At 37.5% G+C, this 144,179-nt stretch overlaps 2 protein-coding genes across 2 annotated transcripts in view; both read left to right on the top strand.

The window, feature by feature from the left end:
- TNFAIP8 (TNF alpha induced protein 8) overlaps window positions 1–12,362 on the top strand; it is a 20,273-nt gene extending 7,911 nt beyond the window's left edge. Inside the window, exon 2 of the mRNA XM_030969185.1 lies at window positions 10,473–12,362. Coding sequence (XP_030825045.1) covers window positions 10,473–11,038 — 566 coding nt within the window. The 3' untranslated portion in view covers window positions 11,039–12,362. The remainder of the gene's footprint in view (window positions 1–10,472) is intronic.
- Window positions 12,363–23,987: 11,625 nt separating this feature from the next.
- Window positions 23,988–87,137, top strand: HSD17B4 (hydroxysteroid 17-beta dehydrogenase 4). Its single transcript, XM_030968309.1, has 24 exons — window positions 23,988–24,124; window positions 26,999–27,052; window positions 31,181–31,288; window positions 31,811–31,870; window positions 32,914–32,935; window positions 33,032–33,078; window positions 33,834–33,918; window positions 36,627–36,814; window positions 39,186–39,277; window positions 39,873–39,897; window positions 41,533–41,661; window positions 47,891–47,997; window positions 48,681–48,914; window positions 49,339–49,390; window positions 50,728–50,799; window positions 52,288–52,391; window positions 55,025–55,090; window positions 65,168–65,237; window positions 69,003–69,109; window positions 69,420–69,506; window positions 71,834–71,923; window positions 74,406–74,544; window positions 84,634–84,761; window positions 86,718–87,137. The coding sequence occupies exons 1-24, from the start codon at window positions 24,064–24,066 to the stop codon at window positions 86,805–86,807; spliced, it is 2,217 nt and encodes a 738-aa protein (XP_030824169.1). The 5' UTR covers window positions 23,988–24,063; the 3' UTR covers window positions 86,808–87,137.
- Window positions 87,138–144,179: the final 57,042 nt, after the last annotated feature.

Below are 144,179 nucleotides of genomic sequence, written 5' to 3'. Positions count from 1 at the left end.
AGCAGAAGCAATATACAGGATTGGATACGCACTGTATAAACTAATTTAATTTTCCCTACCTTTTGCAGAATTTAGTATCAGCATTTGTAACTATGCAGATTAGTAGTGAAAGGTCAGATAGTCTATTTTGCATAGCAGTAGGAAAAACCTACGTTTCAGTTTGACAGATAATGTACAAATGTCAGAGTGTCTGCAGAGTCCTGTTCCTGCTGGCAGTTTGCAGTAATGAGAATAAATTGCAGTAAAGTGGGAATAAGCACCTAATTTATTTGAGAGCATTTATCCTTGAAAGGTTTGAAACCTGAAATTCCAGGGACATAATCTGAGATGATTTTGTGTATCTGTAAAGGCCAGTAATTGCAAGTTTCTCTAAGGCATTGCTAGCTGCCCTGTGATTTTAGTGGATCTCTAAGAATGTGATACCCTCAAGTCCCTATCCCAAAATATTTACATTCATACAGCAATTAATGAAGAACTGACTGAATGCATGCACAGGCAAGCATGCATTTAATTAACTTCAAAGAGGTGTGGAGAAACCTTTGAAAAATGCAGAAACTCCATTGTCTTAAAACCTGAGGCTTTAATGAGGAATGGTTTTGCTTTGGCTGTGTCCACTTCGCAAAACTATTCTACAAAGACAATTGTATTTCTAGAAAGATTAAAATTTTGGTTTAATATTAATGGAAGTGAGCAGATGACTCTGGCGAATACTTCAGTTACTGATTCCAAGGGCTGTTTTTTCCTACTTGTAAATGAGAAAATGAATGGGTGTTTCTGTTAACCTAAAAACACTTGTTTTAAAAACATTCACTGAGAAATAGTGATGTAGACTTCTTTAGGAACTTGAAACAATGAATCATAAATTTAAGCATCTGTGAACAGTAATGGTGGATACTTCAGGAAGGGGTAGGAATAAAGTTTGACTCTGGTCTTGTGGTGAGATGTCCTCATCAAGCTCACAGCCCTGTCCTCAATGCTGGAAATTAGAGATTTAAATTCTGTGATGCAGGATATTGCGTCATGGATGTATGTTTAAACTCCCATTTCTTTGCAACAAGCGGTTGGTATCAAAATCAGTAACTTGCAGTTAAATGTTGAACCCTTTTTTGTGACTTGTTATTTGATGTCATGCAGTTGGGGAGGAGAGGACATTATGGTGAGGAAAGGAGAAAGTATTGACTTTTTTTTTCAGTGCAAACATTTGAAATTTAAATTGATGCTTTTTCTATTCACCACTTGAAGGCTTTCCTTCTGGTTCAAATTTGCTTTCCCTCCTTCTTACTATGGGTAATAATCTTGGAAAACTGAAGGTGCAACAAGCTTTCTTGCTATTGTCTGCCCTTTCATAGCTGATCAGTGCTGTCCATTGCTCAGCTGAAAATTTGATGCCACTGCAAAGTAAAGAAGCTAAATTGTCAAATTCTGCAGCAGTCAACAGCTGTAAAAAACAGTGCAGTCAAGTCTCATATGCTTTGCCCCAAGAAGAGGATTACAGAGAAGCTGCAGGTTTAACAAATCACAGAACAGTTGAGGCTGAACAGGGACCTCTGGAGGCTGTCCAGTTTTCAGTCAGTAAATACACTTGCAACCTTTAAAAACAAATAGGATTATTACTGCTTTGCTAGATAACAGAGTTCTGTATCCAAATAATATTGCCTCCTGATGTAAAAGAGAATGACAGGGTCAGACGTAATGTTTAACCAGAGATTCAATTTTACAGAAGAAGATTAAATTGCTAAATATTGAAGACCTAATTTTTCTCTTATGATTTATATTCCACTATTACTTAAGGACATGAATGAAAGCAAAACCAAACTCATAAGATATGTGGGGTGGTGGATTGGTGTTTTGACAGTCTTAAGTTATGTTTGAGAGTTTTGGTGTTAAGTCAAATATTTTAAAGGTGGGTTTGGATGGCACTAGTGGGAACAAAGAGGAGACGAAGCAAAGCTTATGGAAAATAAACTGTGTACCTGGGTCTTGGAGAGCCTGTTCTGAGCTGACAGCGAGGGAAAAGTGAAGATAAAAGACTCAGCCTCGTGTTTCACGACTGGATGTTTGGATAAAGGTTGTGATGGTATGGATACAGAGGATACAGGCTGTAGCTACTAAATAATGGGAAAAGAACTTAAAACTTAGGGGTTGGTTTATTTTGCTCCTTGTGGAATAGGAAAGTAAACATGTTAGGTGTGCAGAGAAAATTACCATTTCAGTCACCAGTTGTAGTCTTCCATAATCATGGAAGCAGCCATGAGTGACTGGTATGGAAGACAGACAAAGCACATATTCTCTGTACAGCCATGCATTGGATGCCATAAAATGTATCCTTTCTTGTAAAAAAAAAAGTAGTAAAAAATTAAAAACTGAAAAAGAGATTAAGGGTGCTACTAGTGTATTAGGCCTAAAAAACAGCTGATATCTGATAAGTAAAATTCTTAGATGGGATAATTTTGTGTATTCTTTATTATCTACATTCAGTGTTGATATTGCAAATGAATATACCAACCAGACACCTGAGAACTGAAAGCCCTGGGTGTTGCCACTAGATTTTATGCAGCTAGCCTGTAGCTGTGGCAGTCTTCAGTGCCTCAGAAGTTGGTTTTATATATATATAAATAAATAATATATATTAGTAATTATATATAATTTATACTATATATATAATATATATGTCTGTTAAAAATAATATACACATATATGCACATATGCACACACACATAAAGTTAATGGTAGCAATCCATCCTGCTTTAAACATTAAAGTGAAAGACAGATACCAAGGGAGTCCCATCTTCTCTGTAAGAAACAGACAGTGCAGCTACAGATTGACAGGGAGAAGAATAGAGAGCCAGAACTAGAAATACAGGAAAAACATTTTTAACTAGTTTCAAAGACATTGTAAGATCCCTCACAAACTTCTGTGTCATTTGAACTCTCTGAAGCCTCTGCTTTGACTTTCTTTACATGTGATTCAAATACATGCCCTTTGCATTTTGATGGCCAGGTTGTGACATTTGCCTTGTGATTGAGTTCCCTGTCCCTCTCATGCCAGATTGGCATCTCATTTGGACCTTCCAGTTCATTGTATTTTTGCAACATGCCAAATTGCATTTTATCCAATGGATTCCAAGTTCTTCACGGCTGCTGGTCTCAGAGGTTTTCCTTCTGCGTTCAAGCCAGGAACTCTTTTTTTATATGTATGTAGTTCCTGTGCCTACAGCTAAGTGTCTTGGGGTTCATTTTTTGTGAGAAAACATTATTTTTGCCAGGATGGTTGCAAGAGCAATTAGATGCCACTTTTTCAGATTTCAAATTTAGGATGCCACTTGGCTTAGGGAGCTTGGCACTGTTGCTTTAGTGCAGTTTGGTATGTATTTCTAAGGCTGGACAAAATACAGAGTACCTGCATTGCATTTGATTGATTGGAAGGAATGACATAAGATACACTTTATTTCCTGTGAAAAGGTTTGTCAGCATTATTATTCACTGTGCATGGACACTTGGTACATACAGAGGAACCTGATACAGTCCTGAAAGGACCAACAGCTGAAATATACAGGCTGTGTATTTAACAGCACTGCACCAGTTGTTACATTCCAACAAGGATAACAAATGGTGGCAGAGGACTGAAATACCAAATTAAGTTCATAACACTGCTCTGTGTGACTGTCATTTTATTGGTTTAGTATCCAGTGTATTCTGAAATATTCCGAGAGCAGTCATCTGAAGTAAATCTGATTTTTTTTTCCTTCTTTTTAAAGCTATGCTGTTAATTAAAATACATGCAGAGGTTTTGGGGGAAATGGCTTTTAGAAGGCTTTTAAAAATTTCTAAATCAGCTACAGTATATGTATCATGTGATGCATAGGCTGGCTGTGGGAAGCACAAGCATGTAAAACCAGAATAACTTGTTGGCACTGACTGCTCCCATGGGACTGCAAAACTCTGTAACATTCTTATTGGAAATAGCATAATTCCATGCTACTCTACTCAGCCTTAACCTTCAGGTACATTTTTTGGCAATTCTTCTCACCTCTTGACCAAAAAAAGTACTTTATTTTCTGGGGTTTTTTAATGGTTTGGTTTTGTTTTTGCAGCTAGAATGTGGATCATCTTTTGTGGTTCATAAAATTTTGGACATTTTAATACATTAATATTAGAATTAAATAGCAAATCTAGAAGCATAAAACAGTATCACATGCAAACATATTGGCAATGACTTACTGAGCATTTTATTGGGTGAGAAGAAGCTGTTCTAAATGGTGTTTGCTGGCTTTTCTTTTATTTTTCCCATGTTTCTGCAGATCAATAAATGCCTGCTTTCAGTTTGAGTATGCAGCTCAGACATACTCTGTATTTTCAAAAATGCTTCATTAGCCATATTTTTTTCTGAAATTTATTGATTAACTGTTACTCCAGAGTGACTTGCAGCCTCATAGCTGACTTCCAAATCCAGTAAGACTGCTCATGCAATATTTGCCATGCATAAAGCTTGGCTTCAGATGGGGTGTTTTTCCTTTTGAAGGTCTTCCAGTGTGAATGCTAGAACTAGTGCACACTGCTTGAATAATTAACATTCTCATTGTATGCTCAGTTGGTAACAATTATGGCAAGACAGAATTTAGTGCAATTTACTTTACCTGTTAGGAAAACTGTAAGCAAATGTTACTCATGAAAGAATGCTTTGTATGCATTGAAAATTTTAGTTAAAACTGTTTTCTAGTTAGAATCGGTATTCATATATAAACCCCTCTTTTTAAGCACAAGGTGCCAAGCAAAATATTTGATCTTCCAATAAGGACCTCGTGTACATGAATCAAAAAACTAGAGGTGCATGTGAAAGAAGCAAGTACTGTACAGGGCCCTTGTTTGAGGGGTTTTTTTCATTCCCCCTTCTGCACTTGGCCATTTGCGGTCTGGGTTTTCCACTGCCTGATGGTGCTTGCCCATGTGCCTTGCTGACGTCCTTCTGTCAGTAAACTCTGGCTCTCCTGGTCTCTTCCCACTCCTGCCCTCAGCCAGTTGCGAAGTTGCAGTCCCAGTGTCTGAGGTTGAAGAGTGAAAGCTCTCAGAGTGTTTCTGGGCTTGCATGTCTGGTAGAAGCCTCAGTTTTCATCGGCTTCTGAAAAGCCAAGAAGGGAACAAATGCTTGTGAATGTGGAGACTGGCCAATATGCTGAAGTGGCCGCCTGGGAGCTGCTGTAATTTTGGAAGAAATTCTAGAAGAATTTTGGGAAGGATTGTAAGGATTTTAGCATACCTCTCACCCAGGAAACTTTGAAGCACTGAGATAAGAATCAAAACACTGACTCTCCTCTTAAAATAGAAAAAAGAAAACAGCATTAAAAAACCTTTTTGAAACTGTGACTCACTCAAATGGTTATTAAGAAGAAGCTATATATATCGCTTGGCAGCTAGAAAAATCAACTTACCTTGTTCATATCTGAAGACTTCATAGTATGTACCCTACCACTCAAGTTTTTTAATCATATTGTCATGTAATAAGTACATTGTGAAAATTGTTACTGCCCTGGTAACAGATTTATAACTATTCTGCCTATTTTGTACCTCAGGACGTGTTTGTTCACTGGTACTTACTCTTGTAGTTTATCACCTTTGGAGCTTTACCTTACTGAAGTCACGTATTTATATGTGAATTCATATATGTATATGCTTCTGTATTTATTTTTTTTTATGTTTCTGGCCTGTGTCATTCCTGAAAACAAGGGTAGACCTGTGAAGATCCAGAAAGCAGAAGACAAAAAAAGATAAAAAATTCAGTAATTCTTTCATATCAATCCCTTCATGTCTAGGCAATCTCATGATTTTGGAAGTGCGTGACTCATGGTCACATACACTCAGAGAGCATAACACTAATTCCACTTGATTTCAAGTTGCCTCCCTCCAGGGAAATAGTACTCTTTCACTACAGGAGTCTGACTGAACATGCATGTATGGCATGTGCAGGCTTTTAGCTGTAGTTCTCACACACTGCAGAGAGGCAAACCCACAAATCCATGCAGGATTCCTGTCAGGAAGTCCGCTCCCACATTTCTCAATCCAATGTCATAATCTTTTAAATGCTGCCTGCAGCCTTCAGTCAGTGCTGTCCCTTTCCTCTCAAGCCCATGTTGATGTTTTTGTTCCCAAAAACCCTCATCATTTTTTGGGTCTTAACTCGTGCAGCATGTGATGTTCCAGTCTCTAAAATGAAAACTGGGTCTCAGGTAACAGTATTTCACAGTCATATTTTCTCTTCTTTTTGGACTGTTCTGTCAACACAGTGAGTCTCAGAAAGCTCAGCTTTTGACTTGACCATGGAATTTATGATGGTTCACTGTAATTTTTTTTCTGGATGCTTTTTTTTTCTGCTCCTTCATAATGAGAAGTTTAAAAATACTCTGTGACTCAAGTATTCATTGTCAATGTGCATGATATCGCATACACTCAGCGGCAAGTGATGTTGAATCTACCTTAGACTGTTGTCTTGTGGAAGGAAAAAAGCTGGGTTTTTTCCAAATACGACCCTTTTTTTAAAAATTTAAATAAAGTTGAGACATAGGGTATGTGGTAATAGTGTAATAGTCATTTGCCACAGTACGGAGGGAGTGTGCTAGCTTCCATGCAAGGGAAAAGTCAGCATTGTAGCCATAAGTATGAGCCTTCTTGTACTTTTATAGCAGTCTCCTGAGAGTCTATTAACCACAATTTTAAATTTTCACTGAAAGTTTACACGTCCACCACAGTTTAAGGAAAACCTCTGTATGGTAAAATACTTTGGGAAAAACACATCCAGAATAAATATTGGACATTCTACATGTCCAATATTTACTCATTTTAATACACAGAATCCATATTATATACTGTATTAATACCATGTTAATACCATATACTGTGTGCTTGGCTATGAAAATCAAAAAGTTTCATAATCACTAAGCTCACAGCTTTCACAGGAGGCTATCTCTAGCACCTTGTTCGCTCGTTTAAATAATAATTTAGGAGATTTTGCAGATGTCTGCATTATTCCCAAGATTGATCCTGTGAATTTCAAAGTAATGGAAGCAGGATTTCCTCTGAGAGCCTTTCCTCTAGGACTACTTTCCTCTTTGGAGGCATGGCTTTACTGCACATAATCATGCTTATTTAAGAAGTTTGTGCAGAAAATGACATCCCAAAGGGGTTGTCAAAAAATGATTTCAAAGGGGTATTTTTACATGATAACCTTATAAAAGGTGAAGTACAAAACTGCAGAGTAAAGAAATTGGAGCTATAAAGAGCAGTCATGAGGTAAACCAAACTGTGAGATGCTTAAAATTAGTGGTATTACTTGCAGATCACCAGAGAAATGACACTATTTCAGTTTGAAGTGCAAGGATGTAACCTGTCAACACAAAAGGTGTGGTCAGACATCCAGGCCAGCTACTGTAATCACTTTCAAAAGGTGTCTACATGTGACTGTATCCCTAAGTAGTTGTATAAAGGTGCATTTTCAGGTGCTGGTATCTGAAATTGCATCACAAGTTTGAAAGGGGGTGCCTGGCAGCCCTTTGCCTTGGGAGCGCTGCCCTCCCCAGCAGAACCTGTGAGTCAGGCACCTCTGATATACTGATGAGCATCTCCACTTGCAGATACCCAGGTTAATGTTTTAAAAACCTTTTCTGGACACGTCACCTGTGCTCTCGAGTCACAGGAGCTTTCTTCTCCCTCTCTGTGACTTGTTCCAGTTGTCAGTTGGCAGGAACAGCCCTCAGTGTTGCTCTGCTCACTCGGCGCTGCAATTTCCTTTCAGCTCTCTCTTTGAGGAAGTGAAACCACTGAGATGTGGTGGTTTTTTTTTGAGGTGCCAGAGCAAAATGAAGCACTGCAGGCAGGAGAGAAAGGTAGCTGAGAAGAGCTGCCCTTACAGCGAGGAGGAAAACCCCATAACCTTTCTGTGATTGCTTCTGACAATGTTTCAAAGCACACGATAAAGTGTGCGCTGCATTTACCAGAATAAATACGCCACAGGCCAGTCTTCACCTTGGGTGTTTTGCTTCTCTTTCTGCTGTCAGCAGTAAAAACTGCAATTACATTAGATGAACAAGTAAGTAATACCTTTACTGTTATTTAAGGAAGTATGTGTGTTCATTCTGAAGAAACTCTGTACTCTTACTGCTTAAACTGAGTTTTATTCAAGCCATGAAATAAATTTTAAGTCTTTCTGTCATTGGTAAGGAGGAAAAATTCTGATTATAAACTACAAAGAGTTAGCAAGTTCCTTTTTTGGATTGGCTGAAAGACTGAAGTATGAAATTTACATATTTAGCAATTAAATTAGAACCCATGTAACAGCACAGGGAAAATGAAACTAACTTCTAGTGTACTTATAGCAAAGTAGATGGAAAGTAAGCCATGCTGGTTAGCCCCAAAACTTGGACAGATAATAGAAAAATACCTTAAGAGTTTGGCAGCTTTCAGAATGGAGCAGTTCCTGTTTTGGTTAGCAAAGGTAACTACATGTTGTGTTGTACTTTGTAAAATGTAAAATTATGTAATGTAAGAGGGCTTTTTTTTTTTTAACTGTAAAATATTTAGCCTACTGCCAAACAGTAACTGCTGTTAGTAGGAACATATCTGTGTGGAGTGTCAGAAAGAAGACATCATAAGCATTAATAAGAAGACTTTAATTGATAAAAGTTATGAAATAACAATTGATATTCCTGTTTTGGAAGAGAAAGAAAGTTATCATTCATCCATAGGTCTTTGTAAAGCATTGGCTGTTGAGTTCTAGTATTTGATCACCCTTTGGAAAACATGGATTAGTTCTACTTTAATAGTAACCCTTGCAGTTTTAGCTTTAAAAATACAGAAAGAAAATCAAATATTTTCAGTTCAAAATGACTGCTCAGCATCGTTAATGTCTTCCTGTATTTTTGTGGTTGAGAAGTGTGTCTGTCTTGTGATCTTGAGTGCTTTGCCCAAGATAGTTAACAAGGGGTTCTTTGGTTTTTGAGTGTCCTCTTGCAGTAAAGATTTAAAAAAATGTGCTCAGACAGTTCATACTTCAAAACAAAATACTGATATGCACTGAAAGTTGTAATGAACAAACCTGCTTGAAGGTTTATGGGATGATAAAAAGGGAGCTTGTTATTAAGTTTCTCAAAGATACTCTTGAATTAAAAATACAGACTTGTGTTTCACGTCCTGAAGGACAAGTTTCTTCTATTTGCTGGAACCCCTGAGGCACCCTGTGTCCGAACACACCCAGCTGCCCACATACCAGCAGTTAAGAGGAAACCTTTTCCAAATTCAGGGACTTACTGTCTGACATCTGCAGGGTTGATGTTTTCATTAAAAGAAAAAAAAAAAAAAAGAAAATATTTCCAGTCCCTGTGTTTGCTAAGCAAACCTTTCATATGTGTAGTAAATGTAAACAGATGTAGTCTTCCTTCCCCCTGTCTGAGACTCCAGGAGAGCTGCAGCACAAAGGCAGCCATTTCCCAGACAACTCTACCTGAAAATACCAGCTCACATGTGTCTTAATGGAGAGAGTGCTGCCCAGGGAGTGTCAGAAAATTGTTGCTAACAACAGAACAAGTGATAACCTTTCACAAGTCAAGTTTCTGAAGCATTGTTTGGGGTCTTTTAACAAGAACCTTTTGTTCTTTTGAACAAAAGTACAAACCAGTCATTGGGTGTAATCAAACATAGTTTTAGAAGTGGAAATGTGGTCTAGGATCTACTTCATTGGTCACAAAAAGATACATTTAAAAGGTTATGCTCACAATTGTTATGACAATCCCTAGAAAGTAAATGTCTTGCTTTTACTGCATAAAATATAGGACATAGAAATGTTAATCTTTACCTGTTTTTCTTCTGAAAACCAGTGTCTTCAGATTCCATCCAGAGAATCTCAGTGTTGTTTGCTGACCCATGATATTTAGGCTTCCTTTTGTATTTCTGCATGGATATCTATAGATATGTATAAAATAGATATCTTTAAAAAAATTAATGTGTTGTGTCTGCATTCACTGATCATGTAAAATGCTAAGCAGGAAAAGGCTTTGTAACGGTTGCTTCACTGAATTGTTATCTTTATTTGAGTATCAGTTGTTATTTGTCATGACATTGAAATAATCCTGGTTTCAGATTTCATTACGAATGTGAGAATCAGATTAGATTTGTGACTCATCTGATCAAATGGCAGTTTTATTGCCTCAATTTGAAATTCCATCAATCCATATATAGAGAGAGCTTCTAAACCATTTCTGAGCAACTTCAGTTGGTATTTTCTCAAAAGTAAAACTGTCTGAAAGAACATAAACCTAAAGACAAGAGAGTTCTAGGGATTTAAATATGGGTTTTTTTCTGCAACTATGTTGCGTTATTTTTGTGGCACTTAGTAAGACTATTGTGAATGTATAAATATTCCTCAACTTGCTGTCCAGAGATTGTCTGTTTCAAAGTACTGACTGCACACTTTTTTCTTCTCCTAGTGGCCACAGATGTCTTCAACTCCAAAAGTCTGGCCATTCAGGCCCAGAAGAAGATCCTTGGAAAAATGGTGTCCAAATCAATAGCAACTACTTTGATCGATGATACAAGCAGTGATGTTTTAGATGAGCTTTACAGAGTAACAAAGGAATATACACAAAATAAAAAAGAAGCAGAGAAGATAATCAAAAACCTCATTAAAATAGTCCTCAAATTGGCAATTCTCTACAGGAACAACCAATTTAATCAAGATGAAATAGCACTGATGGAGAAATTCAAGAAGAAGGTTCATCAGCTGGCTAAGACCGTGGTCAGTTTCCATCAGGTGGATTATACCTTTGACAGGAACTTTTTGTCCAAACTATTGAATGAATGTAGAGAGCTGCTCCATGAAATCATTCAGCGTCACCTAACTGCGAAGTCACACGGACGCGTCAACAATGTGTTTGATCACTTCTCTGATTGTGAATTTTTGGCTGCCTTGTACAATCCCTTTGGACCTTATAAAATCCATTTGCAGAAACTTTGTGATGGGGTCAACAAAATGCTAGATGAGGGGAACATATAAGTACTTGTATTATAGGTGACTGCCTATGAGTTATTTGTAGATGGAACACTGTTGATTTATGAAGGAATAAGGGAGTATGCAAAGAGGTTTTTTTACATTATGACAAATCTTTCCTAAATATCTCTATTAATTGATTTCTTACTATGCGCTATCTGTTGCTATTCAGAGTCCATCTGGAAGAAAAACTGCACATGACTTTTTTTACTGTGCTTTGCCTATGGAAACAGCTTGAAAAAGATAATCAAACAGAATGGTTCAAGTAGAGTAAGAGTCTTGCAAGATAGATATACAAACCAAAACAATATGCTGTCAATCCACATCTTTCATAGATTTACAGAATTAATTCTTAACTATCAGAATCCAGTAATGTTAGTAACAGACTATCATGGTGATGGTACACTCTGTAATTTCTTTAATTTACTTGTAAAATAGACATATTTGATTCAGTTATAGTCTTTTATGCTCCCTGCACAGATAACAGCTTCCTAGTGTTGCCATTATGAAGCATTGAGTTTTAAATAAAATCAGTGATGCTGTCACATAGAGTCTTAAAAGCAGGCTTGTGCATCTCCAGCTCAGAGGTGAAAACTTCCTGTCTGCCAGGCAGGATCTCCCAAGGAAGAGATCCTTATAGATCTGCACAGGTGCTTGCTTCCTTTGACCACATGGGGATTATTTGAGGAATAAGCTACAGGAAAATAGCTGAACAGGGGAAGAGCATTCCCATGAAACTGCTTGTGGTACAGAATTTAACTCTGCCTATGATAAGATAAAACACAGTGACTTCTCTGTGCAATTCCTTAAGATTTTTAGAATTCTGCTAGTAGAATCATAGAATCAATCATTTGGATTGGAAGGGTCACAATTCTTCTTGAAAAGATGTGAGTCAGTATATCTGATACACTAGTCTGATGTGTACGATGATGTGAATTCACCAAAGTTGATAAATAAATTGCAAGCCAATTTGCTTTGTGCACAATGAAAGTAGAAACAGAAATTAATGTTATCATTGTGTTATATACTATTTAACTAATGGAAAAATGGAACTTTAAATAAATTTTTTTCTTCTTTTCTTACTTCTTACCTTTTATCCTTCTTTTTCTTCCTCATCTTCTCTCTGCCTTGACATTGGGGATAAAAAATGTGACTTTCTAGACACTGTAATGTACTTAAAAGCATGAAGTTAATACATTTCAAACAGCCAAAGACTTTTTGTTAGGAAGCATGTAAAGATTTTGCTGTTTATTTAATTGCCAGTGTTTTTGCTGTTTGCTGTGTCCTTTTGTTTTAATGAGTAAACCAAAGAATATTTGCACTCCAAACTTCTCTTGTCTTTTTTTTTTCTCCTTACCATATTTTAAATACTAAATTGTGCCAGCAACAAAAGCATTGCAACAATTTCAGCACTACTTGTGATTTTTAAGAGAGAAATTTAAGTTTTATTCCTGTTAGGTTGGTCATTAGGCTCGCAATATTCCTGGAGACCTGCCAGAGAAATGTGTTCAAAATGTGAATTCATTTTATGGAAGCCACTCGTGTTCAGCAGAGAGAGAAGATTGATGTACTACTTGTCTGGAAACACCTGGGAACTGACGAAAGAACAGTACACCAGAATTTGCCAAGAAGTAACTTATTTGGTTGACATCTGAAGGAGTTTCATGTAAGATCTCTTCCCATGCTTTGCCTAAACAGTAAATATGCTGTGTTCTGTCCATCAGAAGTCATGTGTAGGGATGCAACATCACGGAGAAAAACCGCACAAATTGTAAAGAGTTTAGTTTCTGGTGTATTTATTTTCCTGCCTAGAAATACCAATTCTTCCTCCTGGGGTGAGAATAAAAAGGAACTTGATTTCTAGAAATTAAAACAGTTTTATCTACAAATCCTATTTTTAAATTTTGCCCTGATTCTCCCAAAATAGCCTAATTTATAACAAATGGTATCAGTTACTGAAAGGAGGAGACAGTACCTTGTTTAGAACCAGGTGTATTACATGTGCGTGCTGTGTAAAACACAGAAGATTACCTTTGGCCATGAACCAGAATATTTTGATGCTGAAATTTGAATTTTTTCTGGGAAAAAAAAACCTGCTTAAATAATCCTTGCACATTGATAATTAACACCTACTTACATGTATATGAGCCATGTACATTTTCAGTACCCAGGACCTTCCTAATGAGCTGCACTGTCTGGCCATTTACTTGTTAGAAAAAGTGACAATTGCCCATGGAGATCTGGTTAGAAGCATGAAAACTTGACAGCTAAGAGAACATATATTTAGCTCACATTTGAGTTACATTTTTCTGAGATGCTGTGACATTGGTCCTTGTCTGGCATTCATTTTGAATTACAAAAAAGTGAGTTCCATAATGATGAAAGAAACCAATTGTGTTTGGTTTTCAAACACCTACCATGTTCTTCTGACATAGCACTCAAGCTATACGCTTTTGCAGTTAATTTTTTTTCCTGCAGCATACATAAATAGTAGCTTTAATTATGAAAATTCAGAAATAAACTGACAGCATTTTTGCCTGTAGTACACTTGTATGAAGGCATTGACCCTCTAGCAGAAACTTGACATAGTCAAGATTTTAAAAAAGGTTACAGCCTCACTGTTTAATTATGGGTAGCATAATCCCATAATTTAGTATTGCAAAATTGATAATGCTGTGTTTTAATAGGGTAATAATTATTAATACATTAAAATCCAGTCACCATTTTACAATGGGCATTTAAATCTCAGTACTTCAGGCGATGCATATTTTTAATGTCTTTTCAACAGTTAGTTAATATGTAAGGCCTAATGCCATCAAAATACATGTTGAAGTTCCGTAATTTAAAACTAATTTATAGCATTTTGGAGGCATTGAAAAAGTGCTAAGTCAGACCTTGGATACATTTTACAAGATGTAAACAAACATGATCTCATCCATACAACGAAAAGAAAATACAGGGAGGTTATCAGGGCCATTGTGTGTGGGCTTTTGGCTTTTGGCCACTCCTTAATTACGTTTGTGTGCACAGACAAACAAAAAGACACAATTGGGTAAATTATAAGCCTTATTCTTGGCCTTGAGCTCTCTTGAGATCTCTTGTATCTCCATTTAGGAGGTACAGAGATCATAAGGAATCTGGAAGCTTTCAGCAACTTATGTGGGGCAATTTGTGGTTTTGTTTTGTTTTTTTTCCCCAAATCATGTCTCCTCTAAAAAAAGATTCAACCCCACCCATAAATTCTTGTAAAACAATAGAGTGAGGAGATGGCCAATTGCTTTCTCATATCTCTCCCTAGTGAGATTACATTTTCCCAAGAAAATTGGGAACTGATTGTGATGGCAGTTAACTTCAGCAACTTTCCAGCCCCTTCTAGTTGTAATGGCTATAATGTGACTATTTAAAGGTAAACTGGAATTCTGCATGTAGCTCTTCAAGGGACCAGAGGGTGCTCATTTTCAGGGTCTAGCAGAGAGGGATCTAGCCCACTTCATTGTAGAGGAGACACCGTTAAGAGTAGGATGGTAAGTTGTACATTGCATGGGCTTGGATGGTCTCTCTGCAATAAGTGTTGGCTGTCTGGTGATCGCCTACCACAGCTTTCCTTTGCCTTCTGCTGCCATTCTGAGCAGCTGACACTTAAAAGACAGGTCAACTCCTTTCCTACTGTTTTTATCCCAGGATTACATTACATGGTAATCTAAGGAGAAGAGTTGATAGGCTACATTACCTGCTTTACTGAATGAAAAACCACAAATAAACACCACTTTCCTGATTTGTTGGGGTTTTCTTATGGTGGGGGGAGGGTTGCGTTGGCAATATAATTAGATCACTGAAAGAATAATCTACATCTTGATTTAGCTATTAATAATGTTTTGGCTATAATCTATACCCTCATCAGTGTGATTTTCAGCACGTGTACTTCTAAGCCCTTTTTTTTTCCAGAAGTGCTTTTGAACGTATTACTTCATATACATGAGATGAAGACTCCTGTTTGCATAACCATTTGCAGCAAAAACTTTGTTACAACTGCTTTTTATGGAGATCTGGGCAGGTCAGCCAACATTCATGGTTAAGTAGCAAACATCTGTGCTCTGGATAAAACAACTGTCAAAAGAGATTATAATTGTCCAGGAAAGTTCTGTAATATGCATTTCACATAAATGAAATGTCTTTTGGGAGGGGAAAGTTTCCTATTTATCTTAAAATCAAATTGCTGTGCAAAGCTGTGACTATTACTCAGAAAGTTTAGACTTAGTAATGTAGTTTTTTCCAGTTTGTGAAAAAGAAAAAGACACCAAAACCCAACAGAACAACAAAACTTGCATTTGAAAGAAGTTTTGAAATAATTATCCATTTTACTATTTTAATCTTTTCATGCTGAATTTTGCATACTGCAGTTGACACTATATTGCAGCTTTGTAATTAATATATAGTATTAAATATAATAGGTTAATGTGATTTCTTTTTATGTCTATAAAAACAAAGGAATAATATCTCCATACACACTATGTCAAAAAGCTTTCTTTTGCAATTACAATAGTGCTCAGTCTGTGTAACAAATCAAATTTTCTTAATGTTTAAACTACAAACTGCTGAAGTGATCTCTCTTTTCTTAGTACTCGGTTTTACTATTTAGAGTTCTGTTTTCCGATTTTAATGTTGAGATTTATGGGCAAGACACTCCTGAATCCATATCCACTTTTTCTTGTAAGCTTGAGAAATGCAGGTGCTGATATATATCTTGTAACCATCTGTAAATTTCTACTTGCTAGCACAACACCAGTTTCTGGAGAAACATCCCTTAAGGCATTTCTTTCTATTAGGGAGCAAATTGAGAAGAGGCGTCTTATAACTTTGGGATGTACCATAATTACACAGTATCAAACAAAGAAGCAGACTTTAAGAATAATGTAATTAAGAAGGTACTTTGCTTGCCCAGCTTTCCCAAGCAATCAAAACTTATTCGCTATTTGTTGTTCTCCCCTGTGGGAAAGTCTTAGTATGGTAGGTGGAAGACAAAGGCAGAGCTTTCTACAGTTACTGTGATTTAGATTTAAATTATTTTTACATGTAAGGCCTTTCACTGTCTACTCTAAAAATCTTAACACAGAAGCTTTTCCTTGGGTTTATGACAAATTAATTCCTATTTCAGTTTGCATTATATATTTGGGTTTAAAATGTGCTTTTATTGTGCACATAAAAATGAGCAGAAGCAAAACAGCAGCTGGCCTTGTGCCTCATATCATGCTTTCTAGATACCTTGGGGTTTTTTCATTAGATGTTTTGGTTTCTTAGTGGATATAATTTTGAAGGTTTTCATCAATTCAGGTCATTTTAAGAGAAAAATTGTTTGCTTTTCACACAGTTGTTCTCCAGTTTCTGCTGGCACCTTGCAGCAACGTAATGCTCTTCATTTGCAAGATATTTGTGGGACATTTTGAAGTACATTTTTTCAGAATTCATTTATTGTTGATTTTTTTTTGTCCAAGCTGCAGCTAATAGTGGATGAAAAATATTATTACATTTAAGTTGTGTGAGGTTTTTCTAATACAGGAAGTATGGTGGCGTAGATGAAATAAATCAGCTTAAGTAGGACCCACATACCACCAACCCTTCTTCTCTTGTGTGGGAATACAAATGCACTAGTTATGCTCCATTATTGATTAGTGTTGAAAAACTACTTGGCTTTCTTCAGCAAGATTTACTATTTTATTTGGGGAATCTATTTCAGTAGCTGGGCTTGGCTAGGGTTCTGAGAAGAAAGTCCCCTGGCTGTTGATAGCCTAGAGTTAATTAAGGCTTTCTGTGACATGAAAGAACAGCCTTTCCCCATTCCAGAATCACTGACTTCACTGACTGGAATGGAGATACTGTGGTTTTTTGCATTGTTTGTTAGGGGGTCGATTTTATTTTTGTGGAGAGTCACAACTGTGTATGGTCTCCTAGGCCTACTAAGAGGTTGGAGAAATAAAAGAGACTGAGGCCAACTAGCTTATTAGCCCACAAGCCAGAGGGGGAATAAGTGCATGGGTCCAGCCAGGGACATGACATGACATCAGCTGTTCCTTTCAAGAGAACTGGTTCTATATCTCAAGGATCTTGATAATTCAGCAATGGAAAAATTATCTCATCCTTAGAACTAAAGTGAGTCTCTTTGCCCAACCAAAAAGCTGTCTCAGTTACAGGCTGCCTAACTTGATTTCAGTAGTATGGACACTCCCAAAGATACATTTGCTGTGCCATCATATGAGAAACTATTAGGGAAATGTGGAAAGAAAAGCTCAGCACTTTTCTGGGAGGAAGGGCTGTGATGAGACAAAGATCTCATTAAGTTTGCTTTGCCATCCACACTGTGATAAGGACTGCTGCCTGCTGTAAGCACAGGCATTTGACTTTGTTTAAGTAAGACAATATATTTAATCCTACAGTTCCAGTATCCTATGACACTGTAATCTATGGTTTACCCCAAAACTAGGACTCATGCTACAAAATATGGAAACAGGGAATGAGGCCCTTTGGAAAATAGTATCAAAGAAAACTAGTCTTTGCTATGCTTTGGAGCTGGGAGAACCTTGGGTGGGTTCTTCCCACCTCATTTCTGATTAGAAGAGCAAGTGCTGAAGAGGAGTAGAAGGTGTTTATGCTGTTAGCTAGTTGACTGTTCTCCATCTTGTTTCTAAACAAAACGCTTCATGCATTCTTGACTAAAATTTTTCTTTACTTAAGTTAGGGAGGAATTCACACCATGGAATACTGACTATTTAAACCTGTGGTGTTTTGCTTTCATTTGCATTCTTGGGATGGTTGGGATGGAAGCTGGCAGAGTGGGTATTTCTGAGACACAACTGGAACTCTGCTGGTAATCTAGGGGAAATGAATGTATGTTGTGCACAGAGAAAACTTCTGTAAAACTGGAACTAAGAACTGTAAAATGTCTTTGGTGGCAGCTTGACAAGCCATTTTAGAAGTCACAGTTTAAAAGTAACTTACCTTTTGTAAGCTACCTTTTTACAACACTTTGTGTTCATTAAAGGAGATGCCTGGCTTTATTCTATGAGCAGAACCTCTTGGAATTTTTAGCTGTTCTAAATCTCAGTATGGCTGTTAATTCAGGAAGCAAGTGGACCAAATCAGTTTTCTCAAGAAACATTTCAAGTGTTCTATCTATTCATTAAAGATTCAACTCATCTGCAGAATCTGTTTACTTGTAACTTTATAGTAGTGCAAATATGCACCTGATTTCCACAGAATGTGACATATGGTTATTTGACAGTCTTTCTACTTCTTGTTTTAGTTCTCGTTTTTAGTCCTTGTGGGGTTTTACTGCCTTTTTTTCTTTTTTTTTTCTTTTATTTTTTCCCCCGTCAAGGGAACCAATTTAATGAATTTTTCATGAAGAAACATTTAGGATGAAATAGTGTGGTTGTGTTATGGGAGTAACACCATAACCTTTCCTGGCACCTCCCTAACTTGTCACCACAGGATGCATTTTCAAAGCTGTAGATGTGCACAAGCAACTAGTTTCTGCTTCAAAAGTTTGATCTACTACTGTGTCACTTCATACCTGCTCAGCAGTCCACCGAGCCCTGACTGACCTAGGTCTTCGGTCTCCCTTAAATCCTAAGTCTCTGATGGAATCAAATGGAGAGCTTCCATAGAGCTCTGCTTGTACCCCCTGCTTGAATTTTCCACTTAATTGAGTGGTATGTGCAACAAATGCCAAAATTAATGTTTCTTGCCAAAACAGGGATATGAGACCTCCTGTGATGTGGGTTGTTGACAACAGTTATAAAAATGTTTGCATTTACATTTGCAGTTGGTGCATAAGAATGTGTGCACTGTTTACTACACAGTAGGATGCTCCTCAACATCTCATCAGGAAAGCTGCTTTTCAGGTTCTGAAGGTGACAAACGATGGATTCAATGGCAAAAAATCCCTACTTACTAATTGCTGCAGGCTCGCTGAAAAATAAAAGAAGACAAGAGAATGGAAGCTAGAATGGAAATACTACTATATGCTGATATGCTGCAGATGAAAGGAATCAATAGAATTATTACATTGAAACTATGAAGAATTTCTCAGTTGGGGTTTCTAAGTAGTTTTATCTAAACACTTTTAGTAAGGGAGTAATTACTATGGTGAGCTGGGCCATGCAGTTGGTTTCTGTGAGATAAACGTGACCAGCTCAGGGCCTGAGACCCATCAATGACCTCTCTGCACTGGCAGCCAGAGAATGGCTGCAGAGAGGGAGAGGGGAAATGGGGGAGGATGACCTGGCAAGGCGTCTTTGGTCACAGCAAAAAAATCTCTGTTCACAAACCCAGAGACTTTTAGAGCACTAAGGCTATTGGGAGGCACCATCTGTTGGAGGCTGTACTTTTGCAGTATTCAGTGAAAAGCGCTACAGTTTTTAACATGGATTCAGTATCTAGTTCCCGGTCATGGCAAGAAATATCTTCCCCTTCAAACATGTTTGTAGAGAAGTCTTTTTTCCCAGTGAATAGGCCTTTGCAAATCTCCACAAGCAAAACCATTTAGCAAGCAAATAAAGAACTTGAAAATTATAATCTAAAAAGATCTTTTAGCAATGTTTAAAAATCCAGAGTAAAAGCCAGTCAGTCAATTTTTTTATTCCCCCTGTATAAAAGTTTCCAAGGTGCTCACCATCTCCAGCCGCAGACAATAGAAACCATTTCCAATGGGATTACGACTCCCACAGTACCCACAACTGTGGGAACCCCTAGTACAAGCCCGTAGTTTACAAAAGACCTGTAAAAGAAAAAGACCCAAACCAAATTATCTAACCTGTTAGCCAAAAGATGTTAGCATAGACACCAAATTCGCTTCAGTGCACAGCACGAAAATTTACTGTTAATGGAAAGAACTTACCTGCTCTAGGCATTGAAGCATAACAGGAAAGAAACATCATCACATTCAATATTACAAGGTACTGAGTGGGGGTTTTGGCAATTTTTTCCTAGTGAAAAATGTCTGAAATGTCAATATAAATGTTAATGATAAATATATGCTAGTTCACACTGCTCACTAAGAGACAAAATAAAGCCATTTTGGTCCTCCTTTTTGAACTGACTTATTTTGTTAAACCCTGGCTGGCTGTGTTTGGAATGTAGATATCCTGCTATTATTCTCATTCACTATGGCTCAATCACTGAAAACTCACTATGGCACCTGATCTTGGTTTGTGGCTTGACACCTACTCTGCTCATGTTTCCACCTACCATCACTTCAGTTTGGTAAGCAGCAGCAGTCCCATCATACCTTTTTCAGACTGATACAGATATTTTCTGATAGCTATATGACTTCTGGAACAAAGCTCTTCTGACTGCTAAAGGAACCCATCAAACACCTTTCCATCCAGAATAGTTGCTTGTATTTTGCATCTTTTAAATACAGACAAATTTAACTTTAAAAACATAAAATATAGAGGTGATGTACTGTCTCTCCAGTGCACTTTATTTTGTGTTCTACAGGAAAAAACACCATTCTTTTGAGGAAACTCTTAATTGTGTCGAAGTGTGAGCCCTCCCTTGATTCTAATCCCATTCTAAGCACAAAAATAAGGTAGCTGTAAAAGTTCCTGACTTGTTAACGCGGCCTGTTTATTTGGTATCTAAGCAACAGATTTTGCTGTAGAAGTACCTCAGGGACTGATTTTATTTGGGCCATGCAACCACTAACTTCTAGGCAAATTCAGGAGTAAGTCCCATTCTTGAATAGCCCATCCTCTGTAAAAATACATGAGATGGAAGACTATGGAATGTGAAAGACTAGAGCTGAAATGGCTTGTTCCAGATCATGAAAGATTTGGTGGTGGACAGAATCAGTACTGAAAATGTACCTGGCTGTCTTAAGCCTTGTTTATAGAAGTGCCCACAGATCTGAGCTGCTCTAGATTAACACAGTTACATAGGGGATTATGCAAATAAAATTGGTACTGAAAGGATGACCACTCAGTCCTTGTGGGTATTTCCAGTCTTTACTAGATGCTGCTCTCACAGCATCCTGGAGACTTCCCTTTCTTTTCCCAGGTGGGAGCCCAATCCCACACTGTGGCAACAATAAACAAAACGCTGAGTGTTGAGGCTGAACCAAAGCTCACAGATGTTAAGGGCTCAATCTGTTACTTCCTCAGGAAGGGCAATTGCAATCTGACTCAGCGCTCTGCCCTCCTCCCTCCCAGGAAAGAGCCTCCTCCTGCTGCCAAGCACAGCACAGCCAAACCACAATCAGCGATGTATTCTCTGCAAAACACACCCAGCTGCACCGGGCCTCTCACTGCTGGGCAATTCGCTCTTCTGCCGAGCTGCACTCAAACGACATAGACAAACTCGGAAGTTCAATTACTTCTAAGGGTATTTAGTGCTGTGACAGAAAAAAACACCTCCAGTGCAATGGGTCGTTTCTGCGCACAGTCAAGAATTTTTCCCCACATTTAAAGCTTGTGATTGATTTTAGATTATTTATCTGATGCAGTTTCCCTTGGCTGCCTTCAGAAATGTTTTTTCCCCCTGTCGTTTGCAGTAGTTTCCCTGTGGGTGGTACTATGAATGTGGGCGCCTGGGGCAGCCTTACCGTAGCACGGGCTCGCTCTAGTGCCCGCAGTGTAAGTTGCAGTTGAAGCTTTCAAACCCCTGCAAGCCGAACTGTGCCATAAAATCATAGACCACTGGTCTCTGTTCCTACTGTTTCTAAAGGAGTGAATGCTACAGATTATTTGAGGTCAGAAATTATAATTTATTCTATTTTGGAAGGCCCCAAATAGCTGTCACTCAGGAAACTATCACCTTTCTTTGACGTAGACATAAGGCATTTACAGCCAAGAAGATAACCAGGCAGCAAAATCATTTTTTCTTTCTATTAGGTCCAGAAATAATCCAAAGTTTACAAGAAATGTTAATAATGAATTAAAGTTCATCTGTGCAGAGGGATTATGTAGATGATTTCCTGAAAAACAATTCTGTGCATTCCTTACACAATCCTCTGTTCCCTGTGCAGCCCCTAGATTTAAGCATTGCCCCTATGAAATGCCAGAACAATTACATTCTGAATAACACCATCTCACACAACACCTGCAATAATATAATGATTCCGTGTGTATATTCGTACTTAACCCACGGTGTGGTTCAACTAAACACAACACACTCTGCTACTCTTTTTGCCTCACTCCGTTCTCCTTTGCTTCACCATGGGGTCACTCCCGCAGGCTGCAGGTCTTCATGACGTGCTCCAGCATGAGTCCCTCCCACAGCCTGCATTCCTTCAGGAACAGGCTGCTCCAGTCCCTCATGGGATCACAAGTCCTGCCAGCAAACCTGTTCCAGTGTGAACCTCCATGGCGTGTCTTCTCTACGGGCTCCAGGGAATCTGGAGCTGGACCACCTGCTCTCACTCCTTCTCCACTGGCCTGGGTGTCTGCAGAGCTGCTTCTCCCTCAGCTTCCCCACTCTTTCACAATTGCTGCAAAATGCCTTTTATATTTTCTTAGACATGTTCCCAGAGGCACCACCGGCACCCTTTCTGAGGGTTTGAGCCATGCCTGATGGTGGGTTCTTTGGATCCAGTGGGAATGCTGTGCTGGGCCTGGGACTGCCCGCAGGCCCCAGGTGCCTGCACCCAGCACTGCCCTCTGCACACAAGCAGCCAAAATCCACGGGGCAAAGAAAGGGCGCTGTATTGCACTTTCACTGCTCAACAGAGTTCCCAGGGCTCTGGGAAAGCAGTGTTTCCACTGGGAAATTGTAAATAGAGGGAGAGAAAAATTGCACACCATGAACAAAATTACTATAAAAGAAGTAATTGTAGATTAGCTTTACATGGAGGCAGGATGTCTTACACCAGGGTAACCTCACAATCCAGCAAGGATCTCGCAATCCAGCACAGCAATGGCCTCGTTGGGCACGCAGACAGGACAGGAGAGCTCGCTCCTTCCCATCCTTCACAGCAGCCAGCCTGGGAAAGCAGGGCCAGGCAGGGCTGGTCCTGGGTCCTACTGCCTCCATCCCGAGCCCCTCCTTGCCCTCTGCATCCCTTCCTTACCCTTCTCATCCCTTCCTCTCCCCTTGTCTTCCCCATCTCCTTCCCTCCCCTCTGTTCCCCATCCCTACCCCACCCATCCCCCTCCCTTCCTTTCCCTTTATTATTCCCCATCCCTGCCTTTCACCTCTGCCAACCCTTTCTCTCCTCTGCTTTTCCCTTCCCTCTCTTCCATTCCCCATCCCTTCCTTTTGCACGGAAAATCACACTATGAAAAGCCAGTGTCCATAAAGGAGACAGAAGAGTCCTGCAACTTTATTCGAATGAAGGGGTAGAGCTCACTGGGGCACACACCTGCGGGATTTTATGTCTCAAGGTTTTGGATGGCACAGCCTCCTTTCATCCTTAACTCCAGGTCGCATATTGCCCTCTTCCTTTCCCCTTCGCCTAAGGTACTAGGAAGGTACAGCCTTCCTGCACCACCTAGCACATATCCCTCCTTGAACCTGGCATTGTACCCCAAAGTTCAGAAACACAGGATAGTGCAGACCCTTGTCTGTTTCAGGAGTCAAGCTGTCTGGCTCTGCAACAAACCTGCAGCTTAAAGTTAATAGCGACATTAAGACCGATTTCAAAGACGTTAACAACCATACTTCTGCGCATCGAATTGTTTGTAAAGACATTAGCATACATCTTCCCTCTCCCTCTAGCTCCTTCCCTCTCGTCATCCCATCCCATCATATCTCTTCCCTTCTTCGGCACAACCCTTCCTCGCCCCTCCTTTCCCCTTCCTTCCTATGCCCCCATTCCCGCCCCTCCATTCCCCGCCCCTTCCTTTCCCCTCCCCGTCCCTTTCCCCTTCCCATCGCACACTACAGTTCCCAGCGGGCTGCGGTGCTGGCGCATGCGCGGTGAGGCTCACCTCCCCGCCCCGTGTTGTCCCTCCCGCGGGCGGGCCGGGGCCGGGGCCGGGCACTGGGGTCGGGGCCGGGGCCGGGCAGTGGAGCCGGGCGGCGCCGAGTGGAGCGGAGCGATGGCAGCGGCGGGGCTGAGGTTCGACGGGCGGGTGGTGCTGGTGACAGGCGCCGGAGGAGGTGAGCGCCGGCCGGGATTTCCGCCCCCGCGGGGGTCGGCAGAACTGCTCGGGGAAGCCCAGGCGGTGCGGGCTCCGCGGAGCCGCCGCGGCCCCGGCAGGTGTCCCGGGGGCGGCCGGTCCGGCTTCGGGGGGAAAAGCGGGTTGTTTCCGCAGAGGGGAGAAGCGGGGCTGCGGGGGAGGTGCTGTCCGTGCCGTTCCTGTCCGTGCCAAGGCTGTGCAGGGGTCAGGGCCGTGCCTTCTGCTGCCGTCCGAGGCCGGCCCGGAGCTGCCCCCGCTGGGAACCCCTCCGAACGTGGGGCCTTCTGCTGTTCAGACACACGCGGGGAGCAGCGCCGGGGGACATCCTCTCAGCAGTAGATGTCCTCCTTCAAGCGCTGTCCTGGTGCCCTGATTCCTTCCACCTGAGCCCTGGACGTAGCGTCGGAGGCGTGTGACCCTTGTGGCTTGGCACGGTGCTGCTGCAGCAGGGCTCTCCCGTGTGCTGTCGGGGCTGCTGACGGCAGCCGCCCACCCGCTGCTGCCGGCCCGGCCCGCGCTGCTCCCGGGAGCCGCCTGCGGGCGGGGGGGAGCGGCAGGGAGAGACCGCTGCCAGCAGCAGGGCTGGCCTGCTCTGTTGGTGGTCTGCAGGCTTGAGCCCTCCGGGGAACGTGGAATGCTTGATTTTACCAGGAAATGTTTTTGTATTTGTTGTTATGGCGTGGGGTGGGTTGGTGGGTTGGTTGGTTGGGCTTTTCTGTTGTTTGTTTCTTCCCCTTTTGATTTTTTTTTTTCATTCTCTGTGTCCATGCTTTGGCCTTTGCCTACTCTGGTGGTTGAGCAAAAATACGGGCTGTCAGTGTGGATGAATGAGAGGCGAAGTTTGTGTTTGTGATGAGCTCTTTAGGAAACTTGTTTAGCCATACTCTGAAAAGGTTCTGCCCTCCCCACAGTGTAGTTTTGCTCTCATTTTGTGGTGCTGCATGTTGCCAGCAGAGTCATTTTGGGGTCCTAGATTAAGTGATGTCTTGTGAAGAAGAAGTTTTGGAAAGCGCTGAATAGTCCTTGTACATCACCTGAACATGACCAACCTGATAATAATTGAGACCTCGTTTTTTAATGGTGCTTTTCTGCTTTTACCACATATATGTTTGTGGCCTTTTCCCTATATAGTAAGTTTCACTGAAGAACAGGTTAAGACCTTGCATAATAGCAAAACAAGGTCACTGTGGCAGTAACAAAGCTTCTAAATGTATTGCACTGAGTAAAAGTTTCATGCCATAAGTGTGTGTACAGTGACCCTTGTACTCATAGGGTTAGACTGCAAATGGTTTGTTAATAGAGAAAATTCCTCTTTTATGTTTTATTTCACAACAGCTTTTCAGTAAGTGTTGATTAAATTTAAGCCAAGATTAAGGGAGGACCTGTTATTTACAGATTAGTTCTCATTTTGCTTTTATTTAATTTACATCACTGTAGTTAGCTTGCATTACTAATAGCATTGTTTTTCAGCTGGATGCTAGTGAACAGATCAGAGCTGGGAATTTATTTAGACATTTGAATCACTAGTTTGTGTCGAAGTCATACCTGTTTTCACATATGCGCATATCTGAAAAGTGTTTCTTTTCAGTTTGAGCAGATCCTCTGCGAATTGCTGTGTTCGACATTGTTTAGTCAACCTATCTTTTTTTTTTTTTAAGGTTAGTTTTGATTCTCAAACGTTCAATCCTTGCTTAGCAGTTGAGAAGACGAGCTCATGTAGCATGGCCTGAGTTTTGTGCACTTCTCAGTTGTGCACTTCTCAGTGGCTTTTCAAAACAAAACAAAAAAAGGTTTTCTTGGACTTGGGTTATGCGAGCAGTTGGGTGTGTATGCAGCTCACATGTGAGCAGTTGGGTGTGTATGCACCTCACAAGAAACTCTTGGTTGCAGAGGCCTAAGGGAGTCTTAAGGAAATTTTCAACTTATTGCTGTGAAATTAGTGTGCTTAAAAACAGTATATACAATTCTTATTTCCCCCTCCCCCCCTTTTTTTTGAGAAGTGGCTTTGAATGTCCAAGTGAGGTGCAAAGAGTTACTGTTTGTATTCTGGGAAACTTTCTTCTGACTGATGATTTTTTGATCATTCCAATCTCCATTTTTTTAAAATGAATAAAAAAAGGATCAGTGCCATTAATCCCAACAACTTTTGACTGCTACAGTGGATAGTATATCTGTAAATAATTTATTGCAATGAATGCCAAATACAACTAGAATCTAAGCCAGAGTGAAGGTTCAAGACCCTTGCTTTTGTTTGTAGTGCAGAAATGACAGTCTTCTCTTAGGACAGGCAAACTATGTATCTGTTTGGTTAGCTGAGGTATTAGACATTCCTTTGTATCCAAATGATTTTGTCAGTATATCTTCAGTCACAGTTAAATTTTGTTCAGTTTTTTTTCAAATTTTAACTTTAACTAGGAAAGTATCTTATTCACTTAGTGCGTAATTAATTAACTTGAAACATCCCCTCCTTCTTCAGTGTTACCTTAGGACATTAAAGGTTCTTCCTTTCAAATGTATTTTTCTATCACAAGCACAAACTCAGGAGCATACAGCTTTCCCAGATGCTTCGGCTGAATCCAGTAACGAAGAATATGCGTGGTTTGTTTGGGTTATTTTTCTCTTGACTGGAAGTTTTACTTACTGTTTATCTGTTTGTTTACTTTTATATTTTGTTCTTATAGAAGACTTTGAGCTCCTGGAGGAAATAATGTTTTACTTTGAACCTGCAAGGTGTTTGTTTTGAATTGGTGGATTTTTCTTGATGCGATTCATTTTTTTGTAGCTTTTGTCTGAATTGTGATCCAGGAAACAAATTCACTCTTGTTTTTAACTTTTTCTTTTTTTTTAAAACTAGGTTTGGGCAGAGCATATGCTCTGGCTTTTGCTGAAAGAGGAGCTTCAGTAGTTGGTAAGTTTTATCTTAACTAACTTGATCTAGACAGTAACCTTTGCCTTTTCACATAGCTTGCATTCAACAGTCCATGCCCTTTTTGACAGTAACCTTTGTTATTTAATGGTTTTCTGTCTTATCTTTTGCTGTTTAATTTTGCCTCTAAGCTTTATTTTCTTATGAAACAGGTTGCCCAAGTTTGTCCAAGAGCTTACCTTTGCTGGAAAGCCAGTTTGAATCAGATAATTTCTTAGATTTATTTATGCATACAAATTTTTACTGCAATCTGTGGCCAGAGAGTGTGTTGTCTTAGGTAAATTCTGCTCAGAATCTTCCAATATGACCATTTGAATCTGTGAATATGTTATTTTATAGTACTTTCTCTCAAGAAAGAAGTTACTGAAACGTAGCTCAATAGCATTGTTTCTTTCTGCAGCTCATGGGACAGAAGAGCTGTCTGGTCTCGGTGTCAGTGCCAAGTAGCTGTCAGTAATGTCTGGTGGTTTTGTAGTTCCTTGGTTGAACTTTAGCAGGGCATATTTAGTTGTGAAAAATGCTGTATCACAAGGCAGTCCTGAAGGTTAAGTTGTATTTTGGGTACTCACCAGCAATCAGCATTGCCATTTTTAGATTGGCTCTTAAGAAAAATCTATTCACTGGAAGGGTTGTCAGGCACTGGAACAGGCCAGAGATGTGGTTGAATGACCATCCCTGCAAGTATTTAAAAGATGTGTGGATGTGACACTTAGGGGCTTGGTTTACTCCTGGACTTGGCAGTGTTACATTAATGGTTGGACTTAACCTTACAGATGTTTCCAACCTAAAAGCTTCTGTGATTTTATAATTTTGCTGCCTATGAATGAATTTGTACAGGTACTGTTGATGAGTTCAAGATTAAGTGCTTAGAGAGATTTATGGATAAGACTTGCTCGCTGTTTGTGTTTGTAGTTTTCTAATGGCAATGCCAATCTCAGTTTACAAAATTTCATGAAAATTGTTTGGTTTTACTTCATTGATTAAAAATGAGTATGTATGTAGACAACTTTAAAAAAATCTGGGTTGTTTTTTCTTATTTTGTTTCTGTTAATTGCCTTCTTTGATACTTGCTGTATTTACCATGGATTTGAGTAATTCACATCGAGTTCCTATTTAGCAAAAATTATGTCACTAAAGCAGTCCAAATATTTTGTATTGACTCTCTGTAGATGGTGGTTGTCTTATTTTCCAGAACGATCTGAAAGAAAATGTATTCTATTGGCTGACCACAGCTAATGCTCCTTTATCTCTTGGCCTTATTGTGTGATAACTAAACAGTAAGTTAAGAATTGACTGTAAGGGCAACTTCTTGTTTCGTTTTGGAGACTTCACCACACTTCAGCTTGTCTTGCAGCATTACCTCTACATGCTTATATTTGTTTCTCTTGTTCTCTTACAATTCTGATTTCAAAGAGTTGAGAAACTACTTGTATAAATATTTAGTTTTTTAAAACTCAGGCAGATATGAGGCTTATATCTGCCTTGTCTCTTTAAAACAAGTTACCTTTTATAAGTTATGGAAATGAAGGTATGTTCAGACCAGTGATCAGATACTCTGGAGGAATATTTTGAGTAGTTGGAAGAATAAGAATAGGCCCCAACATGACACCTTTGTCCAGTCCTGCATCTCTATTGAGTGAGGTGCTGTTGGTGTGGTTAAATTGACAACAGCAACCTAGGTGGAAAACTCTCCCCATCACCCTGAGGCTGCCTGCTACCACTGTTTTTTGTTATTCTTTATCTCCTTCATGCCTCTCATCAGGAAAAGTTGAAAGGAGGAAGAAGGGTTGATTTGCTTTTGTCTTGCATCCTGTGTCATCTCCAGACCTACCATTTCTTCTGGTCTGTCTGAGGGCTCTTGTGTTGCTGTTTTAGTATAGAGTCATGCTTTTGAAGCATCTCTCCTGGAATGTATCCTATTTGTATTTTTGTTTGTATAGTGAAATGGTATTGAATTGCGTGAGTCCTTTAAAAAACAGACTGGAAGATGCAATCTATCAGCACACCTACATTGTTCATATGTGCTTGGCTTGTGACACCAGAATACCACAAGAAATCAGCTGGTTTACTGTTTAAAAAACTGGTACTGTAGATGTCAGGTGCTCTGCACCTACCGTTTCACCCTTCAGATTTGCTTTTGCTACTCTTCTATGACACACTCATAGCCTTAGAGGAGGAGTTCTCTAAGGTTCAGACTATAGCTGTGCTCTGCCACAACCACTACAGTCTTTGGCGCTTTTCGACTGCGTGCTTTCAACTGAAAATTGCATGATGTAAAGCTTTGGCTTAAAGTAATGTTATTGGTTGTTAGGGGCTTTATTTCATTGTTCTGTCACAGTCATGGTGTTAATATTTTTAAAGCCTATAATAGCTCAACTCTTTCTTGCATACTCATTTTTGTTTCAACTCCATTAGTGCCTGTGCTCAGCCTAAGGTACTTTACCACCTCTGAAAATTTTACCAAATACTTAATTAGGTTTTTGTCAGCAAATTACTATTGAAGTGTGGGATAAGCATGTATAAACTTGTCTGTGGTAGAGGGTTGTAAGGCCTTAACAGGACTGAATGGTTTGTATATGTTTACCACCCAAATTGTTCACTCTTCTTTCCCAGGTGTTGTTCCTGATTTGCTTTCCTTTAATATTGTGGATGTTGCAGGCTGAGCAGTCTGCCTGTGTTGCCTATCCTAACACATCACTACACTTAGAAACTTCCCTTAATTCTTTTCACTTAAATTGTGTTGCCTGCATGTTTGGATTGTTAGATATTGATCTGTTAACTTGGAGATTTTTGTCTCCTTTGTTTTTTGCATCAGTGTTAAGGTACTTGTACTTCCTGCTTAAGGCTGGGCATTTTTTGTGTTTGGTTTGTTTGTTTATGCTTGGTTTTTTTTTCTGGGTTTTTTTTGACATGTCCCTCCTCTTTTGATGCTTGCTTCTTCTGGACTTTGACATTTTTATTTACTCACAAATTTTCTGCCGTGTTTCTACATTTCTCTTGAAGTGCTGCACAAGAAGCTGAATATAGGATTCCAGATGAGGCTTCTTGATCTGGATAATACAGTGATTTTGTGGTGTGTCCTGTGAGCCATGTTCCTGTTTACATAGAGAGTTAAAAAAAAAGGCACAAAATGGGTCTATTTCATTTTGTCATGATACACCAAACTTGGCATTGCTGCTTTTCATCAAGACCAGCAAGAATATCCTGCATATTTTGTGGATTTTACTTTGTCTGGCTTCTTAAGGTTAGAAGTTAGAAGGCAGAAAGCTGGAATTCACCATAGCAAAAGACTGTTTAGCAGAATAGCAGTGTTGCATGTAAATGCAGTCAATTCTGGCTTTTTTACAAGTCCGTTTTGAACCCATTTAAACAACTTCTTACAATTTTTAAAAATTCTTTGTCGAAATACAATGTTTCTATGGGATTTTTGGGAGTGTTTTTGTTCCCCTGGTAATTCTGTGGAGCTGTGGGATATGCAGGAGTGCAGCAGAGTGTGGCAACATTACATTCCAGCTGCCATTAGTGACGTGTGCCCCAGTGTGGAGAACAGCCTGGACCAGCTGTGTGTGTCAGGTGGGCCTCTTACCCTGCAGGAGCAGGATCTGAAGCTCCAGAGCAGGCACTTCTCACTTTGTTCAGACTGCTGGGTCTCTTCTATGATGGTGTTGGCTAGTAACAGTTTAGCAATTCTATTAACAGGAATAAAGTCTTGCCAGTCTTGCTTACGGTTCATGCTGTAGTTAGAGACTGGAATAAATTGCCTGTGATTGGGGTATAATCTAGATCTTTATCTCTGAACTTCAGCACAATTACAGATGTAGCCTGTGCAGGGCAAGTAAGTTGAATACATGATGGAGGGGTGGAAAAAGGTTCTGTTTTCCATCTTACTTAAAGAAAAAGGGATAATGTGTGTTCCGCTGCTTTAAAAAAAATAGTCATATGTCCTACTATTTTTCTTTTGTCATCTATGGTTCTAAGTAAGATCCAGATCTTACTGATCCCAGATCCCAGGCTTTATTAATACTCCTTATAACCTCCAGTGTGATAATGAGGTAAGGACAGACCATGAAGTCTGAGTGCTAACAACAAAAATTTCTTTGTCATGCACAGTGAATGATCTTGGAGGTGATTTTAAAGGATATGGCAAAAGCTCCTCAGCTGCTGACAAAGTTGTTGACGAAATCAGAGCAAAAGGAGGGAAAGCAGTACCCAATTATGGTATGTTATTTGTCCAGATGAGTGTTTTATCTGTTGGAATAGTGGAATGTTAAATGAAAAGTTGATGCTGCTAGTGAAAGATTACTGCCAGCTTACCATTAACATATACATTAAACAGGTGTGATACCATGTGGAGTGGGGAGACAGATGCTAAAAGCAGGTGCATTAATTGCCTCATTTAATTAAGATTTGTCTACTAATGCCCTTCTCTTTTATCTCAGTTTTTAACATTGAAGTATTAAGTAGCCGTTCATCTGCAGTCTTCAGATGCTAAATGGGAATGGGTAGTTTTTGCTTGCTTTGCTTTGTGTTTTTCTTGCTGTCACAAATGTTGTGCCATTTAAATTTGCTGTGTGGGATTTGCTTTAGGCCACATGCAGATAATGGCTGGATTTTAATTTAGTTTTCACTGGGGCTGTGTACATTTTATTTTTCTTAGCTCTGTGGAATTAGTTGTTAACATCCTGGAAGTGCAGTGGATCCAGTTAATTTTAATTGGGAATTTGTACTTTTTTCTTACAGATTCCGTAGAAGATGGTGAAAAGCTGGTGAAGACAGCCCTTGAGGCTTTTGGGAGGATAGGTACAGTTGCTTAATTCATGTAGAAAATTGTTTGCAAGTGCAAAGCCATTATAAGAAGTGCAATTAACAACCTGTGTATGAAATACATTTTGACCACAGTAGTACTCACCAATTCTTGATGCCTGTAGTCAGTGAAATCTGAATAAGGGGCTTTCAGTTTTTAGGTTTGGTTTTTGGTTTTGTTTGTTTGGTTGGTTTTTTTTGTGGTTTTAACAGAGGTGTAAAGCTTAGCATATGTTTTGTATTTTCCTACCCTTCAGAATTTTGGAACTTCAATAATGGTTAACAATTTCTGTCACAAAGAGCAAAGTCTTATGAAGTGTTATAACTGGCTGCATAGAATTAGCATAAATATTGTTGCTGAAAGCAACAATAAAAAAAATTTCATGTTTTTAAGCTCTTCTGCTTACATAAGGTCAACATGCATTAGCAGAAACTAAAAAAGAAAACCCTAAGATATTTTATCTAACAATTAAAGTTCTTTTTAACCATGTGATTTCCACTATTTGAAATCACTTGGTGAGTTTAAGTCAGGGTTAAATGGCTTAAAGTACACATAAACAAGGCCAACAGGAGCCCAGTTAAATATCTGACAAGAAATTGTTATGATCCTGGTCACTTTATCATCTTTGAGACTCTGTAGTTCCTCTAGTTATCATTTGGGCTACTGCAACAAAGGCAGTGGCATAAACTGCATAATTGGGGCATTCTGAGATTCAAAGCAGGTTTCAAAACTGTACGGGATAGCTGCATTCTGCAGATATTGGATTCCTAGGCAGCCAGCACATCACAGCTATGCCTGCCTGTCAGGCTTTGTCCCGTTGAGGTCCCTGTTGGGTTGAGAGTTGCCTGTCCTGAAGTTTTATGTTATATTATTTGTTCAAGGATAGAATTCATTAATCAGGACAAGGAGCTACTGAATATATGTAATACGATGTATATGTTCAGTGTTCTTATGTGTATATATTTGGAAATGGGAGAAAAATAGAAACAAGCTTGTATTTTATCAGTGCATTGAATTAGTTACCTTTTTTTTATTTCAGATATTGTTATAAACAATGCTGGGTGAGTATACCTGTCCTGTTTGAGTGTGTGCTGTCCTTTTTGTGTAAGCAAACGTTCATCTTACATCTGTTTTGTTTTCCTAATGCCGCATTTTAGGATCCTGAGAGACCGTTCCTTTGTTCGGATAAGTGATGAAGATTGGGGTGAGTTGATTTTAAAACAACTTCCAAATGTTCTTTCTGTGTAGAAGATGACATGTACATCCCTCCCACGGGAACAAGAAAGAAAAGACAGGGAAGACTTACCTTTTGCCCTGCAAGCTTAGTGGAAAGCTGCTTGTGTTCAGTGTGCAAACCAGGTCTGTGCTGCAACACATGGTAGGTGTATGTAGTTCCAAAGGGGAAGAAGGGCTTTTCTTGCCACTCCTGATTGCCAAATGCAATAAGAAAGAGAGACATGTGAATTACACACAATAGTTTTTGTGAGCGCAACATTCCTAGTGCCAGCACTGAGTGGCTGAATACTAAACAGGCTTAAAAGACCCAGAATTAAGCAGAGAGGAAAGGAAACTGATGTGTCAAGGGACAGAAGAAAAAGCAAAACTTTCATTGAGGTGGTAGATGATGGTAAGTCGGTGGAGGAGACTTTACAAAGATAGTCTGTCTTCTGTGCTTCTGGTCTGAGTCTGTTTAAGTGCAGGTGTTTTGAATGCTTTTGAATTCTGTACAGGAGAGGCCCATACAAGAGATGGTATATGTGGGCAGCCCCTTCATAATCAGTGTATGTTCAGGCAAGTACTGCAAAGTGGTCTGTCAAGACAAACAAAAAAACAAAACAAAAAAACCCCAACAAAAAACAGCGTGAAGGGAGTACATTTTTGCCGTGAAGAAGAAATATGGTGCATTTCAAGCTGGGAGACAAATCCTGGAATTACTAAACTGATGTTAACTTGTTCTAGATATAATTCACAGAATTCATTTGAGGGGATCGTTCCTGGTAACCCGAGCTGCATGGAATCATATGAAAAATCAGAAATTTGGCAGGTAAAAATGTGTGTTCTGTATTGCATTTTTCAGTTTGCGTGCCCAAACAGTGAAGGAGGAGTCTTGCATTCTTTTCTTTCACTTTGTCAGGGTTGAAGCAAAATCAGTGAAAATGTCTGTACAGTTCTGAGCCTTCCTTTCCGCTTCCTCAGCCAAATGTTTGAAGTTTTTTTTCCAATATATTTAAATGTATTTTCCTGGCTCTCCCAAACAGAATGTAACTATGTAAAAATACCATGTCAATTAATGAGGACTGGTTACAAATGTTTGTTACTTGTATGTTACTGCAAGTTTGAGGGACTCTTGTTCTGCTCCTTCTTATTCAAATGAGTGGTACATGCAGTTCTGCTCGTAGGCCATGGATTTTTTTGTTTGGTGTTTAGTTGTCATGAGTTTTCTTTGTTTGTCAGTTTTAACCCTTTGGACAAACGTACTTGTCTTAAAAGTTATGGGAGTGTTCTTAGTATGTTTTTGGTATGTATTACTGTTAACTCAAAAAAAGTGCAGTGAAATCAGATTTTTTTTTCCATTTCTGTGATTTTATCAAAAACCTTATCAAAGCACTGATTATATTAATCTTAACCATACCCACGTGTTAAAACTGTGTGAGCTATTTTCTCATCGTGTGACCTAAATAACATTTATTCTCGTCCAGGGAAGTGAACTGTGAGGATAGCGGAAGTCTTCAGTCTGGGAGTTGAAAATTAAATTATTTTTTCAAAAACAGCTTAATTCTAGAGTTGCATCCATTTAGGATAATGTTTCCCTTGTGTCTTTTTCTGTATTTGCTCAGATGACAGTGGTAGTGAGTGCTTCTGCAGTTTATGGATGCACATGTGCCATCTGCAAAATGCCTGCTTTGTATAGAGTTTGTAGCTTTTCTTCATCATATTGAACCACTACTTGCAACACTTCACTTAGATTAAAAACACTAGATTATTGGCAGTGAGGCAGATAAAAAAGTTAAATATATGTTGATCCCAGCTATGCTGTGTGTTTACAAGTAGATTTCAACAGAATCTGATAAGGCTTTGTGTTGTTTTTGCATGGCCTGGTTTTTGGTAGTGGGGAAATCACACAAAGGGCCTGTGAGAAGCTGCTGGAAGCTTCCACTGTGTCCAGCAGAGCCAATTATTGGTGGCTCTGAAAATGGACATGGTGCTGGCCAAGGCTGGGGCAGTTAGAGGTGATGGTAATGCCTCTGTGATAACAGATTGGAGAAGAAAATCAAAACAAAAGGACACACAGTTTTTTCTGCCCAGAGATGTGGAGGAAGTGAGAACATGTGAAGGAAACAACATGGAGACACCAAGATCAGTGTAGAAGGAGTGACAGGAGGTGCCAGAGCTGAGAGTCTCTGCAGTCTGTGGTGAGACCATGGTGAAGCAGCTGTGCCCCTGCAGCCCCTGGGGATCCATGGGGGATGTAGAGATCCACCCACAGCCCATGAGGGAGGTGCCCATGTCAGAGCAGGTAGATGCCTGGAGGAGGCTGTGATCCACCAGGAGACCCAGTGGAGAGAGAGGACCCTTGTTCCAGGCTGGAGCAGCCTGTCCTTGGAGAACTGCACCCCATGGAAAGAGTGACCCATGTCTCAGCAGTTTTGGGAGGACTATCTGCCTGTGGGAGGGACTCACATTTGCAGCAGGTGCAATATGGCTGCTCCTTGTGAGAGTGGACCCATGCTGGAGAATTTCAGGGAGAACTGTCTCCTGTGGGAGGGACCCCACGGCCTCACAGGGAATGGACTCCTCTCCCACAGCAGCGGAAGAAAATTTCAGTGATAACTGACCAAACCATCATGCCCTGTCTCCCTGTGCTGTTGGTGGGAAGGAGGGAGGAGTTGAGGGAAGAAAAGAGCCTATCTATTTCTCATTATACTTCTCTGTATCTCTCAGTAATAAATTCACTTTGTACATTTAAGTTGAGCCTCTTTTGCCCTTGGAGTGTTTTCTCCAGTCCTTATCTCAACCCATGAACCCATTGTTAATTCTTTTTCTCTCCTCTGCCCAGCTCTGGCAGGGGAGGGTGAGCAAGGAGCCTTTGTGGCATTTGACTAGTGTCAAACCATAACAGGGTTCCTTTAAAAGTGAAGGTGTAGACCCATTTCTATGCAATTGAGATGACCTGCAGCACAGCATTTTCTTGCTTCAAACCAGCTGTGAACTGCAGTGGTTTTAGAGCTCTCATGTGAGCAGTTCAGTCACCTCCAAAGCAGTAATGGGAACAGCAAAGAGCGAGACTTTCCTTTCCTGTCTTCTTCTGTCATGCATTTAATGCATATTAGAATTCTTTGAATGTGAATTCTGTGAGAACAGATCTTCAGATATTACCAGGTAGTTTCTTCCAAGTGCTGAAATATTCTATTAGTTGTGAGAATAATACCAGCTGAAATGAGGATATAAATGAAGAGAGGTTATTTTTCTCTATACAGGACCTAGTGTCACAGAATGTCTTTCCTAGTGTTGCAATATCACTCAGAAAGCCTTTGTTAGTTTTCTGCTACTCTGACAATGCATCAGGATTTGTGAGATGTTTGCTATCCATCAAACATTAGTTACCTGATTGTTAGCAATAGATTGTTAGAATAATATTTTCTTATTTCTCATTTTGTGGAATATGGAGACTATAATGCCAAAGCTGGCAAATGTTGTGTAGAATCAAATAACTTGAAGAAATAATTTTTTTTTCTTCTCTTCTCCCCTAAGAATAATTATGACATCTTCAGCTGCTGGAATATATGGAAACTTTGGTCAGGCAAACTACAGTGCTGCAAAACTTGGCCTTTTGGGTCTTGCAAACACAATTGCAATTGAAGGGAGGAAGTATAACATCCATTGCAACACCATTGCTCCTACTGCTGGATCCAGGCTGACCCAGACTGTTATGCCACAAGGTGAATAATTTAAGGTCTACATGTACTGGTATTTTTTGAAGCACAACAAACTCTCTTATCTCTTAGAAAATGCAAGTCCTTCACACTTCATGTACTACCAGTTCATTTTTCCTACTATCTTTTTGTCTTTCAACTGACAACTTATTTGCTTTGTCTGTTGTGAGGAATCCTTACTTTCTGCCACAAGATATGAAGCAAATTTTCTCATTGGCAAAAGCAATTTCATGTAGTGAGGCTCTTTAATTGTAATCTTTTCCAAGATCCTCCTACACTAGTGGAAAGGCTTGTTTGTTTCATCACATCAAGTATGTGCATAAGGTGTCTGCACTTGTTACAATATTGCCTAATTGCAAAATTCTGGGTTTTTGCACAACATGTCATGTGTGTACTTAGTGGTTCCATGATCAGCAGGAGATGATAGTAAACTGAGTTGCTTAATTTTTCTTTATTGCACAGCTACTAATCTTTGAAAGTTTGAACAGGTTTAACAGAGTAAGTGTGCATAAATGTAAATTTAAGATATATAGACTGCCTAATTACTTTGGCAAATGACCAGAAGAAAGAAAAATAATTTGGGGGGGAGAAAAAGGTCTGTTAAAAGAAACTGCTCTCAGAAAATCTTCTAGAATCAGCCTGTTTCATTTCATTCCTGACCTTCTTTTCCTTTATGATGAGCAGATTTCAAAGCCAAGGAAATCATCACATTCGTCAGACTGATAGACAGGGTATTGGAGAGTAATGTATTTTGTATGTTAGGCACAGATTGAATGACTGAAGTAGCCTGGTTTAGATCTAAATAATCCAGGTGGTCATGACTCTAGCAGTCTTGTAAGTTCCAGTCATTTATTGGAATTGTTTATAGAGATCTAAACACATGAAGCATGCAATGTAAAATGGATTACAGTAGCTGGCAAGTTCTGAAGATATTTAATCTACATAGGATGATAAAAAATACCTTAGAATTTTCTTTCTTAGTAATTTTAAGAAGAGTGAGATCTTTTGATCTCTCTGTAAGATACTTACAGTTCTGATGATTTATTTCTTATCTTGTTCACTCAATTCCTGTCCAGTTTTTCAAATACTCCTAAAAAATTTGAACACCACAACTTAAAAACATTTTCAGAGGTCATCAAATTATTCTTGTTATCTTAGTCAGGATTTTCCTATTTGTCTTCAGATGTCTGCAGGCACCTATGCTTTTTCATTGCCATACAATGCCATACATTGTTATGTATGTTCAACTTGACCCACATATTCTTGCTCTTGCTAAGAACTCTTAAATGCAGTTTGCATCTTTTGTATGGTTGTTTTTGTTTTTTGGTTTTTTTATCTTCTAGTACCTATTTTAAAATTATTTTAAGAGTGGATTACAAGCATTAATAATAATAATATAGGGCTAGACTTTGAGACTAAATTGTGTGTGGCATAAAGTAGAATATTTTGGAAAAGACTAATGGGTTTGATATGCACTTACAACATGCCATATTAAATGGAATTCAACTTTCTTCTACTTTTATGGAACTTCTAAAAATGAACTTCTGTTTACCTTAGTTTTGCTATTAAAGAAGTACTTGAAAGGATAAGCTTTCCTAGCTCTTCATCTTGGAAAATCTGGCTATAATTAAAAATGCTTGATGACCTTTAGATGAGGAACAGCTCTATATCTACTGCTGTTGAAAGAATAATATTCTAAAAGCTGAAAAAGGAAATTAAGCAAAGTTAATATTCAAACATGGATAGAATCTATGATAAGAGCTGCCTGTACAACCACACTGTTCCATGACAATGTCTCAATTTTCAGAGAGCTTTCTATTGTACTAGATGTCAATGAAAATCCCAAAATAGGATTGAGATGTAAATGTAGCAGGGTGATAATTCTCTTTATTATTTAGAAAAATCAACATTTCCAAATGAGATAATTCTTAAACAATCAGCTGCTGCAATTATTTTCGTAATGTCTTGTCTATATAGTTGACTAGCATACTAAAAGGAAAATTGCTCAGGTAAATTTCCATCAGGATTATGTATAGCTGTCTTGTCCTTGTTTCAGGCTGCCCATCAGGTGGAAATTTAGGAAGGTTGTCTGGCTTTGCAGTCTGCATGTAGCAGTGTTCCCAGGAGTTAAACAGGCTTTCATCTCTCTGGCTGAGAAGCCATGTCATGGGCTTAGGCAGCATATATGTATCTCACTAGATGTTCATATTTATTGAATCTTCAAATGTTTCATTTACCTGGTCCTTTCTTTTCATGACAGAACACTATTGATAAAATTCTCCTGGTTCTGCTGTTCATAAGATGGTGTTAGATGAAATAATTTGGTGAAACTGCAGAGTATTTCTATTTCATGATTCCCTTCTCCTATTTGCTCTAGATCTGGTCGATGCTTTCAAACCAGAATATGTTGCTCCTTTAGTAGTTTGGCTTTGCCACGAGAGCTGTGCTGAAAATGGCAGTCTGTTTGAGGTAATTTTTTTATTTTTCCTTTCTTCTCCCTCCTTCCCTGCCTTTGCTCTTTCCCCCAATATCAGTTGTTTTATCTTGTCCAGCCTTAACCTTTTTGCTGAAACTAAATGACCATGTGGGAACTACATACTCAGCATAGACAGAAGAAATATTGATCTAGTTGTGCAGTATTTGACAAGTACTTCAGGCAGTCACAGTTTAGTCAAGTTCTGGTCTGTGCTCAACATGCTACCAATTTGATTGTTACAATTCTTACTGTATGCTTTTAAGGTTGAAAAGATACCAAAATTCAAAAGGCATTTTTGTTCTGAAAATCATTCTAACATAGAAAGTAGCTTGCAGGAAGGAGTAATTACTTAATTATGATATTCATTATAGGTATTGGCATCAAACTGCTAAGTCATATATTGGATGGAGACTGTTTTATGTTGATCACATTCAGGTGCTTAACTAAACTGTTAAATACAACCAGCAGTAGTTCAGAAATTCTTAATATATTGAGTTTGTTCTGGAGTATAGTTTTGTTTCCCAGCATTACCACAGCTTTGCTTTGTGACGTGTCCTGAGCTGATGATATTCTTTTTTTTCTTGGCAGGTGGGAGCTGGGTGGATTGGAAAATGTAAGTACTTTATGTTGGAGGATTGATCTTGTTTTTGGAATTGACTTTGAGACTGTGCAAATTTTCTTTAGACGTAACTGGTATGCTCAAGACATTGTTTACTCAGGCAAGAAGATGAATAAAAGCCTAGGGTTCTGAGAAAACTGCTTATATTTGGTAAAAGTCAAAACTTTAACTTCATGTGGGAAAAACTGGTTACTTAGGTATGTGCATTGTTATGCTTTTGAACTAACAGTTACTGAAAATCTGCCTAAGTAACTTCAACTCGTGGATCCTGGGCATAAATTGAAGTAGAATTTGTGGTGCTAAGTATACATTGCTGCCTTTTCTTGGTAACTTTAATTTTTCATGCTATAAATATCATATGCTGATAAACAGGCATGTTTTTGATTTTTCATTTCATCTTTTTCGTTACTTTCCACTATTACTTACGCTTCTATTAAAATACTAGTGTGTAGGCATGTTAAGGCAATTAGTGTTCTTAAATAACCAGTAGCTATGCTACCCATGTATTTTCCTCAGAGACTCCAGTAACCAACTTAAATACTAATTTCAGGAAAACTTGCAGGAGATACTTAGGACTTATGAGAAGAAAAAATATTCGATGTGTGAGATACCTTGACTTTTTTCCTAAATCCATTGAACCTAGTACAAGCACTGTTTTCATGAATTGTACAACTTTTCAGGCTACATGAGTATCATCAGAGGGTTGGAAGTAGGACTATTAATTCAGGAAGTCATTCTGCTTACTTTTAATTTTTTTCTCCAACTTGATAACAATTTTGTACATTTCTAACTAACTGCAAGTGTTCTGTGTAACTGGAATAGTGTTTCCAAGAGGTGTAGGCAACAGATTAAAAGAAGCAGGTTAGCAGCACAAAACGTCTTGCTGCCCTTCACAAGCAGTTAGGTTTTAATACAGCTGAAAATCTGCACTTTGATCAAGAGAAAATATCATTTTTCATCATTATAATGGCTACTGTTGAAGTTACTGAAATGAAACCAGATTGTTAATGAGGTACCAATATAGCCTTATTCATTGCCTTCTGCTAAATTAATGGCAAACCCAACATGACTGGTTAGGTGTTTGAATTACAATCCAAGTAATCTGTCTGTATCCTTATGGAACTAATTTCACACTGGCCTTACCAGTTTCTCTCAGGTTACAGTATTGAAATACAACTTCAGAGACCATTTAGAGGTGCTGGCTACTGGTGTTAAGGTTCTTTTACAGCTAACAAGTGGTTTTCACTTTTTCCCTGTAGTTTTCTATGCTTTCAGAAGATTACCTACGCACTAGTAGTCAAAGTTGTGTCAGAAGAGAAAGCCTGTAGATGAATACTAGCTGCAACTTTTCAGTAGACAGAATCCTAAAACTAGTATTTCTGGAGAGTAAAAAGTCTGTTACAGCTTCAGTGAAACTTAAAATCAGTGCTGTTCCCTTTCTAAATGCTAGTTAAAGCAGTGAGCCCTTTTAGTCCAGCTGGAAGTTACACTGGTGAGTTACATTGGAGTACTTAAAATGTTTCCCTTGTTGTACGATCTTGAAGGTAGTGGCTTAGAGGAAAGTTGTTTAAAGAAATGAAAAGCTTCTTTGTCTGTTACTGGAACTCTCTGGCTGATGTTTCCCATTAGTGCGCTGGGAGCGATCCTTGGGTGCCATTGTCAGGGGAAAGAATCAGCCAATGACGCCTGAAGCAGTGAGAGATAAATGGGAGAAGGTGTGTGACTTCGATAATGCCAGCAAACCCAGAACCATCCAAGGTAAGGGAGACTTCAATTTTGGGGCCATTCAAGCTGAGGAAGAGAATGTTTTTGGGAGACCTTATTGTATTGTATAGCCTTTCAGTACTTTATGGAGACCTCTGAGAAATAAGGGAAAGCTGGGACAAATGTATACTACTGCAATAGGACAAGGGATAATGGTTTTAAGCTAAAAGAGTATCAGTTTAGATTGGATATGAGTGAAGATTTTTACAGTGAGGGTGGTGACACATTGGCATGAGTTGCCCAGGGGGGTGGTGGATGCCCTATGCCTGGAAATACTCAAGGTCTGATCAGACAGGGCTCTCAACAAATTGATTTACCTGAAGATGTCCCTACTCAGGAGTTGATGGGGACTAGGACTAGCTGACCTCTGAAGATCCCTTCCAATCCAAACTATGTTTTGATTCTGTATACGTGGATAGCTTGGGTAAGCAAAGCTTAGAAGAGAATGATTTCTTTCAAGCATTTGCTGAAACTTCAAAATCTACAGAATTAATGAATTTTCTTTTAAATGTGTTACATTCATAATTTTCTGTTTCAGTATGGTCAAATCTTTCAAATTTAAAGCAACTGCTATATTGTTACCTATAGCTTTGAGATATGATTTATCTTAACAGCTTCTAGAGAAGTGACATCATTGTCATTGTAAGCATTAGAGTCAGACTGATGACAGTGTTTTATTTGATTGCACCCACATGCAGACAGCATAGTGCAATAGAGAAATTGTGTTTTCTTTTCAGTCCTCGAATCTTGGTTTTTGGTGAACGTTTCACTACCAAAAAGCTCTGGTTAAGTTGTGGGATATATCACAGCAAAAAAGTTCTTAGTGTGCCTTATGTTCTTAGGTCACATCACCCCCTTGGCTGGTGACTGAAATGATTTTCTCTTTCAATGCTTTGTATACTTTTCTTGTTCCTTGCCAGCATTTAAGAGTGAAGGGCAGGAGGGGAAAAGGTATCCATATATACAATGTCAGTTGAATTTCAAAGATACCTAAATGCACAGTAGATGTTCAAGCCATTGGCTCCAAAATCCATTAGGATATTTTGTTCAAAACCTTAAAGATATGTTTTTAGATGCCTTTACCAGAACCAGCATAGTACATGTTTTGTCCTTTCCCTCATGTCTTGGCACACTGGGGAATGTAACCATCCAAACAGTAGTTCTTGGTCTCCTTACGATCCCTGGCTTACAGGTATCCGGTTTCCAAATAATGCAAGTTTATACATGTTCTCTGTTCTGCTATGGAATGGTATTTATAATTCCAGCTTTATCACTTCTGATCTGTTCTGGGACCTGTCACATGACCTATGTTACTTTTATGGGCTGCCAGCAGAAAAGTGTTGTAGATAGGGATTTCTTTTCAAAGTTGCTTCAACATTATATATGGTATTTCACATCTGCCAGTTGATGCTATGGGGAGGAAGAAGATTTTGAACTTCAAGTAAAAGTGCTTACAATAAAATATGGCAGGTTTCTACAGTCAGGAAATCAAAAATGTTACATTGGCATGGATCTTCCATGCCTTAGCTTCTGTTATGAACTTAGTCAAGATATATCTTTTCCCTTGCAGTGCAGTCAAGCCACAGATACTGAATAAAAACTTGTGCATTAATTGTTGTATTATAGATTTGTGAGAATCAGCATAAGGGTTGAGGAAAATTCTCGTTAGCTGAATAGAATTTTTAATTCTATTAGAAGTTTCTTTTGCTGTCAAATTCTTTATTGTCCTCTTTATTGCTTGAAGGTGAAGGAAACTAATTAGAGTACTTACAGTAAAGATTAAAAGGTACAGTACCTAACATCTGCCAGTTAAAACTCTTCCTGCAGATTTCCTTAATTTGAGTAATATGATTTTGTGAAGAGCATTTGTGCTCTTCTTTTTCCTACTGCACCTAAGCGTTAGGTGCAGTAGGAAAAAAAAACCCAAAAAGGAATTAGATAAAGTATTTGCTTTTAATGTAGTAGAAAACCCTGTAATCTGAGATGCTAATCTTATTTCTTGTTTTAGTGATACTGATAAAAGAGGCTTGTATTCTGTACTTAAAGCAGAAAGACCAAATTAAGTGTGATGCAGAAGCTTCTGAATGTGTGTTACAGGGTGCAGTAGGTCACAGTTGCACCATGCACTGCATGTTGGTGCAACTCCCAACTGTTTTCTCCTTGCCTTCATTGTGTACTACTTGCTCTTGTGTCATTGTCCAATTCTTCCTGTTGTGGAAAGGGAATCAGACTGTGTTGTGGTGGAGGCAGAGAATAGGCATCCCTGTCTTGCAGGCTGTATACTGTACACAGCATTCTGTAGTATCTCTTGCACAAGTTAGTGTGTTGTTCTGTTATCTAGGGGTGTTGTATTGCATCTAGCTGTCCTTGCACTAGGTGATAGGAGAAATATTACTGAGTCACTGGATGGTGTGGTCCCCCTTCCTGTCAGATGGGGGGGGTGTCTCTTCCCCCAGGTGTCCCTTTCCATACCTGGTTCGGTGGTCTGTCCCACGGGTGGCCCCTCCGCATTGGCATCCCATTGGCCACGGTTCTCTTTCCCCGCCGCCTCTCCCCTGGGCACAAAACCCCACAGCAAGGGGACCGCGCCCTCTTTTCTACTTGGGTGGTCGTACCACCTGGGTGTCCTGTCGCAAGCCAATAAACGGATACCTACACCCACGTGGAGAAAGAGCGCTCCTCATCTTTTGTCCTTCGTCTGTGCTGATTCCGTGCTGGGCTTGAGTTTGGGCTGGCCGGATTGGACTCATCTAAGCCCAGAAACCCGCGGAACGCAGCATAGGGGAGCAGAATTTATTGTGTCAATGACATGGGTGAGGCACTCTGTCTCAAGCTTCTCTTCAGTTGTGGAAATGTGAGCCAGCTAAAGGTCTGTAATTGGCTATTAGAATTTTTTGTGCATTTTTAATTCTCTTAGGAGCTGTCTATTTACAGAAGATAACTCAAGTGTTCTCATTGTTTGACTTCTGGCACATCTTAAAAACTTATGTCTGACATTGAGCAAATTAATGTAAAACACATTGAAGGTGTGTGTGTGTATGCATGTGCATACTTTGTGTGAATATGAAGAATTTGTGTAACAGGAGGTGTTCCAGCTTTAGTGTCAACTTTCCTTATATGGATTTAAAAAAAAGTTTAAACACTTGTGGTGTTTTTTCTGTTGTTAAGAGATATGATTCATATGCAGTGTCCCCTTATTGGAAAATCAATACATTTGGAAAGAGATGCCCTTTGTTGTGACTATTTTCAACCTTTGTTCTCCAGCTTAGTCTTTTCCTTTTTTCTGCTAATGATTTGCTGTACAATAGCAGGCCATTCTGAGGTGATGAACACTTAAGGTCATACAGTTCACTGTTAGTCCAACAATTTAAAAAATACCCCATACCAATAATAAGATAATTGTGTTAATTAAAAAGTTTCCTACTGGGTTTGTTTCTGCCAAAATTATACCCTTTGGTATAATTGCGTATTTCTTGGACCTTAAAAAAAAGTTAGAAAGAAAGTTGGGAATTACCATCCTGTGAGCCTCAACTCTGTGCATGGGAAGGTCATGGAGAGCCGGGGGGTGATTTGAGACTGCCAGTACAGATTGACCAAGGGTGTGTCCTGACTGACCAACCCAATGGCCTTCTGTGATGGAGTGACTTCACCAATGAATAAGGCAAGGCCTGTGAGTATCATCTCTCTGAACTTGTGTAAGGCCTTTGACACAGCCCCCCATAACATTTGTCTAAATTGCTGACCTACAGATATGATGGACAAACTGTTCAGTGGAGGAGGTGTTGGTTGGATGGTCAATGTTTCCATGTCCTCATGGTGATCAGTAATGAATGGTGTCCCTCAGGGGCCCGTATTGTGAACAGGACTGTGTTACAGTTTAATGACATAGATAAGGGATGGAGTACACCCTGTGCAAACTTGCTGAGGGTGCATGGAGCTGAGAAGTGTGGTGACACACCTGAGGGATGTCATCCAAAGGGACCTGAACAAGCTTCAGGAGTGAGCCCATGGGAGCTTCATGAGCTTCAACAATGCCAAGTGCAAGATGTTGCACCTAGGCTGGGGCAAGCCCCAGTATCAATACAGGATGAAGGCATCAGAAACATCCCTGTGGAGAACAGCTTGGAGATGCTGGTGGATGAAAAGTTGGACAAAAGCTGGCAATGTGCACCTGCAGCCTGAAAAGTCAGTTGTATCCCAGGGTGCATCAAAAGAACCATGTCGAGTAGGTTGTGGGAGTTGATTCTGCCCCCCAGAGGTCTCCTCTCCACTTGAAGTACGACATCCAGCCCTGCAGTCTTCAACACAGGAAAGACTTAGAGCGGCTCTGGAGCAAGGCTAGAGGAGAGCCACAAAAATGGTAAAAATGATGGAACTCCTCTTCTAAAGGGAAAGGCAGAGAGAGTTGGGTTTGCTCAGTCTGGAGAAGAGGAGACTTCAGTGACGCCTTTTTGAAGTCTTTCAGTACTTAACTTTTTGGCAGGGCCTGTTGCAATAGGATGAGAGGTAATGGCTTAAAACTAAGGCTTGGTTTAGGTGAGCTATAAGGAAGAAGTTTTTTACGAAGTATAGTTAAACACTGGAATGAGTTTTTCATAGACAGGTAGTACATGCCCCATTCTGTAAACATTCAAGGTCAGATATGACGGAGCTCTGAGATACCTGCTCGAGTTGAAGAGTGTCTGATCATTGCAGGGGAGTTTGATCTTTAATGGTCCACTCCAACCCAAACTGTTCTATGACTCTGTGATCATCTTAGTGCTCAGTCAGACACTAGCGATGTCACCAACTTTATAGTCCACTCACGTCATACATTCTGGAAGAAAGACTCCTTGAGAAGGAGACTGTAGCATTCTGCACCATTATTATTTTACAGGTTACCTTTGTACTGTTGATCCTAATTATGCCAAATAATTTTGTCAAAAATGCATGTTGTTGATCTTCTAGTCTCACCATTAAAAGTCATCTTTATATTCCTGCATGTAAGTAGTTTGTGGCCATGCTAAAGTTGAGGAAACATTCAGGTTTGCTTGGAGGCCAAACCTGTGTTTTCCTGTGAAGATTTTAAAGCAATGTGAAACCTTCCTTTTGTTCATGCAGAAAAAATAGAAAAAGTCTGTTACTTCTCCCAGTAGTTCTGTGTTGCTTTTCTTTTATTCAATTAATGAATGAACAAAGGGATAAAAGAAATTACCTTTCAAAAGGTTCTTCCTAATTAGAATTATTATTTTGCACATTTTCACATTATGTAAGTGTCATATTGTGACAGAGCTTATATCTAAGGAGGAAACTTGTCTTTGGCAGAAGACGTGACAACATATGTTTGTTTCTTAGATGTTCCTTTTCTTCACAAGATTAAGGCCACAAACAAATGTTACAATGATTCTGGCAGTGAGACTGGTAAGCAGGAGATAGTTTAGGAAAACAGGATTCTGCAAGAGGGCATGCAGTTTAACTTGCAGGCTGTTTAGAGTAGTGCTGTGTGCTAGAGCAACATTGACTTAAAACAAGGAGCAGTGCAAGTCAGTATGGGCACAGGGGTTTTGAAGTGGAGGACAGTGACTCTGTGTTAAGGTAGTTAAGAAATTATTTTTCATTTCTCTGATTTAAACACATTTGTGTTTTTCTGTGTGAGATTCTCATCACCTTTTGTTTGATTCTTTCTAATGTTTAATGTTGATTGTAGCCCTGTTAAGCTTCAAGGAACGAGTTGTTCTTGATGGCCTGCCGTGACCATAGCTGAATTCAGCCATGCATCATCTCATTTATAATTTCATCATTGTTCAGTCTCAGACTTATTTGCTTTTCTGTCTCTCTGATTCAGGAAAGAGGGTAGCAGTCAGGAGACTAGACCTGTGACTTGTGTTGCAAATAATTCGCATAAGAGAATCAGTAGTAATTTTCAGATATTTGCTTCTCAGACAGTTGAAGCATACAGCACTCATTATCTTCTCCTTTACACATTAAGATAAGTGTCATGGTTGACTGGTGGGTGCAGAACTGATGGAACCTGTGCAGAAATCACTTTTCCTCTACTTTTGTGTGGATGCTTGTAAAATGCAGCACCCTGCTCAATTTACAGACGTATATTTACTGTGTTTGAAGGTGAACTGAGAAATACCAGACTGTATCTCATTTGCTGATTGATGTGTGTGTTTTGTGTCTGTAACTGGAGTGTGTCATGTATGGTTTCTAAAAGTGATTTTTCAATTCCTTTCTCTAGAGTCCATAAGTGTATTGAGTGATGCTCTAAGTCAGATAGAATCCCAAGGGAATATTTCTATGAATTCAACAAGCTCTGGATCAGTGGTCTCTTCTTCTGTTGACATAGTAAGTACATCTGTTCTACCAGATGCACTCAAAGCTGGGTGAAAACCTTGAGCAGAGAGACCAGTGTTGTTGCCCAGCTTGTACTCTGGCTTGCTGTCTGCAAAAAAGAAAGGTGGGGTTTAAAATGTGATGTGAGAAAGCAGAATGAAAACCTCTCCAGACTCCAGTTTCTTGTTTTTCCTATTGATGATAGGAAAACTTAGGGCTGAATAGACTGGATGATGTAGAATCTAAGTGCTTGTAAGTTCTGTTAAGCATCTCTAATTAGGGTATTATTCAGAAAAGCAACAGAGGTTGGGTGTTGTTGGGCAGTGTCATTTTGCTCTGGCTCCTTCTCTATAGATAATTTTTCCTCATTTCAGTCTTATTATGGTGTTAATTATTTCAATTGTGGTTTGTTTTTGAAAAAATCTTATGCATTGATGACAGTGCAGTTATATCAAGTTATGCCATTTATTCTTGAGGTAGATTGCTTGAAGCAAGGTATAATGCCTTGCATTTGGGTTGCTTGTATTGCAATGAATACAGTAATATTTTATGGTGTATTTATTACTCATACTTTGTGTTTATATGACGTAAAGAAAATCCTCAGGCATCAGGCTTGATAGAAGAATTACAGAAAGAATGCAAATTCAATATTAATTGGTTTTGATTTTTATTTTATGCTGACTTCTTATTTCCAGGCAAGCATTGTTGGCCGTAAATTGGGTACCAACGTGTATAAATATAGTCACTTGGAGCCTATTCTATATGCACTTGGTGTGGGAATGTCAACTAAGGATCCAGACCACCTAAAATTTCTCTTTGAAGGAAGTGAAGAGTTCTGCTGTTTACCCAGCTTTGGAGTAATTCCTGCTCAGACGTCGATGTTTGATGGTGTTCCTTCTCTTTCAGGACTAAATATTGATCTTGCAAGGGTATGGAAGAGTAAAGTAGCTAATTTTCCTTGTGTGTCAGATAACTGAAAGGTGACTTCAGTTAGTATTTTTGTAATATTGTTAAGTTCCTTTTGTTCTAGAAATTAAAAATTCAGTGGTTTGTATTCTTACATCCTAAGAAATTATTCATTTACTTCACTTGTATAATGCATTTTCCTATAATGAGATGTATGATGAATTTGATATTCAATTTTACTTTGTGTTCGCTGCTCTTTTTTTAAACCATAAAAGCTTAAAACTTCATTTGAAAACATTTTGGGGATGAAATTATAAAAACAAAAGAATAAAACTTGGGGTTTTTAAAATTTGTTTGCTCTGGACACTTTCTAAAATAGCTGTGTATTGACTTGGGGGAGAAAGCAATCTAGTGATTGTAATTACAGCACTGTCTTTCTTTACATAGATGCTGCATGGTGAGCAATATCTGGAGCTTTATAAACCATTACCAACTTCAGGTCAGTCCTTCTGTGTTGATGTGTTTTTCACTATGACAACAGTTCCTGTAGCCATATTGTAAATGGAAGTAGGGAAGCTTTGTTTCAAACTGTAGTACTGCATACCCTTTTTACTAGGAGTGGGGGAAAAGAGGCAACCTGTTGTGTTCTTGAAGGAATTCTGAAACTGTGTTTTTGAGATCATGTGTTGCTTTTCTACAGTATACTTAGTAAAGTTTGCATCATCTTTGATGCCATAAGCAAATGCACTACATACCTGTGGATTATTCATCTAATTTGATACTAACTACCAAAACTTTAAGATATTTCAATAAGATTGTATCATAAAAATTTTGGGATGTTTGCCTAAGAATTCTTCAGCATTGATTGTGTCTGTGTGCCTGTAAGAGGATAAGATTTAAACTACGTATGTAAAAAAACAAATGGACATCCTAATGAGGAAGCTAATAACAATTACTTTTCTTTCTGTCAAAATTCTTAAGGCATGAGTTACTGCAGTAGCAAATTCTTTTCAGAGATGGCTGAGTTTTCCCAGATTACATTATCTGAGAGTTACTTGTTACATTAATTCAGGATATGCATGTGTCTGGATTTCCTCACTGGTAGTTTATAAAAATTAAATTTTTGAGATTGTAGAAAAAAAAATAAATTGCAAGCTGCAAGTAAATGGCAGATTTTTTTTGTTGAAACAAAAAAAAATCTGAAAATTATATTTAATACAAAGAAGTCTGATGATTAGTAATGAATTGCCAGGACTTCATAAAGGTTTTTGGTTTTGCATTCTGTAGGTTGATTTATAAACACATGTGTGTCTCTAAAGTGGTAACCTCTGTGACAAATTTCAGAGACTCCTATGCCCAGGCTCTGAGCTGAGCTTCTCTTCTGTAGGACTGTGGATACCTCAGCCCTTCTGAAGTCTGTGGACAGTTCTTAAATGATTTGATCTATCTTTGAAGATAGCAATATGTTTGAGTCTTAAGAGTGATGTGTTTGGCTCTGAATACATGAACTACAGCAAAATTTATTTTAAAAAAACCCCGGAAGTTATAAAAAGACCCCAAGCTAAACAACACTCAGATCTTCAAACCAAAATTTGCAAAGATTCCCAGACGCTGTTGTTATAGTCAGGACGATTGTAATTAATATGACTTTTACAATGCTTATGATGATGTTGATAATAAGAATTACAGTAATAATAATAATGACAGCAACAATAATGATAGTAGTAGGTAAGGAAGTTAGTAAGTAAGATAGTTAATAAGGAAGTGTAAAGGGTGATCTATGGGCTTTGTTCCTGAAGCAAAACCTTACAATGTGTCTATGTTCTATTCTTACAGGAGAATTAAGGTCAGTTGCAACTGTTGCAGATATTCTGGACAAAGGATCCGGAGCAGTCTTGCTAATAGATGGTAAAACGTTTTATGGCTTTTGATGGGGGTGCAGTTACATTTATTAGGCTTCATTTTTAACTAGCTATACCAATAACTGCCAGCCCTTCCACGGGGGAGACTTTTAGTTTATTAAATCTCAGTGAGATGTGGCAGTGTAATTGTTCTTGGTCAGTTAACCTACTGAATTAGAAACACTTTCTCCCTGTGTAGGTAGAACAATGCACCATGCAAACAGATCAAAGTGTAATTGTTCTTGGGTAGTTAGCATACTGAAATAAGAACAATTTCTTCCTGTGTAGGTAGAATAATGCAGTATGCAAACAAATCAAAGTTTTTAACAATAATAGTATTTCCTCCTGCCTGAAGGTAGCCAGTTTATATTCTGCTACCCCACAGGAAGGGGGTACATGTCTGCATGTTTGTATGTGTTTTGTGGGTGATTTTGAAAAGGTTAATCATGTCATTATGTTATGTAGACCCATCTGCAAAGCATCAATCTTTAGGAGCATATCCTGCATTCCTTTTATGTGTCTGCATTATTTTATTCTAAACAAAACCCATTTGTTTCCTTTTAAATCCAAGTTAGAGGATGAGAATGTTTCCAGAAATTGATAACTTGCAGTTTCCAGAATCTTACTCTCCTTAGGTGTGATTATGCCAAGGTCCTTTGGGAAATTAGAAAGAGTAGGTTTATAGACTGTGGCTCTCTAAACACTGTTGACCTTTTATTCCTTCAGTGGTCAGATAAAATTGTAAAAGGTTTTTTACTGACCATTCCTCATAGCTGTGTTTTGTTTTCATACTGGGCTAATATGAAGCCTGTTTATTCCTGCAACATGCAAAAGTTCTTTTTGTGACCAGAGTCTATGGTTTTTAAATTTCTTCTAGAACTGGAAATTAACATTATTAACAAAACAGTTCTGTGAATTCCAGTCTGAGGTGTAAGGGAGTGAAATAGCTATGAACCGCAGTAGGAAGCTGAATCTCAGTTCAGTGTAAGAAGTCTAACTTCTTCAAAAGAAGAAATAGGTGACCTTGAACTCTGGAACTCTTCTCATACAAGGTGCTAGTACCACTTTTTGTATGAGTTCATAATCTGTTTAACACATTGGGTATTCTCAGTAGCTTTTAATACATCATATTTTATGGTACAATTCTTTAAATAAATTAATACAGTCTGAGATGCTGAGATAAATATAATTTCAGTTCTGTGTTGTCAAATTTTTTTAGCACTTTGAATATTGTCACAGTTTTGATAGCTCATTTTTTAATTTTAATTTTAATGCTTTTAAATAGATAAATGTAATTTATTTGAAACATATCATTAGTCTTCTCTACTAGGAAAGTGACTTGCAACAGTGCAGTGTGAAAGTGTGACCACTGTCAGTTGTTAAAATGAGCTTTGTCAAGTTTCCATCTGAACTTGTCTCTTGTAACAACACGTGCTAGTTGCATGAAAAAGGACATTGAAGACAATATATGACCTTCCTCTTCTTTGTCTTTCAGTGAACACCTATTGTGGAAAGGACCTCGTGTGTTATAATCAGTTCTCTTTGTTTTTTGTTGGAGCTGGAGGATTTGGTGGGAAACGAACATCAGAAAAGGCCAAGGTAGATCCACACATATCCCTATTAAAAAAACTCCACCAAACACATAAAGAGTTCTGTCAGCACTGCAAGAAAAATACTAGCTATATGAACTAGGAAGTATAAACCAGCATTTAAGCAGTATGGCTGAGCAAACTCAGATGGAATTTAAATACTTCTTTTCACTGCAGAGCCTGAGTGAAAAGGTATTGTTCAGGTCTTGGGAAACCAGTGGTTTTGTTTTGAGAGTTAGAGAGAAAAATGAATTGATAAACATTACAGAGACGAAATACTCCTACGCTGAAATATTTGAAATGGTAGAATATCCTAACGGGAAGCAGTATTAGGGTTGAGCTTGCAGTTTCTAGAAAAGATCTCTAGGTGTAGCTCTTTCTAAATCTTTGTGTTGGTATGGAAGAGGCTTGGAAAGCATAAAGAGGAAAAGAGAAGTAGCATTATAGTTTGGAGCTGAACTTTGCTGTTTTCAGAGAGTTAGCAGTTAGCAAACATTGTCACATGAACACAGAATGTGTATGTCAAAATGCTTGAGGTAGCTATTTGGGTGCCTGATGTTATCCCCTTCAATGCTGTGTTTGAGGCAGTGTCAGCTGTGACTTCATGTTGTTAGGCACTACAGTAATAAACAGTTGAATGAGAAAGTATGTTAAACTCAGTGGTTTTGAACATTAATAATGAAATACCTAGGTTTCAAGCGTCTGAAATAGTGTAGGTTATGTTCTTTGGGATTTTTGCATGTAAACTTACTTTTTTTTTACTTAAACCGGTATCAATTATATAGAAGTTTTACAATATATAAACTTCACAAATCAGGTACTGAAATGCCTACTGCTTTAAAGAGCCTCTCTGTGGTATAGAAAAATCACAGGAAATTGTTGTAGACAGTGTATTGAAGTCTTTGAAGGAGCCCTTAATTGTTCTGCAATCACATTTTGTAAGCAGTGCATGTAAAAAATCCAGTGGTTCAAGGCGAACCTATTGTGATGACATCAGTGAGTCCAGTGTAGTGCTTTGGCACTTCTTAGTTAAACATTCCGTTCAGGCAAATGCTGTTTTTTCACTCTATTTAGTGAAGTGTGAGAATGTTGTATACATTATTTTACATTTTAACATTTGAAGAAGACTGTTTCAGGCAGCTCCTTCCCGTGATTAAAAAAATCCCCCAAATGTAGTCTAATTAAGACAAAAATACAGCAATTTCAACAGAGGCATCAGCATGCAAGAGGCTAGTTTTCCAATGGTGAATTTTCCTGCTTTTTCCTTGCAGACCTTCCCAATTAAAAAGAGTTTCATGCCCCTCTGTGAAAAAAGAAATCCCAAGCTGAGCAGACATATGTTGTAGTGTGTCTTTTTGTCACTTAACACTTTTATTGTAATTGAAAATTATATTGGAAATTAAGAGGAGCAGATTTCCAGGTTGAGGTCTGTGGTGAGCAGTGTGTTGTGTGAGTCATGTGTGTCTCCTCTTGAGTTGAGGGTTTCTTGACCTGTGGGTAGAGGGGTTTCGTTGATTATTCGCATGTTGGCTGGTTTTAATGACTTAGTAGGTAAAGCTGAGTTTCTTTAAATGAGCTTGAAATAGATTGGCAGTCATGCTTGTTTTGAGAGCACGTTCAGGAAATGTTCTTGTTATCAAGCTGATTGTTTAGGTCCACTGTGATTCTGTGAAGTGACAAGAGGAGTGCTTATCAAATCTTCCACCCAAGGTGTGGACTTGCTCTGTGTTAATAAACAGGGAAGAGCCTTTGCTTTTATTAGACATGAAACTACAAAGCACTTGGTTTCTTTTTATTTCTCTTTCCTTTGGTGAACACCTTACACAAATTAAGATAAGTGAAATTACTACAGGTGAGAATCAGTTTGCTTCCTTTCATTTTAGAGCTTATGCTAGTTTCTTTCTGGACTTTTTTGTTTGTTTTGAAAATACAAGGACTAGAGGAAAAGAAATTATTTCAGCTAGTATTGGTTATGGTGTACTTTATGTTTGTTATGATCTAAGATGTTCTCTGTCAGTCTGTTGGTAAGATTTATGTCTTGGAAACTGAACTATGAAGCTGTAGATTGCACAAGGAACAGCTTTTTTGCAGTGAAGTGGAGCTTAATATGCAGCATGTAATTGCAAAATAAAAAAGTGAAAGAAAAAAGTGTAAAACAAAAAGGCACTGGAAGCTCATAAAGGTGAAAAGTAATGAAGCAGAGTCCACACCTGAGGTAGTAAATTATTTTGTTCTTCATTGTACTTCTAAAAGTATTATTTTAAAAGCTTCATTTTTGTTTATGTGTTCCAAAGCATTTTACTGTTCTGTGAGACAGCTATTTTTTTCTGTGTGAATAATTCTTCCTTGGCTTTTTTGGATAATTTGGAAGAAATGTTATCAAACACATCAGATGAATCCTGTAACTGTAGGCAGGATCTGATACCTCAGAATCACTATTTCTGTAAGGCTAACCTTGATGAGTGATGTTTTCTGGACGAAGTATCTTTTTCAATTTGTCTATAAATGTAGAAAGGTAAGGAGGAAACTTACCAGTTTGGTAAAAATTGTTTCTTTTTATACATAACTGGTATATTCTGGTGTTAGGTATGGATAAAAGATTTTTGCTGTGAAATACTAATAATACTGTTTCTTGTGCTTTAGTTAACAGCAGTTCCACCCCAGAGACCCCCTGATGCTGTAATTTCTGATGTTACAACAGCTGATCAGGTAAAGCTGTGTGTTCTTTTAGTGTGGAAATCTTTGTTTTGTTTGGAGAAAGGAGTGCTAAATGGTGTTAACTAATAGTTTAGGTTTTCTCATATACCTCAGGCATTTATACTTGCTTATTTATGTTTATGTGTGTATATATATGTGTGTGTATCTATGTGTAAAGCTAAAATTTCTTCTAGCTTATGTCAATGTACTGTGTAAAACACTCTTTTCTTAAGACTGATGAAATTTTATAATTGTTTATTACAAATTTTGTATAGAAGGAGGAGATTAATATTTGTACTCTGTTGTACTTTCGAAAAGAAGGTTCAGGCTTCCTGAAATTTACACCACATGGTGCAAACAAACACATTGTGACCAAAAAAAGAATTGCTTGTGGCTCACAGTTTTGAAAAAGGCAAATTTGCGTAGTAGGAAGAGTCAAGGGAAACCTGAAACACTGACAGACACTGTCCGGATAGGTTTCTGTTTGTCCGCATCCCCACTGGTTCACAGGCACCTGCTTTCCCGAGGCAGAAACCTGTGCAAAGAAATATAGCCTCCTCTCATGGTAAACCTGCAGGTGACAGACAACCAAGAAAGGAAAATCTGGAGCTACCAACATTAGGACACGGAGTGCTGTTTCCAAAATCAACTTAGTCATGGCAGATGGCTGTAGCTTTGGAAGATGGAATTAAAATGTTGAATATTAGCTGAACTGTGCTAATTGCAATATCTGCTTAGCCTCTCTCTGATTATATGTGGAATAATTAAGTTTCATCCAGCTGATTTTTATGCTTGAAGTCCAAGTTAGCCCTCCCCACTTCAACTGGGAAAGAGTGCCAAGATCAGCAGTTTTGTTTATGTCACTGATGTACTGGCTGCATCCCAAAATTCACAGCATTGGTCTAGGAGGTACAGGTGTCCTATTCTTCTCAATAGGCTTCATTCAGAATTGGCAAGGTGAACAAGGAGCGGGGAATGGTGAGGGAGTACTTTTCTCCTGGCAGGTGGCTAAATGTGGTGGAAGGTGCTTTCTAGCAGCTGACCCTTTATTAGATGAGATATAGCATCCCTAAAGGTTCAGTATTTAGAATTATTTATTTTGAATGTTGGAAAGATTCTCCGCTGCATGATTATATTGGAATTGATTCCAGGCTCATCAATTTTCACATGGTATTTATGATTGCCTTTTTCATATGGTTGTTTTAGTTTCTGAGCCTTAAACCCATATGTCTAGAATTGTTATTGTGCACAAAATACTCGAAGTTCATGGGATAAAAGATAGTAATAAAACACTATAACACAGAAGTTGGGAAACTTGCTGTTGCAAAATTGATTCTGGGAAATAAAAGAAATAGCAGGGAGTAGCTACTTCACTTGCTTTTTTTAAAGATCTACTCTGACAGGTGGTAATTCTCTATAAAGAGAATTATTCTCTAGTTAGAGGAGCCACAGCCAGTGGACTTTGATAATCACAAGAAGGCTTCTGTACCAAATTATTCAGTAGCATTTGTGTTTCAGTGATGATGACAGGATGGGTACAGGAGAGGGGAACATGTAGCACCTGGGAACTTTATGTATAGATACAGACTTTCATGGGAAGGACAGCTTGAGAAAATGTTTTACATTTACCAAGATTTTACATTTATGTGTCTGTGGAATGACACATAACTGCCCAAAATCTTCTTTAAAAAACAGACGCTGGCACACAAACTGCTTGGAAATTTCTGAATGTCTTAGTGTTTAAATGAAAAGTGTGTTGGCAGAAATGACTGTTGCTATTCAACCACTAAAGTGGTACAGAGTATAAAACAGACTGGAAGAGTCAGTTTGCAGGTGGCGTTTGATTTAACTTAAACTGTACTTAGGGCCAGTGATAGTTGTGACACTCAAGTTTTGTGTTACCATAATTTCATGGCTAAGCTGCTCTTCATAACTAGCATTTTTTCCCTTTTCATATCATGATTGTGTAGTAAACCACCTGATAAATAGACTTCCATACATAATTTAGAAACATTTACACACCTGTCTTTTACTGAAGATGACAACTGTGGTTACCTTGAAAGTTTATTCAGTTCTAACTCTACTGCAGTGGGTTTTTTCCAAGAGGAAGAATGTTGCAGACCAGATGAAGCACGGCTTAGTGAGGAGGACACTGGGAATGGAGGCCTAAATAACTGTTTCTGCCCATTGCTGTGTGTTCAGCAGAAGAGAGGGTACAGCCACCTACCGTTTCTTGACAAGTCTTTGTGCTGTGTGACCGTTGGCAGAATGAAGTAATCCTTTTGGTTAGTCGTATCAATGACTAATAGCAAGAGATATAATATATGTTTATCCCTCCCCATTTCGGAGAAGTTCTTTAAATTCCATCCAGTGCTTATGAGTTGCAGTACCATGATATAAGCTGCTTAAAGGTAAAAGTGGCTAAGAAAAATTTATAAGTATCGGGTCTTCTAAAAGCCTTTAAAGCTTAAAATTACATCTTCCTGAGGAAGGACATAAAATATTTCTTCTATTCATGAATTTTTCTGCAAAGAACTAGATAACAATTTTTGCATCTTGCCCTGTAGAGATGTGCATGTGTGATGGTATTTTTCTAGCTTGTTCTCTCTCTGTAACCTGAACTTTACTAGACACACTGCCATAAGTCTTTTGAATTAAATAGACCTTCTGACAGAAGATCAGGGTGTCTAGAGGGTGTTTGACTATTAGCCATTAGCAAGGAATGGATCATTCAATTTCAACCCTATAGGGAATATTTAATGTAGTTACAGACCTTTTGTCCTGATAGTTTTCAAACTGGGTGCTTAAATTAATCAATCAAACTGATTTTGCAGAATAGTTGCTAATGAAATGAAAACTAACAGGCAGCAAATGACCTGTATCTCTGGAGAATCTTGTCTGCATATAGCTTTCACTCTCTTCCTAAATGTATGGATTTCTTAGGAACTCATTTTCTGATGACACACAAGGTAAGCTGCAGTGCTTATTTAAAGTGGATAATACCCTAACTAATACAAGTCACTTTTGAGGAAGGAAATGAGTAAGGTGTCTCGAATTTGTTGTGAACTTTCCATGATTTGTTTGTTTGCTCATGGAAAAACTCAGTGTTCTGATATTCTACAAGTTTTCTTCAAAAAACCTGTTCTCTATCTTCAAGTATCAGAGATAATATTCAGTTCTCTATCTTCAAGTATCAGAAATAGTATTCAGAAATTATACACAGTGTAGTGACAACAAATAAACTGTGTAACAGTATCACACAAGATGAAATTTTTGACCATGTAGTTTCAGTTTTAATGTTCTCTGTTTTCTTTCACCTTTTTCTGAAAGCTGTTTTGTTTGTGATATGGCAAAACTAAAGCTGAAGTATGTGGAGTTTGCAGGACTTCCAAGTTTTTGTTAATGTCAGCTCATTCTAAGAGAACATCTAGTAATTTTACAAAATATTCGCCAGTAGAAAAAGTCTCTTCGCTTGCAACAGTATCATATATTTCTCTAAAGCATTCTCCCACTCTGAATTCTGACTCCGTGCTTGTTGCTTGTATCAGTAGGGAGAAATAGACATGACAAAAAAGTTTAAAAGAACATTTAACAGGTTTTGAAAAATATGATGTCTCAACATGTAATGCTTTTGAACCAGCTGTGTACATGCAGCCGTGAACCCTTTAAGACTCTGCAATGCAGCATCATGTGAGCTATCACATGTAAATTTCTGCTACAGCTACTTTTCCATGCAGTTTGGAGATGTCAAACACATGGTACTTCTGCTCTGAGGCTTGCAGGGTCAAGCAGTTTGTCCATTCTTACTTTCAAGAATTTTTAAACTCTTCTTTAGAGCTGATGAAGCTGAGCCTAATACTGGTCGGTTAAAGCAGCTTATTTATATCCTGTCATTTTAAACTTGCTTTTTCTTGGAAAACTATGATAGTGTTTTAAGTGTTACAAATATCTAAAAAGATAAAAATTCCAAGTAAAGGTTGTGGGTTTTGTAGTCTTAGTCTGCTTTGTGTGCAGTGTTTTCAGTGATGCTGGCATGAATGGTGTGTTTGTTTCCCTCTTCATCAGGAACTCCTTCTGCATGTGAGGAAAAATCTGTAGGCCTCAATTGAGACAGTGTAGGAAGTCAGTTTTCCTATGTTATTTATTGCAACAAGTTGTATTCTGAGGAGTAATGAGAGGAAAATTATCTTGTGGTTAGAGACTGGTTGGAACTGCAGTAGTTTGACAATGGATTTTCTGTACTTTGGTCTGTGAGCCACTGTCACCCAGATATCCCAAAGCACTCAGGCATGGCTGCTCCTTAATCAGTGACTGGTAGGAGAAGATTAGACTATAGAATTTGGAAGATGGAATTTGGGAGTAGAACTACTAGCCAGAGGATGTCTAAGCATCACAGGCTGAAATTGAAATCCACAGAGGCTGTGTTCAGAGCTTGTAAACTGTACATCAAAAATGTGAGGTGCTTTAAAAAGCTAGGCCTTCGAATTTTCTCTTGGAGAGCTGGAATATGTTTCTGCTGCTTGACAGTTTCAACCTTTTCTCCTTGTATTTTCTCATCTATAAAGCAAGAATGTTTATACATGTTTGAGGCATTGTAATTGTACAGAGAATGTTTAAAGGAGTGGCATACCGCATGAGATGGTGATTTTTCTGAATGTGATACAGTTAGCAGCATAAAAAAGAGACATATAAGAGACATACACTGTATAAGTGAATATGATTCTTTACTCATTCAGAGATTTTGAGAGAGATTCAGTTAATCATACCTAGACTAATCTAAAAAAACTATGTAAAGCCTTCTGTTCCAGGTATAAATCTAGCATTGATTGACAGTATATGAAGAAATTGCTGGTTTTTAGTGCTTTGGGTTTTTTTTCAAACATACAGTTTCTTTTTGTTTTCTCTGAAAACGGAGAAAATAATTAGCCCCTGTCTTGTTTGAAGTAGTGTTATCAGCGTCCTGTGATTATGACTGCAGGAGTCACCTTCCCTTCCTGAGTCATTCTCAGTCCTGCAGTCCTGCTCACACCGCAGCTACCTGAGTTTAGTTTTTTACTGTGTCAAATTCAGTTAAAATTACAGTTCCTAATGTAACTGGAAGCAGTTGTGAAGACAATTATGCAGAAATCTAATTTGTGGTCAGAGAGTGGACTTTACAATAAAAATGGACTAGGAAGAATTTTGGAATGAAAGAGGAGCATGGGAAGCATTTAATGAATGCATAATGAATTATTAAGTTAACATCTACTGTGAAATGTTTTCTGCCTGTTGCCGGTAGATCCATTATTAGGAGGATATTTATGCCTCTTTATGCCTGCGGATGGTGTGATAAGACCCTTCCAAACCTCTGTGTAGTCAAATGTGAATCCTTACTTGTAGAAAACCATCTTTTATTCTTCAGTCTTCATATCTGTTTTAATCCTAAGCATATGTAAATATTTGTGTTTTTAGACAATTTACGGAATGATGAAGGAAGAAACAGGAAGACCCAACAGATCAATAGCTGGCTCTCAGCCTGGTGTCAGTGGCGTAATTTTGGCTTGATTGATCATGGGTCAGTTTGCACAACAGCAGGCCTGCTGTCAACAGATAGGGTACACCTGTCTCAAAGACGTAAAAGATCTTTGCAAAGGATTTAGCAGGGCTCATTAAATGAGTTTTAAACTAGATTTGAGGCAGCAAGGGAATAAAACCAGGCTTACTAGAGACAAGCATGAGGGCCGTATGGCAGTATTTGAGGGAAGATGTCTCAGTGGAGATGGAATCCATGTGTCAGCAGAGACAGAGGAGTTATTAATGTGTTAGAAAACATGGAAGCACTTGAGAGCATAGTGTAGGAATTATGTCTTCATACCCACAAAAGTATTCCACCACTAAAAAAGGTGGTGGAATCAGTAGCCCAACTGAAGTGTGTCTACACCAATGCGCACAGCATGGGCAACAAACAGGAGCAAATGGAAGCTATTGTGCAACAGGAAAGGTATGACATAGTTCCCAACAAAATATGGTTGTACAACAAGTTCTAATTTATACGCTGTTCTATAAAGACTCTAGTATAGCATTGCCTAAAGGTGTGTGAATTTAAGTGGATTTCAGGCAATAGCACAAAAGAGCCTCCTGAGAGATTTGGTGATTTTTTTTTCTATTTATAGCATAAATAATTTGCTGCATGATAGAGAAAATGATGTTATGCAGGTTCACAAATATGGACAGCATGACAGAAGAAAAAGTACTAAACGAGAAAGGATGATAGAAATGAAACAAAGGGATGAGAAGTCTATGCTAAGATTTGATAACCTTTCTGTCATTTGTTCAGAAGCTTGTGTGCAGAAATGGTACTTATTGTCTAGTAAGTGTTTGTAATAGTAATTACTTTGAAAGTTTGTTATTAATGTCAAGTTTTATATAACCCCCCAGTCCTTTGTGTTTATTCTTGTTGGGAAGATCAGAATATAATTGTTTAATCATGGCAATTTTGACAAATATTTGAGAGCTTGGATTAGGGTAGAGTTTTGTGTATTAAGGTAATAGAAGGTACAAGTCCGGCAGTCAATTTCTTTCAACAAGTCTACATTACCTACTGACTTTGTTTCCTCCCCATGTCTATACCTGTCTTAGTAAAGGCTTGTAAAAATTTTTAACCCATTTGAAGTTCCCCAAAATGAAGAAATGTTTTTTTAATTGAGAGGCATTGTTAAGGGAAAGTCTTCTTGAATATTTGTCATGCTAATATTTTGTGAAGTCTCTGTTGGAATACATAAGTTCATACTAAATTTGAAAAACATTTGATATGGACAAACAGAAAATGCACGAATAGTGAATGGTGGGGAAGTTTTATGTACAGTGAATTACTTAAGTACTGTGCTAAATTTGAGTTTTTGAAACAACAACACTGCCATTTTAACTGGAAATTTTCACTGTTCTTAATGTGAATGAGAGCCCATTGGCACATGCAGATGAGATCGTGGATGTTTTCTTCACAAGATGGCTTGACTGGTGTTTGTCTTAAATAATCTGTAAAAGCATACATATGTACATGTCCATGTTCATACATACATATATTCATATATACACACCTTTACTTTGTAAGGTAAGCCTTTAGGTAGAGGTATTTTTCTGCCCAGTTAGAAGGGAAAATACGTGGATAGTTGGCTTCCTTTTTCATCAGCTTTACCACTGACCTTTATTACAGTCTGCAGGAAGACTGAAAAATTGGCACTGACAGGCTTGATATCGCCTTTTCTTTTGTGATCTGTCAGAATTCCTAAATTGTTAGGAAATGAGACTTGACAGTTTGTGTTATTAACTGGAGAACAATTTAACCATATTATGACTGACTTCAATCTAATGCTTTATATCAATTGATTCTTGTAATCTTTCAAGGATGCATCTTTGGTTGGTTGCTTGGGTTTTTGTTTTCTTTTTCCCCCCTGTCCTCCAGAATGCTGTCACTTAAGAAATGTCCTTACTGGAGGAATATAGAAAGTAGAGCCAACAAGGCATTAAAGCAGTTCTGTTTTAATGTTGACTGTAGTTTTTATAATGAAGATTTACTAAAGATTCTGGTAAATACAATATGTTGGCAGACCTAATTTGGCTGCACTGAATCTGAAAAAAACCTACTGTAACTGTTATATTCAGTTCTGCCTGTGTTTTTTCCAGCTGTGACCAGTGTCACTGTTATTATTGAAAATACAAAAAGACAAGTATCATTTGCCAGATTAATACGTCAGAATTTTAGTTAAATACATTGACCACATTTAATTCTCTGAACCCAGTTGTTTTCTAACTGCTACATTTATTTTGTTAGCAAAGTGCAAGTATTTTTTACTACAGTAAATTTGAAAACCATTTGGTACAAGTATTGTCTCCCAAGTAGTGCTTATTATCACCCTAAATAAATAGTTAGTTCTTATTACAGTTTTAGTAAGCAACAGCTGCATAGCTAGATTTGAGATTTGGGCTTAACACAGAAATTTGTATTTTTTCTTACGATCCATAAATTGAAATTTCCAGTACTGCAACTAAATGATATTTAGCTAGAATTAAAATTTATTGCAACAGCTCTTCTGTGAAAACAGCCTCCTGACAGCTTTTGTAAAAATCCAGATTAATTGAAGAATGACAATAAGACCCTAGAATTTTAATTTAGCTATGAAGTCACTCAATTATTTAATAATTTAGTATCTGGCAAATTTTTTCTTGAGTAGCAGTTTGCTGTTAGATTTCAGAATCTTTTGAAAGAAAACTTGAGTAATGAAGGGAGATAGCCTATTTCATAGAATTCTGTTGAAGAATTCTCTTTAGATTTTCAGATTTAAATTTACTTGTGTGAAAAGAAAGTATGGGTCTATCTCTCACTAAAAATGTCTTTCATAGTGTTATAACTTTTACATATTCAGGAAATTATTTGCCCTCTCTTTGGTCTTTTTCAGGATCCTGAACACAGACCCAGCTGAACTTCAGTCTTACACTAGTATTAAATTTCCAGTTTTCATTATTTTCCCAAGAAATTATACAATTAATTAGAAGATAATTTAAAAAAACCCAGTTACAATAAATACACATTTTGGCAAAGATAAAACTACAGTTAGAAATTCCAGATCTGCTGTTGTCTTTTTTTTCTGAAAGTAAAAGTGTTTTAAAACCAGTAAACAAATATGTAAACAGCCACGGAGAGGTATTAACTTACTGTTTGCCTTTCTAAGGTTTGCATACTAATGCTATGGTGCAGTTTATGATTTTCTTCTTGCTGTTTTTAGTGTCTGGTTCCACCTCTCAAGAAAGCAGAGGCAAGGTCTTTACATTCCAACTTAACTCAGGCTCAAAACACTTGCTGTATCAATGAAAATTGCTGTGAGAAATAAGAGAGAGGTAGAGCTTAGTGTTAAAGCTGTAGATAGGTGGAGAAATTACCCAAATATTAACAGATTAAAAAAGAAAATGCATGCATTATGGTTTAAAATGATACAAGAGTTCAGAACCTTTCTAGTTACACTATCTGCTTCAGACTTGATAGAACAGTGTTGGGCATATATTGGAAAATTCTTCCTTTTGGGAATCATTTTTTTTCATCCTTCTCTTTGAGAAATCTGCTGTCTTCTTTCTTCCAAACAGAATTTAGTACAGTTTGCCCTCATTCAAATAAATACATACCATTTTTTATTGTCCTAGTTCAAAATGCTGGGAAAAAATTTTTACTGACAATTTGTTCTAAAGGCCAGTAATGTGCTTGACTAAAATACAATTTATTTTCAGTTTAAAAGCTTTTATTCAATTAAATCTGTGTCCAATTTGTATATGTCATCATAATTAAGCTGCTAAATTCTTGGAATCTTCATTAGTTAATGTAATGTACTGATTTTCACTGTACTTCTGGGAAATTTTTACTAGGGAGTACTCCACTGTCATTTAGTTACTGGATTTCACTGTAATCTGGTGACCAGAGAAAAAGGTTTTATTTCAGAAATATGCACTGGTTGGCTTTTGATGTCTCTCATAATATGGACTGCTGGCTGTTCTGCATGTACAGCAAATACAAGATTTGATAATAAAAATGCTAAAGCTACACAGGGAGAGAAACCTGAAGTACTGCAGCCATATTCTTCATAGTTTCTCAGACTTATTCACAGTATATAAAACACACTAAATCTGTGTTTCTCTACTTTTTTAGTAACAAAAGAGAATATTTAACATGAAGCAAAAGTCTTCTAGAAAGCTTGGAGTGTTACTTTGGGGTATTGTTTGTTTTTGCTACTGGGATCAGCTACCCGTGAATCTGCTATGAGAGAAGTATAATATAATTTAAAAGGAAAGAAAGAAAGGATATTTCTGATCCCCATGAGATGAATCTGTTGTTGGAAAAGCATGATAGTGTGTTTGTATGTTATTAAAAATATTCATATATATACTTCTGTTTTACAGTGTGGATAAATTTGTCAAAGCAAACAGTAATAATTAGTTTCCATTTTAAATGCCTTGTTATAGAGTATATTATGTAAGGACTAGTAAAATAGTTTGTGATATGTTTCTTAATCTGTCATGAATTTCTGGGTGTCTTCTGCTGTTCTGACTCCTCTGTTTCTGCAGGCTGCCTTGTATCGGCTGAATGGGGATTGGAATCCTTTACATGTGGATCCAAGTTTTGCTGCTCTTGGAGGTGAGCTGATGAGGATACCATTGTGTAAATATTTGGATGAAGGATAATGTAAACGTATTTTTAATCTATTTTTCGTGATGTGCATTTTTCACAACCTGGAAAAGTAGTGCTTTTTTATAGCTGTTCCTAGAGTCACCAATTAAGCAACTTCAAAGTTCTGCATCACACTTCAGTTTGAAGCATTGCTTTTTGTAGCTAGAAATGGGGAATGGTGCTTGGATTTTACTTACAATGGAAACATAGTTTCTAACTTACTTTCCTTTACATCTTGTTTATTGCCACTGTCCTGTTTTTACAATGTCTGTTTCATAAGCAGAAATAATTGACTCTCAAAGTTTCCAAAGGAATCCCATAAATTCTCTAATTTGTATTTCTTTCCATTTGAATAATTTTGGGATTATGTGGTTCTCAGTGGAACTTTTTCAGTGTAGTCTTCTCTATCCCAGTAAATGCAGGAGGGCAGGAGAGAGGGAGCTTGTTAGCACTTCTTTCCTGTAAGATTGCTTAACTACACCTCTTGCTAGTGCATTAGCCTGTTAATTTACATAATTCTACGTGTCAAAGCACCAGATCAGAGACTGCATTAACTAATTTTTGAAGAGATGCAATTAATGAAAAGGGATGTTTTCTTGAAATCGTGTAGTAAAGTTATTTTTTAGACATATTTTCAGGCCATGTAAGTAGTATAGTTCGATTACTCTGGGCAGGCAGTATTTTGATTTACATAAGAAATTTTCCTGAATATGTGTGGTATCATCATAAACATTACGTGAGACTACTAATCTATAATAATGAGTCTGCAGTTTCCTGATGAATTTTTTTTTGATATGCAAGTATCACTGTATGGTGTTCTTATCAAGATAAATAGAGCAGAGCTATGCTTCCTTGTTAGATCACACTTAACATACATTTGCAAATTATCTTTCATAAATGCATACTAATTGGTTTGTTAACTCAGTTTTGTATAATTCTGTGTAAATTTGTGTTCATCAGTAATGATTGTCAAATACTAGAGTCCAAGAAGAGATTTCCCCGGTTTGTTAAAGCATTCTGTTTGCTTATGATGTTGATTTGTTAATAATGGTGATGGAGTTGAGAAATACGTGTTTATAATTGAAAACTCAGTGTTTGGAATAATAGTGATGATGATACTTTAAATACCTAACAAAAGAAGAGAAGTAAAAATCTTCTACCTGGTCACACAAAGAGCGCTGGCACATAGGGAAAATGAAATTAGTACTGTAGATAAGATATCCTTTTGTCTCAACATAAAACTACCGCACTGGATTTTGAAACTATGAAAGTTCCAAAATACCCTACCTATACTAAATGCAAGTACTGTCAAAGAAGAAATGACTGTAGAGATAGTCCACACATTTTTTTCTAGGTGTGCAAATGTTTTTTCTCCTTCAGATCTATTCACACACCTTCTTGTCATGTAACAATCTCTGTGGATGCTCTCTTTTACTGGTTCTCACCAGTGTGCATGGGAAGCAAGCATTTAGCATAATGCATTCAGGTCATTCCTGGATTATTGTTAAGACTTCCTGTGGGTATTATTTCAGAAGACATAAAGCACATGAAAACACCTGTTTATATTCTTGTGCCTTTATTCCTGTATCTTGTGTTTCCAGATACTAGTAAGCAATATTTATTTTGATTTTGTTTCAGTCTAGATACAAAGTAATAGAATTTAGCTCATGGAATTTTTCTTTGAGTATTAGCTTTATAAAGAAAACACTGGGAGAAATAGGATTGGGTATATTTGAGTTCTGAATAGAGTGGGTGGTTTCTGGTTCTTGCATAGTGAATTGAACTGAGTTTTTAAAGAGCTAGATGTCACTATAACATTCTGAATGAGAGATACTGAAAACTGGTGATGTTACAATAGTGCAGTAATCTGACTGCATGGTAACTTTGTGCTTTCAGTGCCCATTGTATACAAAATAGAGTGCTATTAAAAGTGTACATACGCAAATATTTTGTGGGAAAGAAATGACAAAATGATCAGGCTGGAATACTTACAGTGAGAAAACAGACTCATATTCCTTTAAGCCTGTCATTCTATCTTGTCTCCTAATGTGACAAAATTTCTCTTTCTCACCCATAATTCTACTAGCTGTGTCTTTCCTTTGGTCTCATAATTCCCATCTTTCCCAGCATTGAATCTTCCACGGCTTCAGCTTGCAACTAGTTACCACACAGCTACTTGCTCATTCCTTACCTCTCCACTCCCTGTTTTTCCCTTCACTTCCCTTTCCTCTCCCACCCCCACTCCTGGTGGGGTGGAGAGTAGAGTTGCAGAGAAAAATAGGTAAAACTTGTGGGTTCATATAAGAACACTTTAGTAACTGAAGCAAAGTAAAATATTATTATAAAATAATACTAATGCTGCTGCTACTACTACAAATAATAACGAAAAGGACAGAGAAGAAGTGAAGAGTAAAACCCAAGAGAAACAAGTGCACAGCACATTTGCTTATCACCTGCTGACTGATGCCCAACCCATCCCTGAGCCCTGATCAGTAGCTCCTCGCCAGCTTCCCCCAGTTTTTGTCCTGAGCATGAGGTTCTGCCACCTCTTTGGCGGCGGATCATAGGTCACAGAAGAGTGTTCGGCATATGTTAAACACTATTTAGCAACAGCTGAAACATCAGTGTATTTTCAGCATTACTGTCACACTAAATTCAGAGCACAGCACAGTAAAAGCTATTAGAGAAGAAAATTCATTATAGCCCAGCCAAAGCTAGGATGGCGTCCTTGTCGCTTTTTTATTTCTGTCTTGATTGTGGTTTCTTTTCTTTTCTTTTACATCTTCCAGTTCTCTGCTGGCTAGACTTTCTCCTGCCTCCTCTTTTTTTGTTTGTTTTGGTTTGGTTTTGGTTTTTCTTCCAGCTGTTGTCCCTTGAGAGAACATTTTGTGCTGTGTACATGCAATGAGAAGTTGTTAAGAGCTCAAGAAAAACAGACTCTGGCCAACAGCAGTAGCTATAAGTTCTGGGCAAAGCAATTGGTTTCAGTGCCAAAGCTGGACAGCTCTGTCTGGATTCCATGGCCTGTTGCAAGTGTGATCAGTTACTGTTTACCTGCCTTGTCAGGTCAGAACAACCTGTTGAAGGAATCAGAATATACAAGCAGCATCTTTATAACTTAACAGTTGCACTTGAGCAAATCTGAGGCCAGTTGTCAAAGGTTTATTTTGTCAGATTTTGACAGCAGTGAAAAAAGATGCAACACTAATATAAAGTTTATCCTCTGCCAAGGTTGAGAATAAAGGTAAATTAATCCTAAACCAGGCATTGTGTTAGAAGACTTTGGCCAACCATGAAAAGGAATTCAAAACAGGAAGTATCAAATAATCTTAGTGTTGCCACTTTTTAATGATTACAACACCTCTTACCCTTAATGTACATACTTATATTTAACTGCATGTCTGATGTGCCTATGCATGCATACTAAAACACATAATCTCCTTATTTTTCATTTTGTCACCTCTACAGACAGGGAATAATTCTACTTTTGAGTCTCACAGAGCACAGGCGGTGCTAAGAGTGCAGCTTGTCACCAAGCACTTTCCTTTGTCCAAAAGTAGAGGAAATAATAAATAGTAACAGACACTTTTTTGTTGAGATAAATTAGGTTAAAAAGAAAAAGGATTAAGAACACTAATGGAGGAAAATACTATGAATAAGGTATAGCTATTAATAGAAGCTGCATTCAAGGTCCTAATATCAAAAATGCTAAAATGTTACTTCTTTAAATAGGATTTAAGAAGCCTATACTTCATGGACTATGCACCTTTGGGTTTGCTGCTAGGAACGTTTTGAAGCAGTTTGCGAATAATGATGTGAACAGATTCAAGGCAATCAAGGTCTGTGTGTTCATTCTTTGCGGTAAATTTCCTGGATTTTTCTGTTTTAGTGCCAAAAGAAATCTTAAGTGTGGCGGGAGTCTTTCAGGATATGTTAATTGCCAGAATTGCTTTTACTTAGAGCTGCATGCATTTTAATGCCTCTGTCTTGTATGTTTGCTTAAATATATAGGCTTTCTACATTGATAGTTAACTTAATTTTCCTCTTTTTTTTTCATTTCAGTAGAGCCAATATGTTTAAGCTTTGCATTTATATATAGCAGACAAATATTTTTGCAACCCCACTTTTTTTTTTTTTTTTTTTTTTTAGGTTCGCTTTGCGAAGCCAGTCTGTCCAGGGGAAACTTTGCAAACAGAAATGTGGAAGGAAGGAAATAGAATCCATTTTCAGACCAAGGTCAGAGCAATCTCTTCACTGTGGGCTTCAGAGGAAGATGTATTGGTTAAAAGACTGGGGATATGAGGGGAGCAAGAAAAGATGACTCATTAAGCAGCACACTGTTGGCAAAGGCTTTGACAAGAAATGAAGTAAATATAATTAAATAGTCTTACTTACTTTATGGTGTCACTAGGATTCTAATAGAAGTACCACTATAATCGTAGGACTTAATACCCTCGTATTAAAGGAGGACTCTTTTCATTGTTGTGCATTTTTTGTGTTTTTCTACTGGGGAAAATGAAAAGAATAAAAAAGCAGTCATCCTCAGGTCATCATAGTGTGTACTTGTTTTCTGGAGTTACTCCTAACTTTATGTATTCATCTTTTTTTTTTTTTAACATTTATTTATCTTAACCAGCCCTTAACAGTTTATGCAAGTGTGCTGCAGATTTATCTTAGATTGGGTTAAACTTAAGCCGCAGCTACACAGAGGAACTTCCTAAAAATGGAAATTTCATAGCAGTTGAACATAGTAACTACAATAAAACAGGGTTTACACTTTTTTGAGATCTGGGTTTGCATTGTTCTATTTTCTGCTAGTAGTGTTGTCTCCATGTCATAGGGTACTTGGTGGGAACTAAAGGTAAATAAAACTCCAGATAAAGGGCAAAAAGTAAAAGTGAATGTCATCACTTATGTGCATCATATGACATTTTCACTTTCTTTACCTATGATTTGATACTGGTATTTGTCAATATTTGCTTTGGCTTATTCAATGAGAGTTACATTGCTTTGCTGGCCGAAGCTTTGCAGCCTCATCTCCATAAAAATGTAGCCAGCTCTTGATTAGTGAGTAGGGCAGCAGGTATAGTTGCAGCTGCAAGGAGGATTGGGCAGGCAAAATCAAACAAGGAGAATCATCATAGGAACAGAGGAATGCTGTATTCATACAGTTTTCTGGGATTATACATCGACTGAAGGAGGTAAATTTTATTTGCAGACCTGGTGGGTGGTAGCAGCTACAGAATTTCAGGATGGTAACAATGTAGAGACTACTGTGTGCAAAATCTCCATTTGTAATTACTAGTAGCAAATGAGGTAGTTTGGTGCCTCAAGTGAGCTTTGAAAATTACTGTAACTATATTTAAAAGGTTTGATCACTCAATCTAGAATTCATATGTCTAGTTTTGATGGTTTCCATATACCATGTTAGTTAATAGAGTTCATAATATGCTTCCAAGCCCTTCCAAATTTGTATGCAGGGTGAGTTGTTCTGTTGTGTTTAAAGGCAAAATTTGTAATTATGCTTGCTTTAGTAATTGCTAATATGTAGAGTTTTGGTGAATTTTGCTAAGGATTTTTCTTCCACAACTTTGAAGTAACTGATTTTGGATAGAAATTACAAGGTTTAACAGGATTATAGTAAACCATCTTAAACAGTTATGAGGTGTGCAGAATTTTGTTTCTTACTGCATGTTGGATTTGTATGAACTCTGGTTAAATCAAGCTACAGATGGACTTAAAGCTTTGAGAGGGTGGTTTGAATCCATTTTCAGCATTGTCTGAAGTGCAGTGGCAGCAGGTGACAAGCTGTTAGGCATGATTTGGGTAGCAGTTAATGTAGTCCAATAAATTAGGCTGTGGTACTTGATGTTTCTCCAGTTTGGCTATTTGTCATACACTTCTCTATATGCATTATCAGTGACTCAATTTGCTGTCTTCTGTTAGCTGCCATAAGTCAGTAGGGTTTGTCACATCCTTCAAAGAGAAAATACCAAATTGAAACCCATTTTATTATTTGAAGTAACAACTTCAAAAAATTAAACTGGTGGAAATTTAGATATTTTCTATCATTCTTTTTGTAATCTTTGTTGTTTGCAGTCCTTAAAAAGCTGTTTCTAGTGCAAGTTGAAGTATAAGGCATGTGGAGATAGTGAAATTATCTAAATGGACTCTTGACAACTGAATGTCTACCTCAAGGAAAAACATTTTAGAGCAATGTCTTTCTAAGAACTATTTATGAAGAAAGATTGACAGTAACTTGTAACACTGGAGGTAAATAAGGTTTTTCAACTGTTTTGTCAGCAGAACACCAGCAATATATTTTGGTAAAATTTCTCCAGAGGAAAATAATTCTTTTGCTTGAAGAGCTGTTTGGAAAACATATTATAACAATTTGCCTCAAGACTACAGCACATTTATGAGGTGTTCTTTTTCACTCTGTGACTTTTATATTTTCTCATTACATCTCTGATTTTAAAATATCAGGAATACTCCTTAGATGCCCTTTTTTATGACTTTCTGCAAATAAATCACCTCTTTAATGTATTTTTCCCCCACTACAGATCAAGGAGACTGGAGAAGTTGCCATTGCAGGGGGCTATGTGGATGTAGTACCAGCCTTGGAAAAGCCTTCTGCTCAAGAGCCTCTGAGGGTAGGTGGAAGCAATGGAAGTCTTAACTTGAAGAGAAGCATAGATAGGCTTTATTTTGGTGAAAAACACAGGAAAAATACTTAGGTCTCTTACCAATCTTATTTGCAGTATTCAGAGGAGTTACGAGTTCAGAGATGTTAACATGTATGTTGTTTAGGCTACAGATGTTAATTGATCTGTTCGAGAGGAAAATTCCAGTTGTTTACACTGGATGCTGATGTTTGATGTGCTTGATGCTCATGGATCTCTCGGGATAAACGTGCTGTATTGTTACAAAACAAGGAGGGGTATATGCCAGTGACAGCCATGTTTTCAGCACTTGCATAGCTCAAAATATAAATTTTTTAACATAATTTGGATGTGTAACTGTAGAACAATGCTTTTCATATTATTTTATAGATCAAAATTTCATATTATTTTGTAGATCAAAATAATACAAAAGATCAAACTCTGTGTAGGATGTAAAAATGTGTGACCTTTCTCAGTTTTTTCAGAGACACAGGGAGAGGGGCAAGAAGGCATTAGCATGAGTGAAAATGACATAATATACTCGTCATTGAATCATTTTGAAATAAGACTGTGAGAGCTGTTTGTACATGTGGTTAGGCCTGGCACACAACATACTCTTTATACTGTGTAGACCTAAAGAGATCCCTGGCATGCATGCATACCTTAAGCCTTGGGTACTGTACTTGCCATAAACCACAGAATTGTATATGCAATAGTGAGGATGACCCTAATGTGGTCTAAAAGTCACTTAAGGCAATGCATATTTGTAGTTTATTATTAAGGCAATGCCTTAGTAAACTGTTATTATTTCCCCATTGACTCCTGCATGCAAGCTATGAAATTTTAAAGCTTTGAAGTTTATGAAATACTGAGATTGTGACATTCATATAAAGCTTTTAATCACAGAATGGGAAATATTGGGTGATACTTGGGCTGCATCCAAAGCAGCATAGCCAGCAGCTCGAGGAAGGGGATTCTGCCCCTCTGCTCTGCTCTGGTGAGACCCCACATCGAACACTGAATCCAGCTCTGGGGACCCCAGCACAGGAAGGGCATTGACCTGTTGGAGTGAGTCCAGAGGAAGGACATCAAGAAAATGAGGGGATTTGAGCACCCTTCTCATGAGAAAAGGCTAAGAAAATTTGGTTTGTTCAGCCTGGAAAAGAGAAACCTTCAGAGTGACCTAGTTGTGGCCTTTTATTACCCAAAGGGAGACAAAGAGGAACTTTTCTTGTAGTGACAGGATAAGGGGGAATGGATTCAAACTAAAAGAGGCTAGGTTTTGATTCGATCTTAAGAAGAAATTCTTTACTGTGAGGTTGGTTAGGCACTGGAACAGGTTTCCTACAGAAACCAGCAGGCTGTGGCTGCCTCATCCCTGGAAGTGTTGACGGCCTGGCTGGATGGGGCTTGGAGCACCTTGGTCTAGTGAAAAATGTCCCTGCCCCCCAACAGGGGGTTAGAACTAGATTATTTTTAGGATTCATTCCAATTCAGGCCATCCTATGATTCTATGGTTTATCCAGGAACCTATTTCTTTTTTCTGCTTGTGTTTAATCTTCTAAGACATTCTGAATTGTTGAATGAAGTTCAAACCTTAGAACTTTTTTGAACTGCTCAGGTTTTCTTTTTTAAAAAAACTTAGCAGAACAGGTGTTCTTCTTTAAGCTTACTCTGAGAAATTAAGGTGCTTTGGCAGAAATGTGCTGACAGGGTCAGACACCCACCCTTTAATATAATGGAAAATGTTAGGCTCAACCAAAGAGGTGACAAAATAGCAGCCTGAGGAGTCTTGTGTTCTGCTCTACAGGTACGTACAGCAAACAACTAAAGCTCTGAGACTTTCTTTGCTCCAGTTCCAGTTAGACAAAAAATGTCACTGAAGTAGCTTCCCTAAAGTGAAGCCTTTTATCCAGTAAAAATATTTGTCAAAAGAAAGACAGCAAAAGACTTGCAAAATAATGTGCTTGGAAAAGTTGGAAATGTAAATGTAGCTGATCCCACTGTTAAATTTTGTCTGCACTGGAGTTCTGACTGTATTCATAGTGCAGTATGTTTTGAACATCTTTCATGTCAAAGTAAAAACTTTTTTTTTTTGTTCTGAAAACTAACATAACATTCGCTGTAGAAAAAGTGGCAGTGGTTATCGTCCAAAGGAAGAAAAGGGCAATTTAGAAGCTCTTAGAGCACTAATTAAAAAACATTGTCTCAAATTGTAATGATAAATGAAAAAAACTATAAAAACAAAATTTGAAAAAATTTTAAATGAAAATTTGAAATGAAGCATTTTTTGCTTGAATGTATTCTTTAGTGCTGATGGTGGCTAGAGGGGATTCTTTTGTGGTAGAAAAAATCTCAGTTGTAGTTAATAATTCTGATGTAGATAGTTGATGCTTTGCATGCTGGAAAGTGACATGTTCAGTACCTTTTAGCAAAGTTTCAATTTTAAATTCTTCATACTTTTTTTTTCAAGGCTGGAGGGCTGCAGAGTAACCTTGTGTTTGAAGAAATTGGCCGCCGTGTAAAAGAGATGGGAAATGAATTGGTAAAGAAAGTAAACGCCGTATTCCAGTGGGACATCACTAAAGATGGAAAAACAGCAATGCAGTGGAGTAAGTGGTGGTGTTTATGTGATACCCCAATGCATTTTTGTTATGAAGTGGGATTAGTTGTAATCATTCCAATTAAACTGATAGCTTGGAACTAAGCATAGCGTAGTAGATGAATATGCAGTGGGACCTACAGGTCTGAATACATTCTGGTGCACAGATGACAAGGAGGTCAGATAAACTTTGCAGGTACTACTCTTCCAAGGAACATTTTTCTGTAACTCGTCTATTTAGATTTAGACATAGGTTACATCATCCTTTAGAACTTCAGTGCATTTCTGTTTACAATTTCCAGATTGAATTGCCACTGCACTTAGGAAAGCATGCTAAATTAGCGTAGTAGGAGTGTTACAGTAGTTAGTCTGCTGGTGATGTACATGCTAACTGATCTAAAACAAATAAGTAATTATTTCTACTGCATTGTTCTTGTCGCTTCAGTGAAAAACGTAGCCCAATTTGTTTCCATTTACACTTTCTGAGATCAAGGTTTAATGGAGGCATAATCATGATTTCCCATCATTTAAGCATGGGACCGATTGATGATGAGAAGCTAAAGCCTGTAATAGCAGTGGCTCACAGCAGAAGTTTTTCCTGATTAAATGAATAATAGAATTATGCGAAGTGGTCTGATGGGGGAAAGCTACTTCCTCAAAAACCTTTTCTTCTTAAGTTCTCCTTTGTTCTCTTTATAAAGATATGTATATTTGAAAACAACCCCAAATCTTCTTTTATAATTGGATAGATTTTTTTATCTTTGGAATTTCTTTTTTTTTTTTTTTGTTGACATGTCTACTGCTTTATTGGTGGAGTGTAAAGATTTTCCAAAGGGAAAAAGCTTAGTGAGGTTGTAACTTGCAGGCCTTTTTGTGGGAAAATGAAAGTCTGGGTCAAGCCTGTTACTTAGACTTCTTTTTGTTTGGTCTTAGTGGTTGGATGTAATCAAAAGAGTTTTGGGGACGATGCAGGTGAAGGGGCTGCTCTTTGACAAGCTGAGAGGGGAGACTCACAGTAGGTCAGATCAGGTCTGTCATTATGTTTTGTTCTGTACACTGACTTTTTGTAAACTACTGTTGAGCAATTTAGAAGCCTATAATTTTACTTAATCCTTTCCTAACGTTGACCAGTAGAGATTCTGAGTAGCAAGACTGCTGTTAAGTTTCAGGAAAAATACTATACAGAGGTTGATCAGGATAGTTGTGTTCTACTTGCCTTGCTTTTTAAGCAGTTTTTGAGGGTAAAGAGTGATTTCCGTTTGGATAGAAGTTAATAAATACGAATATACCTGTGGGGATTATGCAATCTGATTGCCTATACATCAAAATGAGACAAGGGAAATACTGAATAATCCAACTCAGACATTGTGTCTTAAAATTCATTACTGCTCTTAATCATTTCTATTGTCTGCAGTTTTCCATTTTTGCATGAAGTAATTTAAATTATGGACATGGTTAGAACTTTGAGAGAAGGCATATGAAGTTTTACTTGTGTTCTTGCTTACGTTTTTAGGTGATAATTAGAAGTGCATTGGTTAAACTCCTGAGTACTTGAAGTAGAAACTTATATTTGTTGAGAAGCACTCTGTACTCCACATCAGTCCTGTCTATTGTTTCATGTGTAGCTGAATTTGATACAAGTGATGGTCATGTTTATAATGACAACTAGAAAACTATTTCAGGTTGATTGATCATTTGCATTAACTTTGGAATTGCTGTATTGATCACCTAAGTTCAATATTATGTATGTCCAGAGAATAGAGGGACAAGTCAATGGAGGAGAAATCTGCTGAGGGGTATTTCGAGATAAATAAAATTCCTCACTCAGTGAGAAGTTCTGAAACTGCAAATTGCTGAATGCAGAACAAGCACACTTAGATATTTAGGCCTGAGCAGTGCCCTTACTTGCCTCATGAGATCACATTTTATTAGAGGGGAAAGAGGTGAATGTTTTTGCTATTGTATTCAGATCAAGAGAATGCTCCTGCTTCGAATAAATCAATAGTCAACCTTTTGTCCTCTCCTGCTTCTCCTACTGAAGCAGTAGGAAGAAGGTACTGCTTTCTTCCTGTTCATATGTCTAGCTAAAAGGGATTAAATAGACATAGCTTTTGTTTGTCTTGTTCCCTCTGCTTCTGTTGCAGTGACAATTTTCTGTACTATTATATGCATTTGGAAAAAAACTTAAAGATCCCTGTGGGATGGAGGCTGGAGGAGCTAATCTAATGTATTTAAACATTTCCCACTGCTGACTGCTATTAAGAGCTGAAATGAAACTTTTCCAGAAGCTTTGAAAAGTTACCGTCAAAATTTTTACAGTATGGTCAGTTCCTTATGAAGTACTGTAGTCTCTGTGCTGTATTAAATATGTAAGACTGAAGCTAAATATCTAGGTGACCCAGCAGGGTGTCTGTAGGAAATGTTGTTTACTTTTCCTTTTGGGAGTATTGGTATGCAAGTACTTCCTTTGTATATCACTTTTTTTGAAAGAACTTTGTGTCATCCTATTTCTGTATTTGTTTGTGTTTTCTGAATATTTTTGTGTGCCTTTAGATTTCACGTACTTTTGGATGAAGAAAACAGGAGTTGGCTAGTACTAAAAATAGTTAGACTGCTGCAAATAATCTAAATATTAAAATTTCATATTGTCAATATGAAAATAGTTAAGAAAACTCACTAGCAGAATTTTAGGAGTTATGCAACTGTAGTATCAACCTTCACTGTTTGTCCCTACATGGAAAAAGAGCCTACTATTGTTGATGTCTGTTTAACTCCAATGGCATATTTTTAATGGCAAGCTATATATGTATCTGCATGATTAAATTTTTATTTGGAGAATATTTGAAAACACTTCCCTGCCATTAAAAAGCATATATCCAAAAAACCATAAAGCAAAAGGCCTTCAGAGGCAAGTACCTGAGTTTTATAAGCAGTTGCCAACTTAATTTTTTTTACGTGTTTGCATATGTTACATTGTTATTCAGTATTCAAGTGTCTCCTACCAGATGCTGGTATAATTCATTTTCCATGATGTGTGCAAAAGAAGATGGAAGTTTGTGAGTTTACATTCCAAGGAAGACAGCTTTCTTGAACTTAGGATATTCTCAATAATCTAAAAGATTTCTGACTTTATGTGATTTTTACAAGATCTCTGTATGGTCATCAGCAAGACTTTTGTAATGCAGATGAGCAATGACAGTCAGTTTGGAATATATAACACTGACAATGCCATTTTCTCACTTGAATGCTGGACTTTGAGTTGTTAATGTAAGCTTCTGTACACATTAGAAATTTTAGTCTTTGTCAAATTGATTTTTTACTTTAAAAACTGAAGATGACAGTGCAATGTTACGTGTGCTGTAGCTTGAATTTATTTCTGTGTCACTATTTTGACTGGTTTTCAAAGGTGCTTCAGATTTTAATGTTACTTGACTTAATTAGTAGAATTGCACTTCTTTACTGTACATTTAAATTTGGCCTGGTGGTTATTAGTTGATCTTCTGTGTACAAGAATTTTAAATAATTTTTGTAAATGTTATGCTGCTAGATTAGATAAATTTTGAATTATCTTTCTCTCTTTTCTAAGTAAAATTGCCATTTTGGAGGGTCAGTCCCATAATGTACATAGCTACAAGAAAACCAAAAGGAAAATATGACATTAAAATCAATTCACAATTTGGTTCACATAGCTAAATATTACATACTATTTCAGTGTATGGTCAAAATTCTTGACAAGTTATCACTGAAACAACTTGTGTATGAGGAGGAATATTATTTTGGCTGAGTTTTTTGTTTTAAGCTGTAACTTAATGTTAATTAATTAACAATCTATCTTTTTTTAGGCCTCTCTTTGTAAGGGCCTCCTAGGCCTTTACAAACAGTGTTTCTGGTTCTTTTGGGCTACCTGATAGGCCTCTTTCTCTTATTTAATTGGACATATAGTTGTTCTGTCTTGTGTTTTAATTTTTTGACTTGTCACTTTTACACAGCTTTGTGCTTTTGTGAAGAGTGCAGCAGTTGACAGTTGGAAACAATCTGGGCCCTGCAGCCCATTGCTCCCTTACTCAATGGTTGTACCTCCAGCATCTTCTGCTGATGTCCTTCAGCCTCTTCAGATCTGGGAAGGAAGCAGATAAGAGAAGGCAGCAGCCACAGCACGAGTGCTGTGTCCATTTCTGGGCCCCTCAGTCCAGGAAAGACATTGAGGTGCTGGAATGTGTTCAGAGAGGAGCAGTGGAGCTGGGAAAGGGTCTGGAACACAAGTTCTGTGAGGAGCAGCTGAGGGAACTGGGGCTGTTTATCCTGGAGAAAAGGCAGCTCAGTGGGGACCTTACAACTCTCTGCAACTGACTGCAAAGAGGTTGTAGCCAAGTGAGGGTCAGTCTTTTCTCCCAGGTAAGAAATTGCAGGGCTAGTAAAAATGGAACCTCAATCATGAGATGCTGGTGTTGGATATCAGGAAGAATTTATTCATGGAAAGAATGGGCTGTCCAGGGAGGTGCTGGGGTCACTATCCCTGCGGTGTTCAAGAAATAGCTGAGTGTGGCACTCAATGCCATGGTTGAGTTGTCAAGGTATTGATCAGTTAAAACTTGGATTCAGAGATCTTTTCCAACCTTAATAATTCTCTGATTTTGTGAAATTGGTTCTTGTGTATGCAATCAATCTTTCAAACTTTTGGGAAACAAAAAGTTCTTTTATTTTACTATATTTACTTTTATTTCTAGTGTTCTTAATGCAACTGTGACATTTTGATCTCTACTTTCTGCAGTAAACCAGGATTTTTAGAAGTCAAGTGAAATTGAATGTGGCTTTTGTTGGTACAGAGACATCTTTATGGAGGCACTAGTATTATGACAATAGTCTGTTTAACCAGCAGTGGCCTTTCCTTCTGTGCGGTTCTCTGTGGATGGTGTGAAGCCATGAAGAGGTTGCAATTGACTGTGCACTCAGGATGTGAAATTTTGGACAGCTCATCTGCTGTGTAAACAATGTTGAACTGTAGTGATTGACAACTGGCCTTAATTAGTGGTATTTCTGTATAAAAACAAGCTGTTCTAATTTAAGAGGATGCTGAAAATCCTTTTAAAAGAAATAAAGCAAGTATCAGTAGTGGTACTGAAACTACCTTCACTTTTTAACAAAAATCTTAATTGATAACCCACCCTAGCTTTTTCCAGTTTGCTTCACTACCTGAAGCATGCTTTGCTCCCTCCTGCATTATGTATTACTATACAACAATAGCCTTTTTTTTCAGGCATTATAAAATTTTTTTAAAATTTTATTTTTAGGGTTAAGGTTTCATTTCAACTTTGCTTTCCATAGAGAAAAGGTAGTGCTGTTGAGGTCTGTTGGCTGATAGTTGATGGCACTCCAGAAGAGCACTTAGAAGAGTTTGCCCATCTGTTGCTTGTTTTCTTCATGTGTTGAAGGCAGGAGATGTTTCTGTTCCTTTCCAGTTCTCAGAAGAATAGAACTTTGTTATGAGAACTGGGGAGAAATTGTTACATGTAGTTGGTTGTAAACAGCTGATAAATTAAAGTGAAATTGCTCAATAATTTATGATGCAATATGACTTCAGACAATGAAGAATACCTGTTTTTTATTTGGTTAGCAGTTGAGTCTTGTATTGCCCTTACTTATCCACTGTAAAGCAGAATAAAACACAAACCAAACTAAAAATAAAGTCGGTTAGTATTTTTCTCCTAGAAAAGGGTAAGGCACTCTTCAAAGTAAAAAGAAAAATTCTTACCCCAAATATTAGGTTTTTAGGTTTTTGGCAACCTGCTATAAAATGTCAATGTCTACTGTTTTATCTAGTGTTTTGAGTCCTATATATGTGAATTTTCTCCTATTTTTATTTTATCTCTGACAGCATCATCTTTTTGATGATAATAATTAATAAATTTTAATTAATGTAATAAAACACCTATGCATCGAAGTAAAAGCAAAAATTTAAAGGAAAACTAGCATTTCATTCACTCAAACTTCTTGATTCTACTTTTCTGCCAGATGTGTAATAGAATATATTCCAGAGGATAAACAAGAGGGCACTCTCTCTGGTCATTGAAAAGCTAGGATTTTTCTGCTCTAATGTTTGGAACATGTTCTGGAATTCAGCTTCTTTCTTTCATTGCTAGTTTATTTGTCCCCGAGCTAGTGCTCTAGTTTAGTCTGAATTGTATTTTCAGTATTCTAGCCTAGGTGTAGGTCAGGAGGGAAGAAAGTGGATTGTGTATGTTTCTAATCCTTCTGTTTGTTTTTTTGCCTCGCAAAAAAATTGAATGAACAAGTTTTTGTGGTAGTTTTTCATTCTTTATAAAGTGGGGAATTACTTTCCTTCGCTAAATACTAATATCTGATATATTTTGATATATTTTGGATCACTCTTTCTCCACAGTGGCACTTTTTTTTTTAACTATTTGCATTAGAGAGGTCAGCTCATTTATGATGAAGCCTATGAAAAGGGATGGATCAAGTAACAATAATTTTATTGTTTGTTCTCTGTGTTTTTATAGAAAAGACAGTTTTGTTGTCAGAGTGCTTTGCTTTTGTGGCTGCTTAGGTTTTTTTTCATTTTTTTCTTCCTTATCAAAAATCTTAATGTTCTTTAAAAAGAATCTAGAGGAAGTGGAAATAACCTTTTTGACATTTTGGGGAAAAGAATGTACCACTAGATCGGTCCTTTTCTTTTTTCTTTTTCTTTTTTTTTTTTCCTTGGTTTTTTTTTACTTAGAATTTCTAGTAACTAGTAAGGATTACCTCGAGGTGGGATTCAGGATTTGGGGTGATCATCTTGAGCTTGGTACCCAGCAAGGTTATGGAGCAGACCATCTTGATTGTGATCACTCAGCACATCTGGGAACCAAGGGGCCAGGATCAAAGCCAGCACAGGTGTAGAAAGGGCAGGTCCTGGCTGACCAATATGGTCTCCTTTTACTACCAGGTGACTCACCTCAGCAAAGCGTTTGGCACTGTGTCCCACAGGATTCTCCTGGGAAAAGTGGCAGTCCACAGGACAGTCATAATCCTTGCTGGGTAAAAAACTGGCTGGATGGCTGGGCCTGGGGAGTGGTGGAGCCAGTCACAAGTGGTGCTCCCCAGGGCTCAGTACTGGGGCCAGTCCTGTCTATTATCTTCAATATCATTGTTGTTGGTCTGGATGAGGGAATTGAGTGTCCCCTCAGCCCTTACACAGCTGACACCAGTTTGGGTGCAAGTGTTGATCTGCTGGAAGGTTGGAAAGCTCTGCAGAGGGATCTGGGCAGGTTGAATCAATGGGCCAAGGACCATTGGATGAGGTTCAGCAAGATCAAGTTCCAGGTCCTGCCGTTGGGTCACAACACCCCCAGGCAGTGCCACGGGCTGGGCAAAGTGGCTGGAAAGCTGCAAGCTGCCCAGTGGAAAAATATCTGAGGTTTTAGATGACAATTGGCTGAAGCCAGTGTATGCACAGGTAACCATGAAGGCCAGTGGCATCCTGGCCTGTATCAGCAATAGTGTGACCAGCAGGACCAGGCAGTGACTGTCCCCTTGTACGTGGCACTGGTGAGGTCACACCTCAAGTGCTATGTCCAGTTCTGGGCCCCTCACAAGAAAGACTTTAAGGTGGTGAAGTGAGTCCAGAGAATGGCAGCGGAGCTGGGGGAGGGTCTGGGGCACAAGTCCTGTGAGAAACAGCTGAGGGAGCTGCTGTTGTTCAGCCCAGAGGAACGGAGGCTCAGGGAGACCTTGCTGCTCTGTACAACTGCCTGGATGGAGGCTGTAGCCAGGTGGGGGTTGGCTTCTCCTGCTGCTTCTGGGACAGGACAGCCAGTGACAGGACGAGAAGAAAATCTGCAGACTGCAGCATGGGAAGTTCATGTTGAACATCAGGAGAAATTTATTCACAGACAGGGTGGAGTCACCATCCCTGGCAGTGTTCAAGAAACTGCTGTATGTGGTATTTAGTGCTGGGGTCTAGTTGTTAAGGTAGTGGGTCTTTTCCAACCTTAATCATGCTGTGATTCTGTAAACATGAAAGATTTACCTTGATTATGGGTGCCTTGATTATGCAATGTTAAAGATGTGGTTGTGCTTTGAGAGGTTAGTGTTAATTGTAGATATTGACGGTAAATGATGGTCTTGGGATTTGGCTAGGAAATGGAGAAGGAGAACAAGGACTGTAATAATGTTAAGTAATATCTTAATGTACAACAATGTAACAGCTGTTAATTATGCACCATATTCAAAATAAAACTTAAGGGTTGTGAGAACTTTACTGAGCCGTTACACCTATTTAATTGTTCTTGTCATCTAAACACTAGACACTGGTGAGACTGATGGATCACTATTATCAATAAAGTATATCAAAATTTCTTTTCAGCCAGTACTTAGTGAAGAATGAGCAGTTGTGTCTTGGGAGACGGTATGTCAGGCTTTCAGTATCTGGCTCCCTTCTGGAGCACTGTAGGAATGGTAGGGACAGGAAAAAAATATTAATGCCAGCAGAATGAAATACAAAAAGGGATTGCTAAGGTCCAGAAGTAATTCAAAACAGTTGGCTAGAAACTCTGGGCATCCTAGACACCATGTCTGTGTTTTGTGAATTAATCTGTAATGCTTGCTGACCTCGCTGTTTGTCTCCAAGGGAGCAGTTTGGCTACACTAGTATGGTGCTTAACATTAGCAGCATTTGGGTAGAGGAGTATTTTAAAAGCACTGGTTAACTTAATCTGAAAGCTGGTATCCACTCTCAGACTTCAGTTGGTGTGTGTGGCTTGCATTTCACAATTCAGTGGATGATTTTTTTGATTTTTGTTTCTTAATAATAGTCTGTTCCTGCATAACCTACAGGAGCAATGTTAAAGGCTCAGGTATGTTAGATTATATAGTATCTGGTTTGGGCCACAAGGATGTTGTTACACAGCCCCTACCCACAAACACAAATGTACAGATAATTCATCTAGTGCTCAGTAACCTTTTTAAATTTCTTCCCATATTGCTTGAAGTTAGTGATATGCATTAAATCTGTTCCAGGATTTATAATTTACCTTAAGATCAACTGGAAAATAATAATCCAATATGTCACTTCTCACTGAGCAATGTTGTATACTTAAGTCCCCTTCTACTTCTGCCATAACTAGATAAATATTGCTTGAAGCAGATTTCAGAAAATGAAAGACTTAAATACACTAAAGCTACTCCCAGTTTCTGCAGTTCCCCTTACTCTGTCAAGAAATTATTTGGAAAAAGTGGCACATAAGATATCTTATGCAGAAATAAAGCTCCATTTTAAGAAAAGGGCCTTAAAATTTGTCCATGAAGAGCAACTACCTGTTATCCATGATTCTGTGATTAGAGGTGCCATGTTATTACGGGAATATCCACATGAATAATGTGTGGGATGGGGGCGTGATTGATCAAGAGGCAAAGGTGTAAAGGAAAGACAGGAATTCGCAAAATCTGAGGATGACTCAGCAGAGCACATCCTGTCAAAATACTCTTCTAAACAAATGACACAGTACCTGATGGTATTAGCTTTGTAGTAGATTATTGTGGCAGGTCATTTGGTGTGGGAAAAGAACACACTGAAGCTACAGACACTTGGAGGAATTTTCGTCTTTCCAGGAGAGAAAGACAGATAATTGGCAAGGCTTTAAACACTCCTTGCATGAAGCAGAATAGGCTAGCTATATTGTGTTGCCTGGGGCACAGACCAGGGAAAATGGGCAGTGTGTTTGAACACCACTACATTTGCCTTGTCTGACTACAGGATGCTGCTTTTGAACTTTGGGGCTTCATTACTAACTTGAACGTTTTTGCAGTTAGTGCACTAATTAATACCTTGTGCATCTTAGGTGTCATTCAAAAATAGATTTACCATCGCTGCAAGAATTTTGAAGTCCTTGCTGTAAACACCCTCGCCTTCAGTACAGGAATAATTTTTTATTTTCTTTCATTGATGAAGAAGAATTATACCTCATTTATTTTCTGTGTAGCTGATAGCTGATAGTTTAGACTGGGTGCTTTATAATAATAGGTAAGGAGAGCACTGTTCTTAAGCCTGAAACTTTTATCTTTATTTTGAAATTAATCTGTCTTTGCTCTTGCTTCTCAGCAATTGACTTAAAGAATGGCTCTGGAGCAGTGTATCAAGGACCTGCCAGAAATTCTGCTGACACTACCTTCACTCTCTCGGATGAGGATTTCATGGATGTGGTACAACAAAAGATCAACCCCCAAAAGGTAAAGCCTGGGTGTCACAGACTTACTCTCTTGTATGTGGACACATTAGTTGCCTTACATCAAGCTGTGGTTCATGACTGTTTGCATTCTGAAATCCTAAACCCTGGGATGTTTTGACAGTGGAGACCAGAGTCATATGAGGTATAAGCACATCAGTACCTTATACTGAATTAGCCAGAAGGGTGAGGGGGCATTTATGCCATCTTTATTATCTTAAGACAAAGATAACCACAAAAGGCTAAAGCAGGGCCCTGATAACACCAGGGTTGTGGATTCAATACCTGTACAGGCCATTCACTTTAGAGTTGGACTAGATTATCTTTCTGGGTCCCTTCCAACTTAGAGTATACTGTGATTCTGTGACATAAAGCCTGGCAGTGCAAAGTTAGGAGTTTGTTTACTTCCTGGTACTTACAGTATACAGTTTGCCAGTTTAGGCTTGTCAGTTTGATCATTCAGGCTGTTTTGATTGTCATGTTGCAGGAAGTTGATGTTTGTTGCAGTGGTCTGAGTTATTGCTAGTAGTGCAGCACGGAGAAATGTCAAGACAATGCATGCATTTAGATGGTCAAAATTTACCTAAATTAGGATATTTTTCAGGGAAATGCAGATTTAAGGAAGGTCTATAATCTGGGTCTGCACTTTTAGCTTCTTGTAGTAATCAACAGCTTAAAATGACTAATTTTACTAATAAAAATGCCTTGTGTAAAAGTAAATTAAACTGTCACAAATTTAATATGTCAGCTTACAGATTAAAGCTTGAGCAAGTGAAAACTTTAATTAAGCTCATCATGTATCAAACAGTTCATTTTCTTTGATCTCAAGCAGAAGTTGTTGGAGACTTTGATTGTAAATTGGAGACTAATGATCATGGTGAATGTTTTTTATAAGTCTTACATACCACATGAGTAAAATCCTTTGTGACCCTCTGTATACAGCAGGCATAAAGCATAAACAAACAAGATATTGATGTGTAATCATCAGAATGCTAAAGAACAGTGATTGCAATTCAGGAACATCATCTGTGTTTAGGCATTAGTGTTTCCTTTGAGTTTCTGTGAAGTTTTCCATCTAAAGAAGCTCAAAGGATCTATTCAAATTCTTTTCTGCTTGCTCTCTCTATTCTTTATTTGAATGTATTTCAAGCCAATGGAGCTATGCAAAAGAACATTTAAGGAACTTTCAAAGGGCTTTCAAACTGCAAAGCCATTGTGAAGCAAAACTAGTTTTAAAAAAATACGAACTAGATTGAAGCAGGGTCTTTGAAGTAGGGAGAATAAAAATGTAATATACCAGCATTGAAGTGAAAAATACTGATTGATTTATGACTTTGCAAATGCAACAAAATGTTGCTTATTTCCTGTTTGTTGTAATATGCTATATATAAAGCCATTGCATTTCTTTGGAATATGTGTGTAATACATTGTGCAAGTATATGTTTGTATTTGGTAGGAATTTGAGTGTGTAGCTTACATTTTCATTAGTCTTCAATTTTCATTATATAGCCTTTTCATTCCATTTTTTCATTTCTTATAATGAAATATGGATATTTGTAGTGTGAGGGGATGATGCTGGGAGCTTTATTTTTTGTGCCCTGCTGAACTTTTGCCATCAAGTTCTGTGAAGGCATTTTTCTTACAGTTGGAGAAATGCTCTGTGCTATATGTGGAAAGGGAACAGAGGCCACTGAAGTTGCTTTGTGTTTATTTTATTTAATTTTTTCCCATGAGTGACAGCGTTGGTCTTGTCTGCACTATAGATAAAAAAATCTGGTTGTGGATGGTATTAGAATTGAACAGGTTTTTTTAATAACTGATAACCAGTTAAGCATTGTGCACTGAAGGCTTTCTCCTGAGTGCTAAACAACAATTCTTTGGCTTCTTATTTTGTTCTAGTGACTCTTTGGTTTGTTAGTAAACAGTTGAATACATGCTTTTCCCTTCTGGTTTTTTTTAGGCATTCTTTTCTGGTAAACTAAAAGTGAAGGGGAACATCATGCTGAGCCAGAAACTGGAAACGATCCTGAAAGACAATGCCAAACTCTGAACTGCTTGATCATCTACCACGGCAGTGAAGAACTGTAGAAGATTGAAACTCAATTAGTTCAGAACCAGTGATTTGCAGACTAGTTAACATCAATGTACTGATTCATTATACTGCTAATACGCAAGCTGATTTAATTGCTGTAGACAGAAGTTACAAAGTGAAAATAACTGTTATTATTGTCCCTTTTTAGTTTCTCAGCAATGATAGAGAATCATACTTTTCTGATTGCACATCTTTATCTAAATGAAATGTATTTAATTCTTACAAAGAAGCATATATTTCTATGTTAATTCTGAAGAAAATTAAACAAATAGACTTCATTAATATCTCCTTTTATGTGTCTGTCAGTCTTCATTCATCTTGCCTTAGACTTAGCTTCTGCGAGTCTGTCTGGTTTATTGTTTAAAAGAATAGTTTTTGTCTCAAGCTCTCATGATTGTGTCACAATAACTGGAAGATGGAAGTAAATTACATCGTGTCATTATGCAGAAAAAAACCTCTTGGAACTTTGGAACCCATATTGATTAGCCATTTTCATATGTTACTCTTGTAAATCACAAAGTGGTTAACATTTAGTGTCTAGAGGAAGCTTTTTCATGTGAGAGGCATTACACTGCACCAAAGTCCATCACTAGAACCAGACTGATCTTTATGTAAATTCACTCTCTTGAGGGCTGGCATCATGGCAAAAGGGAAAGATGGAAGTGAATTTCTCATTTTGAACCTATGGCCAGAACTGAGTTAGCATCTCTAGCCATATGTATTCCTAAAGAATGTATGCTCTTAATCACAGATTGTCACACGAACACGTGGAAATTTGATTTTATCGAAATGACCAACATTATCTTTTTTTCACCTTAGGTGTGTTCTGTTGTGTTACTTTTTGGAGATGGAAGAATTCAGACCATCTGAGGCTTTTCTTCTTGATCAGAGGATCTTTTAGAAAATGAAATTTTTAATTCTTTGGGTTGTTTTTGTGCCAAAACTTCCATTCCCTAACTTTGTGAGCAGACTATAGCCATTAAAGAACCTTGTGAGGCTGCAGATGAGCTTGACAGTTGGAGACTAAATTGTACATGTTCTAATACTAAGTCATATTCTCAATAAATTTATTTCTTCACAGCTGTACTCTCAGACATGCTTTGTTTCAGGTGGAGAAACATAAAGTATGTCAACAAGTATCTCATGTAATTCACATCATGAAGAGATGAGAAACAGAACAAATAAGAAGTTTGCCATCTTAAAGAGGCCATCAAGTAGAAATTATGGAAGAAATGTCCTTTTACCATTTACCATTTACTTTTTTCATAGCAGTCATTTTCATATATAATACGACTTAATAATTGCCTGTACTGCACAGTTTCTGTTTATCAAGCAGGTTTGTGTCAAATAGGTGAAAGAATCTTTTTTAGTTTCCCTGAAGAAATTGTATGAGAAAGAGAGATTGATTTCAGCTTTGTAATTTTATGCATGAACTTGGTACACCAAAGCCCCTGTTTTTTTATGTGCATATTTCCTGCCTATAAATCTATATATACTGCTGTAAAACTATGTGTATTAAAGAAAAAGGAACAGTGAGTAACTAACTGTGAGACTAGGAAAGCAATTACCAATACATCCATATAAGAATATGGTAATTGTTGCACGTTACATTGTTTTGATAATTCTCAACAGGTGTGGGTTTTTTTTTACCTCAACCTCATAAATAGCCTGAAATCTGAAAGTACTGCTTCACAGTGAAGGAACAGAGTGTTAGTAAGTGTTTTTTTCTTTCCTCTATTTAAGTTAAGCAAAAATATTCAGATGGGGAAAATTGGTAATACTGAAATTTGTTGCAGTTTAACAGGTTGGAGATAACAAAAGAACATAATTTTACAAAATGTCTTGGTATGTGTTGGTTGAGGTTGAAAGATTTATAGCTACTCTTGTAATTTCTACCCTGCATAGTTTCAGCTGGATAGATCTTTACTCTGGCTTCAGCTTTCTCCCACACAGTGAACTGGTCATAGATGTTAACCTTGAGTGGAACAGAAAGTCCTGTTCTTCCTTTTGCATACCCAGGCTACCTGAGTACACCTCTCAGTATTGTGATAGACTCTTTTTTAGGAATTTAACTCAGGTGTTTAATTATTTCATCTGCTTTATGGCCTCAGTAGCCACTATTGATTATTTTGGCATGTTGATTTTATTTCTAGTCCAATTTATTTATTTAGCCTAAGAATGTTCTAGTTAGCTGATGCTAGTTAGTAACTTGACCTGCTTACTGCTGCAGGTAAGGTCAGTTTGCTGTGTTAAATATATACATGGTGTGGTTTGGAAGGTTTGGCTTTCATTTTCTTCCTAGTACTTGGAAACTGCCTGTTTATGGTTACTGGCTTTTAGGAGTAGTATTCTCAAGAACAAGTAGTAAACTCAGTATTTTTATGAGAATCCATGGACAGAAATGTTGGCCGGTTTGGAAGGTGGTTGTTTGAGCGTGGATTATTGTCAGCTGCTTTCATCTAGAACAGTCTTCCTGATTCAGGGTATTGTGTATTCAAATATTTCATGTCTCTTTTGTCTGGAGTGGTTTTGGAGACCTTTCTTATCATATCCCTGAAAAAATACCTCTGTAGTGGCAGGTCCTAAAGACATGCAACTATGAAACACCCTTTCCTTTCAGGATAGCTGCTTCTTTGAATATTCTTTGCCAGCAATGAGTGCCTTGGATTGCAAAACCACACTTGTTTACCAAGCAGCTCAGATAACTCTTCAGTAAGACTGCAAAATTTAGTAGAAAATAAGGAGGCTTTTGCAAGCATTTTAGCAGTAAGATTTTTAGTAGTGCATATTATCTCTTTAATGTAGAATAGAAGATTGTCTGTCCTGAACTGCCATATGTGCCTTACAGTGTTTGGATTAATAGTATGAAAAAGGTGTGGCCTGGACATGAATGTAAAGTCTGGACTTCAGATTTCATGACACTGACATAAGAATTCAGTTGTTCATCTTTCTGGAATAACTGAGTAACTGCTACACATGGCATAGTATCATTTTATTTCTCTTTTCCCTTCTCTTTACACTCATTGCAGTCTTCCCGCTGGCTTGCAATCCTCCAAAAAGTAAATTGTGATTCCACTGACATACGTCCTCTTCAGTCATTTATGGTTTTTCTAATTAAAGGAGGGGAGCAGTAATAGCGAATGGGGAAAGTTTATGCTTTCTAGTCAGTGGAATTGTTCTTAATTAGTTTGTTTCAAAGGAGTTCAATACACCTTCCAGCTACCATCAATAATTACAGTTAACAGCTTTTTTAAAAGTTGACAAGTGTGTTCATATTCAGAGAATATTAAAATGATAAAAGTGGGGAGGAGCAGAGGCATGAGAGAATGGTATACTTGACCAATTTCAGGCAGAGGAACTTGGATGTTGTCTCTTCTAAGGCTTATTCCCACCCCCAATTAGAGGAGCTGACTCCTAATGGTTATTTGTATTCTAGTTCATTGGGTAGCATTCCCTGTAAAAGGTCCTTTATCAGTCAGGAGTTATTTTGTTAAATTAAAAAGCTTTATGAAACTGGAGGATGCAGTGATATAATAAATAAGGTATTCTAAGGTGGATAAATGGGCATTTTAAAATACTTTAATATATATTTTTTTTAAAGAAAAGACTCTCTAATATAATGCAATATACCCCAACAGAGATTAATGTTGCTGAAGTTATGTCTTCTATTTCCTTCCACAATGCCTGGCGGCAGAGTAGCATTCAGAAGGTCATGACTTCATTTTCACATAACACAGCCTCCTAGCATGAACAAAGATCTTGCTTAAGCCAGGAGAAAAGGAAATATTAATATCTCCACATTCCTGCTATGGATTTTTTAATTCTACTTCAGTTGGGGCAGATTTCTTCCTACTTGTGTGAGAATGACTTCTCCACAATTCATCTGCAGTAAGAAATTTTGTCATTCAGGCTGTTTCTTCAGCAGACTGACCTAAAAAGCACCAGACATCAGCAGGTATGAAGTCAATTAGGAAGAATAAAGTAGACTATGAATGTGGTTTCATTTATATGACTTCAATACTACCCTCATGATACAATACAAATGTTTCATATGCCTAAAAATCTGTTCACTAAACTGGCATGACAAGATCTTAGATGAGTGGGCAGGCTGAGCTCTGAGAGGTGGATCTGTTTGTGTCTCTCAGTAAATACTATCAAAGTTCCCATTGTCTGCTAACTAAAATCACATATTGAAAGGTCACTGTGTCTCAAAGATAGAATCAAGCAAGATATAATAATATGTGAAATTGTCTCAATTATATGGTGTAATGGTGTGTGCATCTTTCTAAGAGCCATTTTAGAATACTAATTTCCTTATATTTCCCTATGCTACATTTGCCCTGATGATGTCAAGTGCCTTTTTTCCACTGGAATCAAAAATTACATAAGCTGAAAGAACAATTGAGAATACCCACATTTGAATAAATATATCATTTAAGTTAAGATTAAATGTTTCTGAATTTCTAATTATAGAAGCATATAATCTCATACAGTCATAAAATAGTTTTTGAAAAATATCATCAAGTTGGTGTACGGAATTTGTCATTTCTTTTTAACCAGTTCTTCCTCTTTCCCTTTTCCTGCCTGTGCTCTTCTTGCATTTTGCCAGTTGTCTTGTGAAGGCATGTCAGAAGTATGAACATAGGTTAATGTAGCAGTCAGTAGTTCATGAAGATTTGGATTTGGAATGGGAAAGAAAACCCCATTGTGGTAACCTAGATTTCATCTGGATCTCACCCAGTGTCATGACAAGTGAAGCTGCCGTAAAAGTCTTACAGTTATGATTCCAGCACTACTGTGAACTAAGAAAAAAAAGGGAATAAGTGGACGTAAGTTTGTGTTGCTATCTCAGTTTGTGTTTCTAACTGCTGCCCACACAAAAAAAGAGTATGTTACTGTAAATGCTAAACAAACATTTGTAATGAGTTGTTGAGGTTTCTTTGCGTTCTCTAACCAAATAGTTTCGTGTTCCTGCACATTTACAAAGAAAAAGAAAGGAATCATACTCATCTCACACTAGAGTTGAAGTCTACAATCTAGTTAGTGTTTCCAAAATTATTAGGACAGCAACTACACATACAAAATAGAAATTGAGTTGCTGTCTCTTTCAATCAATGTGCCTGGGTTAGATTTCAAAGCAGTACACAAGTATTTTGCCTCTTACAGTGCTCTTTGTGTGCTGTTCTTCACTCGTAGTCTCTCCATTGAGATGAAGACCATGAGGCTCGTGGAGCTGCCTGACCACTCTTGGAGCTCCCTGACCTTTCTGTTCCCAGCTCCCCAGCCTCTCCTTCTCTTCTGCCCAGAGCTGGTCTGTGCTCTGCACAGTTCAGCCTTCAGCTGCATGAATCTCAGCCTGATTTTCATGGACAATGGGAAATGCAATGGATATCTGCTGTAACCTTATCTGAGCTCATAACAGCTCTGGTGCTGAGAGCCTTGTAATCCTGTTAGGAAATGATGATAAAAGGTAGCAGAGTTTCTGACTGAATGTAATAATACATGTGGGGTTTTTAGGTGTTTCTTTTTTCATGAAGACAAAATGAGTCCACCTGAGGGCTGTATCAGGAAAAATACAACTTTCCTAGTTCAAAAGATACTTTAAATTAATTTTCTATTATTTTTTCAGTCTGTTTTTACATGTGTGACCAAGGACAACAAGCAAAACTGTAAATGTAGAACAGGAGGAAAAATGATTTGTCATGACCACTTGTCATTTTTCTTTTTCTGAATTGAAAAAGAAGGCTTTAAAATGTGGAGATATGTTCCCTGTGTGGTCTGCGATGCACAACACTGATTCAGATGGCTTAAGTGAATGCCCAGAAATCATCTATCTCTGAGGCTGCTAATGGTCAACACTGACTAAGGTCCAGTTTCGCTTTACAAAATTCTTCTGATAACTGATCTTACTCATAACTGGAGGAAAATAAAACATTTGTGGTCATTCAAAGTTAATGTGAGATTTTGGGGGGTTTTGTTCTGTTTTCAAAAAAGATATGTGTATCTGCATGCCTTTTGCAACTTCGAGTGTGTTGATTAATTTCAGGCCACTTAATGAGCTTGCAATTTCAGTAGTTTTCATTGTCAGAATCTGAGGCCAGTGTTGTTTATTATCAAAATACCTTATTTTGTAAGGAGATAACAATTTACAGTCAGAATGACATGCTTTTATTTAATTTTCCAGTATTCCAAAAAGAGCTGCTGAAACCACTCATCAGAGGACAAGGGCTCAGTTAATCAAATCCCTGCTTGATGGTGTGAGATCATGTGAGGGCCTCTTGCTATTTCCTAGCAGGACTATGATTAGTGAAGGAATTTTCATTTATTTATGGCAGTTTCTGTAACTGTAGTAGAGAGTCTTACTAAGGTAGCTGAGAGTCTGCAGCACACAGGGAATCTTTCTAGTGAAGGTCTAGGAGACCTAAGGAAATTATTTTTCACAGTGGTTTAGACACCAGAGGCTGTAATGTATCTTCATAGCTCTTCATGTAACAGTTCTCCTATAACAGCTTTGGACTCACACGATTGTAATGCAATTTATGTGTGTTTCAGCTCTAAGCTCCAATAGTAAATGTATTGCTACATCCAGTTAGACAGTAATTTTTCTTAAGTGCCTTCTCAGAATTTCATAAGTCTGTCAGAAGCTTTCATGGTTTCTGAGATTTTGTAGCTAGTATAAAAATTGCATAGAACATTGGTTTTGAGGGCTGATAAAATACTATTTTAAGTAGATGAAAATGGAGACCTTTAACCCATACCAAGCTAACAGTACTCCCACAGAGTTTGCTCTTTCCCCCTCAGAAGAGACCAAAAATGAAAGCCACAGTGGGGTCCTGGATTTAAAAACACTTCTAGGTGGTATGTGCAAAGCCTGCTTTCATACAAATTTAGCTGTCATGAAGAGTTTGTCTCTAAACATCTTTTCTATGCTCTTTACTCCAAGAGGTTTAACATGTCTATTTTATGGAGCTCTCTGTCACTCTGTTGCTAAGTGATTGACAGAGGCAACCAAAAGGCATGCTACATTATGTTATTTGCCCTTATTTTTAAGTAATTCCTGAAAGAACCAGTCTGCACTTTGATGGTGTAGTCACTGATTTGATTGACTTAGAGTTGTTGCATGAAGGGCAACTAAAAGTAGACAACAAAATATTTTAAGTTCTAGTGAATTTGCACAGGGCTGATAATGGACTGAAGAAAATCCTGTCTTCAAACCACTTGTGGGATTCCTGGCCACTTGGTTCTGCTACCAGAGAAGACCTAGGGCAGACAGTACTTCTCACATTTTCTTCTAATACTTTTTTCCTGCAGTTTTAGCATTTAAGGGCATTTGAAAGGTTATTTTGGAGCAAGGCAAGTGTTGTGTAAAGTAACTGAAGTCATCATGGCACTACAAACCACTTTGAGAACTATCAGTACTAAACTTCTCAGGTGACAGTTCTGCAATTATAATTTAGTGAGATTCAGCTGATAAAAAGATGGGCATGGATGTTATCAGTAATCAGTAAACTCAATGCTGTATATAAGGCTTAGTTGCTCATCAAAACCACTGTATTATCACTCTTTAACTCCAAGCAGCAATGCACCTTTAAACAATCTACTTTTATGCCTTTTTTGGTGGTCATGAAGGAATATGCAAATGTATACAATTTGAAATTCTGATTTTATTAACCGGCATTGCTATGTAGATTGGAATTAATTAATACTTTAACTTTGTGTGTACCCTGCATGTACATACAAAGGAACATGTTCATGCCAATTCCTTCTTTGATGCTTGGAGTGGTATTAAAATATATATAAAGTGTCCTCATAATCTCAGATGGCGATCTTGAGGCTGCCAGTTAAAACCCATTCTGATTCATCTGTTTGGCAATTGGGAGCTCATCTGGGCATTCAAGGCATGGGGAGGGAGCTGGAGAGAAGGAGAGTAGGCAAATGAAGCCAAAGTTTTAGTTATTTCAGGCACAGATCTATTCTCTGCATGAAATTAAGTATCTCTATGTGCTTCTCACAGGTTCATGAGGTATGGAAAGCATGAAATACGTTGCTTAAAGTTTTGAGATCCATGTGGTAAAATCCACCATAAATGTAGATGCAGGTCTCTCATCTGAACACACATTTCAGTCCTGCCTTCTGTGTAACCACTTCTTAACAATTAAATGATGATGGAAAATGTGTTTCTTGTCCAGAAATGGTATTTGTGTCTTGTGCAATTGGGATATCAATATTGCTTTCATGGTATTCTTTATGGCTAAAAGATGAAATAATGTTCTGATAAAACCACAGTAACAGGCACAATGCTACCAGTTGTTACCCACCAAAAATCTGTGAGGGCAATGTTCTGTTATCCAAAAACGTGTGGAAAGCCAGAAACTCTAGGTAACCTTGTCTAATTAGTGCAGCAAGTGGCTAAGCACAGTAGGACTGGCCAGCAGTATAAATCATTAATACAGATAGAGTGTTCTAGCAATATTATTTAGCTACTGGGATAATTGAAGTTTTAAAGGGTCATCAAATCTTGTGTTTCTCTGTGTACTCTATTATAAGCATAATTGCTTTCATTGATTGCTAGTACTGTTACAAAGGAAGAGTGGAGGGATGCTAATCAATCATTCCACAGAACCAGAAGAACAGGCTCTGATAAGAAGATCCTTGGAAATTTTTGTTTAATTAAAAATCCAGCCAGACAGAAAGAACTCATGAGCACTGCTATAGAATGCGGTTTACAAATTTGTAGGTGAACATTAACTCCATTCGACTGTTCAGTTGGATAGAAAGCTTTCCTTGGGGGGCTTAAACTTTAATGCTCTCCTCCAGTACATCTCCCTGTAATAATGCTAAATTTACTTTTCATTCATACACAGTGAGATAAAAGTTTAAGATTAAAAAGGTTCCAGGTGTATACCTCCTAAGCTGAAGTAATTACAGTATTATTCTTCTAGGTTGAAGCTACTACAGGTTAGAACTGTTATTTTGTATCCTTAATTTTCTGATTATCTGGTTTCCAGTGATCTTAAAAAAAGGCGTGATGTCTAGGGGCTTTTTTTAATTAGAGCTTTTTAAAAAGCTCTTCCATGGAGATTCAGTTGTTGATTTGGTACTAATAGTTTCCTTGGGCAGTGCTTGCCCTGTATTTATCTTCTTGCTGGTATTGTAGACATAGTCTTCATTTTCTCAACTTTTAAACTTATCAGAGTAAAGGTTGGTACATGGAATCTACTTGACTTGCTCATGCCATGTGACAGATGAATGGCGCATGTTCTTAAACTAAATTTCTGAAGTTCTGCTCTACTGTGCAAAGAACTAGGAGTTTGTTTTATCTTTCCCATTTCCTCAGGAGAGCCATGGTCTAATGATTCTGAGACCAGAAGGGTGTAAGAATTCCAGTTTTTTAAAACTAAAGGTATGTAATAAGTTTATGAAACTGGGTCTAGAACATCTGAAAGTATCAGGAATGCATGGACTGGAGTTTCTTTCTAATAGTGCAAAAACAGGCTTTAGATCCAATGCTGTATTTTTTCATTCATTACTCTGATGTTCTTTGTTGCATTAATAATAATCTCTTAAATATTTAAAATATTTTCCCCATGTGCTGACAGTGCCCTGCAAAAACGTCTCTTTAAAGTGACACATAGATAACTGTCACAGAAGGACTAATTTAAAAAAGAGTCTTCAGCAGCAGGAGTGAAATCCAAGGGAAAGTTTATGAATCATTAATAACGTGAATGCATTAAATCTCCTGCAAGAGGTAGAATGAAAATTCCCCTGTTAGATATAAATGTAGTGTTTATTTAGCAAGATGATACCTACATTGTTGGAAAGATTGATTTGTTAACAATTCACGAGTAATTTCAATGACAGATTGACATGAAAGAATCTAGTCACGAGGACTATTTTGTCTTGGTGCTGAAGTGCTGCAAGATTTCTTTCTGATGTATATATAATTCTTGGATTCTCTGGTATCGCAGATGCCGTGTGTGGGTGGTAATAACAATTTTGGTGGTTTCTCACTGAAGAAGCTACTAATTATTATTCTTCAATTTTTCACTTATTAAAATGGCTCTCTGAGATGTGCACTTTATGAAAATTTTCTGGCATTTTAGGAAGTTCTTCTCTGTATCAGCAGGAAATACAACCTGTGTCATTGTTCAATGAACTTCAGAGAACAGCAGCAGTGCACTAAGACCATATGCATTCCCAAGAAGCTAATAAAACTCAGATAATCTGATCAAACTGGAGCTAGTACATTGCTGAGTTTAGAAAAATTCCCTGTCAGCTCTAGCTAAAATCTCAGTAGCCACAACTTCCATGCTTTGTGATCAGAGGGAAGATTTTCACAGATAAAATGTCTTTTACAAAGCCCATGGCATTTCTGACTTGTGTTCTTAAACGTGGTTTCTTCTGTTTAAGATTCAGTGCATGTATGAGGGAAATCTGCTGATAACCAGTCTCTAGTTTATTGCACTAAACTGACCACAGTAGAAGCTGCAATAGAGAATGAGTAATCTTGCTCTGAAAACAAACAAACATGTAACCTTACTCTTTTTCAAATACCCTTTGTTAACAGCAGCAATCCTTTCTGCTGCAAAATTTTGAATGTCTTACCAAGCCCCTGCTGTATCAAATACCACAGTGTCTAGATCTCCACAAGGGACTGGGTTTTTGCTTCGCTTTTATCTCCTGGCTGGGAAAACATGAGATATGCCCCTTTTATTCCAAGGGTGAACGCTGCAAATCATGTGATCTGGGGCTTCACCTGTCTCAAGGAAGCTTTCCGAGTAAGTTCCAAAGGTATTTTGCCAACATTTAACTCTGTCCTCTTGTAATGATATTTTTTTCTGGTAACAGGGAAAAATTATGCACTTTTTTGTCCTCTTGAGATGTCTGCAGAGTAAAATCCAGGTTGGTGATTCTCAGATTTCTGAAGCTGCAAGTCATTTTTGACTAATTGCTTTTCTCATTGATATATTTTGATAGAAGACTTCTCTCATCTTGATAAGAGTCAGAGATCAAGAAATACACTGATGACTTTGAAGTCATTGAAAGTTTGTTGTTTCCAGAGAACCGTATTGACACAATATTTTGCTTTAAGAAGGATAGAAAAATCAAAAATTGGATTAAATTATGAAACCCTAAGAGCAAACTGGAAGAGGGTATAACAATGTGAGCTGTTGTGAGATGGTGTTTAGTTGCTAGGTGTAGCCACATCGTATTGGTGTTATCTGCACAGTGCTATTCTTCTAACATGACAATTGTTAATATTCCTTGACTCCAGTAAAATCAATTTAATTGACTTATGTATTGAGCAAATGGAAACCATGAAGTTGACAAGGTTATGTGGCTTTGTGGCAGCAATATCTGTGATGTTATCATCCCCTGTTTTGCTATACTCACATTTCCTAAAGGCACTACTGTTCCTGTTGCTGACCATATCAGAGGATAAAGAAACAGTTATATTTGCCATAACTTTGATTCAAAGAACATTACTTTTATGTTAACTGTTAAATTACTTGGATCATCATTGCTTGGAAGAAAAGATGCTTATCTGAAGGAGTAAGAAGCCATGAAATTTATATGCTCTCTTCCAATGCCTTTCTCATTCATATTTGAAATAGTTCCATTAGCGAACTGTGGTTTTCATCTGAAGTATTATTCAGCCTGAATGCTGGCTGGTCAGGATGAACATTTCTGTACTGGACATGGTCAGATTTGTTCTGCTGTGTGTCACAGGCTGGGTGGTGTGATTAAATTATACCTGTCAGAGCTCTTAGCTGCAGAGGGAAAATCTTCTGCTTTTGGTTTTGGAGAATGTAAATGATTCACTCCTGTGAAAATCCAAGCAGCCATGAGAATCCCTTGAAGTCTTTAGATGACAGGCATATTTTTATTGCAGTATTATGCATGCTTTTCTACTCTGTCATTTCAAACATTTTGTATAATAGATTTTCAATATTCAATGCAGGATTTCTAACAAATCTTAGGCCATATAAAATAATGATATTTATTAATTAATCCTTTTCAAATACAGTGAGGTGTTTCCAATGTCTCTGCTTTCATATGGTGAAAAATCTGGAAGCCATTAGAAATGTTTTTTAACATACTGATCTGGATTATGAATCAAGTTTTTAGTGACTCTTTTTTAGCATTTATTAATGTTTTTTTATTTTTTATAAGAAAAAAACCATAGAATCATTTAGGTTGAAGAATGCTTCTCAGATCATCAAATCCATCTGCACACCTAACACTGCACAACTAAAACATGCCTCTAAGTGACACACCAACACAAATTTTAAATACCTCCAGGGATGAGGACTCAGCCACCTCCCTGGGCAGCCTGTTCCAGAGCTTGACAATCATTTTGATGAAGAAATTTTCCATCCAGCCTAAACCTCCCCTAGTGCAACTTGAGGCCATTTCTTCTTGTATTGTCGCTTTTTGCCTGGAAGAAGAACCTGATCCCCACCTCATTATAACCTCCCTTGACATATTTGAATAGAGGGTGTGGAGAGGTTTGTGCTCCAAACCCTTGCCCAGATCCGCTGCCCTTCTCTGGACAGGTGCTCCAGCACCTTGATGTTTTCCTTGTTGTGAGGCACCTGAGACTCATCACAGGGCTCAGGGTGTGACCTCTCCAGTGCCAAGGGCAGGAGGATGGTCACCGCCATGGCCTTGCTGGCCACACTATTGCTGGTACAAGCTGGGATGCCATTGGCCTTCTTGGCCACCTGTGCACATGTTAGCTGATGTCCTGGTGATTGTCAACTAAAACCCTCAGATCCTTTTCCACTGGGCAGTTTTCCAGCCACTCTTGCCCCAGCCTGTAGGCCCGAATGAGGTTGTCGAGTGCCAGTGTGGGCCTCTGCATTTCAGCTTGGGTTCAATCTCATCCAACTGGCTTCAGCTGATCAATCCAGCCTGTCCAGGTCTTTTTGCAGGGCTTTACTACCTTCCAGCAGATCAACTCATTATCATCTGTGACCTTGCTGAGGGTACACTCAATCTACATGTCCACAGGTCATCAATGAAGATCATTAAAGAAACCTGGTCCCAATACTGAGCCCTGGGGAACACCACTGGTGGCCACCTGCCACACTGGATGTAGCTCCATTCACCACTACCCTCTGGGCCTGACCATCCAGACAGTTTTTAACCCAGCAAAACATACACCTGTCCACACCAAGGGAGGCCAGTTTCTCATGGAGAATGCTGTGAGGAATGGTGTAAAAGTCTTTACTAGGTCTAGGTATACACATCCATCGCCTTTCCCTCACCTACTAAGTGCATAGCCTTGTCATAAAAAGAGATCAGATTGGTCAATTTGCTAGAGAGGGGGAAACTGTGAAACTGAGGTTTGGGAATTTGTAGAAAATATCTATGAAATTTTAATGCTATTTGATACTCAGAGGGAACCTTAGTAAAAATGATGTTAGCTGTGCCAGACTTCCTTATATCTCCTAATACCTTTCATTCAGAGCAGCCTTTTCTTCTGCATTTCCATTTTTAGCTACTAGGCGTGTGGGAAGACCATATTTCCGCTTTAGCTTTGCAGGCACTCCCGCAGCCTCAGGGCTGCTTGGCAGAGGGATGTCCAGGGACTTCAGAGTGGTGTGTGGGAGCTGCTGGGAGCAGAGCTCAGAGAGGGCCATTCAGCTTGTGCTGACCTCTGTAGTATTGCTGGCTCCTGCGGCAGCTCAGGCAAAGGTGTCCTGGTGTGTTTTTGCCAGTCTGTGATCACTACACTGGCTTTGATGAAGGCTTGTTCTGAAGAATGTGGAGACAAAGAGATTTACGTGCATTAGCTGAGTGGTTTGGGTCTGCTCTCCTGCTTGACTGCAGTGAAAACTGCAGTTTAATCCGTTCAGCTGTAATGCTTGTGAATCTGAGATACTACCCATGTGTCTGTGAACTAACGCAAGGCTTTCACCTGGTAACTGGGCTAGGCTTGCTACTTGCTGCTTGGAGGAAAGGACAGTGAACAAGGCAACTGGCAGTACATGTTTTGTTAAGAGGTCTGAAAATGGGAAAAATGGATTGGTTTTCATTATGCTTTTTGTGTTATTTGTCATAACATTCTAATTATTCAAGTTTGCTCTTAATGGTTTCCTTGATATTAACCATTAAGGAGGAAGCCTTTGGCAGGATCATTCTACTGGGGAAAATTCCCTGGCCTCCTTCTGCTGACCTGATGAATATAAAGGTCTCTTTTGGCCTCTGATCTTTAAACAGTGGAGAAGGAACTATTGCTTCTTTGGGAGCAGCAGGTGTGAAACATTCCAGCAACACTGCTCCTGAGGTAATTTGTATAAACCTTGAACAATGTCTAGAGTGGTTAACAATGACTCTGGGAGCTGGTATAATTATCAAAACATTTGAGCTAAACCAAACAGATATAATTACTAGATCAGCACTGGTCATGTTGTGAACATTGCTGTTTGACCATTGCTCAGGTTAATGCAGTTTGGTGACAAAAATGTTGGCTATTTGTTTTCTCTAAATTAAAGATAGCACAGTGAGTTCAAAGTAATTCTAGGTCGGACTGGCTTAATAATAACTTGAATGTACTAATGTTGCTTTTTTGTAAACCTGGACAACATCTTTTGATTTAGAATTAATTAGAAATATTTCATGCAGCACTAGCAACAGTACTATACAGCATATTTTTACATTTTTAATTGATACGCACTATCAGCAAGGTAAGCTGCACTGTACTTGCTCAGGTAGCCAGAGAGCAAATAGACAGTCCAAGCAGCCTCTAAATTTATGATCAGACTCCTGCCCTAAGGATAAACACTGCTCAAAACCACTGGCCCCTTCCATCCCAGAGAAGCAGAGCAGGGTGCTGGCAGCTGTGGTTGATGACACACATGCTCTCCTCAGACTGCCACCTCCTCTCTGCTTGCTTTTATGTGTCTGTTTGCTTCCCATGTCTGTGCGATCTCACCTTGCTCCTTTTGATTTACTCCAGCTACACCTTGTGACTAAATACGAGGTGTGCTTATAACATTTCTTCTTTTCCATGTGGATCCTATTTTGATCTCAGGCTTGTGATGCAGAGACACCTGAACTTCCATGGTTGCAGCAGCCTCTCTGCATAGCTGGGGATTGCGTGATTGTGTGAAACCCAATGTTACCAAAAAGAGTGATATAATGGCATTCCCTGTTTTCATGTTGGAACTTTTATATGGTCATTTGCTTTCTGTTTCTGTCCTTAAAACTGGTTCTATCCAAAAATGTCTCTTTTTTGTTTACTTGAGAGCAGGAGGTGTGGATACTTGAGGGCATAGGCCTTTGCTCTTGAAGTTAAATTAACATAAAAATTATTTAGAATAACTCATGGAATTTCAAGTCTTGTGAATTAGCCTCGTTTATTTAGAGCCCTGTGCAATAATTTATGAAAATTAAATATAAATTAAATTAAATATAACATGTAGCAGTTATGTCAGTGGTATATGTAGAACAATGTGAACAATTTCTGAGAAGAGAGTTAAGTCATTTATCCCCTTTATTTACCTGACTTAAAATTAAATGAATGTATTGAGAGATTGTAATTTGATGTTTATCTCTGTTGTGCGTACCACAATGAGATTATACATTTTAACAATGTAAGTTTTAAACAGCAGTTAAACACAGGTTCTTGATTATAAAGGGCCTGTAAAAACATGTAGGTTGGCATTTTGCTGCTCTGTCCATCAGAAATACTTAAGAATTACCTCCACTGTTGTAATTGTTTATAAAGCAGAAGAACATGTTAAGCATTTGAAGGTTGCAAAACACTTGAAAATTGAATGGAATTTGGAGTGATATAAACTAGCACTTAAATGTTGCTAGATAACGGGAATGATTCAACAGCTTAAATGCTTGGGGGGAAAAAAAGAGCTTTAAATTTCTTAAAAATCCTTTTAATTTCTTAAAAATTTGCTTTTTATAATGGGATAGGTGATTTTTACAGTTGTAGTTTTCTCTGTACTTTTTAAATGAGTAGCACTCCAGGAGTCAAAGATTTGCAGATGATGTGATAGATGATGCCTAGTGACAGGAATCATGTCATTCCACCCTGAATGGACAGTTTTTTAATGAAAAGCTTAGCAAAGTGATTATATATCAAACAATATTGGCGGCAGGTGCATAAATCATAAAATACTGCTTTGATGTGAAAATGGTATTGGTAGGTTACTTTTAATATCAATGCGTTGCCTGAAGGCCAATAGCAATGACCATATTTGGGGGAAGGTATTTTTTCATGTCAGCATTGTTTATTTTAACCACTTTATTATTATTCTTCATATGTTCTGCTTTTCTCTCTTGCCTGAACCAGTTTTCCCTCCATTTCCTCTTATTTGCTCCAGTCTTTTTGTTGAAATGTTAGAGGTTTATTTTTTCTGAACTGATCTCCACTTCTGAGGGAATTAGCACTAATAATACTTACCTAAGTATGTAAGGTAAGTATATAATTACCTTACACTCTTGAGGTCCATAATCATATTTCAGATTTTTTCCTTCTCCTGCAAGAAATCTCTGCAAATATTTTATTAGGTGTGCTTAAGAAAGATGAGGACACAGAATAATTGCTGCACTTCCAATTAAAATATTCTGTTTTCACTAGTATATCTCTGTCAGCAAAAAGTAGCAGAATGGATAGCTTGCTTTCAGTATAGGTCCAGCTGCAGACCTGTACACTCTTTTCAAGGTTAACTTTGGGTTAACATTGCAGAAGTGTAAGGATGGCCATATAATGCTCTTTCAGGGTTTTTTTTTTACCCTTATGTTTTAGTTATTTCTGAGAGATTACATAAAAGGAGGTTTTTCTTATCTACAGTAAAATGTAAATGTAATCAATTCTGATTGAACAGCCTTTTAAGCTGACTTTCCTCTGAATCCTGTAAGTCCAGTTCTCACAGCATAATGCTGTTCTCCCTGCTGAACTGAAAAATATGTTGCCTGTTACTGTGAATATTATTTCTTTTGGAGAGAAGAGAGTAGTGAAAGAGCACAGATCACCTAGTCTTAAATCTTCTTGCAGAAGCAAGAGCTAAGTCCTTCTGGATTTCTTTTGGTGCAAGTGTAGGAAGGAGACTGCTAACCTGAGATACAGTCATTTAGAATGTGATTCACAAGCAAAGAGAGATTCAGCAGCTCTAGGAGGTGGAGGGGCAAAATTCTTGGGGGACACAGAGTAGTTTGAATGGGACATGCAGCACAGGCAGTGCAAGGACGCTGGTTCAAAAAGCAGTAAATGGGTGTCTATTCTTTAGGTCATTTTCCACCATCCTGAAGAATGTTTCTTAAAGGCAAAGAAAATTATTATTTTGATGGGTGAGATGGCATGCTAGAGACTGCTTGGCACTCTAGATGGCCTCAGAGAATCACTGACATGTCACAACCACCCCATGATGAAGGTTAAGTGGCTGTGTGTGTACCCCTATGTCCAGGTGTACATCTGGATCCCGTCTGAGTTGTACTGTCTTCCAGTATGCACACTGTGTGTTCTATTACACAAATAAATAATTCTGTTGCCTTGAAAAAGTGGTAAGCCTGTTTCCTCTCATTAGTTATCTCTGCATGAGGAAAGGACAAAGCCAGAACACCCCAATTCCATCATTTTTTACAGCATCTCAACATGTCTGAGTTACTAGTCACTCTTTTATCTCCCTTTCAGGACTGCATACTGTATTCTGAACTTTTAGACTTACAGGCCTGTAATGTTTCTGTCCCTAACAGCAGCATAATTATTCTTATCCCATTTAGGTGAAACTGTGTTTACTTGGATACAAGCCAGGTGAGCTAATTGTCACCAGACATCTCTGCAGTGCTGCCTGGAAAAAATTTTGAATTCTTCTAGCTTCCTTGGCTGTGGACAGCAATGGTAGTCAGAGGTCCTCAGGAACTTTTGACATCCCTAATCCCTTAATTAATGATTTATTCTCCTCCTTATTCCATACTCATTATTTTTCCTAGGCACTATTGTTTTGGTTTATGATTAATGTGAAGGCTGTAGTTTAGCTGAAAACAATTGTGAGAGAGGAAAGCATGACTTCAAAAACTGCTTGTGTTGCCAAGTGCAGTATTTAATTTGGCTTTGCTTCCTTACTAATTATCTCTTCAATGAGGGATCTCAGAACTTTTTGTCATGTTTCATTATTCCTTATTATCATAGTTTACAGCCTGAAGTAGGTGGCAGGATGCTTGCCTTCTCTTTAGTAAGTTTCATCTTTTTAAAAGGTGTTAAATTTGATTTTAAAAAATCACTGTGTTCTGACTTGAAGCTGTACTTATAATTGGTAATTTGGTAAAAACTATTAAGCTATCTAGCTGTTTACATGAAAAGAGTCTGTCTTCTGGTTAAAGGTGAACCAAATATTTTTAAACAGTATTTTAAACATTAAAAATAGCTGTGGTAAAAGTTTGAGAAAGCAAAACTGAATAATCTTGTCTGTATCTACCCTCTTCCTCTTCTGCAATCTTTGGAAATCTGCATTAGGACAATATTTTTGGTCTTCAGAAGACAGGATATAATACTAACAAAAAAAATAATGGCAATAGGAGCAACTCACTTCCTGGACTGAATGCTCTCTGTTCCATAAATGTCTGACTTTCTAGACGTCTGGCAGAACAGCCTGTGATGTCTTCCAGGTCAGTTAGTAGCAATCTCAATTGTCACTGCAAACTCATCTAGCATTTCAGACCCAAAATTTTTCTTCTTTGACCTAGTATCATGCAAGAGATCTTGTTCTGATGCAGTGAGGTAAATCCACTCACAGGAATTTAGTTCTCTACTTGAAAATACTAGCATATTTGTTTTTCTCACTTTCCAAAGGGCAACACAGACCTATGTCTAATGTTGCACTCAACATCTGTTTCGAATATTTTTGGAGAGAGTTCTCTTTTTTTTTTTATGGCAGCTTGTAATGATTAGCAACTCATGCATGGCTGCTTTTATGCCAGTAAACTGAAGGATAATATGCCTATGTAAGACTGTGTCAGCTGCTGTTAAAAGCTGCAGCTTGGGGTGTGAGGCGTTCTTCCAAAGCTGATGTTTGACCTTGATCTGTTGTCACAGCTGAAGAGTTTCATCTCCCTGAACCTCATGACCTCTCAGTCATGCAGCATTAGGCAATGTGTAGGACTTAAAAAATCTTCTGTAATCCTCAAAATCTACTTTTTTCTCTCCTTTTATTTAAAAGAGTATTGATCAATGGCATTTATTTAAGAATAGACTTATCTAGATTCCTGAAAATATGCTGTAATCATTCCCGTTTCTAGTGCATTTAATACTGACATGGATCAGTACCAATAATACCTTTCTTAATGTGGCCATTTTTGCATTATAAACATCTCTGAAGCCTTTCACTCTGAAGTGAAAAGGTATTTTTCATACTGCTCTGGATCCCATTTGTATTGAAAGTAGAGGATAATACTTCCAGCAGAGACTCCAAATGTTTCATGGAAGTGCTAAGAATTATCTTCTTTTTAAGGTGAAGAAATTGAATGAAGTCCAGCATGGAGACTGACCACAGGACAGAAGTCTTGACATACCTGTGTCACTTCCACCCATTGCTTCTAATGCCTTTTTCAGGGACCACCACAGGAAGAAACATCTGTCCTGACTTTTCCTTTTTGCAATTTGGATGCACCCTTTAATTTCCCCATGACTGGAGAGTTTTTCAGTATTCCTCTGTAAGGAGACTATGATTTTGCTTGTATTTGTTTGGTTAAATTTCTTTGCTAGGTAGTTTGAACTCATAGCAGCTGCTTGTGTTTACTGAAATTAGAACTGAGTATTTTTTGACAATTTTTCTTTCAACAGTCATGCAATTCCAACAATGTTGCTTTGGTCAGTAAAACCTCCAAACAATTCTTTAAAATAAGAAACATTTTTATCAGTGAAACATTTTGGTATTTTAATTTGAAAGTTTTTGTTTTGAAATTACTTTGAAACATTGTAGTATACTCAGCTTATTTCATGTATCAAAAGACAATTTTCAGTATAAAAAAGTGCATTTGTTTGCAAATGTCTTGTTACCACAAGATGCCTCTGTCCTTGTACTCCCTATAAATGATCATGCTATGTTATTAAGTCACCCCTGAAAGAGAAGAAATCCAGTGGAACTTAAAAAATATTGTAAACTAGAGACAATCTTCAAGTTTTAATTTTCTCTTGATCAGTTCTGAACTATAAATTAGCAGGAGATTTATGTATTCAGAGTGTTACTGTCTGAAATTCTTATATAACTCTCTGGGAACATTAAATGTAATCTCTCCTTAGATTTAGAAGGTTGTAAATTGGTTTTATTTTAGTCTGCACTTTTAAAATGGATATTTCTAGGTGTAGACTGCAATGACAGTCTTTTGTTTGAATAAACTGAAATTAAGTTGTTAGAATAAGTAAACAGGAAGCAAAATTGAAGACACTAGAATCTGAAAAATGAGTGTTTAAAAAATAGAAAAACCCAATGGAGAAAAAAGTGAAAAACTGGTAAATTGCATAATCAAGCTCTGAGAAGTAGTTTGTAGAAAAATGGTGATTGCTTTAGTTATCTCAAACATTGAATCTATCCCCCTCCAACAGCAAAGTCTAGAAATTCATGGACACAGAACATATCTGTTTTCTCTCTATTTTCCCTTCTCTATCAAACCTGTTTCTTCATGGCATGCTGCTTCTCTGTCATCTGTGACTGTAATTTACACTCACTGTGGGACTGTGCTTGGAGAAACATAATTGGGAGAAAGGAGGTGGTTTGGGAACTCCCATAGTCCACACTTAGGGAAGCCAGCTTTGCATCCCAGCCTTTTCCCACTGATGATTATTCTGGTCCTGGACCTTACAGATTTATAATTTAAAGACTTTAATCTCATGTGGCTTCATTTTACAATACTGCATCACCATTTGTGGAGTTTAAGAGATCTTTGTATTGAAAACTCTTTTTAAATAGATTGAAAATATTTCCTAAGCTACATGAAATTGCTCTCCAGCCACTGAAGAAAAATAAAGCTATGTCTGATTATTCTTTTTTGAATGCCAATGCTGTTGGGAAAAAAACAATCTGACCTTTCTACTGCCTGCCTCTGTCAGGAGAGCTGTCCAAAGCCACATGAAGGAAAAGTGTCTTCCAGCTTTACCTCTGGGTCCATTCCAAGTCTTAGATGTGATAGCCAGAGGAGAAATGCTTCTCAACATCTGCCCTATAGTCTGCTCTGCAGAAGGGGAAAGATGCAGCTCTGAACTTAAATGCTACAGCAATCAGGTTTCCTTTGCATAATATGTGAGGCCTGAAATATGTTAAGTGTGTTCAAAGGTTCTCAGAATATGGCTTTTACTGTCTATGCTAATCAGGCATTCAGAAAAAAGCCAACTCCTCAGAATCTGAGACTTACTACTGTTTAAAACCTTAGCAAATATCACAGTATGTGTATACTTTAAATGTCAGTGATATCTTTTCTGAGGAGATTGGGTTTTTGCGGGAGAGAGAGAAGAATATCAATCAACTGTAACCCAGTGGCCTGTAATTCATTGAGCCTAATAGCAGATGTGTGTATAGCTTTAAATCAATGGCAGAGGTGACTGCTTTGGGAAAAACCACCTTGAACCATGCAAAGTATTTTAAGCATGTAGGGCTTCTTGTCATTTTGCCTTTTTAAATTTGGCTTCATTGACTTGTAAATGAAACTTGGTCTCTTTCCAGATATTTTTGTGGGGCTGTTTATTGGTTCTTTGGGGGGTCTTAAAAATTTACTGCAATCACTTTCTTGTAAAGGATTGAAGTTTTCACCTTTTGTTCCCCTTCTCTATCTGTAATCTGTACCACAGTCAGGTTTACCTTTAAAAGCAGTATCCTTGACCAACCTGAGCAGTCTTTTATGTGTTGATTCTCTATCTCATCTTGTAGGTTGTGCTTCTGAATATTATCACTCATTTAAATATCTTCATGAAAGCTGAATTATTAGTTTTAGTGGTATTATAATTATCACTCCCAGATGATATCCCCCTCAGCTAACAAGTCAGTAAAAAAATCTGTTTAAGCTGTGATGCCCATGAAAATACTGTCTTCTAAAGTCCTTGCAGAGCTTTGACAATCATCCATCTAAGAAAATGCAAGGGTCTAGGAGATGGTTTAAATTGAGCAGAAAATATCTGACCTACAGCTGCTTTTTTTTTTTTTCTGTCAGATTTCTCTTTTTATCTCCTGAGACCAAGCAGAGTCTGATTTATTTTTTACGCTATCTTTCATTGTGGGAGAGTTGTTTTAAGTTAGTTTTTTACTTAGCTGCTTGACCAACACCAGATTCTTGTAACAATTTTCTTGCACTCCCAACTTATGATGTGAATTTAAACGCATTTAAAAGCTTATAAAAGAAACTATTATTCTGTCAAGCTTTCTTTAAGAATCAATGAAGACATTTGCTGGGCAGAGAAGACTCGCTCATACTCGGGCAGAATCTAAAGATGCATAGGGTTAAATTGCCACTCTTTTCATATGAGCTCCATGTGTTTTATCTGCTTCAGTGTTTTGGTCAGTTTGCTGGTGCCAGATTCTGTTCAGGCAGAGCAGCAAGAGGAGGTGCCAAGCAGCAGCTTAGCAGCCTCAGGAGTTTTGGTCATCCCTGCTCTTTCTCAGAGCAGCCTGAATCTGGCACATTTCCCCCTAATTTCAAGGTCTTTGCTCATTGCGTATTGCTGGTCCAGAAACTCCCACCTTCACGTGCTTACTCTAACTGCTCTTCTTTTCAGGGGGCAATAACCACAGAAGGGGAGAAAAAAAAAGGAAAAGAAAACAAGTACAATATTCTACACTGGAACTTTAATAAACCGCTTTCTAGAGACAAATTTTTTGGAGTCTTTTATACTTTAAAATGAGAAAGAACAGTAAACAAAATGGAGCACATTTAGGATATGAAAGTCTGTGTTGTTTGTCTGTAAGAAAACCAAACTGGAAGATGTATTTTTTCAAACCTGCATCTAACAGCTTTGAGGAAAGGTTGTATGAAAATGTCTTGAAATAAGTAGCTGTTTTCTTAGCACATTATTCTACTTTTTGGGAGATCCTTAATATTGAAAACTCAAAGCTACCTACACTGACACATGGTTAATTTTGTAAATTTACAGCCTCTAAGACCTTGGAAAATGTGATTATCTAGTCTGAACAGTAGTAGACTAAAGCAATTTTGTGAACTTGAATTCAGTTTTTAGGGGAAAAGACCTTATGTCAAATGGCTGGTCAAGGAAATTCTGTTATGACCTATAATGCAGTTTTGTACTGACCCCAAACAGCTTCAGCTTCCATCCACTTACGGAAAGCAGCAGATGATGTTATGTTTATGTTACTTATGATCTGTGGAGATTTTTAAAGTTTTGTTAGGTGCTTAAAATATTTTACCCTTCTGTTTGAGAAATAAAGGAGACTGATATTCTGCAGTTTCTCATAAAGCACGCCTTACAAATTTATTATTTTTGGTGGAATTTTAAATTTTCCTTTGATTTACCAACTTTCATCTTCATCTTAAAGCATTGACACCAGCTTGGAATGTAGTTGTAGAGTGCTTATGGTGGGTGATTGAAGTCCTCAGAATTTCTCAGTTTATGCAATCAGGTAGAGGACCTTCACTCTTGACCCTCTTGACCTGGGAGCTGATATTCAGCTTTTTACTAGCTGTGATTCTTATGTCCTGTTTGGATTTGCAACTGCCCATGATTTCCCATTTTGTAAATATTTACTTCACTCTCATATTGCTCCAGTTTGGGTTAACATAAAATACAGACTGTAGCTGCGCTCTCTTTGGCAGCAGAAAAACAATCTCTGATTTCATGCAATCCAAGGTGAGCAATTCCTACAGGATGTTTTTTTCTCTGCGAGATTCTGAGTTATAATTCTTTTTTTTAAATCTATTTAATTCCTGTTATTGTGTTTTGAAGCCTTCTAGTTTATAATTTGGATTCTTTTTGTGGTGTTATGTTAAATGTTTTGTAAAGGTCTGACTAATAGTGCGTTGAATACTTTGTGGTAGGTTGACCTTACTGGTTGCCGATTCCCACCAAGCTTTTTGTCACTACCCCCTCATCAAGAGCAAAGGGCAGAAAAATATGACAAAAAGCTCATGGGCTGAGATAGGAAAAGGGAGGAGGGACACCAAGATAATTCAGGGGACAGAGCACCACTCTTATGAAGAAAGGCTGAGGGAATTTTTTTAAATTCAGTGAGGAAAAGAGAAAGCTTCAGAGTGACCCAACTGTAGGGTTTTGGTACCTGAAAGGACCCTACAAGACAGGAACTATTTACATGGACATATAGTGACAGCATGAAGGGGAATGGATTAAAACTAAAAGAGAGTACATTTAGATTAGTTCTTGGGAAGAAATTATTTACTCTGAGGTTGGTGAGAAACTGGAACAGGTTTCCCAGGGAAGTTGTGTCTGCCCAATCACTGGAAGTGTTGAAGGCCAGGCTGGATGGGCCCCGAGGAATCCAGTCTGTTGACAGGTATTCCTGGGGGCTGGAACTAGATAATCTTTAGGGTCTCTTTCAACCCAACCCATTCTATGATCCTATGAATTGTATGTGTGTTATTACAAGGTATTTGGAGAGAATTGGTTTAAAACAATCCTGTGTGTTTGTATTTGGAGAGAATTGGTTTAAAACAATCCTGTGTCAGACTTACAGGTTTTCTTTTTTCCTCCTCATTAAATAATACCTAGGTCAGTGAATCTGCTGTTTTGACGTTTCTCAGCTCCTTAGAGTACAGTGTGTTCTCTGACTTGTAGGAGTACAGCTGTATCCAGAACATTTGAGTCCCTACAATGAGAAACAAAGAAAGACAATGTCATATTTTTTAAGTTTTTCCTCCTCTCTCTTTGCTTCAGTTACTTGGCAGTTGATGTTTCTTAAGCCATTTTACTGTTGTTTATGCATTTTCAGTCACAGATGCTTTGAATTATCACTCTATCATTGTTACAGCCTTTCATTTTCCACGCTATTTTGTCTGAGCCCTGTGAAGGATGCTCAAACCACTACGATCAATTTGTATCAAGGGCATAAAGCTGTAGTATTACAACAGGGCTAGCCATTAATGGGATACTATTTGCATTTGTTTAAAAGAACAACTGTTCCTCTTAGCTCCCTCTTAGCAGTATATTGTGAATTCCTTTGATCATTTCCTGCTTTCACTCTTGAATCCATTTCCATTTCCTAAATATGGCTTTTTCTATCAGCCCATTTTCCTACCACCCCTCTTTCAAGAAATATTTAGTGCACAAATCAAAGTAGAATCTCATCTTTAGAAGTTGTGTTTTTCTCTCACCTTAGTTGGAACTTGTTTCTGGTAGACTTTAACTATTGCTTGATGTTTGTTGTAAGATGTTTGTTATATGATGACATGGAAAAACATTAGAAATATGTGTTCTATACAAAATAGTAATGAAACTTACTTACAGTTCCAAGAAATGTTTGTGGGTTTCTTCTTACTGGTGCTCCAACTTTGGCCTAGAAACGGCTGTAAATTAGAAAAGTAACAACATTGACTTATATTCTTGTAAAAGTGTTCTGAGTTTAGTTTAATGGCATAAGCAGCTCCTGCTACTAATTTAGTTTGGGTTTGGCTGTGTTACAGCGTGCCATAGTGTGCAAAACTTTGTCACCACATTTTGGTGTGAGGGAGGCACAGGCTGCTATTCCGTGTTTATTCATGCCGTATCTGTGCATTAGTAGATCACCTGATTACACTATTAGGATTAAATCAGTCATAAACCCATGCCAGTGTTCCTGTAAGTTATGCAAAAATGCAAGTTACACCATGATGCTTGTGGGAGAACAAGCAACATGTGCTGGAAGAAAGCACTTGTCAAGCAATCGTTTTGTCAAAAAATCTTTCAAGATGTTCTGAACAAGTTTGGATAAACTGAGATCATGCTGATTTAGTTCTTAATTTGGGTTGCTTAGGTCAGTGTCTTATTTTTTTTGTGGAATAACAGCCTTGTTAAATCATGTGAACATGATTGCAAGGGATCATCTGCTTTTAATCTTAGACATGGTCATAGCTTGCAGAAAATCAAACTGACATTTCAATGACTATTTTTTTTTCATATCGCAAAGAACTATTGTCTTAGGCTTCTTTGGGCTTTTTAACAAGACTACCCAGCAGGTTTTATTAAAGAGGAAATACTGACCAGGAGGAGGCTATTTGTATCTCATCACTGTCATTTGCTGCAAAAGTATATGCTGTTTTGTGGGAGAAAGATGGTTGGAAATCAGCAGCAGGGTGTAGGAGTTCCTAGTGAGGGAAAGATGCAGGCAAAAGGGAGAAAAAAGTAAAGGAGTAATTTTTGGACTTGCTGGAGTGAAGATTGCATGTTGAAAAGGCAGGCTAACAAAAAAACCCCAAAATGTGTTGAGAAGTTGGAGGGGATTTGAGCAAGGAGTCTGGCAGGAGAGACTGGAAATAAATCACAAAGACCATGTGCCACAGGGTAAACTGGCTGCAGTTTATGGAATTCAGACCAAGCTATGCCGCCTGTTAATGTCCAAGCTCTTTTCCTTGTAAGAAATGCTGGGCTCAGAAAGTCACACTAAGGAAGGGGACAGTACACAAAAATCTCTTCTGTCGAGGAATAAGATCTATTGGATTTTGCGGGAGTGAAAAAATGGAGGTCAAGTAGGTGGATGCCTTTGCTTACTTGGCAGTAATTCTTTGTGTCATGACAGAATGCACTTCACAGAAATTTTGGAAATTTTTAGTCACAAAATGAAATCCATTGATGTAATATTTAGTATTGCATCATGTCTAAGGAAAGCCCAACTTAAATATCGAATTGCTGTAAACAGTTGAAAATTTGCAATGTATTTTACAAATGGTATGTCCAGTTCCTAAAAGAATCTGCATCAGTTATAGTGTCATTACCTGTGATACCCAAAATGGATTTTTTTCCTTTTTTACTTTGGGTTACATTGCACTCTTTTCCGTAATGGGGTAATTTTGTACTTTGGATTTGTGAAAATGTGAAATCTCACACCCTGTTATTTCTGGTTTGTTAGTTCTGGAAATCTCTTGCAGACTGCTGCTTTGCTCTCTGAAGAGATAGTCCTTTCTGCACTGGCACTTTATTCTGTATTCTTCACACCATTACTTCTGGTTTACGGACATCAGAGAGTTAGGAAAGTGCTTGTCAGATGCTGTTTTCTGTGACTTGACCTTCACTTTGGTCCAGAGAGGGTCTTAAAGGTGATGAGGAGAGAAAACTTAAAAATCTGATCACACACATAGCAGGGAAAATGGGATCAAATACTTTGGCTAAGAGGAACTGGTGATGTTCTCAGGTTTTAAAAGAAATCCCATTCATTTGAAAAAAATAAATATAGTCGAGAGCATCTAGACAAGTAGGAATCAAACATAAGGAAGAAGTTAATTAATAGTTCAGTTCTTCTCATGTCTCAAGTCAGCCAGTATTCAGCACAAGAGCCCTTTCCTTGCTTTCCTCAGTTACTGCATCTGTCTATGCTGACATGTCCTGTGCCTTATTCTTTTCTTCTCTCATGTAGTTTCTCTACACATGCAGTAATGTGAAAACTCAAACAAGTCAGTCCTCCTATTTTGGCATAGAACATCAGCCCATATAATTAAAATTCCTGAAGAACTTCCAGCGTGATTTCTGGTTTATCTGATGGCTTTTATTTTTTGAGCCTCTCTAGTCAAAAAATATTTCACTGCTCCCTTGGGCTTGAGATGAAAGGTGATTTGGTTTACCGGTTTCAGTCTGGTTTCTCTCAAGCCATAATTACATTACTATTTTCTATGCATTATAAAATTGAAGACTGAGAATTGAACTGTCAGTGCTGGTTACACAGGTATTGAGGAAAGAAATAAGTAAGGAACTGTATGTGCAAGGGTTTTAAAAATGGAGAAGGAATTTGTAGCTAAAAGCACCTCTCTATTCCTTTAGGCTTTCCTGAGCCTCAGTACAATAAATCAAAGAGGAAAAGTTGTTTTGTTTAGTTGAAAAAATATAAAACTTAGCTAACAATTCAGGAGTAAAATTTGATGGGGAAGAAGTTATATTCTGAATAACTAAGAATGAAAGTTAAACTACAGAAAGAAGTTTAGGTCTCAGATGAGCTCAACTGTCATGTTCCTAGTAAAAATTTTCTGTTAAACTCCACGCGTGCACTTAAATTTTCAAGTGCTACATGATGATTCTGCACAACTCACATCCTAATTATGCTATATAATTCTCTTACATATAATATAGTAGGATTTATATATCTTAAATCAGGTTACCTAATGACACCTAGTATTTTATGTATTTACTGAACTATCAAATGGCAATCATAACAGGGTATGCAGGAAATAATTTGTGCTTCCCCCTGGAGGAATTAATGTAAAGTGTCTTGCTTCTCTGTTCTTTTCCCCTGATAGAAGCTTATCTTAGTAATTAATTGTGTGCTGAAAATAATTCTGAAAAAAACCTGGCTAACTGCATGTTACTTTGCACTGCCCTTGGATAATGCACCCATTCTGTACTGCTGTGCTTAAGCAGGATTAACAGAGGCAGCACAGTAGCCACAACACTTTATCCTTATTAGTACAAAAATACAACTGGGATACCCTTACAAACACTAATTCTGTGACTTTTTAAAGCCCAGGGGGCATGGCATGAAGAATATAGAGTCTTGCAGGGCTGCCATAGTTTGTTGAAAACCTTGCAAGCAGTGTGAAATTTCTTATTTTTTCTGTTATCAACATTTATTCTATTACTCTAATGAGGATTCCATTAAGACGGCCATTTTACTGTCCTTTAAAACCCTAATGAAATTATTAAAAAAATCTAGAATGCCAGGCTGTCTTTAATTTTCTTTATTGTCCAAGAACTTAAATTAGTCAACATAATGTGCTGCTTTAATCTATTGCCTCATTCTCTTTTATATTTGCTTCAGTGCTCATTATTAACAGCAAAAAAAAATTAAAAACTTTTATTAATATTTTTTCCTATTGTTTCTTAGTAATGGAAAGCCTAATTTTATAATGCAAACTACAGCTGTTCTGGTATATGCACAAAATTTGTGAAATAACCCTCAACATTCAAAAACTTATATTTAAAAAAATGAAATTGTGAAGGCAGAATGATTAGTGGAGGAATCTCTTCTGCTCTTACATAGTTGTCACCATTAATGAGTGGATGGGCTTGAGAAGAAGGCTAGAAGTCCCTTCTAGCCTGCTGTGTCATGCTGGAATGGGAGGCTGGCTGCCACTGAGAGTTTCTGGAGCCGGGAGCAGATTCATTCTCTCACACAGTGCTCTGAGGCCTTGATACTGTACCCTGAAGAAAGACTGAGCTTGTAAACACCATAAGGAAGAGGGCTGAGAGCTGTCTCCTGGGAATAAGCAGACTGAATGGTGGGGAAAGCCCTAATTACAAGAAGAAAAGACTGTTAAAGAGTATGAAGATTGATAAAGCGACTGATGAAAAGCATGGTAGTGGAGAGGGGCTGATGCAGCTGACAAGCTGCTATTGCCTGCCTTTCTGCCTACAGTCTCCTGAGCACTTGGGACAGGTAATAATCTTGTCTCAGCCCTAATCTGCAGAGCATGTAAAAGTCTATCAGAATCTGGGTGAGGTGGAAGGCTCTGCTGGAGTGTGCTTGTGGCACTGCCCGGGCACACCTCAATAAATGCAGGTGACTCATGGAACAGCTGTGCAGGGGTCTGGGCAGAACATACCAAGCACTTTATTGATTCACATGTTTTGCCGTGCTCAGGACCTGCTCTAGCTGTCACTGCATGGCCATATCCTGCTGTTCCATGGACCTCACTCAGGTTTCACCCTGGTTGGCCTCTGTCATACAGCTTGCTGCATTTGCTGTTTAGAATTCAAGCTCTGTAAATTGCTATAGCTGTCCAGCCTCTCACAGGATTCTTCCAGGTTGCTTATTATTTACACGTCTGCCACAGTTAGGCTGTAGGGTTTCTATGATAGGTAAGGGTTTTGACCTCTTTTTTTCTGGTAACCCCAAATGGCTGAACTGTTTCTGATCATGAGGACCAAGAAAAGCACTGCTTGTTACCTTACATCAAATAAGAAATTCATGGTGTCTTTTCTGAAAATGCTACTGCATCTCCAGGCTTTGCACTGGGAACCTGACCTCTGTCAGTGTGACTTTGTCAGGGTCTGACATTTGCTGTAATTGTAAAAATCTGTCAAGATTTGTCTTTTTTTTCCAGAAAATCAGTTTACTTTTATCAGTGACTGCATATGACTAGGATGATTTTCTTTAGAATGATACTAGAGCGAAGAGAGGTTGGCAATTTAACCATGACCCCTTTCTTGCTGCATAGAGTGGTATTATGTTCAGCATCCAGGGTCAAGGAGAGCAAAGGAAAGGGAATAAAATTTAAGAAAAGAATTACAGAGGAGGTTAGGGCAAATGAATTTAGTGAGATGTCACCTAGAGGGGGGAAGGTAAGAAAACTCTTGTTCTAAGTTAGAGGATACTTAGGGTAATTGGAAAGAAAACTGAGCTGGGTATGTTTGGGAAGAATGTCCTTAACTTTGATGGGAAAAGAGGCTTGGACTCTTTTTCTGAATTGTGGGTTTTCAGATGGAGGGAAATCTAGCCCTTGTAAACTGAATCTCACCAGAAATGCAGTGTTATCCTGGGAACAGTATGGTGAAACGAGGACTAGATACTACTGCTTGTGGTCACTGTGTTTATGGAGGGGTCTGAGGCACACACCGCTTGGACTTGCCTACTGAAAGCTGAGGCTGGTAAATCACCAAATAGGCAGGACTTGGCAAGGCACTAAGATATGTTTGATGCTAGAACTAGCTCTGTTTCGAGTTAGCTAATATGGACTGTCTGGAACAGTGCTGTGTAGCATGGTCATGTATGTTTTGCTATACTCGTGTCCAGTAGGGCTTTTTAAAAAAGGTGCTCCACATCTTGGCTGTCCTTTATTAACATGAAGCTTCACTGCAGTGCTCTCCTAAGTATGATTTAACTCCTTGGCTTTGGGAGGGGCACAACGTCTTACACAAGTAAGATCAAATTTCTCTTTTGTAGCAGGTTTCTTTCACAGGAAAAGGGCCTGAAATTAGTTCTATCTATATTGATGGACATCTAAAGGTCTATGGGTTTGCTTAATAGGTCTGCAGGTAGATCTCAGATCCATTGATTTATCTGGGATTTACCTCCAAAATCTGTGACTCAAGCAATCTGATCTTTTCTTCTAATCTCAGCAATCTGTATACATGATTTGCTCCTCCTGAGTTTGGTTGTGAATTTATTATGATAAGCAAACCAAGGAGACTGACTTCAGCTATGCATTCAGAAATACTACACTGCTTGTGTCACTTGATTGACTTTTGTCTTTAATTTGTATAAGATATTTGCTCTGTTTGAAGCCTTGATTTTGAAAGAGAATCACATTGTGATAGATTTCATGACCTTTCCATGACATTATGATAGATTCCATGTGATTTTGTACATTGGCATGTAAACCTTTTGAAATAGAAGACAGGAAGAACAAAATAAATTTGGAGTTATTTTTACATGTTGATATTTGAAATTATTTACTTCAGATTACTGTTTTGCATAACAAGGAGTTTATGTTTGGTTTTTTAATTATTTTTCCTTAATTTTAAAAAATATATTTATCAGCATTTTAAGCCTTTCAGTTGTGTTTTTTTCCCTTGACACTTAAAATATATTTTGCTTCATGGGATGAGTCAGTAAACTTACGGGGTTAGAAAACTCTTCCCTGATAGATAATTTATCACTTGACAGTTGAAACAGGGGAAATTAAAAAGCCAGTTACAATTGTTTTTCAGCAGATAGGATGGCTGGAGGAGAAGCAAGAAGTATACAGGGTATGCTCTGGGTATAGAGGCAAAGCTGGCACCCAACAATGACTGAGAGGACCTTCTGGACTCCTTTTTAGGAAGAGATACAGGAGCTAGATATCTGCAGCTACTTCATTACCATATATTGTCCTTCAATCATTCGAAGGACTCAGCCATAGCTGGCTGCATGTGCATATGTTGTCTAGGGGCCAAGTTTAAGGAGAAAAAAAAGCTCTGAAAATTTTGATGTTAAAGGAGGTATGAACAGCTTGAGAGCATTTGAAGTGGAGGACTTTGCTGACCTGAACACGGCTCTGCACAAGGCATCGTATGTCCCTGTGCCTTTTGGAGAAATTACTTGGCCCCACGGAAGATGGAACCTTTTACAAAAAACAGGTTTAAACCTGTGAAAGAATTTGTCAAAGCCAGCCTATCAATGCCCAGTATTCTAGTCCTAATCTCTGCTCTTGAAAGGGTGCAGAAAACAGTAGACTTAGGCTCCCTGGTCACTGTCATGTCTTTCAATGAAAATTTTAGTGATGGGTTTAAAAGGCTCTAGCTCATTTGCATTACAAAAAGCCTTGTAATCTTATTATGCTGATAGATACAGCTACTTGTGCTTAAAAGATATAATTAAGCAATTATATTATGTCAGAATTTCCTAGACTGACAAACCAATGTGCTGCAGCATGCTAGCTCATATTTTTGATGCACTGAAGACCCTAGTCCAGTTAACAAGGCACTAGCTAGAAAAAAAACCTTTTATTTAATGCATATGAATTTAAAAACAAGCCCAGATAAACAAAGAATTAACATCCATGCACTGACATTTAATTCAGTTCATGTCAACTCAGCTAAGAACGGATTTGTATGAATTTAAGGAATTAATATCTGTAGCCTGTTACTCGGATCTGAAATCATTCATTGTTTTGTGAGCAAAGATCAAATATACAACCATCATGAAATTAAAAGGTTAGATATTATAGCAAAGGCACTTACTGTGCTATACAATCTATATGTAATTGGATTTTTCTCTACTACTCCTAAGATGAGGATGTGATATATGTGCTCTGGGATGTGGCCTAGAATTTCTCACCTGTGATTATACTGCATTTCTCCATTGAAACTGGATTTTTTTTCTGGCAGAGAATGACTGGATTCAAGAAGGCAGCTTGAGTACCAACACTCTGGGCAGCTCAGATCATCTTCATCATGTCTGAGAACATCAATAAATCTTCATCCTCTCCTATACAGCCTGAGATAATAACTGGCAGCTTATTACCTTTTCTTCATATCAAGAGCTGAGTGAAATTTACCCTTATGTACTGTATGGAAAGGACGGGTGAATGGCTTTTTCTGGACCTTGTTGTGTCCTTGGACAAATGTTTAGTGTGCCCTTTTTTTGCAAATTTTCCCTTGTAGCTGTTAAAAAAATCTGCTTTCCAAAGGGAAGCTTTTACTTGAGATTTGGCTGTTTTGAGTTATAAATGCCAGTGAAATATGAGATATATAAAGAAACTGGCTCACAATTGGAATATAGTATGTGAACCAGTCTAAACAATCTGTTAATCATATATAATTTTAAATGAAAATTTCTAACAATTGTTCATTGCCTTTCTTATGACATTATTGTTTCTTGCCCTGTGAAATGTCTTTCCATATCCTCCACAATAGTTTTTATGCTACACTGTCAAAGAATAATAAAGCCTGTAGCAGACAATTTCATAAACACTTAGGTTTCAGGAAGATGAAGGTATGCCTAGCTACTTTCTTTCATTATGGGTCATTCTCAGCAACACTGAATATAAAAATTTAAATAAATACTTTTGTATATACCAAGATTAAAAAACCATCTGTAAAAATAGTTTATTGCATGCCACTAGTATGATATTCAGAGTATCTAAGTCTTTAGTAATAGAAATAAAAGGTGTTACTGAATCATAATAGTTAAACCTGGAACTTTTGATGCATCTAGTTCTAAATGAGAGATTTGGGAAAAGGGGCATAGTTTGAAAGAAATATAGTTTCAAAAAGTTTATGATGTCTAAAAAATTAATGATGCATATACTTTGAATTTCTTTGGCAGAAAAATATTCTTTTTATGGGGTGAGGATTGTTGGCCCTTCTTTAATCAGGCTGAGAATGTCACAGACTTCAGCATGGGTGCACCGAAGAAGGACAGGAGGAACTTGATAAAACAATAGATCCATCAAATCAGTCCTGATGGAAAACGTGAAGAGTTAGTTTTTCAATAAAGTGTTGTGTCAGGGAAGGTTTAAGTTGGATATTAGAATAATACTGTTCACTCAGGGGGTGGTTGGGCACTGGAACAGGCTCCCCATGGAAGTGGTCACAGTACCAGCCTCACAGAGCTCAAGAGGCATTTGAACAGTCCTTTCAGGCACATGGTGCTGTGCAGGGCCAGAACATGGACTCAATCATCCTTGTGGGACCTTTTATTGTCCCACAAGTTATTGTGTAATGATTCTGTGAAAAGTGATCTTTTCCCTTAGTAGTGAAAGCAAAGAGGGTGGGAACAGAATTGAAAAAATGCTAGTGATATTGTTAGACATAAATGAAAAGAATTGTATTGTATTCTCAGTTGTAGTTACTGGGAAGCAAAGCATTTCACTTTCATTTATGGCATTTAAACAAGTCAAGTGTATGTAAATCTCTGTGTGGTTGCTTTTAGAATAATGGACTTTATTTTCTTCCTTAGGACATGAAATTATCAAGTGATCCTGCCTTTTTGCTTAATACTGATTTGAATATGTGGACCACTGGACCATTTCCCCATGTGCTTAACATGCTCTTAAAATTTACTGAAAAAGCAAATTTGTTCGCTTTTTCATTTATCACTTTATGCTATCACTTTCCTCATTCTAATAATAGATTATGTTTAGAAAACATTTTATGAGGAAATATGCAATTGAAACAGAAACAGTTCTTGCACTGTAATTTTTCTTTATATATAGATATTAGAAGTTTGTACTATGAGCAATAAGCACATTTACTGAGGAAATCCTCCTCACTGTAACTGTAGTAAAGAAAAGATGTACAGTGAGCAAGAGAGAAAATCCTGGCTGAGATCAGTGTCTCCAAGCCATATGGCAGGCTCTGGTCCCAGTCCCTCATGGATGCCCTCTTTGACTTTGTTGGGGCTTCAGGGTGATGCAGCCCACACTCTCTGCAGATCATTCATTACCTTAGATTTGTGCCCTCAGAGTATCAGCCCTATCAGCCTTCATTCCTACTCTTGCTTTTGCATGAGAGGGATGAACTGCATAATTTTGTTGCTGTCCTGAAGGCAGCCTACATTAGCTTGCAGCTTGTGTACTGTTAATGTTCTGAAGTAAATAAATTCTCTACTGTTTTGTGGTTTGATAACACAGAAATGATTAAATTGAGAGAGAATTCACAGCTGAACTGTGTAAGTTAGTCAGTACTGAACAATAAATCTCTTTACAGCATGTTTGTCCTCTTATTTCCCTTTTGTTTCAGTAGAAATTTAATTTGAAAACAGATGACTTGTTTTTTTGCAAATAAAATACTGAGGAGTTAATAATTTTCTAAGTAATTTTCCTTTTGTGCACCCTGGTCTGACAATTCTGTAAAAGGCAGTTTCTTTTTTATTATTCCTAAAGAACAAATAAACCCAGAGAAAAACAAACAAACTCATTTTTAAATGAGTTAATTTTACCAGGTTAAAGGTATAAATCCAGGTTAACCTCTCATTGTAGCTCATTATTTTTATATTAGCATATGTCCTTTCATTTCTCTCTTTCTCCTGACTTCAGAGAAATCCATGTCAAGCTTTGATATCTTTCCCCTGTTTCTGTAATTTTGAGATGGTTCAGGCTAAGCTGAGAACATATTGCTATTGATGGGGCAGGCAGGCATTAGACATTTACCTCTGACACCTTTCCTTAATTTCAAACTGCCTTTAGAAAAGCTTCCCTGATTAGCTGCCACTCTGAGAAACACACTTAAATCTCTTCATCAGCCTGAAGATTAGTCCTTGGTAACCTTTCCTTGTCTTTAGCAAGTGGGATGGTTTGTCTGCTGAGACTTGTTTAAAGCAGTCACACGCACTTCCTCCACTTTCACTTGCCAGGCAGTTTCAGCAGTTCTCCCCTGTGTAGACTTGACTGCAGCTAGACACATCTTTGCTACTGTTAAAGTAGAAAACTGCTTTGTCTTGGAAAACACTCAGGCACACTTTTGCCAGTACAGGATCAAAGTGGAAGGATGCTGTCACCTGATGATTCATAAAATCCAGCTGGCTCAGCTGGTGCTCATAAAGACGCACAAAAGCATAAAAGAAGCTCATGTTATCCCAGGTGATATCCCCAAGACAGGCAGAGAGCATGATTTTAGACCCCTACTGTTTCTGCAGGCACAACAAATACCATATTCTGGCTTTGTAACATCTATGTTGACTTGATTACTGTGTCATGCAGAAATCCTCAAATTCTTCACGTATAGGAAAATACATCAACATCCAGATACTTTTTTGCTTGCTCAGGTTTCTGAAAATACTCAATAATGTGGTGTCTATAAGTAGATCTATTTTAAGCTTTCACCTGTTTACCTAGCCATGCCTTCAGTGAAATTGCATCTGGACAAAATTCTTTGCTCCAGCAACTATTCATTTCATCCTGGGTAGTGTTGGAATATTCTTATTTTAAAAGAAGACCAAAGATATTGGTTTCCTTGAGGCATAATACAATGTTAATTTTTCATTTAAACCTTCATCAATCAGGATTTTTGTTAATTGGTTGGTTGGGTTTTTTTATTTTATCAAATTTCTTCTTTAGTTAGAAAACTCTGGTTTTATTAGGAAATATAGAAATGGACATTTGCAAAATTCTTATCTAATTTACAAAGTAAAAATAATGACAATTTGCATGCCATGTAACCAAAAAATTTGTATATAATTACTTGTTTTAAATGCTGACAGGTTTATATCTCATTAGTATGGAATCTTGTTGAATTAATTTGGGTTATAAATCAAGTTAAGTTTTGCTCTCTCAACATGATTTTGAACAGAGCTTAAAACTGTCTGACTAACCACTGCATGCTGGCTAAAATCCTGCCTCGTTTTTTGGACCAGAAAGGTTAAGAGGACAGATGAAGCAGAAGCAAATGGTGTCTTGTTACTACTCCTTGGAGAGATCTCCCTACTAAAGATCTCCCACATCTACTGTGTAATGAAATATCTGCTAATGTCCATATAGCCTCTGTGGCATTTAGCACTCTTCATTTTATGTTGTCTGGTTTTGAAACCTTATGAAGTGTAATGTTCTGTAACCTTTCAAAAACATTCATAGGTGTGATGTCAATGTTTCCCAAGTACTCTGCTGTCGTTATTGTAAGCCTCACTTTTATTTAGAAAAGCCCAGGCTTTGAAAAGTGAAATGACCTTTTTTAATGTACATTTATTTTAAATTATTTGATGCATCCCAAACCTTTGCTGTTATTTATCTTCATGTTTTAACTTGTGCTGGCTTTTTTTTCCCATTGGCCATCATAGTTGCACAAAAAAATCCCTTCTGCTCTTGATTTTTTACTTAATCCAAATTTAAGGTAATCTATATTATTAACGACTAGCCTTCCAGTAGAAAACTGTGATGTACCACAATTTATATGTTGGCAACTTGCCCATAATGAAAAACTTTTAAAAAGTTTTTGCTATTCCTTTGTTGTAGCATTATTTTCATAGATTTTTTATTCTAGAGTGCTTTAGTTTTGTTTGGGTTTTTTTTGTCCACTTACCCATTTGGAGAATTAAAGAAAAGATTTTTTCTTTTATTTTTTTTCTGTCTTTGGAAGTTGTTAATCTTGTTACTCTCTACTGCAGGTTTTGATGAAACCTATTTACAGACTGAACACTGTTGGCAGCTCAGGAACAGTCGTGGCTGTGCCATGACTCCACTCTGCCATTTGGAAAAACAGAAGCTGGTGAGAAGAAGCAGTGATGTGGTATGCCTAAAGAGGAAAGAAATTGCTCTTTCAATGAAAATGTGGGTTTTTGTCTATTGTGTGAGCACTCAGAATCTGCAGTGTCAGAAAGTTTGTGGGGGTAAAGAGCCCTATTAGTCATAAGGATGACTATTTGTTGTTGGTGGTGTGAAATCATGGATGTGCAGTTACTTCATCTACATCCACAGCATGGTAACATCCACCTTGGAAAAAAGTATGGACAGCAGCTGCTGATGTATAAAAAGCTTCTAGTAACAATCATTGTGTGCTCATAAACTGATTCTTTTAAATAAAAATAATGGCTAAAATCCTATAGATTAATTACCAAATTTTTGATACAGAAAAACTGTTTAGCGAAGGCAGTTTCTTTTCACCACAAAATGTTACCTTCTTTTGATATGATAAAATACCTTTTTTTACTTCAGTTTGCTTCTTTATTCTCTAGCTTTCTGATTTTTTTTTTCTGTTTTAACATAAAATCTTCTTGCTCCTTTTTTTTTCACAGGAAGGATGGTGAGTTTTACCCAGATGCACTGAGCGATATTCAGTAGAAATGCCTGATTTTATTTCATTTATGGTACATAAATATATATGTGGTGGTATGTTGATGGACTCTGTTTTAATATGTTGATAGCCTTAAAAAGCAATAGGCACATGGGCTTTTTTTGTTATCATAAGCATCACTGAATTCCAGTGTGATGCTCAAATCTGATAAGCATATGAAAGGCAAATATGTTTCAGTTTTGTATGTAACTAAACAAGAAAGGAAAACCAAAGTCTGTAGGGATGAATCCTAAATTTACAGGGTCAGTAAAATTTATTCTGCTTGAAAACACCTTTTAGTTTTTCCTCCCCTGCAGGTTAAAAAAATAAGCTTACTGACATTAGTGGCTTTACTTCACTGTTTTGAGATCAACTGTTTAAGGGAAACAGGATATTTACTTGAGAGAGTGCCAGATGCCTCTGACAATTGACTTAAATTTTCATAATCTATGTTTAAATTAAAACATGATGGATTTAATCCACAGCCTATTGCACACAACAATGTATTTGTTATTTAATTTATGATGCTTATTGAAATACAGAAGTTAATGAACAAAGTTGCCATCATGGAAAATGAGAAAATACGGCAAAATAGAGGAAAGGTTTATTTTGTTTTTTAGTTGGCTTTGCCCTTTTTTTTTTTGTTGTTGTTGTTGAAATTACAGGCTATTGCAAATAGAAAGTCTGAAGTGTCTGAATAAACACCAGATTAACATTTAAACAATGTTTTGCCAGTCATCTGTGTTAGTAGCAAAGCTTACTTCAATTTTTTTTTAATTTGACAGGAATTCTAATAGATGGTAAAATAGGCACATAAACATAGGCGCTTTTCCAGAGGAATTGATTAGGATAAATTCAAAAACATTGTCATTATTTATTTTTGCTATTTGGATGAATTTACTACTGAGTATGAAGCTCCAGCTTCTGTTCCTTTCACCAGAACCTTTAAGAATAGGGCCATGCATTAAAAATTCTGGTTTCTTGCTAGGATTTTAATATCAAAATTTAGCTGCAACAGAAGTCCATCCTTTGCTGCATAAGCAAAAATTCTTTAAAGCTTCTGGCAAAAAATCCCTTCAGGCACTGCAGGAAATGAGTTCAAATGGCTTGCCTATTTTCTTTCATCTGCTGAAAATAAGATGCAACATCAATTGTTTTGGTTGTCTTCACAGTTAAGAAAAAGTGTTTAGTTTGTAATAAAATTTCCTTTCTTACATAAAGAGCATGACAGCAGCATTCTAATGGATTATGAGCATTGCATTATGAATATTTGAGCTTTATGTTTTCTTTGACATTAAACACATAAGAGGTTTACTTTAGTTCGGAGGCAGATATGTGTACATGCATGTCCTTTGTCTCTAGGTACGCATAGTATTGACAAAAGTGGGACTCAGAGAAAGAGATAGGGTTATGGAAGTAGTTGAAACTGCAAGAAGAATTGATCAGACCATATGGCCTAACAGTATTTATTTAGAAAATATAAGAACTGCTATTTTAGAACAGTGAAAATGTCCCCGAAATATATAATTACATTAGGGAAACTGCATTGGCATGGTATTTCTCCATTGATTTTTTGCTTGGTCAGTTTGCAGAGGAAGAAAGTATATTTTTGCTTCTACAGCCCTTCTACTAGATTTTGCAGAGTCTCTAACCCATTGTCATCTGAATTAAGTACTGTTTTTCTTTCCTAAATTCTGCTTTTCTGTGTATCATTTAAGGGAACTTAGGTGTTCAGGGAATTAATCTGTGTACATTTAAAATTCTGTTGATCCTTGTGGGTTTTTTTTTAATTAAATACTATGAAAATCACAGAAGTTTAAAGAAAATGCATGCATCTGTTTTGTAAGATAGTTAAATTACTTGAGAAATTATTGAGAATTTTGAAATGATTTCCTTCTCCTTTGTACGACGACCATGAAGGAGCTTCATCAGCAAATTAGCTGTACTTGTAACAGCTACAGCCATTTTGACATCTTCAAATGCTCAATTGATTCCCCACACCAGTATTTGCAAAAGAAGAAAAAGCTACTGGTAGCGTTATATGAAAACAGATGATTTCCTTCTCTGTCTGTAATTAAGGGAATATAATAAAGAACTTTTCACATCTTATGCAGTAATTTATCTTTGTTTGTTTGCTACAACTGGAATGCCTCCTTTGGGCTCAAGACTTTCTTGGTTTTCCTGCTTGCAAACAAGAATCTTAGTCTCTCTTGAATCACAGAGTCACAGAATGGGTAAGGATGGGAGGGACTTCAATGGATCATCTGGTCTGAGCTGGCAAATTTGGCTGCCTGGTTGTTGACAGATTGCATAGAGAGCTGCACTTTTAATTCCAGTTGCAGCACCTGTTATTGATTTATTGGTGGCCATTTTCCTGATATGGTCTCATTCTTTCAGCGTAGCTGACTTTTTCTAGTTTTACTGCTTGTTCCTTTATGTATTAGTCCGTTTCTAGAAGGCAGCTTTTCATTTTTCACTGTTGCATTTTCCATAGTGGGAACTTGCTGTGGAGAAACAGAATTTTATTTTATGGCCTACCTGGAAGATTTCCATGCTAAGAAAACCTCTCTTAGTGCACATATGAGGCACCACAAATGAGAGGCATAGACGAAAGAGAATTATCAAAAGCCAGGTTTTGCTTTGGGTTCAGATCTGAAAGCCCCAGACTATTCCTGGGTCCTTATGTACTGCCTTTGAGCTTGCAAACATACCCTTGAAGTTCAGTGCCCTTCATGGCTGACTTTCACTAGAAACCCTTTTAAATTCTGTTTCTGTGCTTAGCATGTGCCACTACTGTGAAAAGAGATTATAAGACAGACTTTTTTATTCAACAACTGTGCCCTTTTTTGTATTCAATGACATATGTCCTGACTTCGGTTACAGAAGTAAGATATGCTGCATTTACTCTACCTAACAAGGCAGAGTGAGCCCAGCTGGGAGAAAGCTAAGTTTGATTCTAACCCATTTGCACTTGACCAACAATTTAGTCCTGTTTGTCAGTTTCTATCTGCCTGGAAACTGGATGCATTATGAGACACCACAGATAAGAACCATACCTATCGCTTGAAAAGGTAAGAGTGTCCTAAAAACAAAGCAGCAGCTGACACTGGCTATTCTAAACTGCAAAACCAGGAAAACAGGAAATTCAAAAACTTGTCCAAGAGGTTAGAAAAAAATCTGTTGGATGTCCCAGGTTAAATTAACGACATCTATTGGATGCCTTAAAATAGTGGTGTCCTGAACACTCTTTTATGGTAAAAAAAAATGACCATTTTTTATTCAGAATAGCGCTTACCTCTCTGAGAACCTCTCCTAGTACATGCAGTTTTCCTTCTCTCCAACAGGCTGAGCTCTCTGAATGACCTCTCTTCTGAGATTCTGGACACTTGCTATGGGTGCCTGTCTGACTCCAAACTCCGTCACTCAGATCATCTTGAAGTGAGGTGATTTTATTTATTTGTTCTCCTCTGGGTCCACTTCTGGAGGTTCGTTTCATTTGTCCTTCCCTCTGAGATGCTTTGGCCCCATCTGGATTCTATTTACTGTGTCTGGTACCATATACATACATAAATGTATTTTATTATGAGCATATCTGCTCTCACACTATTGATAAAATTTTTTTAGCGGTGGTAATTTTATAGTAGCCCATACTTTTATAGGTGTGCTGGTTGATGCTATTATTAAGTGCTGCTGTTATTTATTGTTGCTGTACTATTGAGTACATGTAATAATTTGTAATAGCTTGAGAGAGAGAAAGATATGTACATATATGTGTGTATATATGTATATATATTCACTTTATTAATCCTAGGTATACTGACTAAAGGTGATTTTCTTAGTATTTATGTTAATATCTAATAAAGTAGAGAAACATAGGAGCTAAAGCCCAAATGTTATATAGCCCTAAGGACCCTGGTCATGATCACTACCATACTGGAGATGTGTGACCCATTAGCCTCTTCATGTAGGACAGTGGTGCCCATGCTAGGAAGGACTCAGTTTATCAGCTTGATTTAACACAGCTATTAGCATATTAAAAATATCTATTCACTTGTGATATCACTTATCCATTGTTTTAGTCTTTAATATCTGACCTCCAACTTTTCTGTACTACGCATAAGGTTTGTCTTTCCCTAAAAGATCAAGATTCTATAGACAATATAAATTTATAAACTTCTATTGCTCAGTGCATATATACTATTTTAGCTAATTCACATTTATGAAAAATGCTCACAGCAAATTTTCCATTTATTAAAAATATTATTCAATTTATTCTCTTATCTCAAATATAATCTGAATTTAAAAATAATCCACAGATCAGAAAATAAATTGGGGGAAGTTTAGGAGAATAGGCTCTTTGGCCACTAGTATATGAAATCAAAGATAAGCATTTGGAAGAAAACACTGGGGCTTTTAAACCAGGCATTCATTGGAAGGGATAGAGAATCCATCGAGTACAAAATATAAGGAAGTTTTGTGTACACTATACACGATTCTCCACACTGTTGTCAGAAATATCATCCACCACACCTCTGGGAAAGATGCATTTCAGATTCATTTAGCACTCCTCTGGGACTAATCAGGTTATGAAATGAAAGGCATCTACTTCTGTTCTGGCCTACATAGTCAATATTTCTGCATGTGAAGTTGATAATGCATGAAGACTTTTTTTGTCATTTATTATCTCTTGAAAAGTGAAGTTCCAGAGTAGCTGGAATGTTGTGGGAATTCAGGCAAATTTCCTGGGTAGTTTGAATGCAAAAAGATGACCAGATATATTGAAATATTAAGACAAGCTGAAGGAATTTCAAAAACGTTTTAGGAGAAATGGAATAAAATTCCTAGCTGTTTCTGAGGAAAGATTTATCATGGTATATCCACAGTAGGCTTAAGACTCTCATAATTTCTAACTGATTCACCGCCTAAAAATGTTGCCAACACATTTGTAGATCTCCTTCATAAGGCCTTACTTTCACCCTTTCAGAGCCCTACAGTCAGAAGCTGAACTTTGAGGCAAAATCAATCACGATTACATCCTGTAGAGTTCAATGTCTGTCTTCCTTTGAAGATTCTACATCTCTTGTCTCTCACTGGATCTCAACACCCTGAGTTGGTGATGAAACATTTTTATGTCCAAATGGATGCCTAAATATTGCTCTGAAAATGTTGATCTACAAAGCAATTGCTTGTAACTGACATGTGGTACAGATTAACAAAACGTGGTAGAGTACAATTTTTGCATGCAGGCTAAAGCGCTGACGGAAGGCCAACAGAAAATAGGAGGCTGAGGTTCTCTGTGCAAGAGACATAATAAAAGAGACAGGGATCTTGAAGGCATGACTTAGTGGTCATCTGAAATAGTTTTGCTCTGTGAATTTATGGTTTAGTCAAATGGACCTAAGATATGGTGGACCAAAAGATATAGTGAAATAACTACGGAAAAGTTCTGTAAGATTTCTAAACGTCTTACTTTGTAAACCTCCATTATATGCAGGCAGTTTATATGACATAAAGGCAGAATAAATAGCTGTAAAGTTTTCTTAATATTTTCATGCATCTTTGGATGAACAGTCATAATTTTAAACTTTTTATATGTCTTTCTGTCATGTATTTGTAAATTACTGACACTCATGAAATCAGAGCAGCTCTTGCATCCAATTGCTGATGTAGATTTAAGCTTTCAGCGTAATGGTGCAAATAAAATATTGCTCATGGTCTAAAGATAGCTCATCATCAGTAATCAAAAACCCCAATATTATGTATTTTTTCAGTACTTGTGTCAAAGGCAATGCAGAGCAATTTGCTCCAAGATTTATAGCCTGTGAAATTAAACATTTGTAAATCACTGGTATGCAGTTGGTCATATTTTGAAAAGGAGAATTTAATTCTACAAAATCATTTTAACTTTCTATTGCATTTCTTGTAATGACCTCTAAAGGCCAGATATTGATGAACTGTGTTAATGTAATTATTCTTTTTCTTTCTTGGCATGTTTCATGTTTTTTTGGGACAATTTGATTTTCTCTGAGAAGATGAAATGTGCTATGAATATATTTAGTTTATTTCCTCTTTAACATTTCACCCACTAGCTCACATTTATGACTGCTTCTTACAGTACATAGCAGCAAAAGATCACTTTCAAGTGTGAAGTTTTTTTCATGAAACATTTATAAAACTTTAGGGCACCATAATAGAGATATTAAAGCGATAAGAAAAAATAAATATTTTGCTAATTTCACATCAATGTTGATCACATTTGCTAGCTTGGCCAGGTTGTTCCATGGAGATATTATGGACAATAAAGATAAATTCAGAAGGACAAAAAAGTTGTTATAACTAGAAATGCGTTTAAAAACTAGCTGGCTGCTTTAGAACTTTAAAACCTTGATAATTTGATGTGTCTGACCTAGTAAGAGAGAAAGGAGGAAGTGCTTATTCAGACTGTTTAAGATTTCCTTTTCTCATTTACTCAAATTAAGAATTTAAGCAGTTGATTAAAAGAAATTCACCCCATTTAAAATTAAAATGGGGGAAAATCTGTTCAAATGAAACAGAAAAATGAAGTTGTAAAGGCTAATATCTTTCAGAAAATTATGCAAAAAAGTAGGTAGTAACTAAATTATATAGATTACACATATAAATATGTGTATCTATCTCTATATTTTATCTACATGAAAAAGATAATTCTAGTACTTTCAAAATGAAAAATTTCTGGCTAGATTTTTTTTGATACTTTTTAATCCCTAGTCCTTTCTTTAGATTTGAGTTTAAGATTTCGTTTACAACCTAAAATAGAATATAATTTATCTTGGTAAGAACATATGTGTTTTGACATTTTTTCTGCTGACAAACCAGCAAAAATATTCATAACAAAGAAAAAAAAACAGGCTACAGAGTGGTCCTTCATTGGTTCAGATTGTGAAAGTATGTGAAGCAAACTTAAAAAGAGTCTGAGAGGAGGGAGTACTTTGTAACTTAAGGGAGAGGAAAGATGTCTGAATCAGAATGTGGAAAGGTATTTCTTGTTTTGTGTGAGACTGATGTGTTTGTGCAACAACCTATATAATTTAAAAAAGAAAACAACTAACAAGTGCAAGATGTATATTTTGGAGATCAGGGTTTTAAAAGTAAATAATCTCATTTTTGATGTATTGTCCAAAATTGCTTAGATTTACTTTTCAACTCTAGTCTTGATCAGCTCTGTGGATTTAGGTGTTTTGTGGGCAGCTGATTTGGTGGGCTTGCTGAGCAAAGGTTTGTTTGAAAAAACAGATGAAACAGCACGAAAAGGGGCTCATGAAAATATCAGCTGGAATATCAGAACCCAGTTTGGGGCTTCAGATTAGGCACCTACTTAAGACATCCTTGTAATGACTTGTTATTGGAGAGGAGAAGAATAGCTTCTTTCCTTCACAACAAAAAATGCTGACCAAATGTCCTGGCCCACAAGGGTCTAGTGTAGCCCCAGTTCTACAAGAGTAAAACAATCAATTTTATATTCTGAAGGCAACTAGGGCTTTCTATAGGCAAGATATATGTATCCATGCTAAACAAAAGATTGGAACAGCAAATAGGGAGGATGGAGAAAAGATGCTGTCATGTAAGATTAGGTTGATAGAGATCAGGTTTTTTGATAAATGTAAACACTATAAGAATGATGTTTGTTCTAAAGATAGGCATGTTACTATGGTGACTACTGCATGATTCAGAATTGTAGATGTCCTCTTTCTTGAATAATCCCTGCAGTGAGTAAGCAGGAAGTGTGTCTTTGCCATCATTTCCAAAACCAGTCCCTGTAAGACATGAGATTTTTATACTAATTAAGGTTAAGGAATTTCCTGATGACAAATAGGTCATTTTAAAATCATTATTTTGCATTGATTTATATTTTTGATTCTTTAATCTGTTAGTTTTGTGGAATTTAAAATATGATACCTTTTTTCCTGGTGAATAATTCTACCATTCTGCTACCCGGACATCTTTTAAGCCATAAATACATATTGGCTTGCTGTGTCTGGTGCTGCTAGGATTTGTTAAATAATTTAATAGACTGGGAAAATTTACTTCAGGAAAAGGGGAAACTGTCTTCATATAAGTATTCAAATGCCCATATATAATAAGTCTTATCAGTAATTAAAATATAGTATTTTAATGTTTTTAAAGAAACTGGTGGAAAACTGTGTTTTAAGCTTTTTTTGTCATACTTATTTTTAATTTTCTTACAATAATGTTATCTCTGTGTGTAGAATTTTGATAAGCTGACGCTGAGATTAATACTTATTTATGAGACAGTAGTTATTTCATTTACAACAGGTAATACACTGCACGGCACTCTTAAGAAGTTGAATGTGTCCTGTTGTTTTGTGCCAAAGCCTTCTTAATACCATGAAAATGCAGTCAATTTGCCTTCAGCTTTGAGCTGTATGGGATACAAAATTATTAGAGTAATCCAGTAGGTAGTCCAGGGTATAAAAATATCCCAGAATATATGGCAGCAGTTCATAATATTCTGTACAGTTTTCTACTTTAAAACACTTTAAATCTTTGAGGTGAGGAGGCTCACAACTGTCTGTGTTTTCCTGAGGAGATAGTGTGTGGAAAAGCATGTATAATAGTAACCATCCAAAGTTCTATACTGAGTCATGGAAGTTCCATGATTATCCTGAGGACTGAAGACATCATGATAAAAACCAACACTGGACTGTAGTAACCTTTAAGTAACAACAACCCAGTTCCTCCAAACACAACTGAGAAGCTTGTCACACTCTCAAATTTTTGTTGCATTTAAAAGTATTAAACTTGTTTCAAAATACTGATTGCCGACTTCAGTCCACTAAATGGGCCTGCAGTAATTTGTTCTGTGTTTCCTGAGGCCTAGTCTGCATACATTAGAGCAGATATTAATACGTCAATGAGATATGAATATGATGCATCAGATACCGGTTAGTTGTCTATTTAGTAATCTAAATTGATGCAAATGAGTACTAGTATGATGAAATGGCCCCACAGCAAGCCGACCACAGGACCCAGCTGAGCCCATCAGCCAAATGTGTGGTGCCTCTGTGAAAATACAGTTCAAAAATGGTGATTAAGACCCAGAGATGGGAAGAGCAAGACCAGAGAATGTGTCCGTGGTTGAGCCTGCAGGCATACATGAAGGGGATGCAGCCTCTGGAGCTCTCATGTTGAAGCAGAGGAAACAAGTACAAAAGAAGGATCAGCAGGAAAGAGCAAGCAGCAAGTGGTGGAGAGAACAGGCTGTGCCCTGAGCCCAACCTGCTGCACTGCCTGCTGCCTCACCAGACTGAGCAGGGACAATGGGAGATGTGGAGACTGGGAATGGAGGAGGAAAGTGTCTGGAGTGAAGCTGAGAATGGGAATGGAGGAGGAAAGATGTCTTCTTTAGGCATTTAATTGTTTCTTTTTTTTGTTTCACAATCCTCGGTCAGTAATTAATGTTTTATACTAAGGTAAATTCCCAGTGCTGTGTCTGTTTGCCTGTGATGGTAAGACCCATGAGATTTTTTGCTCTTGTTATTCCTATTTTTGTCCTTTCCTGCTTGTGGGGAGTGAGTAAGAGGCTGTGTAGGCAATGTGGGTGCGGGACTGCTAGCTGGGAGAAACCTAGCACAATGTGATCAGTAGGTACTGAATTTGCAGCCTTTCTTTTTTTCCTTTTTTCGTACATTGCTAGTGGCTGAGTTTAGTTTTTATGCAGATGAAAAATTAAGTTGTTCAAGAGAAATTATGAAAAAAAACATAGAGAAAAGACAATGAAATATTGAGAAATGCTAGGATACTGTGTGAGAATAAATTTTCCAGGTAGTTTGCAAGATCAGCACACTGTGTTATGCTGATTTATAAAGGGAGAATCCCCTTATGCTTGTTGAGCTATAAAAGACAATGTTGTATGAGTATTGGGACAGGTAGTCCAAAAATTTCAAAGGACTGGAGTCTGGGAGAAATAAGCTTGTGTTGTTCTAGTAACTTTCTTAATCCATCCACTTTTTAAAAGCAGCTAGGTGAGTCTTTACTCCAGTTCAGTTACTTTAACTTTCTCCTATTGTCCAAGAAAACAGTGGAGGTAATTTTTCTTAACGTGGGGCTCATCTTTACAATAGCAGTACTGGATAAGGAAAATAACCAGAATGTGGTAAATCACACAGAGCCAAATATGGAAGGTATAAAGTCCCAGGCAGATGTCTTTCCACACCATTTTCTAATGTAATGTTTTTCTAGAGATTTTTTTTCTCTGTTCCAATGAAAGTTAGCCTGGGCACTAGAAAAATAAAGTGCAGTGATGTTCTGTTTTTCACAGCCATTCTCAAGATGAAGGAGGTTATTTACCTCTCTAGACTGCACTATTGGCAGCCCAGAAATGTCTGGGCTGCCAATCTGTATTTAGGAAGATTCTGGAGTTGCTGAGCCAACCCTTGTCAATGTTATGGGAGAAAGGGGCTGAGATTTGACAGAACATGTGGATCTCTTTCCTGTCTCCCTCCCCCAGCCAATGACAATGAAACAGATCTAAATTGCAGTGGAGGATGGGGTAGGGAGATGTTCTTGGAGCCACAATGGGCTCCTTTGGGTATCAATAGATTATCAAGAATACATACTGAGATATGAATTGCACAACATTTGCTTTTGAGTGACAACCACAAAACTACACCTACCTACACATTATAGTCCCTGTGTAAGTATCCCAGTGAAATGGATACTTAAATTCATAGGCCACAATGAAAATTAAAATGCGGTTCAGTTTCCATTAAACACGTAGTCATTTTTTAATTCTATCAGAGTGTCATGATTCAGAAGAAGGCACTCTCTATTTTAAAATCTTACTGTCTTAAACTTCCTTCTCTATGGTTAATATTGATTCCACATAAATAGTGTTATCAAAATCAATGTAGTGTGATTAAAAAAGATTTTATTAACTTCAATTAAGTGCCAGGCTTTATTTTGTTCTTAGATGTTCAGTTTATGATTCACAGTAGAGAAAACCTCTTCTAACCATGAGTAAGCACTCTACTATTTGAGAATCAAAAGAAGTTGATGAAGTTTTGCTTAATTTGCTAGGCAAGTAAAACTTCTAGAAGTTTATTGCACTTGACATTGTTTTCAGCATTATGTTAGTTTCTGAATGCATTGTGGTTTTCTGCATGGGGAAGTAGATTTGGTACAAAGCACAATATATTTTTTGGGGTGCTCCCAGGAATGTCACATGATGCAAATAAGACTAGTAGATATTTGAATCATCCCTAGCTGACTGCCTTGTCGACATGTTTTGCTGAACCTGACTTATTTACTAGTTTTGAGAAGTCATATTAACTTCTTGAAATAGATGTTGGAAACTTAGAATCATCAAACAATTTGGGTTGGAATAGACCTTAAAGATCATCGAGCTCCAAATCTCCTGCGAAGGGACACCTCCCACTAGACCAGGTTGCTCAACCTGTCTTTGAACACTTCCAGGGTTGGAACGCCTACAGCTTTAATATTTTTCTAAACAGTATGAAAGATTAACAGATTGATGATTTCTGTCTGCACCGATTGGTCTTACTGCATCAGATGTGAAATTAGAATGCTCTCTAGGACATTGTGAATTCTGTCTGCTGCTGTAGCTGTCTTAGAAGAAACACTTTCTATTACTATGTGAATTTTTGGCTAACCATACAGAGACATTAAGGAAAGGAACTCTGCAGAGAGCCCTAGAACTTGCCAACCCACCAAAATCCTGGCAGAAACTAGTTTTTATTGTTTTATTATAGCAAACCTGCATCAGATCCAAGATACACATATGGAGAAATATGCCAGCTAAACATTTTATCAATTACATCAATGTACTTCTGTCAAGAAAATTGATTTCTCTGTAGTACAGACATGAGACAGAGAAAGCAAACTTTCATTTTTCTTTATGTAACATTGTTTTCACTTAGCATGGTCCAGATGTTCATGCATTTTAAAGGCGACTTTTACACTCATTTGGGCTTCTCATTAGAAAACGCCAGTGGATTATGTTCCAGAAACCCTTTTCTCCTTTTTGAAATCGACATTGGATTAACTGGTTTTGCTCATGATGTTGCATACTGAAAGACTTCTTTGTTCATAAGTATTTAGTTTAATATTATAAATTCTACTATTAGGCACATGCAGAGTTCATCTTGCATAATGTTTTTATTGACTTGTAATGAAAGCTGTTTTCATATTTTTAAACGATAAAGGTTATGGGTCTCATTCTTCTGTGATTGTCAAGAGTTCATCTCTTGGACTAAAGCCGTTAGATTCTGAACTGAAATGAATGATGAATCTGGATGGTCCTCATTATAATGTCAACTAAAATCTCCATGTTTTTAGGGAATAATTTCTCTGCTGACTAGGTTTTCATTAGAGACCTTTCACCAGAGCAGCAGAGTGCAAAATTAACTAAATTCTTTGTCTATTCATGCATTAGTTTAGTTTTAGATTTTTTCCTCCCAATCATAATTTTTCAGATATGTATTATTGCAGCATATTCTCATTTCAAGGTAGGTACACTCTTTAAAACACTGGTTTTCTGTCTATGTAAATTTCACTATCATAGGTGGGTTGGGTTTTTTTGCTTGTTTCTTTGAGATTTTTTGTGGGTTTTTTTTGTTGTTGTTTTGTTTTTGTTTGTTGTTGTGGGGTTTTTTATGATTTTTTTTTTGAGAGACAAGGAGCTAATACTTTCTGTGTATTTGTAGAAGAGAAAACAGGTAATAATGAGATATAATTCAGTAAATGCCTTTCTAAATTCTTTGAGGAAGAAAAACTGATAGGACAAAATTTTTGCCATTTATGATGAGGTGGTCAGAGAGAATTTTCAAGGTAGGAAAATGGGAATCGACTCTTGACATATTCAACCCAAGTGTTGAAATATTCAAATCAAGGTCAAAGCCATTGCTGAACTTACTGTGGCATTCTTAACCCAGAGAAGAGTCACACAAGACATTTGCATAATTGGCGGTTGGATAAGTCTTCAAATTTCCCATCTTTATTGTAGATTGTGAGGAAATCAAGTATTCAAAGTGGTCTTTCAAGCTTTATTTAAGCACATTTATGTCTATTGAGCACTAGATTAACATCTAAACTAAGCAGCCAGCAGTTCATGGTGTTTTTTTATTAGTGTTGGCACTTTTATGGCATTATTATGCAGTTTGATATTGAAGATAATGGTATCAAGGTACTAGAATGTTTATTTTGTCGAGGTGTCACACAGTAAGTTTTCATATACAACGACTCTGAAGTCAGACAGTTCTTTTGTTATGAATTTCACGCCAGTTATGCAGTAAAACCATGTTTTAATTGACAGCTTGAGTGGAAGGAATTGTAGAGATGTTCTCTGATAAGATGATTGCCTTGAATTTTGTTATGTCACTAGAAGTCTCCAGTGAAATGTCAGCTTTTTCACCTGGAACTTTGCTGATCTGTGCAAAGCTGCACTAATTGCTCTGGTGGCATTAAAGATGCAAATGCAAAGCTACAAGTTCCTTTACCAGATTTCTTTTGGAATGGAAATTATTAGCAACCTCTGATAACTTTGTGATAAGAAAGAATTTATAGCCATGTATTGCACTAGAAAATACCCATGTTGGGAAAAAACATTAGTTTTCTGTTAAAATCAGGTGTCAGTTGTGCACGTATTGTGTATGTATTCATTTATTCAGAGAGACACAAAAAAAAAGTGATCTCTGCACGCAAATAATTCTAGATACCAAATATAATTATTATTATTCTTTGTTTTTAAGTAATGCTTTATCAGTTGGTGTCCCAGCTTGATGTTCTTGGCAATATGCTAAGTCAGAAATTGTGCTTGCCTCTAACGACCTGCAAGGATAGATATTGCTCCACTATGAAGTTGATAGCTGGTCAAATTTTGTATTTTGGTGATGAAGAAATACCTCCTTTTTTTAAAAATTAAATTTTTTAAAGCAATTGCACTAAAAATGAGCTGGAAAATGTCCTCTGCCTCAAGGTTGAAAACACACAATCAATTACTGATTGTATCACCCCAAGGTGATACACTGTTTACCTTGCAAGGGTAATGTATATAATGAGATACATATTCTTGTCACTTTGCATTATTTAAAGCTATTCTGATCAAATCTCTGGTGTTGCATTATTTATGGTTTTATCTTTCCTGGAAAATTAAAATAAGACTAGCTCTGGTATTGCATTTAGTAGAACTATGCACATGTGCGCATGCAACCTTTAAATTTTAGACAGAAGTAAGATTACTTTAAGAAAATGGAAGATTACTTTTAGAAAAGTCTGTCTTTGCAGACTTTAGTAGCTGAAAACGGTAAAATCATTGCTAGAATAGAGAATAGAAGGTAAGTTTTTCTCTACATGCTGGGTGTGTCCTCAGAATTGAGAAGAACAACTAGAGCATTGCTTGCAAATCTGGTACACTGAAGTCTGGCATCTCAAACAAATAAATGGAATAAATTATTGGTATATCTGTAGTAGCACCAAGACTTTAATATTTAAAAATTTAAATAGTGGGGAAATCAACACAATCTTCTCTTCTGTTGGAATTCATAAGGTCCTGTTTAGAGGGAGATAAAGCATAACCTACTGATAACCAGATTTTGTCACTGGGTATATGGCAAAGATTAGTGATTCTTCACCTTAGGAACATGAAAATCTTTTTTAAACCTTTTCATTTTCTGCTCAGTGGTATCAAGACACCGGACTGTATCCTATATAGATAATACAGTAAATACTTGTGCCAGACCTGGCTATAAGTTTCACAAGAGGGCTGAGACAGTTAATTGTGGATTCAGTGGAGTTTCACCAGTTTAAATTAATTTCATTTCTGTCCATTCTGTGTATCTTTGGGAAAATGTATATGGGTGTCAACATTATTGCTGTGGATGCAAAGTGGCAGATTGCCCCAATATTCTCAGAATTATTATTAGTCACTTTTTCTGACCCATCTACTTATTTAACACTGAAGTAAAAGAAGAATGAATGAACGAGACTGCAAAGTGCCATAAAAACCTGCATTTAAAAACCTGCATTGTCAAGCAATAACAGAGAGGTTGGACCATTAAAATCTCTCCTTGGGTTAACTCTTTTTGGCCTTGTCTAAAACTTGGTATTTCAATTTCAGTGACTGAATTTTTGCACAATTTCTTTCCTCTTCAGCTGGTGTGCCTGTGTACAATTCTCCAAATCAGATTAGCAGAGCGCATATATTATTTCCTTCTTGGATTTAGCAGATTTCTTCTTGAATTTCATTTACTCATTGTAAAATGAACACCTTCCCAATTCATTCTTGGCAGTTGAACCTGAGCCACTAACATAACTCAGAGCAATTTCTTCATTCTTCTTCCACAAGCAAAGGGTTCAGAAATTTACTGTTCTGTTTTGGTCTGGTCATGCAGCCACAGCATGAAGGATCAGGTCTGCACTGGGAAAGGAGTCAGCTGCCAAGCTGACAAAGTGAGAAAAAGGGAGATATTTCATCAAAGCTAATTCTTTTGTCCTTAAGTTAAGGCAACAGTCTAAACTGATATTCATAACGCTTCGGTTGGCTAGGACTCCCACAAATATTGTTTGCTTCTCCCCACATTTAGAAGCTGTGAGAGAAGACAAGGCAATCTTCAAATTTATGTATTAGAACAAGGGTGTCATATTAATTTTACATAATAAAAGGTAATATCAGCAGACCCTGAAAAATCAAGAGTTAGATGACAAGAAGAAAAATAGATCACCAACTCTCACATGCAGCTTTCCTACATAAAATAAAATACACTTTTCAAATTTGGGTACAGACCCAAAGAATCAGATGTCAATAGTGAAGTCAGTCTTGTCAAGTGTCCATCATCTTCTCCTTGGTTTTTTTTGCTGCCTGGTGAGGTGTAATTATCAGTACACTGTCATAATCTCTGCCTGCTGCCAGTGCTGTCTCTTTTATATGCCTATCAACAAGTTGATGATGCATTTCTGGTGTTCATTAGCCATTATAAAATCTTAGTAGCTACATCACATCAAAAAAAAATCTGTTATAATTCTTCAGACTGACATATTTAAGTATGAAGCTGCCACAACCCCCGCTAGATTCCCCAGAAACGCCTTCTTTTTCACTGTCATATTTGTGAGCAGTCTTGTAGTCAGGTTGAGTGTTAGGAATAGTTTACCCTTATCCATCACACACATCCAAATGTGATGCCAAGTGCAGTGACCAATCTGGCAGGATTACACTGGTAGACTGTGCGTGTGGGCAGGAGCACTCCTTCCAGCACAGTGACTGGGAGCTCAGTGAGGAGGGGTTGACATGGTGCCAAATGTGTGCCTGAACAGCTCTGCGCTGTACAGCGTTGGTGGCTCAGGTTGCTGACAGCACACGCTGTTTTTATCTTGGTGAGCTGGTGCTTCACACTTCCAGCTCCTCTTTGGCAGAGCACGTGGCCCTGTGCGTGGTGACTGTGCTGCCCACGGCCCTGTGGAGCCCTGGCTGGCTGCAGAGTCCTGCTGCACTCGCTGCACATGTAACTGCAGCAGCCATGCCTTCAGCTGATTCATGTTTGAGCCATTCCCCTTACACTAATCCAATTTCAAGCCCTGGCCTGCAGGTATTTACTATGTATTTCACAATGCTTGTTAATATTTGCTAGTTTTTTTTCTGTTTGTGTATTATATTTGGCGATTCTCTTGCTTTAGGCATCTAACAACAACATCATGCGCTAAATGATCAGTAGCTGCTGTCAGTCAGCTCTCAGCATTGTGCTTCCAATTTTAACAGCTATACTTATTAGGTTACTGGTGCTAGAATGTGATGTAGCACTGCACAATTGTGGAGGGTGTTTTTTGCCTTTATAAACAATATCTTCTGCAAATACTTTAAGTTCTCATTTGGAAAATGCTCAGCTGCGGATGATGTGGTGATTTAAAAGCTCAGACCCCAAAGAATTGTAATTCTGCATTAATACCTGCAATTAAATCTGACAACTCCAAGCTACCACAAATGCCAGTAGGTATGTTGGATGAAGTAGACCTGGAAAATCTTAGTCAGTGTTTTATGTATTTAAAAAGAAAGACAAAACAGATTATGAAGCAATTTATTCAGTGTTTTCCTGTTCCCAAAGTTAAGAACAACTGGCTACAAATCCCAGACCTGGATGGAATTCTGATCTCAATGAATTTGTTCTGGGTGAAGTCTGGGTGAAGCACTGGGCAGAGTGCTCACATGATTTTAGTTCTGATGTTTATCATAATTTGTACCTGATATCAGCATCACAAGTGAGAGATATAACCCCATTTCAACCAATTTTAAAATGTAAGGTAGTTGCACATCTGACAATCACAAACAGTACAACCATATGAACTTGCACAATACAATGCAAGTATAGAGACCATTTAATTAAATGTTTTTTACGTTGTTGTAGGAGACACTGCTATGAGATACAAATAATTATTTAATGTAAATACCTAGAAAGATGGAACTACTGTTTTATCTTCACATACATCTTATCATTACTTTCTGAGAGTTTATGCCATCTCTCTGACAACTCAACTTATGCTGATAATAGAGATGAAATTATCACCTGTGTAACTGTGCCTTTCTAGGAAAAATCCAGTTTTAGAAACCAATTATTAATCAGAAGCAAACCCATATTTAGCTGCTTGGGGAAAGTTGGTAGCTAAGTAAAAAACAGTCCATAGTTTCAAAGCATACAAACACAAAAAATTGAAATTAAAATTCTCAATTCTTCTATGACTAATTATGTCACATAGCCACTATTAACCCATGTCACAAAGGAAGAGTATTGCAGCTATTCTGTAGAATAATTTAGAATGTCAACACATAATTTAATGGATCTTTTTAATATTAAAGAATAATTGTATAATATTTACTAAGTAGAAAACTAGGTTATTAGGAAGCTGATAATTATTTCTCTGTGTGTGGCTTTCTGATCCCAATTACTTTCGGTCATATAAATATGATATTTATAGTGTTTGTGCTTTTTTCTTTGTCATATACTATCACTACAGATCTGTCCACGAATTAATTTTGTAAAATGTACCCTAATAGTTTTCTGCATTTAAATTTAGAATTTAGTGGCCCAGAATATACAGTTTCGGTAATTATCTCTTATTTGGAGATTTGATGTCAAAAAATCAGAAACAGCAGCAAGTGCTGTTTCAAGCTAGGTTTTTCTGCACAAATTTCTCCACTGTTTTACTAAAGTGAAGTATGTTTTTATATATTTCATATTTGAGATTCATCTAATAATCTGGATAATTCTGAGACACTGTGAATGTAATAAGGGAATCATGAGGAACATGGTGTCAATTCAGCTATTAATTTTATTTCATTAAACTCAAGTTGAAGTGGGCAGCTGCAAATGAAACTATTTCACTGAGTTCTGGGTTCAGAAAGGTTCCTTAGAGTCCTTTTTTTGTGTGAGCTGAAATTCCAGAGGGTTCTGGTTTTAATGATTGTGCTTGATTTTTCTTCTCTGACTCATTCCCGTGCAAAACCACCTGTGTGTGACCAGATTTAAAAAATATATTGTGACAACAGAATAATTAAGCTATCAATCTGCCTATATTTCTGCAGGTTTGCAATGCAACTTCTCCAGTAAAAAGGTTCATTGCTTAGTCCCAGTGTTTAAAAACCAGTCCAGTGTTTTTGTGTGCTAAAAGGTTTCCTCAGATCACCAGCTGGCACAGATTAATACCATCTCCATACCTTCGCAACCCATACCCTATAATCACCTATGACCAATGTAGAAGAGAAGACAGAGAAGTGAGGGACACACACAGGCTCAAAAGGGATGTAGAGCTTTACACACATAGGCAAAATAAGTGTTCTCCTTGTGCACCTAAGGCTTCTATGTTAGCTCTCCCAGATTACAAAATTTATTGTAGTGACCTCAAGATGTTTGGGAGAAAAAAATGCTTGATAACAGAAAAGAACAGTTTATGCTGCAAATAAAACTTCAAGAGCATGTGAAAAT

Source organism: Camarhynchus parvulus, chromosome Z (assembly GCF_901933205.1).
Source record: "Camarhynchus parvulus chromosome Z, STF_HiC, whole genome shotgun sequence".
NCBI lineage: Eukaryota > Metazoa > Chordata > Aves > Passeriformes > Thraupidae > Camarhynchus > Camarhynchus parvulus.
The sequence above is the reverse complement of the archived record's forward strand: the minus strand, read 5'-3'. Positions and strand labels throughout refer to the sequence as shown.

What these genes read in the sequence shown, in the direction of transcription:
- HSD17B4 (XM_030968309.1), top strand. Translation starts at nt 24,064, where the DNA reads ATGGCAGCGGCGGGGCTGAGGTTCGACGGGCGGGTGGTGCTGGTGACA. An exon ending in TCTCTTCTTCTGTTGACATA is followed by an intron (nt 47,998 to 48,680) that starts GTAAGTACATCT and finishes TCTTATTTCCAG; the next exon opens with GCAAGCATTGTTGGCCGTAA. An exon ending in ACAGATTCAAGGCAATCAAG is followed by an intron (nt 69,110 to 69,419) that starts GTCTGTGTGTTC and finishes TTTTTTTTTTAG; the next exon opens with GTTCGCTTTGCGAAGCCAGT.